Source organism: Hyperolius riggenbachi, chromosome 5 (genome assembly GCF_040937935.1).
Source record: "Hyperolius riggenbachi isolate aHypRig1 chromosome 5, aHypRig1.pri, whole genome shotgun sequence".
In the NCBI taxonomy this organism is placed as follows: Eukaryota; Metazoa; Chordata; class Amphibia; order Anura; family Hyperoliidae; genus Hyperolius; species Hyperolius riggenbachi.
This window is the reverse complement of record NC_090650.1, coordinates 447,012,940-447,157,118: the sequence shown is the minus strand read 5'-3', so window position 1 is coordinate 447,157,118 and position 144,179 is coordinate 447,012,940. Positions and strand designations below refer to the sequence as shown.

Here is a 144,179-nt window from a genome sequence, read left to right as displayed (position 1 = left end):
TATATGAGGGATGTCTATATGAGGGATGTCTATATGAGGGATGAGTATATGAGGGATGAGTATATGAGGGATGAGTATATGAGGGATGAGTATATGAGGGATGTCTATATGAGGGATGAGTATATGAGGGATGTGTATATGAGGGATGAGTATATGAGGGATGAGTATATGAGGGATGAGTATATGAGGGATGTCTATATGAGGGATGAGTATATGAGGGATGTCTATATGAGGGATGAGTATATGAGGGATGTCTATATGAGGGATGAGTATATGAGGGATGTCTATATGAGGGATGAGTATATGAGGGATGTCTATATGAGGGATGTGTATATGAGGGATGAGTATATGAGGGATGAGTATATGAGGGATGAGTATATGAGGGATGTGTATATGAGGGATGTGTATATGAGGGATGAGTATATGAGGGATGTGTATATGAGGGATGAGTATATGAGGGATGAGTATATGAGGGATGAGTATATGAGGGATGAGTATATGAGGGATGAGTATATGAGGGATGAGTATATGAGGGATGTCTATATGAGGGATGTGTATATGAGGGATGAGTATATGAGGGATGAGTATATGAGGGATGAGTATATGAGGGATGAGTATATGAGGGATGTCTATATGAGGGATGAGTATATGAGGGATGTCTATATGAGGGATGAGGATATGAGGGATGAGTATATGAGGGATGAGTATATGAGGGATGTGTATATGAGGGATGAGTATATGAGGGATGAGTATATGAGGGATGTCTATATGAGGGATGTCTATATGAGGGATGTGTATATGAGAGATGAGTATATGAGGGATGAGTATATGAGGGATGAGTATATGAGGGATGTCTATATGAGGGATGTCTATATGAGGGATGAGTATATGAGGGATGAGTATATGAGGGATGTGTATATGAGGGATGAGTATATGAGGGATGTCTATATGAGGGATGAGTACATGAAGGATGAGTATATGAGGGATGTCTATATGAGGGATGAGTATATGAGGGATGAGTATATGAGGGATGAGTATATGAGGGATGAGTATATGAGGGATGAGTATATGAGGGATGTGTATATGAGGGATGAGTATATGAGGGATGTCTATATGAGGGATGAGTATATGAGGGATGAGTATATGAGGGATGAGTATATGAGGGATGTCTATATGAGGAATGAGTAAGTGAGGGATATCTATATGAGGGATGAGTATATGAGGGATGAGTATATCAGGGATGAGTATATGAGGGATGTCTATATGAGGGATAAGTATATGAGGGATGAGTATATGAGGGATGAGTATATGAGGGATGTCTATATGAGGGATGTGTATATGAGGGATGAGTATATGAGGGATGAGTATATGAGGGATGTCTCTATGAGGGATGAGTATATGAGGGATGTCTCTATGAGGGATGAGTATATGAGGGATGAGTATATAAGAAATGAGTATATGAGGGATGAGTATATGAGGGATGTGTATATGAGGGATGTGTATATGAGGGATGAGTATATGAGGGATGAGTATATGAGGGATGAGTATATGAGGGATAAGTATATGAGGAATGAGTATATGAGGGATGAGTATATGAGGGATGTCTATATGAGTGATGAGTATATGAGGGATGTCTATATGAGGGATGAGTATATGAGGGATGAGTATATGAGGGATGAGTATATGAGGGATGAGTATATGAGGGATGTCTATATGAGGGATGTCTATATGAGGGATGAGTATATGAGGGGTGTCTATATGAGGGATGTGTATATGAGGGATGAGTATATGAGGGATGTCTATATGAGGAATGTGTATATGAGGGATGTCTATATGAGGGATGCCTATATGAGGGATGTGTATATGAGGGATGAGTATATGAGGGATGTGTATATGAGGGATGAGTATATGAGGGATGAGTATATGAGGGATGTCTATATGAGGAATGTGTATATGAGGGATGTCTATATGAGGGATGAGTATATGAGGGATGAGTATATGAGGGATGTGTATATGAGGGATGTGTATATGACGGATGAGTATATGAGGGATGTGTATATGAGGGATGAGTATATGAGGGATGAGTATATGAGGGATGAGTATATGAGGGATGCCTATATGAGGGATGAGTATATGAGGGATGTGTATATGAGGGATGTCTATATGAGGGATGAGTATATGAGAGATGAGTATATGAGAGATGAGTATATGAGAGATGTCTATATGAGGGATGAGTATATGAGGGATGAGTATATGAGGGATGAGTATATGAGGGATGAGTATATGAGGGATGTCTATATGAGGGATGAGTATATGAGGGATGTCTATATGAGGGATGTCTATATGAGGGATGAGTATATGAGGGATGAGTATATGAGGGATGAGTATATGAGGGATGAGTATATGAGGGATGTCTATATGAGGGATGAGTATATGAGGGATGTGTATATGAGGGATGAGTATATGAGGGATGAGTATATGAGGGATGAGTATATGAGGGATGTCTATATGAGGGATGAGTATATGAGGGATGTCTATATGAGGGATGAGTATATGAGGGATGTCTATATGAGGGATGAGTATATGAGGGATGTCTATATGAGGGATGAGTATATGAGGGATGTCTATATGAGGGATGTGTATATGAGGGATGAGTATATGAGGGATGAGTATATGAGGGATGAGTATATGAGGGATGTGTATATGAGGGATGTGTATATGAGGGATGAGTATATGAGGGATGTGTATATGAGGGATGAGTATATGAGGGATGAGTATATGAGGGATGAGTATATGAGGGATGAGTATATGAGGGATGAGTATATGAGGGATGAGTATATGAGGGATGTCTATATGAGGGATGTGTATATGAGGGATGAGTATATGAGGGATGAGTATATGAGGGATGAGTATATGAGGGATGAGTATATGAGGGATGTCTATATGAGGGATGAGTATATGAGGGATGTCTATATGAGGGATGAGGATATGAGGGATGAGTATATGAGGGATGAGTATATGAGGGATGTGTATATGAGGGATGAGTATATGAAGGATGAGTATATGAGGGATGAGCATATGAGGGATGTCTATATGAGGGATGTGTATATGAGGGATGAGTATATGAGGGATGAGTATATGAGGGATGTCTATATGAGGGATGTCTATATGAGGGATGAGTATATAAGGGATGAGTATATGAGGGATGAGTATATGAGGGATGTCTATATGAGGGATGTGTATATGAGGGATGAGTATATGAGGGATGAGTATATGAGGGATGAGTATATGAGGGATGTCTATATGAGGGATGAGTATATGAGGGATGAGTATATGAGGGATGAGTATATGAGGGATGAGTATATGAGGGATGAGTATATGAGGGATGTCTATATGAGGGATGAGTATATGAGGGATGTCTATATGAGGGATGAGTATATGAGGGATGTCTATATGAGGGATGAGTATATGAGGGATGTCTATATGAGGGATGAGTATATGAGGGATGTCTATATGAGGGATGAGTATATGAGGGATGAGTATATGAGGGATGAGTATATGAGGGATGTCTATATGAGGGATGAGTATATGAGGGATGTCTATATGAGGGATGTGTATATGAGGGATGAGTATATGAGGGATGAGTATATGAGGGATGAGTATATGAGGGATGAGTATATGAGGGACGAGTATATGAGGGATGTCTATATGAGGGATGTCTATATGAGGGATGTCTATATGAGGGATGTGTATATGAGGGATGTGTATATGAGGGATGAGTATATGAGGGATGAGTATATGAGGGATGAGTATATGAGGGATGTCTATATGAGGGATGAGTATATGAGGGATGTCTATATGAGGGATGAGGATATGAGGGATGAGTATATGAGGGATGAGTATATGAGGGATGTCTATATGAGGGATGTGTATATGAGGGATGAGTATATGAGGGATGAGTATATGAGGGATGAGTATATGAGGGATGTCTATATGAGGGATGTGTATATGAGGGATGAGTATATGAGGGATGAGTATATGAGGGATGAGTATATGAGGGATGTCTATATGAGGGATGTCTATATGAGGGATGAGTATATGAGGGATGAGTATATAAGGGATGAGTATATGAGGGATGAGTTTATGAGGGATGAGTATATGAGGGATGTCTATATGAGGGATGTGTATATGAGGGATGAGTATATGAGGGATGTGTATATGAGGGATGAGTATATGAGAGATGAGTATATGAGGGATGTCTATATGAGGGATGAGTATATGAGGGATGAGTATATGAGGGATGAGTATATGAGGGATGAGTATATGAGGGATGTCTATATGAGGGATGTCTATATGAGGGATGTGTATATGAGAGATGTCTATATGAGGGATGAGTATATGAGGGATGAGTATATGAGGGATGTCTATATGAGGGATGTCTATATGAGGGATGAGTATATGAGGGATGAGTATATGAGGGATGTGTATATGAGGGATGTCTATATGAGGGATGAGTATATGAGGGATGTCTATATGAGGGATGAGTATATGAGGGATGAGTATATGAGGGATGAGTATATGAGGGATGTGTATATGAGGGATGAGTATATGAGGGATGTCTATATGAGGGATGAGTATATGAGGGATGAGTATATGAGGGATGAGTATATGAGGGATGTCTATATGAGGGATGAGTAAGTGAGGGATGTCTATATGAGGGATGAGTATATGAGGGATGAGTATATGAGGGATGAGTATATCAGGGATGAGTATATGAGGGATGTCTATATGAGGGATAAGTATATGAGGGATGAGTATATGAGGGATGAGTATATGAGTGATGTCTATATGAGGGATGTGTATATGAGGGATGAGTATATGAGGGATGAGTATATGAGGGATGTCTATATGAGGGATGAGTATATGAGGGATGAGTATATAAGGGATGAGTATATGAGGGATGAGTATATGAGGGATGTGTATATGAGGGATGAGTATATGAGGGATGAGTATATGAGGGATAAGTATATGAGGAATGAGTATATGAGGGATGAGTATATGAGGGATGTCTATATGAGTGATGAGTATATGAGGGATGTCTATATGAGGGATGAGTATATGAGGGATGAGTATATGAGGGATGAGTATATGAGGGATGAGTATATGAGGGATGTCTATATGAGGGATGAGTATATGAGGGGTGTCTATATGAGGGATGTGTATATGAGAGATGAGTATATGAGGGATGAGTATATGAGGTATGTCTATATGAGGGATGTGTATATGAGGGATGTCTATATAAGGGATGAGTATATGAGGGATGAGTTAATGAGGGATGTGTATATGAGGGATGAGTATATGAGGGATGTCTATATGAGGGATGAGTATATGAGGGATGAGTATATGAGGGGTGTCTATATGAGGGATGTGTATATGAGAGATGAGTATATGAGGGATGAGTATATGAGGTATGTCTATATGAGGGATGAGTATATGAGGGATGAGTATATGAGGGATGAGTATATGAGGGATGTCTATATGAGGGATGTGTATATGAGGGATGAGTATATGAGGGATGTGTATATGAGGGATGAGTATATGAGAGATGAGTATATGAGGGATGTCTATATGAGGGATGAGTATATGAGGGATGAGTATATGAGGGATGAGTATATGAGGGATGAGTATATGAGGGATGTCTATATGAGGGATGTCTATATGAGGGATGTGTATATGAGAGATGAGTATATGAGGGATGAGTATATGAGGGATGAGTATATGAGGGATGTCTATATGAGGGATGTCTATATGAGGGATGAGTATATGAGGGATGAGTATATGAGGGATGTGTATATGAGGGATGAGTACATAAGGGATGAGTATATGAGGGATGTCTATATGAGGGATGAGTATATGAGGGATGAGTATATGAGGGATGAGTATATGAGGGATGTGTATATGAGGGATGAGTATATGAGGGATGTCTATATGAGGGATGAGTATATGAGGGATGAGTATATGAGGGATGAGTATATGAGGGATGTCTATATGAGGGATGAGTAAGTGAGGGATGTCTATATGAGGGATGAGTATATGAGGGATGAGTATATCAGGGATGAGTATATGAGGGATGTCTATATGAGGAATGTGTATATGAGGGATGTCTATATGAGGGATGAGTATATGAGGGATGCCTATATGAGGGATGTGTATATGAGGGATGAGTATATGAGGGATGTCTATATGAGGGATGAGTATATGAGGGATGTCTATATGAGGAATGTGTATATGAGGGATGTCTATATGAGGGATGAGTATATGAGGGATGAGTATATGAGGGATGTGTATATGAGGGATGTGTATATGACGGATGAGTATATGAGGGATGAGTATATGAGGGATGTGTATATGAGGGATGAGTATATGAGGGATGAGTATATGAGGGATGCCTATATGAGGGATGAGTATATGAGGGATGTGTATATGAGGGATGTGTATATGAGGGATGTCTATATGAGGGATGAGTATATGAGAGATGAGTATATGAGAGATGTCTATATGAGGGATGAGTATATGAGGGATGAGTATATGAGGGATGTCTATATGAGGGATGAGTATATGAGGGATGAGTATATGAGGGATGAGTATATGAGGGATGAGTATATGAGGGATGAGTATATGAGGGATGAGTATATGAGGGATGTCTATATGAGGGATGAGTATATGAGGGATGTCTATATGAGGGATGAGTATATGAGGGATGAGTATATGAGGGATGAGTATATGAGGGATGAGTATATGAGGGATGTCTATATGAGGGATGAGTATATGAGGGATGTCTATATGAGGGATGAGTATATGAGGGATGAGTATATGAGGGATGTGTATATGAGGGATGAGTATATGAGGGATGAGTATATGAGGGATGAGTATATGAGGGATGTCTATATGAGGGATGAGTATATGAGGGATGTCTATATGTGGGATGAGTATATGAGGGATGTCTATATGAGGGATGAGTATATGAGGGATGTCTATATGAGGGATGAGTATATGAGGGATGTCTATATGAGGGATGTGTATATGAGGGATGAGTATATGAGGGATGAGTATATGAGGGATGAGTATATGAGGGATGAGTATATGAGGGATGTGTATATGAGGGATGTGTATATGAGGGATGAGTATACGAGGGATGTCTATATGAGGGATGTGTATATGAGGGATGAGTATATGAGGGATGAGTATATGAGGGATGAGTATATGAGGGATGAGTATATGAGGGATGAGTATATGAGGGATGAGTATATGAGGGATGTCTATATGAGGGATGTGTATATGAGGGATGAGTATATGAGGGATAAGTATATGAGGGATGAGTATATGAGGGATGTCTATATGAGGGATGAGTATATGAGGGATGTCTATATGAGGGATGAGGATATGAGGGATGAGTATATGAGGGATGAGTATATGAGGGATGTCTATATGAGGGATGTGTATATGAGGGATGAGTATATGAGGGATGAGTATATGAGGGATGTCTATATGAGGGATGTCTATATGAGGGATGTGTATATGAGGGATGAGTATATGAGGGATGAGTATATGAGGGATGTCTATATGAGGGATGAGTATATGAGGGATGAGTATATAAGGGATGAGTATATGAGGGATGAGTATATGAGGGATGTCTATATGAGGGATGTGTATATGAGGGATGAGTATATGAGGGATGAGTATATGAGGGATGAGTATATGAGGGATGTCTATATGAGGGATGAGTATATGAGGGATGAGTATATGAGGGATGAGTATATGAGGGATGAGTATATGAGAGATGTCTATATGAGGGATGAGTATATGAGGGATGAGTATATGAGGGATGTCTATATGAGGGATGAGTATATGAGGGATGTCTATATGAGGGATGAGTATATGAGGGATGTCTATATGAGGGATGTGTATATGAGGGATGAGTATATGAGGGATGAGTATATGAGGGATGTCTATATGAGGGATGTGTATATGAGGGATGAGTATATGAGGGATGTCTATATGAGGGATGTCTATATGAGGGATGTGTATATGAGAGATGAGTATATGAGGGATGAGTATATGAGGGATGAGTATATGAGGGATGAGTATATGAGGGACGAGTATATGAGGGATGTCTATATGAGGGATGTGTATATGAGGGATGAGTATATGAGGGATGAGTATATGAGGGATGAGTATATGAGGGATGTCTATATGAGGGATGAGTATATGAGGGATGTCTATATGAGGGATGAGGATATGAGGGATGAGTATATGAGGGATGTCTATATGAGGGATGAGTATATGAGGGATGAGTATATGAGGGATGAGTATATGAGGGATGTCTATATGAGGGATGTGTATATGAGGGATGAGTATATGAGGGATGTGTATATGAGGGATGAGTATATGAGGGATGAGTATATGAGGGATGTCTATATGAGGGATGAGTATATGAGGGATGAGTATATGAGGGATGAGTATATGAGGGATGAGTATATGAGGGATGTCTATATGAGGGATGTCTATATGAGGGATGTGTATATGAGGGATGAGTATATGAGGGATGTGTATATGAGGGATGAGTATATGAGGGATGTCTATATGAGGGATGAGTACATGAGGGATGAGTATATGAGGGATGAGTATATGAGGGATGTCTATATGAGGGATGTATATATGAGGGATGAGTATATGAGGGATGAGTATATGAGGGATGTCTATATGAGGGATGTCTATATGAGGGATGTGTATATGAGGGATGAGTATATGAGGGATGAGTATATGAGGGATGAGTATATGAGGGATGAGTATATGAGGGATGTCTATATGAGGGATGTCTATATGAGGGATGAGTATATAAGGGATGAGTATATGAGGGATGAGTATATGAGGGATGTCTATATGAGGGATGTGTATATGAGGGATGAGTATATGAGGGATGAGTATATGAGGGATGTCTATATGAGGGATGAGTATATGAGGGATGAGTATATGAGGGATGAGTATATGAGGGATGAGTATATGAGGGATGTCTATATGAGGGATGAGTATATGAGGGATGTCTATATGAGGGATGAGTATATGAGGGATGTCTATATGAGGGATGAGTATATGAGGGATGTCTATATGAGGGATGAGTATATGAGGGATGTCTATATGAGGGATGTGTATATGAGGGATGAGTATATGAGGGATGAGTATATGAGGGATGAGTATATGAGGGATGTCTATATGAGGGATGTGTATATGAGGGATGAGTATATGAGGGATGTCTATATGAGGGATGTGTATATGAGAGATGAGTATATGAGGGATGAGTATATGAGGGATGAGTATATGAGGGATGAGTATATGAGGGATGAGTATATGAGGGACGAGTATATGAGGGATGTGTATATGAGGGATGAGTATATGAGGGATGAGTATATGAGGGATGTCTATATGAGGGATGAGGATATGAGGGATGAGTATATGAGGGATGTCTATATGAGGGATGTGTGAATGAGGGATGAGTATATGAGGGATGAGTATATGAGGGATGAGTATATGAGGGATGTGTATATGACGGATGTGTATATGAGGGATGAGTATATGAGGGATGTGTATATGAGGGATGAGTATATGAGGGATGAGTATATGAGGGATGTCTATATGAGGGATGAGTATATGAGGGATGAGTATATGAGGGATGAGTATATGAGGGATGAGTATATGAGGGATGTCTATATGAGGGATGTCTATATGAGGGATGTGTATATGAGAGATGAGTATATGAGGGATGAGTATATGAGGGATGAGTATATGAGGGATGTCTATATGAGGGATGTCTATATGAGGGATGAGTATATGAGGGATGAGTATATGAGGGATGTGTATATGAGGGATGAGTATATGAGGGATGTCTATATGAGGGATGAGTACATGAAGGATGAGTATATGAGGGATGTCTATATGAGGGATGAGTATATGAGGGATGAGTATATGAGGGATGAGTATATGAGGGATGAGTATATGAGGGATGAGTATATGAGGGATGTGTATATGAGGGATGAGTATATGAGGGATGTCTATATGAGGGATGAGTATATGAGGGATGAGTATATGAGGGATGAGTATATGAGGGATGTCTATATGAGGAATGAGTAAGTGAGGGATATCTATATGAGGGATGAGTATATGAGGGATGAGTATATCAGGGATGAGTATATGAGGGATGTCTATATGAGGGATAAGTATATGAGGGATGAGTATATGAGGGATGAGTATATGAGGGATGTCTATATGAGGGATGTGTATATGAGGGATGAGTATATGAGGGATGAGTATATGAGGGATGTCTCTATGAGGGATGAGTATATGAGGGATGTCTCTATGAGGGATGAGTATATGAGGGATGAGTATATAAGAAATGAGTATATGAGGGATGAGTATATGAGGGATGTGTATATGAGGGATGTGTATATGAGGGATGAGTATATGAGGGATGAGTATATGAGGGATGAGTATATGAGGGATAAGTATATGAGGAATGAGTATATGAGGGATGAGTATATGAGGGATGTCTATATGAGTGATGAGTATATGAGGGATGTCTATATGAGGGATGAGTATATGAGGGATGAGTATATGAGGGATGAGTATATGAGGGATGAGTATATGAGGGATGTCTATATGAGGGATGTCTATATGAGGGATGAGTATATGAGGGGTGTCTATATGAGGGATGTGTATATGAGGGATGAGTATATGAGGGATGTCTATATGAGGAATGTGTATATGAGGGATGTCTATATGAGGGATGCCTATATGAGGGATGTGTATATGAGGGATGAGTATATGAGGGATGTGTATATGAGGGATGAGTATATGAGGGATGAGTATATGAGGGATGTCTATATGAGGAATGTGTATATGAGGGATGTCTATATGAGGGATGAGTATATGAGGGATGAGTATATGAGGGATGTGTATATGAGGGATGTGTATATGACGGATGAGTATATGAGGGATGTGTATATGAGGGATGAGTATATGAGGGATGAGTATATGAGGGATGAGTATATGAGGGATGCCTATATGAGGGATGAGTATATGAGGGATGTGTATATGAGGGATGTCTATATGAGGGATGAGTATATGAGAGATGAGTATATGAGAGATGAGTATATGAGAGATGTCTATATGAGGGATGAGTATATGAGGGATGAGTATATGAGGGATGAGTATATGAGGGATGAGTATATGAGGGATGTCTATATGAGGGATGAGTATATGAGGGATGTCTATATGAGGGATGTCTATATGAGGGATGAGTATATGAGGGATGAGTATATGAGGGATGAGTATATGAGGGATGAGTATATGAGGGATGTCTATATGAGGGATGAGTATATGAGGGATGTGTATATGAGGGATGAGTATATGAGGGATGAGTATATGAGGGATGAGTATATGAGGGATGTCTATATGAGGGATGAGTATATGAGGGATGTCTATATGAGGGATGAGTATATGAGGGATGTCTATATGAGGGATGAGTATATGAGGGATGTCTATATGAGGGATGAGTATATGAGGGATGTCTATATGAGGGATGTGTATATGAGGGATGAGTATATGAGGGATGAGTATATGAGGGATGAGTATATGAGGGATGTGTATATGAGGGATGTGTATATGAGGGATGAGTATATGAGGGATGTGTATATGAGGGATGAGTATATGAGGGATGAGTATATGAGGGATGAGTATATGAGGGATGAGTATATGAGGGATGAGTATATGAGGGATGAGTATATGAGGGATGTCTATATGAGGGATGTGTATATGAGGGATGAGTATATGAGGGATGAGTATATGAGGGATGAGTATATGAGGGATGAGTATATGAGGGATGTCTATATGAGGGATGAGTATATGAGGGATGTCTATATGAGGGATGAGGATATGAGGGATGAGTATATGAGGGATGAGTATATGAGGGATGTGTATATGAGGGATGAGTATATGAGGGATGAGTATATGAGGGATGAGCATATGAGGGATGTCTATATGAGGGATGTGTATATGAGGGATGAGTATATGAGGGATGAGTATATGAGGGATGTCTATATGAGGGATGTCTATATGAGGGATGAGTATATAAGGGATGAGTATATGAGGGATGAGTATATGAGGGATGTCTATATGAGGGATGTGTATATGAGGGATGAGTATATGAGGGATGAGTATATGAGGGATGTCTATATGAGGGATGAGGATATGAGGGATGAGTATATGAGGGATGTCTATATGAGGGATGTGTGAATGAGGGATGAGTATATGAGGGATGAGTATATGAGGGATGAGTATATGAGGGATGTGTATATGACGGATGTGTATATGAGGGATGAGTATATGAGGGATGTGTATATGAGGGATGAGTATATGAGGGATGAGTATATGAGGGATGTCTATATGAGGGATGAGTATATGAGGGATGAGTATATGAGGGATGAGTATATGAGGGATGAGTATATGAGGGATGTCTATATGAGGGATGTCTATATGAGGGATGTGTATATGAGAGATGAGTATATGAGGGATGAGTATATGAGGGATGAGTATATGAGGGATGTCTATATGAGGGATGTCTATATGAGGGATGAGTATATGAGGGATGAGTATATGAGGGATGTGTATATGAGGGATGAGTATATGAGGGATGTCTATATGAGGGATGAGTACATGAAGGATGAGTATATGAGGGATGTCTATATGAGGGATGAGTATATGAGGGATGAGTATATGAGGGATGAGTATATGAGGGATGTCTATATGAGGGATGTGTATATGAGGGATGAGTATATGAGGGATAAGTATATGAGGGATGAGTATATGAGGGATGTCTATATGAGGGATGAGTATATGAGGGATGTCTATATGAGGGATGAGGATATGAGGGATGAGTATATGAGGGATGAGTATATGAGGGATGTCTATATGAGGGATGTGTATATGAGGGATGAGTATATGAGGGATGAGTATATGAGGGATGTCTATATGAGGGATGTCTATATGAGGGATGTGTATATGAGGGATGAGTATATGAGGGATGAGTATATGAGGGATGTCTATATGAGGGATGAGTATATGAGGGATGAGTATATAAGGGATGAGTATATGAGGGATGAGTATATGAGGGATGTCTATATGAGGGATGTGTATATGAGGGATGAGTATATGAGGGATGAGTATATGAGGGATGAGTATATGAGGGATGTCTATATGAGGGATGAGTATATGAGGGATGAGTATATGAGGGATGAGTATATGAGGGATGAGTATATGAGAGATGTCTATATGAGGGATGAGTATATGAGGGATGAGTATATGAGGGATGTCTATATGAGGGATGAGTATATGAGGGATGTCTATATGAGGGATGAGTATATGAGGGATGTCTATATGAGGGATGTGTATATGAGGGATGAGTATATGAGGGATGAGTATATGAGGGATGTCTATATGAGGGATGTGTATATGAGGGATGAGTATATGAGGGATGTCTATATGAGGGATGTCTATATGAGGGATGTGTATATGAGAGATGAGTATATGAGGGATGAGTATATGAGGGATGAGTATATGAGGGATGAGTATATGAGGGACGAGTATATGAGGGATGTCTATATGAGGGATGTGTATATGAGGGATGAGTATATGAGGGATGAGTATATGAGGGATGAGTATATGAGGGATGTCTATATGAGGGATGAGTATATGAGGGATGTCTATATGAGGGATGAGGATATGAGGGATGAGTATATGAGGGATGTCTATATGAGGGATGAGTATATGAGGGATGAGTATATGAGGGATGAGTATATGAGGGATGTCTATATGAGGGATGTGTATATGAGGGATGAGTATATGAGGGATGTGTATATGAGGGATGAGTATATGAGGGATGAGTATATGAGGGATGTCTATATGAGGGATGAGTATATGAGGGATGAGTATATGAGGGATGAGTATATGAGGGATGAGTATATGAGGGATGTCTATATGAGGGATGTCTATATGAGGGATGTGTATATGAGGGATGAGTATATGAGGGATGTGTATATGAGGGATGAGTATATGAGGGATGTCTATATGAGGGATGTGTATATGAGGGATGAGTATATGAGGGATAAGTATATGAGGGATGAGTATATGAGGGATGTCTATATGAGGGATGAGTATATGAGGGATGTCTATATGAGGGATGAGGATATGAGGGATGAGTATATGAGGGATGAGTATATGAGGGATGTCTATATGAGGGATGTGTATATGAGGGATGAGTATATGAGGGATGAGTATATGAGGGATGTCTATATGAGGGATGTCTATATGAGGGATGTGTATATGAGGGATGAGTATATGAGGGATGAGTATATGAGGGATGTCTATATGAGGGATGAGTATATGAGGGATGAGTATATAAGGGATGAGTATATGAGGGATGAGTATATGAGGGATGTCTATATGAGGGATGTGTATATGAGGGATGAGTATATGAGGGATGAGTATATGAGGGATGAGTATATGAGGGATGTCTATATGAGGGATGAGTATATGAGGGATGAGTATATGAGGGATGAGTATATGAGGGATGAGTATATGAGAGATGTCTATATGAGGGATGAGTATATGAGGGATGAGTATATGAGGGATGTCTATATGAGGGATGAGTATATGAGGGATGTCTATATGAGGGATGAGTATATGAGGGATGTCTATATGAGGGATGTGTATATGAGGGATGAGTATATGAGGGATGAGTATATGAGGGATGTCTATATGAGGGATGTGTATATGAGGGATGAGTATATGAGGGATGTCTATATGAGGGATGTCTATATGAGGGATGTGTATATGAGAGATGAGTATATGAGGGATGAGTATATGAGGGATGAGTATATGAGGGATGAGTATATGAGGGACGAGTATATGAGGGATGTCTATATGAGGGATGTGTATATGAGGGATGAGTATATGAGGGATGAGTATATGAGGGATGAGTATATGAGGGATGTCTATATGAGGGATGAGTATATGAGGGATGTCTATATGAGGGATGAGGATATGAGGGATGAGTATATGAGGGATGTCTATATGAGGGATGAGTATATGAGGGATGAGTATATGAGGGATGAGTATATGAGGGATGTCTATATGAGGGATGTGTATATGAGGGATGAGTATATGAGGGATGTGTATATGAGGGATGAGTATATGAGGGATGAGTATATGAGGGATGTCTATATGAGGGATGAGTATATGAGGGATGAGTATATGAGGGATGAGTATATGAGGGATGAGTATATGAGGGATGTCTATATGAGGGATGTCTATATGAGGGATGTGTATATGAGGGATGAGTATATGAGGGATGTGTATATGAGGGATGAGTATATGAGGGATGTCTATATGAGGGATGAGTACATGAGGGATGAGTATATGAGGGATGAGTATATGAGGGATGTCTATATGAGGGATGTATATATGAGGGATGAGTATATGAGGGATGAGTATATGAGGGATGTCTATATGAGGGATGTCTATATGAGGGATGTGTATATGAGGGATGAGTATATGAGGGATGAGTATATGAGGGATGAGTATATGAGGGATGAGTATATGAGGGATGTCTATATGAGGGATGTCTATATGAGGGATGAGTATATAAGGGATGAGTATATGAGGGATGAGTATATGAGGGATGTCTATATGAGGGATGTGTATATGAGGGATGAGTATATGAGGGATGAGTATATGAGGGATGTCTATATGAGGGATGAGTATATGAGGGATGAGTATATGAGGGATGAGTATATGAGGGATGAGTATATGAGGGATGTCTATATGAGGGATGAGTATATGAGGGATGTCTATATGAGGGATGAGTATATGAGGGATGTCTATATGAGGGATGAGTATATGAGGGATGTCTATATGAGGGATGAGTATATGAGGGATGTCTATATGAGGGATGTGTATATGAGGGATGAGTATATGAGGGATGAGTATATGAGGGATGAGTATATGAGGGATGTCTATATGAGGGATGTGTATATGAGGGATGAGTATATGAGGGATGTCTATATGAGGGATGTGTATATGAGAGATGAGTATATGAGGGATGAGTATATGAGGGATGAGTATATGAGGGATGAGTATATGAGGGATGAGTATATGAGGGACGAGTATATGAGGGATGTGTATATGAGGGATGAGTATATGAGGGATGAGTATATGAGGGATGTCTATATGAGGGATGAGGATATGAGGGATGAGTATATGAGGGATGTCTATATGAGGGATGTGTGAATGAGGGATGAGTATATGAGGGATGAGTATATGAGGGATGAGTATATGAGGGATGTGTATATGACGGATGTGTATATGAGGGATGAGTATATGAGGGATGTGTATATGAGGGATGAGTATATGAGGGATGAGTATATGAGGGATGTCTATATGAGGGATGAGTATATGAGGGATGAGTATATGAGGGATGAGTATATGAGGGATGAGTATATGAGGGATGTCTATATGAGGGATGTCTATATGAGGGATGTGTATATGAGAGATGAGTATATGAGGGATGAGTATATGAGGGATGAGTATATGAGGGATGTCTATATGAGGGATGTCTATATGAGGGATGAGTATATGAGGGATGAGTATATGAGGGATGTGTATATGAGGGATGAGTATATGAGGGATGTCTATATGAGGGATGAGTACATGAAGGATGAGTATATGAGGGATGTCTATATGAGGGATGAGTATATGAGGGATGAGTATATGAGGGATGAGTATATGAGGGATGAGTATATGAGGGATGAGTATATGAGGGATGTGTATATGAGGGATGAGTATATGAGGGATGTCTATATGAGGGATGAGTATATGAGGGATGAGTATATGAGGGATGAGTATATGAGGGATGTCTATATGAGGAATGAGTAAGTGAGGGATATCTATATGAGGGATGAGTATATGAGGGATGAGTATATCAGGGATGAGTATATGAGGGATGTCTATATGAGGGATAAGTATATGAGGGATGAGTATATGAGGGATGAGTATATGAGGGATGTCTATATGAGGGATGTGTATATGAGGGATGAGTATATGAGGGATGAGTATATGAGGGATGTCTCTATGAGGGATGAGTATATGAGGGATGTCTCTATGAGGGATGAGTATATGAGGGATGAGTATATAAGAAATGAGTATATGAGGGATGAGTATATGAGGGATGTGTATATGAGGGATGTGTATATGAGGGATGAGTATATGAGGGATGAGTATATGAGGGATGAGTATATGAGGGATAAGTATATGAGGAATGAGTATATGAGGGATGAGTATATGAGGGATGTCTATATGAGTGATGAGTATATGAGGGATGTCTATATGAGGGATGAGTATATGAGGGATGAGTATATGAGGGATGAGTATATGAGGGATGAGTATATGAGGGATGTCTATATGAGGGATGTCTATATGAGGGATGAGTATATGAGGGGTGTCTATATGAGGGATGTGTATATGAGGGATGAGTATATGAGGGATGTCTATATGAGGAATGTGTATATGAGGGATGTCTATATGAGGGATGCCTATATGAGGGATGTGTATATGAGGGATGAGTATATGAGGGATGTGTATATGAGGGATGAGTATATGAGGGATGAGTATATGAGGGATGTCTATATGAGGAATGTGTATATGAGGGATGTCTATATGAGGGATGAGTATATGAGGGATGAGTATATGAGGGATGTGTATATGAGGGATGTGTATATGACGGATGAGTATATGAGGGATGTGTATATGAGGGATGAGTATATGAGGGATGAGTATATGAGGGATGAGTATATGAGGGATGCCTATATGAGGGATGAGTATATGAGGGATGTGTATATGAGGGATGTCTATATGAGGGATGAGTATATGAGAGATGAGTATATGAGAGATGAGTATATGAGAGATGTCTATATGAGGGATGAGTATATGAGGGATGAGTATATGAGGGATGAGTATATGAGGGATGAGTATATGAGGGATGTCTATATGAGGGATGAGTATATGAGGGATGTCTATATGAGGGATGTCTATATGAGGGATGAGTATATGAGGGATGAGTATATGAGGGATGAGTATATGAGGGATGAGTATATGAGGGATGTCTATATGAGGGATGAGTATATGAGGGATGTGTATATGAGGGATGAGTATATGAGGGATGAGTATATGAGGGATGAGTATATGAGGGATGTCTATATGAGGGATGAGTATATGAGGGATGTCTATATGAGGGATGAGTATATGAGGGATGTCTATATGAGGGATGAGTATATGAGGGATGTCTATATGAGGGATGAGTATATGAGGGATGTCTATATGAGGGATGTGTATATGAGGGATGAGTATATGAGGGATGAGTATATGAGGGATGAGTATATGAGGGATGTGTATATGAGGGATGTGTATATGAGGGATGAGTATATGAGGGATGTGTATATGAGGGATGAGTATATGAGGGATGAGTATATGAGGGATGAGTATATGAGGGATGAGTATATGAGGGATGAGTATATGAGGGATGAGTATATGAGGGATGTCTATATGAGGGATGTGTATATGAGGGATGAGTATATGAGGGATGAGTATATGAGGGATGAGTATATGAGGGATGAGTATATGAGGGATGTCTATATGAGGGATGAGTATATGAGGGATGTCTATATGAGGGATGAGGATATGAGGGATGAGTATATGAGGGATGAGTATATGAGGGATGTGTATATGAGGGATGAGTATATGAGGGATGAGTATATGAGGGATGAGCATATGAGGGATGTCTATATGAGGGATGTGTATATGAGGGATGAGTATATGAGGGATGAGTATATGAGGGATGTCTATATGAGGGATGTCTATATGAGGGATGAGTATATAAGGGATGAGTATATGAGGGATGAGTATATGAGGGATGTCTATATGAGGGATGTGTATATGAGGGATGAGTATATGAGGGATGAGTATATGAGGGATGAGTATATGAGGGATGTCTATATGAGGGATGAGTATATGAGGGATGAGTATATGAGGGATGAGTATATGAGGGATGAGTATATGAGGGATGAGTATATGAGGGATGTCTATATGAGGGATGAGTATATGAGGGATGTCTATATGAGGGATGAGTATATGAGGGATGTCTATATGAGGGATGAGTATATGAGGGATGTCTATATGAGGGATGAGTATATGAGGGATGTCTATATGAGGGATGAGTATATGAGGGATGAGTATATGAGGGATGAGTATATGAGGGATGTCTATATGAGGGATGAGTATATGAGGGATGTCTATATGAGGGATGTGTATATGAGGGATGAGTATATGAGGGATGAGTATATGAGGGATGAGTATATGAGGGATGAGTATATGAGGGACGAGTATATGAGGGATGTCTATATGAGGGATGTCTATATGAGGGATGTCTATATGAGGGATGTGTATATGAGGGATGTGTATATGAGGGATGAGTATATGAGGGATGAGTATATGAGGGATGAGTATATGAGGGATGTCTATATGAGGGATGAGTATATGAGGGATGTCTATATGAGGGATGAGGATATGAGGGATGAGTATATGAGGGATGAGTATATGAGGGATGTCTATATGAGGGATGTGTATATGAGGGATGAGTATATGAGGGATGAGTATATGAGGGATGAGTATATGAGGGATGTCTATATGAGGGATGTGTATATGAGGGATGAGTATATGAGGGATGAGTATATGAGGGATGAGTATATGAGGGATGTCTATATGAGGGATGTCTATATGAGGGATGAGTATATGAGGGATGAGTATATAAGGGATGAGTATATGAGGGATGAGTTTATGAGGGATGAGTATATGAGGGATGTCTATATGAGGGATGTGTATATGAGGGATGAGTATATGAGGGATGTGTATATGAGGGATGAGTATATGAGAGATGAGTATATGAGGGATGTCTATATGAGGGATGAGTATATGAGGGATGAGTATATGAGGGATGAGTATATGAGGGATGAGTATATGAGGGATGTCTATATGAGGGATGTCTATATGAGGGATGTGTATATGAGAGATGTCTATATGAGGGATGAGTATATGAGGGATGAGTATATGAGGGATGTCTATATGAGGGATGTCTCTATGAGGGATGAGTATATGAGGGATGAGTATATGAGGGATGTGTATATGAGGGATGTCTATATGAGGGATGAGTATATGAGGGATGTCTATATGAGGGATGAGTATATGAGGGATGAGTATATGAGGGATGAGTATATGAGGGATGTGTATATGAGGGATGAGTATATGAGGGATGTCTATATGAGGGATGAGTATATGAGGGATGAGTATATGAGGGATGAGTATATGAGGGATGTCTATATGAGGGATGAGTAAGTGAGGGATGTCTATATGAGGGATGAGTATATGAGGGATGAGTATATGAGGGATGAGTATATCAGGGATGAGTATATGAGGGATGTCTATATGAGGGATAAGTATATGAGGGATGAGTATATGAGGGATGAGTATATGAGGGATGTCTATATGAGGGATGTGTATATGAGGGATGAGTATATGAGGGATGAGTATATGAGGGATGTCTATATGAGGGATGAGTATATGAGGGATGAGTATATAAGGGATGAGTATATGAGGGATGAGTATATGAGGGATGTGTATATGAGGGATGAGTATATGAGGGATGAGTATATGAGGGATAAGTATATGAGGAATGAGTATATGAGGGATGAGTATATGAGGGATGTCTATATGAGTGATGAGTATATGAGGGATGTCTATATGAGGGATGAGTATATGAGGGATGAGTATATGAGGGATGAGTATATGAGGGATGAGTATATGAGGGATGTCTATATGAGGGATGAGTATATGAGGGGTGTCTATATGAGGGATGTGTATATGAGAGATGAGTATATGAGGGATGAGTATATGAGGTATGTCTATATGAGGGATGTGTATATGAGGGATGTCTATATAAGGGATGAGTATATGAGGGATGAGTTAATGAGGGATGTGTATATGAGGGATGAGTATATGAGGGATGTCTATATGAGGGATGAGTATATGAGGGATGAGTATATGAGGGGTGTCTATATGAGGGATGTGTATATGAGAGATGAGTATATGAGGGATGAGTATATGAGGTATGTCTATATGAGGGATGAGTATATGAGGGATGAGTATATGAGGGATGAGTATATGAGGGATGAGTATATGAGGGATGTCTATATGAGGGATGAGTATATGAGGGATGAGTATATGAGGGATGTCTATATGAGGGATGAGTATATGAGGGATGAGTATATGAGGGATGAGTATATGAGGGATGAGTATATGAGGAATGTCTATATGAGGGATGAGTATATGAGTGATGATTATATGAGGGATGTCTATATGAGGGATGTGTATATGATGGATGAGTATATGAGGGATGTCTATATGAGGGATGAGTATATGAGGGATGTCTATATGAGGGATGAGTATATGAGGGATGAGTATATGAGGGATGAGTATATGAGGGATGAGTATATGAGGGATGAGTATATGAGGGATGTCTATATGAGGGATGTGTATATGAGGGATGAGTATATGAGGGATGAATATATGAGGGATGAGTATATGAGGGATGAGTATATGAGGGATGAGTATATGAGGGATGTGTATATGAGGGATGAGTATATGAGGGATGTCTATATGAGGGATGAGTATATGAGGGATGAGTATATGAGGGATGTGTATATGAGGGATGAGTATATGAGGGATGTCTATATGAGGGATGTCTATATGAGGGATGAGTATATGAGGGATGAGTATATGAGGGATGTCTATATGAGGGATGAGTATATGAGGGATGAGTATATGAGGGATGTCTATATGAGGGATGAGTATATGAGGGATGAGTATATGAGGGATGTCTATATGAGGGATGAGTATATGAGGGATGAGTATATGAGGGATGAGTATATGAGGGATGTGTATATGAGGGATGAGTATATGAGGGATGAGTATATGAGGGATGTCTATATGAGGGATGAGTATATGAGGGATGAGTATATGAGGGATGAGTATATGAGGGATGAGTATATGAGGGATGTCTATATGAGGGATGTCTATATGAGGGATGTGTATATGAGGGATGAGTATATGAGGGATGAGTATATGAGGGATGAGTATATGAGGGATGTCTATATGAGGGATGAGTATATGAGGGATGTCTATATGAGGGATGAGTATATGAGGGATGAGTATATGAGGGATGAGTATATGAGGGATGAGTATATGAGGGATGAGTATATGAGGGATGTGTATATGAGGGATGTGTATATGAGGGATAAGTATATGAGGGATGAGTATATGAGGGATGTCTATATGAGGGTTGAGAATATGAGGGATTTCTATATGAGGGATGTGTATATGAGGGATGTGTATATGAGGGATGTGTATATGAGGGATGAGTATATAAGGGATGAGTATATGAGGGATGTGTATATGAGGGATAAGTATATGAGGGATGAGTATATGAGGGATGAGTATATGAGGGATGTCTATATGAGGGATGAGTATATGAGGGATTTCTATATGAGGGATGTCTATATGAGGGATGAGCAGTGGTGCTCGGATACCCCTGTTTATAATTCGAGTTTGGTCGAATTCGAATAGTAAATTATTCACGTTCGGTCGAATATTCGAGTAGAATATTTTTTACTATTCGATTCGACCTCGGACTTCGAGCTCACTATTCGAGTCGGTATTCGAGCTCATTATTCAAGCTGACTATTCGAATTGGCCTTAAATAGCTTCCAACACTTGTTTTGAGGGTGAATGATGCAAGAAACATCTTTTTTTCCAAGTAACAACAGCAAGTGATTATGTGGGGATGTTCCTTTAAAAAAAAAAAGGTTGAAAGAGAAGTTGTGTCCAAAATTTTGTTCAGTACAGTGTATATACTTCTTCTTCTTCTTCTTTATCTTCTATATCTTCTTCTTCTTCTTCTTCTTCATCTTCTTCTTCATCTTCTTCTTCTATATCGTCTTCTTCTTCCTTCTTCTTCTTCTTCTTCATCTTCTTCATCTTCTTCTTCTTCATCTTCATCTTCTTCTTCTTCTTCATCTTCTTCTTCTTCATCTTCTTCATCTTCTTCTTCTTCATCTTCTTCTTCATCATCTTCTTCATCTTCTTCATCTTCTTCTTCATCTTCTTCTTCATCTTCTTCTTCTTCTTCATCTTCTTCTTCTTCATCTTCTTCTTCATCTTCTTCTTCTTCTTCTTCATCTTCTTCTTCTTCATCTCCTTCATCTTCTTCATCTTCTTCTTCATCTTCTTCATCTTCTTCTTCTTCATCTTCTTCTTCTTCATCTTCTTCTTCTTCATCTTCTTCTTCTATATCTTCTTTTTCTATATCTTCTTCTTATTATTATTTTTCTATTTCGTCTTCTTCTTTTTCTATATCTTCTTCTTCTTCTTCTTCTCCTTCTTTTTCTATATCTTCTTCTTCTTCTATAAGGTCTTTTTCTTCTTCACTTATTTCTCTTTTATATTTTTATTTTTTAAAGAAATGCAGCTATTTTTGAGCGTAATAAATAGCTGGTGGCGCACGCATGTTGGAAGCGCCATTGTATGTGCTCCCTGGCAGTGGAAACACACAGACAGCAGGAGGTAAGTTCAGCAGCAGCAGCAGCAGCAGCAGGAGGAGGAGGATGATTGTGTGGCAGCAGGCAGTCAATGAGGCAGGCAGCGAGACATAATAGGCTGTGTGGTACCTAGCGGTGGTACCAGGCCGTAAATACACAGCATGAGGTTCCATTCCAGACAGCGGACGTGAAGCCCACATCATGTCCAATACACAACTGGGACAACACAGTTTTCAACCCGGACACCTCTAAAAATAATATCACACAGTATTAATAAAAAGTATATATATTTTTTTTGTTTTTTTAAAGAAATGCAGCTATTTTTGAGCGTAACAAATAGCTGGTGGCGCACGCATGTTGGAAGCGCCATTGTATGTGCTCCCTGGCAGTGGAAACACACAGACAGCAGGAGGTAAATTCAGCAGCAGGAGGAGGAGGATGAGTGTGTGGCAGCAGGCAGTCAATGAGGCAGGCAGCGTGACATAATAGCCCTTGTACCTAGCGGTGATACCAGGGCGTAAATAAACACAACAGGAGGTCCCACACAGCGGTCGTGCAGCCCACATCGTGTCCAATACACAACTGGGACAACACAGTTTTCAACCCGGGCACCTCAGAAAAATTAAACCTTTTTTTTAATGTTTTTTTTGTTTTGTTTTTACAACAAATTACACAGATATAGCTATTGTTTGACGTAATAGCTGGTGGCAGAGTGGCAGCAGAAGGTAAATCTGTGTACCCTGGCAGTGGGAAACACAGACAGACAGCAGCAGCAGGAGGAATGGAGGAGTAATGTGAACAGCTATTGTTTGACGTAAAAGCTGGTGGCAGAGTGGCAGCAGAAGGTAATTCTGTGTACCCTGGCAGTGGGAAACACAGACAGACAGCAGCAGCAGCAGCAGGAGGAATGGAGGAGTAGTGTGAGTGTGGCAGCAGGCAGGCAGCGTGACATAATAGCCCTGGTACCTAGCGGTGATACCAGGGCGTAAATAAACACAACAGGAGGTCCCAGACAGCGGTCGTGCAGCCCACATTGTGTCCAATACACAACTGGGACAACACAGTTTTCAACCCGGGCACCTCAGAAAAATTAAACCTTTTTTTTTTTAATGTTTTTTTTGTTTTGTTTTTACAACAAATTACACAGATATAGCTATTGTTTGACGTAATAGCTGGTGGCAGAGTGGCAGCAGAAGGTAAATCTGTGTACCCTGGCAGTGGGAAACACAGACAGACAGCAGCAGCAGCAGGAGGAATGGAGGAGTAATGTGAACAGCTATTGTTTGACGTAATAGCTGGTGGCAGAGTGGCAGCAGAAGGTAATTCTGTGTACCCTGGCAGTGGGAAACACAGACAGACAGCAGCAGCAGCAGCAGGAATGGAGGAGTAGTGTGAGTGTGGCAGCAGGCAGGCAGCGTGACATAATAGCCCTGGTACCTAGCGGTGATACCAGGGCGTAAATAAACACAACAGGAGGTCCCAGACAGCGGTCGTGCAGCCCACATCGTGTCCAATACACAACTGGGACAACACAGTTTTCAACCCGGGATCCTCAGAAAAATTAAACCTTTTTTTTTTTAATGGTTTTTTTGTTTTGTTTTTACAACAAATTACACCGATATAGCTATTGTTTGACGTAATAGCTGGTGGCAGAGTGGCAGCAGAAGGTAAATCTGTGTACCCTGGCAGTGGGAAACACAGACAGACAGCAGCAGGAGGAATGGAGGAGTAATGTGAACAGCTATTGTTTGACGTAATAGCTGGTGGCAGAGTGGCAGCAGAAGGTAATTCTGTGTACCCTGGCAGTGGGAAACACAGACAGACAGCAGCAGCAGGAGGAATGGAGGAGTAGTGTGAGTGTGGCAGCAGGCAGGCAGCGTGACATAATAGCCCTGGTACCTAGCGGTGATACCAGGGCGTAAATAAACACAACAGGAGGTCCCAGACAGCGGTCGTGCAGCCCACATCGTGTCCAATACACAACTGGGACAACACAGTTTTCAACCCGGGCACCTCAGAAAAATTAAACCTTTTTTTTTTAATGGTTTATTTTTTATTTTTTTTTTACAGCAAATTACACAGACAGATATAGCTATTGTTTGACGTAATAGCTGGTGGCAGAGTGGCAGCAGAAGGTAAATCTGTGTACCCTGGCAGTGGGAAACACAGACAGACAGCAGCAGCAGCAGGAGGAATGGAGGAGTAATGTGAACAGCTATTGTTTGACGTAATAGCTGGTGGCAGAGTGGCAGCAGAAGGTAATTCTGTGTACCCTGGCAGTGGGAAACACAGACAGACAGCAGCAGCAGCAGCAGGAGGAATGGAGGAGTAGTGTGAGTGTGGCAGCAGGCAGGCAGCGTGACATAATAGCCCTGGTACCTAGCGGTGATACCAGGGCGTAAATAAACACAACAGGAGGTCCCAGACAGCGGTCGTGCAGCCCACATCATGTCCAATACACAACTGGGACAACACAGTTTTCAACCCGGGCACCTCAGAAAAATTAAACCTTTTTTTTTTATGGTTTTTTTTTTTTTTTTTTTTACAGCAAATTACACAGACAGATATAGCTATTGTTTGACGTAATAGCTGGTGGCAGAGTGGCAGCAGAAGGTAAAGCTGTGTACCCTGGCAGTGGGAAACACAGACAGACAGCAGAAGGGCAGTACACAGCAGCCCACTGTAGGTGTTAAATGTGTGGCTGCAGGCGACGTAATAGTCAAAGTGAACCAGGCTGGCTTAGTGAGCAGGAGCCAGGAGGTGGTAAAGGGTGGTAAGGCACATTAACGATGGTTCTTCCGGTAGCCAGTTCATGTCCCCCTCTCGCCGACAACAGGGGCCAGGAACTCGCCTTCCACCCACGCCTGGTTCATCTTGAGAAATGTCAGTCTGTCCACAGACTTGTGAGACAGACGTGAGCGTTTCTCGGTGACCACGCCACCAGCTACACTGAAGCAGCGCTCGGACAGCACGCTGGAAGGGGGACAGGACAGCACTTCCAGGGCGTACTGCACCAGCTCGCTCCAGATCTCCAGGCGCTTGACCCAATACTCCATGGGATCAACAGGGGCATTGCTGTCAAGCCCGCTGTAGGACCCCATGTAGTCAGCCACCATGCGGGTCAGGCGCTGGCTGTGACCGGAGGAGGATTCTGCTGCATGCACCTCCTCTCTAGTCACTGCTGCCGGAGCCTCTACAGTCCTGTAGAGCTCGTTGCTGAGAGACAGCAGGTCTGTGGGGCGCTTGCTGCTGGATGCAGGCACCTGCTGTTGCCTCTGTGCTGGCTGGACAGTGGGGGTGGAAGGCTGGGGGAGGCTTCCTCCAAGCGCTCAACAAGGGCCTGCTGCAAGCTCCTTATTTGTTGCGCTGGGTCTCCTCCTGCAGGCGGCAGGAACTGGCTCAACTTCCCCTTGAGGCGTGGGTCCAACATCATGCTGATCCAGATGTCCTCCCTCTGCTTCATCTGGATCACCCTGGGGTCCTTGCAAAGGCACGTCAGCATGTGCGCTGCCATTGGGAAGAGGCGGGCCACGTGTGCTGGCACATCGATGGCAGTGCTGTCCTCATCCTCCTCCTCTGCCTCCTCAGCCTCATCTTCTCTCCACCCCCGCACTAACTCAGCTGCGCTGTGCTGATCCCCCTCATCAGCAGCAAGGTCAGGGACCTCCACCAAGTCCTCCTCCTCCTCCCCCTCAGAGGTGGACTGTGCAGCTGCATGCCGCTCTTGCTGGTCCAAGGCTGCCGCTCCCTGTTCCAGCAAAGCATCGAGGGCCCTGTTCAGCAGACAAACCAGGGGCACCCACTCGCAGACCATAGCATGGTCCCTGCTCACCATGTTAGTGACCTGCAGAAAGGGAGCCAGCACTAAGCACACCTGCTGCATGTGCCTCCAGTCATCATCGGGGACGATGGACGGGATGTTGCTGGTCTTGTCCCTTCTCTGAGCTGCGGAAACAGTGGCCAGGGCAAGGTACTGGTTGACAGCGTGCTTCTGTTCAACCAGACGCTCCAACATCGCCAGGGTGGAGTTCCAGCGAGTTGGAACGTCAATGATCAGCCGATGGCGTGGCAGCTCCAGCTCCTTTTGCACGTCTTCCAGGCTCGCACAGGCTGCAGCCGAGCGCCGGAAGTGACGCACAACGTTCCTTGCCGTTTCCAGCAGTTCGCCCATCCCCTGGTAGGTGCGCAAGAACTTCTGCACCACCAGGTTCAGCACGTGGGCAAGACAGGGGATGTGGGTCAGGTTTCCCCTGTCAATTGCGGCAACCAGATTGGCCCCATTGTCGGCCACCACCTCTCCGACTCTGAGGCCTCTGGGGGTCAGCCAAATCCTCTCCTGCTCCTGGAGTTTGGCCAACACATGGGTTGCCGTCAGTTTGGTCTTCCCAAGGCTGACCAACTGCAGCAGCGCTTGGCAGTGGCGGGCCTTCACGCTGCTGCTGAGGCGGGGGGTTTGGCCAGGTGTGCCGGAGGATGGCAGAGGATCGGAGGAACCTGCTACAGTTCCACTGACCCTGCGGGGTGGCACCACCCACTGTGTTGCTGCTGCTGCTGCTGCTGTGCCCACTGCTGCTCTCCCATCCTCACCCCCTTCCACCAAGCTGACCCAGTGGACAGTGAAGGACAGGTAGCGGCCTGTCCCGAAGCGGCTGCTCCAGGAGTCCATGGTGACGTGGACCCTTTTACCAACCGCGTGCTCCAGCCCTCGCTCCACATTGGCCATCACAAAGCGGTGCAGTGCAGGAATGGCCTTGCAGGCGAAAAAGTGTCTGCTGGGGAGCTGCCAGTCTGGGGCTGCACAAGCAAGCAGCGCACGCATGTCGCTCCCCTCCTGCACGAGCGTGTATGGCAGGAGTTGGGAGCACATGGCCCGTGCCAGCAAGCCGTTCAGCTGCCGCACGCGACGGCTGCTGGGAGGCAGAGCCCTAACCACCCCCTGGAAGGACTCGCTCAAAAGGCTCTGGCGTGGCCTTTTGCTAGCACGGGAATCAGCAGACACAGCAGAGGAGGCCACTGAGGACTGGCTGCCAGAACAGGCCTCAGTGTCGGCGGCAGGAGTTGCAGAGGGGGGAGGAGCAGTGCGTTTCCGCACTCCTGCTGGTGCTGCTGGAGGAGCAGGAGGGCGGGTGGCTGCTGTTGCTGCTGCTGCTGCTGAAGGCTGTGCAGTGATGGGTGTGGTGCCACTGCCAGCACCAGATGCCTTCAGCCTCTGGAACTCCTCAAGCTGGTGGAAATGTTTAGCAGCAAGGTGGTTGATGAGCGAGCTGGTGCTGAACTTTAAGGGGTCTGCACCTCTGCTCAACTTCCGCTGACAGTGGTTGCAAGTGGCGTACTTGCTGTACACTGTGGGCATGGTGAAAAATCGCCAGATTGGTGACAAAAACAACCCCCTACGGCCTGGAGCCGCTGCTGCCTGTCTCCCTGTGGTGGTTGGGGGGGGGGGGGGGGGGCTTGGGTGCGGCTGGTGGTGGTACTGGCAGATGCTGCTGCTGCTGCTGCTGCTGAGCCTGAGACACCAGCAGGCTGTGGGACCTGCCTACTGCTGCCAATGCTTGCAATGATGCGCCTCCTTGCAAGGCCCACAAGCGCATCTTCCTCCTCCTCCTCAGAGCTGCTGATGACGACATCTCCTGGAGCTGGTGGCACCCAGTCTTTGTCTGTCACCGTGTCATCATCATCCTCCCCCTCCTGAAACATGTCCTGCTGGGATGATGACCCCCAAACTCCTCTCCTGATGCATGGATGGGCTGCTTGACTGTCGCCACAGTCTTGCTGTCCAATCCCTCCTCCCCCAAAGTGCCCATCAGCATCTCCTCCTCAAAATCGCCAACAACAGCAGACAATACCCTGATGGTGCCTGGGGTCAAAAGACTGCTGAGTGACAGGTCGGCGACTGACGGTGAACTGGCCTCCTCCCCAGGCCCTGCTGGGCGGCTGCTGCGAACAGGGGTGGTGGTGGTGGTGGACGGTGGTGAGGGTGGAGGCCTCGGATGCAGAGCTGATGGCGGGCTGCTCATCCTCCGTCATCAGTTGCACCACAGTGGCTGCATCCTTTTCCTCAATGGGACGTTTCCGACCCGGCTGGAGGAAAATAGGAGCAGGTGCTACACGCTGCTGCTGCTGTGTCTCTGCAGCGTGAGTTGCAGATGCTCCTGCTGGGCGGCGCCCAAGGCGTCCATGGCCAGTGGCTATAGGAGGAATGTTAGCCACTGACGCTGCTGCTGCGGAACTGTGCATGGTGGCGCGGCCGCGGCTTGCCACAATGCTGCTCCCTCTCCTCCTGATTCCCTTGCTGCCCTTCCCCTTGCCCAAACCGCGCTGGCTGCCACTTCCAGACATCTTAGATGTTTTGGGCGTAAACACAAAAGTTTTTTAAAAGGGCGGGTGAAAAAGTGGGGTACTTTAATGGAGTGGGTTGGTGGGTGAGGTGACACTAATCACTAAGTGATTAGATCGCTAAGTGATTAGTACAGTACAAATACAAAATACAATAATCGGTATTGGTAATCAGTAAGTGTGAACAGTGAACACAGTGAGTGTTTCCAATAGTACACTAACTAGAAAATACAATAATCAGTTGTAATCAGATTCAGTAGAAGGAAATAGAGTGTGTGTACACTACACTACAGACAGTGAGTGCACACACACACACACACACGCAGGAGCTAGCCTATGAACAGTGACTGGGTGTCCCTACTAGTACAGTAAGTAGTAACAGTCAGTAAGTACAACTAGAAATTACAATAATCAGTAGTAATCAGAAGGAAAAAGAGTGAGTGTACACTACAGACAGTGAGTGCACGCACACACACACGTAGGAGCTAGCCTATGAACAGTGACTGAGTGTCCCTAGTACAGTAAGTAGTAACAGTCAGTAAGTACAACTAGAAATTACAATAATCAGTAGTAATCAGAAGGAAATAGAGTGTGTGTACACTACAGACAGTGAGTGCATGCACACACACACGCAGGAGCTAGCCTATGAACAGTGACTGAGTGTCCCTACTAGTACAGTAAGTAGTAACAGTCAGTAAGTACAACTAGAAATTACAATAATCAGTAGTAATCAGAAGGAAATAGAGTGTGTGTACACTACAGACAGTGAGTGCACGCACACACACACGCAGGAGCTAGCCTATGAACAGTGACTGAGTGTCCCTAGTAGTAAGTAGTAACAGTAAATACAACTAGAAATGACCATAATCAGTAGTAATCAGACGGAAATAGAGTGTGTGTACACTACAGACAGTGCACGCACACACACACGCAGGAGCTAGCCTATGAACAGTGACTGAGTGTCCCTAGTAGTAAGTAGTAACAGTAAGTACAACTAGAAATTACAATAATCAGTAGTAATCAGAAGGAAATAGAGTGTGTGTACACTACAGACAGTGCACGCACACACACACACGCAGGAGCTAGCCTATGAACAGTGACTGAGTGTCCCTAGTAGTAAGTAGTAACAGTAAGTACTGTACAACTAGAAATTACAATAATCAGTAGTAATCAGAAGGAAATAGTGTGTACTGTGCACGCACACACACGCAGGAGCTATGAACAAACAGTGACAGTGAGTGTCCTAGTACAGTTACAGTATAATAACAACTACAAAATACAATCACTCAGTAGTAAAGGACAGCAGAAACACTGGTATAGATAAGATGAGAAATAAACTAACAGAGGACAGGAGGACAGCTGCCCACACAGGCAAGGCCCTGAGGCCTAAAGCTGTAAGCTTGCCTGCAGAAGCTGGCTGTCTCTAGTAACACACACGCTACTAACTAAAATACAATGTGTATCTAACTAACAACAATATAGGTGTATATAGGAGGTGTATGTGAGCAAAAACGCTAGGTGATTGACCACAATAAAGCTCTTGCTAAGCCAAAGCACAAAGGAGTAGATCTCTCTCTGTACAAAGTCAGGCAAGGACGGAAAAACGGAACATGGCGGCCGCTATTTATAGGGTAGGGGCTGGCCAGGGTCCCCCTCTGTGATTGGCTGCCGTCAGAGGGCCTGGGAGCCCTCTGATTGGCTCTAAGGACATCAATCTGAGCTATGACGCTATTCGAGCTCGGTATTCGAGCTCGAATAGCGCTGTTTGCTCGAATAGCGTGAATAGTGAATGGGCTATTCGAGTTTACTCGAATAGCCCATTCGAATAGCTGCAGCTATTCGGAGCTCGAATACCGAGCTCGAATAGCTGAAAAAGAGCTCGAATATTCGAGCTACTCGAATATTCGAGCTCTGTTGAGCACCACTGGGGATGAGTATATGAGGGATGAGTATACTGACATTGGACTGAAGCGACAATGATTGATTACCTTGACAGACAAAAATCAATCTACGTCACTTAAAGGGACCTTCAGTCATTTCTTTGGGTTGGTACGTCATTGTAGCTTGTCCAGTAACTCAGTTTACAGACTATAGTTTCTACAGCAACAAAGGGGGAGTCCTTATCTTCTGTCCAGAAGAACTACTGATAATTATACCTCAGGCATCTCACCAGGTCTCTTGAGTTTCACACAAAACTGGGGATGGGAAACTGGTTCTTCTGGAAAATGAGTGTCTGGCCTCCAGGAGGACATATATAAGTGGTCAGAAGTCTGGACACATCACACTGAGCTGAAGTCACCATGGCAAGTTACCTCAACCTCCTCGCCATCATTGCCCTGTGCATAGGAACAGGTATGTACAAAAAGTCTTGGTCATGGAGGTATCTTTCAGGCTTCTCCTATCCTCAACCTCATCTCACGCTGTCAGATCTACGGCAGTCCAGCAGATGATCGACCTACTGGAGTGTGGAGTGATGATTCATATATGACTTCACATTCTAGTCAGAGTTCCCCCACAAATCGAAATCAGAGATAACCGGAGCATGAAATTTGGGCACCGTCAGCTAATGGACGATTTGGTCACCCCATGGGCGCCAATGCTAATATCGGTTATAAGGTGCACAAGCAGAAAAATTGGGCGTGCAATAATTATCATTTTGAAAATCATGTTATTGTTTTTGAATGTTTTCTTTATTCTTTTAAAAATTAGAACATTATAGTTTTTGATATTTTTATTTATTTATTTTTTTATATATGTAAATTATTCATTTTTGAAATGTTTAGACTTCAACAAAGGGTGTTTTAGAGTTAGGAGTCAGGAAGTGGGGTTTTAGGTTTAGGTGTCAGGAAAGGGGGTATTAGGGTTAGGCGTCAGGAGGGGGGGTTTAGGGTTAGGAGTCAGGAAGGAGGAGGGGGGGGTTGGATTAGGCGTGGGGTGGGGGGTTTTAGGTTTAGGCATCAGAAAGGGGGGAAAAGTTAGAGTTAGGTATCGGGAAGGGGCTTTTAGGGTTAGGCGTCAGGAAGGGGGGGTTGGGTTAGGCATCAGTAAGGGGGGGGGTTGGGTTAGGCATCAGGTGGGGAGTTTTAGGTTTAGGCGTCAGGGAGGGGGGGAAGGTTAGGTTTAGGTATCAGGAAGGGGGGTTTTAGGGTTAGATGTCAGGTATGGGGAGTTTTAGGTTTAGGCGTCAGGGGGGGGGGGGAAGGTTAGGGTTAGGCGTCAGGTATGGGGGGTTTTAGGGTTAGGCGTCAAGTATGGGGGGTTTAGGTTTAGGCGTCAGGAAGGAAGGGAAGGTTATTTTTGGGTATCAGGAAGGGGGGTTTTAGGGTTAGGCGTCAGGTATGGGGGGGTTTAGGGTTAGGCGTCAGGGAGGGGGGGGGGAGTTAGGTTTAGGTATCAGGAAGGGGGTTTTAGGGTTAGGCATCAGGTAGGGGGGGTTTAGGGTTAGGCGTCAGGAAGGAAGGGAAGGTTAGGTTTAGGTATCAGGTAGGGGGGGTTTTAGTGTTAGGCATCATGTTTGGGGGGTTTAGGGTTAGGCGTCAGGTATGGGGGGTTTTAGGGTTAGACGTCAGGTATGGGGGGTTTTAGGGTTAGGCGTCAGGAAGGAAGGGAAGGTTAGGTTTAGGTATCAGGAAGGGGGGCTTTTAGGGTTAGGCATCAGGTAGGGGGGGTTTAGGGTTAGGTGTCAGGAAGGGGGGGTTTAGGGTTAGGCGTCAGGAAGGGGGGGTTTAGGGATAGGCGTCAGGAAGGGGGGGTTTAGGGATAGGCGTCAGGAAGGGGGTGTTTAGGGTTAGGTGTCAGGAAGGGGGGTTTAGGTATCAGGAAGGGGGGGTTTAGGGTTAGGCGTCAGATCGGGGGGTTAGGTTTAGGTATCAGAAAGGGGGGGTTTTAGGGATTTGGTGTCAGGCAGGGGGGGCTTAGGGTTAGGCGTCAGGTATGGGGGGTCTAGGGTTAGGCATCAGGAAGGAAGGGGAGGTTAGGTTTAGGTATCAGGTAGGGGGGGGTCTAGGGTTAGGCGTCAGGAATGGGGGGTTAGGTTTAGGTATCAGGAAGGGGGGTTTTAGGGTTAGGCGTTAGGCATCAGGAAGGCATCAGGTAGGGCAGTTAAGCTTAGGCATCAAGAAGGGGGGTTTTAGGTTTAGGTGCCAGGAAAATGGGGTTTTAGGGTTAGATATCAGGAAGGGGGAGGGGTTTAGTGTTAGGAAATAGGAAGGGAGGGATTTGTGTGAGGGTAGGGTTAGGTTAAGATGTAGTAATATATTAATATATATACCAATATTTTATTATGATAATTTACACTACACTCTAAAAACAAAAAAATTTGGTAGATATTAACTAGTGTTGGGCGAACAGTGTTCGCCACTGTTCGGGTTCTGCAGAACATCACCCTGTTCGGGTGATGTTCGAGTTCGGCCGAACACCTGACGGTGCTCGGCCAAACCGTTCGGCCATATGGCCGAACTAAGAGCGCATGGCCGAACGTTCCCCGAACGTTCGGCTAGCGCTGTGATTGGCCGAACGGGTCACGTGGTTCGGACCCGAACGCGCTCTGATTGGCCGAACGGTCACGTGGTTCGGGTAAATAAATACCCGAACCACGTCATATCTCCGCCATTTGTCTGTGGGTTTAGCTTTGGGTAGGCAGGCAGGGTAGTTCGCGCTCCAGCCACGCTAGCCAGGGTCCCCCCTGTCATTGTGTCACTGCTGGGAACAGTAGTACACCGCTTGCTCAGCCACACTATATAGCATTCTGTTTACTGCCACTCTGTGTACCTCGCTCAGCCACACTATATAGCATTCTGTTTACTGCCACTCTGTGTCTGCTGGGAATAGTAGTACACCGCTTGCTCAGCCACACTATATAGCATTCTGTTTACTGCCACTCTGTGTACCTCGCTCAGCCACACTATATAGCATTCTGTTTACTGCCACTCTGTGTCTGCTGGGAATAGTGGTACACCGCTCGCTCAGCCACACTATATAGCATTCTGTTCACTGTTCTGTGTCTGCTTGGAATAGTGGTACACCGCTCGCTCAGCCACACTATATAGCATTCTGTTTACTGTTCTGTGTCTGCTGGGAATAGTGGTACACCGCTCGCTCAGCCACACTATATAGCATTCTGTTTACTGTTCTGTGTCTGCTGGGAATAGTGGTACACCGCTCGCTCAGCCACACTATATAGCATTCTGTGCACTGTTCTGTGTCTGCTGGGAATAGTGGTACACCGCTCGCTCAGCCACACTATATAGCATTCTGTTCACTGTTCTGTGTCTGCTGGGAATAGTGGTACACCGCTCGCTCAGCCACACTATATAGCATTCTGTTTACTGTTCTGTGTCTGCTGGGAATAGTGGTACACCGCTCGCTCATCCACACTATATAGCATTCTGTTCACTGTTCTGTGTCTGCTGGGAATAGTGGTACACCGCCTGCTCAGCCACACTATATAGCATTCTGTTCACTGTTCTGTGTCTGCTGGGAATAGTGGTACACCGCTCGCTCAGCCACACTATATAGCATTCTGTTCACTGTTCTGTGTCTGCTGGGAACAGTAGTACACCACTCGCTCAGCCAGAGTATATAGCATTGTGTTTACTGCCACTCTGTGTACACCGCTCAGCCAGACTATATACCATTGTTTACTGACACTCTGTGTACACCGCTCAGCCAGACTATATACCATTGTTTACTGACACTCTGTGTACACCGCTCAGCCAGACTATATACCATTGTTTACTGCCACTCTGATTCTGCTGGGAACAGTAGTACACCGCTCGCTCAGCCAGACTATATAGCATTGTGTTTACTGCCACTCTGTGTACACCGCTCAGCCAGACTATATACCATTGTTTACTGACACTCTGTGTACACCGCTCAGCCAGACTATATACCATTGTTTACTGAAACTCTGTGTACACCGCTCAGCCAGACTATATACCATTGTTTACTGCCACTCTGATTCTGCTGGGAACAGTAGTACACCGCTCGCTCAGCCAGACTATATACCATTGTTTACTGACACTATATAGCAGACTATATAGCATTGTGTGTACACCGCTCAGCCAGACTATATACCATTGTTTACTGACACTCTGTGTACACCGCTCAGCCAGACTATATACCATTGTTTACTGCCACTCTGATTCTGCTGGGAACAGTAGTACACCGCTCGCTCAGCCAGACTATATAGCATTGTGTTTACTGCCACTCTGTGTACACCGCTCAGCCACACTATATAGCATTGCGTACTCTGCCAGTCAGTGTGTATATTGCTGGGATCAGTAATACTCCACTCACCGTCAACCACTATATGAGCTCAACATGAGTTCCCCAGAGACCTCCGCTGTGAGCAGCACTCCCAACAACAGCAACAGCCAACGCCCCACGCAAGCTATAACATCCACCCCAGCAGCCAGTGGTCAGCAGCAGCCCTCCCCGGAGGAGAACGTTGTGTCCATCAGTCCGTCGCCAGAGCGATTAATGAGGGCTGCCATTGAGGAGATGATGGGGCCTGATGTGGAGGAGGAGGTCTGGCTCAGGCCAGCATCCCAAGTTAATGTTGAGGACGATGAGGGGTCTGTGTCTGGGGATGTTGGGGTGGCAGAGGTGGTGGGTGGGTCAGACTCAGGAGAAGAGTTGTATGATGAGGATGATGATCGGGACCATCTGTATGTGCCTCAGAGTCCGACCCCGGAAAACATGTTGTATCGTGTGTTTAGGTACTAAAATCTGCGTTCCCTCCCAGTAGTGTTGGGCGAACAGTGTTTGCCACTGTTCGGGTTCTGCAGAACATCACCCTGTTCGGGGTGACTATATAGCAGACTATATAGCATTGTGTTTAATGCCACTCTGTGTACACGGCTCAGCCACACTATATAGCATTGTGTTTACTTCCACTCTGTGTCTGCTGGGAACAGTAGTACACCGCTCACCCGCCACTGTATAGCATTGTGCTCTGTGTCACTGCTGACAATAGTGGTACACCGCTCACCCACCACTGTATAGCATTTCTGTACTGCCACTGTACTGCTGCCAGTCAGCGTGTACTTTAAGGATAAGTGAAATGAGGAAGAAATCCGGTGAAAGAGGGAGGGGCAAGGGAAGAGGTGTTTCCCCTGACGGTTCACGTACAGGCCACAGGGGAGCACCCAAGAAAACCCACTCAATACTGCCCATGTTGTCCAGGACAACAACCCTCACAGATCCAAAAGAACAGGACCAGATAATTACTTGGATGACCTCTCAAGCGTCCAGCAGTGGGTTAAGCAGCACCAGCACATCACGCACGAGGTCCGAGTCCTCAGCCAGTTAAAGTCTGGGCTTTCTTTGAAGACTGCACTGAGGATGTTACCATGGCGATTTGCAAGGTGTGCAAGACCCGCCTGAGCAGGGGGAAAAGTATTAACAACCTCTCCACCACCAGCATGAGCCGCCACATTCTATCCAAACATCCCACTCTGTGGGCAAACGCGGCAGGACAGGGTACCACCAGCAACACTGCCTCCCTTGGGTTCACCAGACTCACCACCAGACCCGCCTCAGCAGCAGCAGTAGCCCAGCCATTGCGTGGTTCACAACATTCACAAACATCAGACGATGCTGACACTGTCACTTTCCGGACTAGTGCTCTTGAGGTCTCCCAGTGTTCATCAAACACAACAACCAACAGCCCTTCGGTGTGCAGCGCTACGGTTGAGTTGTCTGTCTCTGAGATGTTTGAGCACAAGAGGAAATTGCCAGCAAATGACCCCCGGGCCGTGGCAGTAACAGCCAGCCAGCATAGCCAAGCTTCTGGCCTGCGAAATGCTGCCATATCGAGTGGTGGAGACAAACAGCTTCAAGGGCATGATGTCAGTGGCCATCCCACGTTACGTTGTTCCCAGCCGCTACCACTTTGCGCGCTCTGCAGTGCCTGAGTTGCATGAGCACGTGGTCAGCTAAATAACCCGAAGCTTGAAGAATGCCGTTGCCTGCAAGGTTCACCTCACCACTGACACCTGGACGAGTGCGTTCGGCCAGGGTCGATACATCTCCCTTACCGCGCACTGGGTGAACCTTGTGGAGCCTGGCAGCGATTCCTCACCTGCTACGGCGCGGGTGTTGCCCACGCCGCAAACAGCTGGATAACAACAGCAGCACCTACCTCTCTGACTCCTTCTCCTCCAACGCATCTCAAAGCTGTACCTCATCCGGAAATGCTAACCCAGCACCAGCAGCAGTAGGATCGTGGAAGCAGTGCAGCACAGCTGTTGGCATGCGTCAGCAAGCGTTGCTGAAGCTGATCTGCCTTGGGGATAAGCAGCACACAGGGGAGGAAATTTGGAGGGGAATAAAGGAACAGACGGATTTGTGGCTGGCACCGCTGGACCTGAAACCGGGCATGAAGCTAGACACCTGGCACGAACTGGCAATGTACGCAATAGAGGTGCTGGCTTGCCCGGCAGCCAGCGTTATGTCGGAACGCTGTTTCAGTGCTGCCGGAGGCATCATCACAGATCGGCGTATCCGCCTCTCCACAGAAAATGCAGACCGTCTGACTCAAATTAAAATGAATCAATCCTGGATTGGAAACGACTACGCAACACTCCTGGACCCCAACCAAGTAACATGACCGATGAACATCTGGGATGGTTTAGCGTTTCCGGTCCCTGTTTATTGAACCTCTCATCTGTATTACATTTATGACTGCATGGCGGCAAAAAGCATTGCTGCTATATCCGCACGCTTTTTGTCCTCATGCAAGGCCTGGGTTGTTGTGTCTCACAAAGCGTGGCCTTCTCCTCCTGCGCCTCCTCCTGTTCCATCACGTGTGCTGCTGCTGCTGCTGCTGCTGCTGGGTTACCGTTGCCGCGTGGTCCCTGTTTATGGAACCTCTTATCTTTATTACATTTATGACTACATGGCGGTACAAAGCATGCTATCCGCACGCTTTTTGTCCTCATGCAAGGCCTGGGTTGTTGTGTCTCACAAAGCGTGGCCTTCTCCTCCTGCGCCTCCTCCTGTTCCATCACGTGTGCTGCTGCTGCTGCTGCTGCTGGGTTAGCGTTGCCGGTCCCTGTTTATGGAACCTCTTATCTTTATTACATTTATGACTACATGGCGGTACAAAGCATGCTATCCGCACGCTTTTTGTCCTCATGCAAGGCCTGGGTTGTTGTGTCTCACAAAGCGTGGCCTTCTCCTCCTGCGCCTCCTCCTGTTCCATCACGTGTGCTGCTGCTGCTGCTGCTGCTGGGTTAGCGTTGCCGCGTGGTCCCTGTTTATTGAACCTCTTATCTTTATTACATTTATGACTACATGGCGGTACAAAGCATGCTCTCCGCACGCTTTTTGTCCTCATGCAAGGCCTGGGTTGTTGTGTCTCACAAAGCGTGGCCTTCTCCTCCTGCGCCTCCTCCTGTTCCATCACGTGTGCTGCTGCTGGGTTAGCGTTGCCGCGTGGTCCCTGTTTATTGAACCACTTATCTTTATTACATTTATGACTGCATGGTGGTACAAAGCATGCTATCCGCACGCTTCTTGTCCTCATGCAAGGCCTGGGTTGTTGTGTCTCAAAGCGTGGCCTTCTCCTCCTGCGCCACCCTCCTCCTGTTCCATCACGTGTGCTGCTGCTGGGTTAGCATTACCGGTCCCTTTTCCTGGAACCTCTTATATGTATTACATTTATGACTGCATGCCGACAAAAAGCATGTTACCTGTGCAAAGAAAACAGACATTTCCCGCATTTAAAAGACAGTTTTCCCTTTGAAACTTTAAAATCGATTTTCTCAAAAACTATAAGCTCTTTTTGCTAAATTTTTTTTCCTCTTGTACCCACTCCCAAGGTGCACATACCCTGTAAATTTGGGGTATGTAGCATGTAAGGAGGCTTTACAAAGCACAAAAGTTCGGGTCCCCATTGACTTCCATTATGTTCGGAGTTCGGGTCGAACACCCGAACATCGCGGACATGTTCGGCCTGTTCGGCCCGAACCCGAACATCTAGATGTTCGCCCAACACTAATATTAACAATAATTTTATTAATGAAAATGGACACCCATTTTTCCATGTGCGCCTGTTTCATGCACGGGAGATAGTTGCTGTTGCGTTGGGTTTTGTATGGTTTCCAGTCTACAGACTTACATAGTTGATATTCCACCGTTTGTTTGAATCTCCTGGTGTGTTTAAAGTGTCCCGAGCCAAAGCTCAGGTACAGAATCACACTTAGATCAGTAGATCAGCGCCAAAAGTGTCCCAAAGCAGCCGACAACATGAACTGGTTCAGAGTTCCAATAACTGATATTGTCCCTCCCGCAACCTTCGCTCCTCCCAAGAAATTCTCCTGGCCTCTAAGCTGATCACCTCCTCTCATGCTCGCATCCAGGACTTTACACTAGCATCACCCCTTATCTGGAACTCTCTTCCATAGCCTGTACGTCATGCTCCAAACCTGGACATCTTCAAACGCACTCTTAAAACACACCTTTTCAGACAAGCTTATAACATTCTATAGCCCTTATTTACTTATTTGACACAATGTAATCAGAGGCAAAGAATCACTGCCTCATCCATCCTCCACCCCCTTACCTAGTGTGTCCCCCACTACCCATTAGATTGTAAGCTCGCAAGGGCAGGGTCATCCTCCTAATGTTTACTGTTCTTGTAACAATATTTGTGCTGCTTGGAACTCTGCTGTACATTTGTTAGTTGTATCTGTGTTCCCCTTGTCGTCTTATTGTGCTTTGTAAAGCGCTGCGGAATATGTTGGCGCTATATACATAAAAAATAATAATAATAATAATAACTACAATAAAACGTTAATTAATTGCTTAAAGGGAATCTGAAGTGAAACTAAACTTATGATGATTTGTATGTGTAGTACAGCTGAGAAATAGAACATTAGCAACATAGATATGAATCTCATATTGTTTCCAGTACAGGAAGACTTAAAGGATACCCGAACTGAAATGTGACATGATGAGATAGACATGTGTATGTACAGTGCCCAGCACACAAATAACTAGGCTGTGTTCCTTTTTTCTTTCTCTGTCTGAAAGAGTTAAATATCAGGTATGTAAGTGGCTGACTCATTCCTGACTCAGACAGGAAGTGACTACAGTGTGACCCTCACTGATAAGAAATTCCAACTATAAAACACTTTCCTAGCAGAAAATGGCTTCTGAGCTCAGGAAAGAGATAAAAGGGGATTTCTTATCAGTGAGGGTCACACTGTAGTCACTTCCTGTCTGAGTCAGGACTGAGTCATCCACTTACATACCTGATATTTAACTCTTTCAGGCAGAGAAAGAAAAAAAGGAACACAGCCTAGTTATTTGTGTGCTAGGCACTGTGTACATACACATGTCTATCTCATCATGTCACATGTCACCTCGGGTATCCTCTATTAAGAAACTTCACTTGTTATCTATGCAAAAGACCTTCTCTGAGCTCTCCTACCAAATTGGTTGCTGATTTCTGGAGCACTTATCTATCAAAGAAACAGTGACAGACAGCTCCAGATAAGATTCAGTGAGACGTTCAAAGGGTCATTAGCTCTGCAAACCACACTCTGTATTTAAACTATAAGACAGAGCAAACTGCAAATATGACAATATGATGCAATGCTATACAAAAGCTATATAACTGAAAATAAAGATATGAGACTCTTTTTTTTGCTCCTAATGTTCTATTCCTTATCTGTACTACACACAAACCTGACAAGGTTTGTGAGCTTTGTGGTCTTTGGCATCAATAATTTGCATTGAAATGAAAAAATCTGATTCACTGTTTGTGGCTCCACCCCTTTTCTGAATTTGATCTCCAGTGACCCAATGACCAACACCAGGTGGCTTGTGCCATTAACAGTGCAAGAATGGCAGCAATTACATATTCCCCTTGAAAAGCAATAGGTGATGTTTGATTCACTTTTGTAGGCTCCACCCACTTTTCTGAATATTAATCCCAGTCACTCAGTGACCAACTAAGCAACGTTTAAAAACCCTGCCATTGACAGACAGTGTAAGAATGGCTGCAATTGACATTTTCACAGTGAAATTTGTATTTGTCTCCACCCACTGATGACCCGGCGTTGCCCCGGTATGTGTTTGACTGGTGTTGGCTCCGCCCACTTTCTAATCCTAACGCACAAACACTCAATGACCAAGTTTGTGAGCTTTGGGGTCCTTGGCATCAATAATTTGTATACTCCCATAGAAATTAAACAAATCAGATAGGCTGTTTGTGGCTCCGCCCCTCTCCAGCAATTGAACCCCAGTCACCCAATGACCAACTGTAGCAGGTTTGAGGCATCTACTATTAACAGTGTAAAAATGGCAGCAATTTAAATATTCCACTTGAAAATCAACAGGTGAATTTTGATTGGCTATTATAGGCTCCACCCACTTCCCTGAATATTAATCTCAGTCACCCAGTGACCATCTGGGCAAAGTTTGGGAACCCTGAAATAAACAGTGTAAGAAGGGCTGCAGTTTACACTTTCCCAGTGAAATTTGGTTTTGGCTCCGCCCACTTTTTGTAACCTGGACACAAAGTCACTACTCAATGCCCAAGTTTGTGAGCTTTTGGGTTCCTTGGCATCAATAATTTGTATTTTCCCATGGAATGAAACAAATCTGATTCACTGTTTGTGGCTCTGTCCCCTTTTCTGAATTTTAACCCCAGGCACCCAATGACCGACTGTACCAGGTTTGAGGCTTGTGCCATTAACAGTGCAAGAATGGCAGCAATTTTAATATTCTCCTTGAAAAGTGACATGTGATTTTTGATTGACATTTTTAGGCTCCACCCACTTTTCTGAATATTAATCCCAGTCCCCCAGTAACCCGCTATGCTAAGTTTGAGAACCCTGCCATTAACAGTGAAGAAGGGCTGCAGTTTACAATTTCCCAGAAAAATCTGTTTTTGACTCCACCCACTTTTTGTAATCTGGACACACAGTCACTACTCAATGACCAAGTTTGTGAGCTTTTGGGTTCCTGGCATCTAGATTGTGCTAATGGAAGCAGTTTATCCAGCAAAGAAATCTGGCTGGTTTTGGCTCCGTCCCTTTACTGAATTTGAACCCCAGACACTTAACGACCGACTGTAGCAGGTTTGAGGCCTCTGCTATTAACAGTGTAAGAATGGCTGCAGTTTCAATATTCCCCTTGAAAATTAATAGGTGAATTTTGATCGGCTCTTGTAGGCTCCACCTACTTTTCCGAATATTAATCCTAGTCACCCAGTGACCAACTGTGTGAAATTTGAGAACCCTGCCATTAACAGTGTAAGAAAAGCTGCAGTTTACATTTTCCCATGTAAAAAGTTAGTTGTTTTTGGCTCCGCCCACTATTTCTAACCTTAACATACAGTCACTCAATGACCAAGTTTATGAGCTTTGGGGTCCTTGGCATCAATAAGTTGCATTTTACCATTGAAATTAAACAAATCTGATTGGCTGTTTTTGGCCCGCTCCCTTCCGAATTTAAACCCCAGTCTCCCAAGTGACTGACTATAGAAGATTTTAGGTCTCTGCCATTAAGAGTGTATGAATGGCAGCAATGTAAATATTCCCCTTGAAAATCAAAAGGTGAATTTTGATTAGCTGCTGTAGGCTCCACCCACTTTCCTGAATATTAGTCCCAGTCACCCAGTGGCCAACTGTGTCAAGTTTGAGAACCCTGCCAATAACAGAATGGCTGAAATCAATCTAACAAATCTGATTGGCTGTTTTTGGCTCCACCCCTTTAGTGAATTTGGATCCCAGTCACCCAATGACTGACTGTATCAGGTTTGAGGCCACTGCCACTAACAGTGTAAGAATGGTAGCAAGGTGAATATTCCCCTTTAAAATCAATCGGTACATTTTGATTGGCTGTTGTAGGCTCCACCCACATTTCTGAATATTCATCCCAGTCACCCAGTGGCCAATTGTGTTAAGTTTGGGAACCCTGCCATGTTAAAAATTTAGTTGTTGGCACCGTCCACTTTTTCTAACCTTGACATACAGTCACTCAATTATCAAGTTTATTAGCTTTGGGGTCCTTGGTATCAATACTTTGTATATTCCCATTGAAAAATAAACAAATCTGGCTGTTTGTGGCTCCGCCCCCTTTCTGAATGTGGACCCCAGTCACCCAGTGACCAACTGTACCAGGTTTGAGGCATCTGCTTTTACCAGTATAAGAGAATGGTAGCAGATGAAATATTCCCTTTGAAAATCAAAAGGTAAATTTTTATTGGCTGTGGTAGGCTCCACCCACCTTCCAAAATCTTAATCTCAATCACCCAATGACCAACTGTGCAGAGTTTGTGATCCCTACCATTAACGGTGTAAGAATGGCTGCAGTTTATATTTTCCCAGTAAAAGTTGTTTTGGCTCCGCCCACTTTTTGTAACCTTGACACACAGTCACTCAATGACCAAGTTTGTGAGCTTTCAGGTTCCTCGCATAAAAAATGTGTGAATGGAAACAGTTTATCCACCAAGGAAATTTGATTGGCTGTATGTGGCCCCGCCCCTTTAGTGAATTTGGACCCCAGTCACCCAATGACGGTAGCAAGTTTGAAGCCTCTGCCATTAAAAGTGTAAGAATAGCAGTTTAAATATTCCCCTTGAAAATCAATAGGTGAATTTTGATTGGCTGTTGTAGGCTCCACCCATTTTCTTGAATCTTAATCTCATTCACCCAGTGACCAAGTGTGGCAAGGTTGAGAACCCTGCGATTAACAGTCTAAGAATGGCTGCAGTTTACATTTTCCCATTTAAAATTAACGGCTGAAATTTGATTGGCTGTTTTATGCTCCGCCCACTTTTCCTGGATTTGTAACCTCGGTCACCAAGTGACCAACTGTGCCAAGTGTGGGGACTCTGGCTTGATTACTTTGAGAATGGCAGCCTTTTACATTTTTTCCATTGACTTGAATGGGTGAAATCTGATTCGCTGTTTGTAGCTCCGCCCACGTGTGCAGGGGGAACCTCAGACCCCCAGAACCTATCATCCCAGGTAGTAAGGGATCTGTATACCAAGTTTTGTTCAAATCGGTCAAGCCGGTTTCGCGTGATCGCGGCACATACATACATACATACACACACACATACATACATCCGATTTTATATATATAGATGAAACAAGCAATTTTAATGTAGACCGTTTAAAGAGGAACTGTCACGAAAATCTTAACATTTAAAACACATACAAATAAGAAGTTCTTTTCTTCCAGAGTAAAATGAGCCTTAAATTACTTCTCTCCTATGTTGCGGTCACTTACAGTAAGTAGTAGAAATCTGACATTACCAACAGGTTTTGGGTTAGTCCATCTATTCATGGAGGATTCTCATCATGGCCTTTATTTTTTATACAGACACTCCCTGAAAAAGATTTATACAAAGATGCTGGCCAGCCTCCCTGCTCTCCGTACACTTATTTGGCAGTTGGACGCAGCAACTGCCATTCACTAAGTGCATTTTGAAAATAAAGAAATCCCTTTGAACCCCGTATGAGGAGATGGGCTAGTCCAAAACCAGTTGGTAATGTCAGATTTCTACTACCTACTGTAAGGGACAGCAACATAGGAGAAAAGTAATTTATGACTCATTTTACTCTAGAAGAAACATACTTCTTAATTGTATATGTTTACATATATTTGAAATTTTAAGATTTTTGCGACAGCGGTCCTTTAACCATTTCAGCACCCGGGTATTTTTCACCAGAGCAATTTTCACCTCCCATTCATTCGCCAATAACTTTCCCACTAATTATCACAATGAATTGATCTTGATTTCCGCCACTAATTAGGCTTTCCTTGGGTGGTACATTTTGCTAAGGATTATTTTTTTCTAAATGCATTTTAATGGGAATATTAGGGAAAGAAAAATGGAACAAATTAATTATTTCTCAGTTTTCAGCCATAATAATTTTTTTTTTTTATGTTTCAGTAATTTTTATTGGTTTTAACATAGTACCAGAGTGACATTACAGTTACAGTAATGATCCATGAAGTACATTGCTGTTTACAACATCAGGTACTGTGAATACAGTGCAAATTAATAAAGTAATAACATAATAACATGACAACATGAGTCTTGAAACTGTGGTAGCCTGTGAGAAGTGTAGAACAAGGATCGGAGAATTGGAGTATAGAAAGCAACCCCTAACCGAATAAATCAGTCTTTGGAAAGGCTGAATGGTAGTATGTTTTTAACCACTTAATTAGGAAAGATGGCGACCGCCCATTCACAAACCAAAATGGCTGGGCAGGGCCACCTCCCAATAGTTTTAAAATAATACGTGCCTCCATAAATAATGCTTATGTATTTTATTTGCCCATTTGTCCCGGTTATTACACCATTTCAATTATGCCCCTATCACAATGTATGGCACCAATATTTTATTTGGAAAGAAAGGTGCATTTTTTCAGTTTTGCATCCATCACTATTTACAAGCTTATAACTTAAAAAATGTTCGTAATATACCCTCTTCACATGCATATTAAAAAAAGTGCAGACCCTTAGGTAACTATTTATGTTTTTTTTTTTTAACTGTAATTTATTTTTCATGAAAAGTTTTATTTGAGTAATTTTTGGTGTGGGAGGTAAACAGTTAATTTTAAATGTGATAATGTGAGTTTATTTCATTAAAAAAATTTATGTAGATGTAGTTTTACTATTTGGCCACAAGATGGCCACAGTCAATTTTTTTTTTTAGTCCTGGAAACGAGCGCTCTCGCTTCCAGGAAGCATAAGCAGAAACGGGAAACTTTTTTCCCTCAGAAAGACTGCGGCTTCTGATAAGAAGCCGTTGGTCTTTCTAGGGGGTACTTAGATCAATGAATGGGAACTATGATCCCATTCATTGATCTCTGGCCAACTGAGGGAGGGGGCAACACGTGAGCGCAACAGCAGCTGCCTGGATGTGACAATCACGCCCAGGCGGCTTAAATGGTTAATGACTAAAAGCATCCACTAATCATATAAAAAGATACAAATAACTCACATATGGGGCCCTACAAACATAGGGTACCACAGAAGCAGAAAGCGCTCGTAACATAACCCACTCAGATAAAAGGGGGAGGTGGTGCCACTTGTCTCCTTCCCATAAAATCATACTTACCTAGGAAGGAGGATGCCTCTCTCCGCATCGAAAATCCCGTTTTCGATTTTGGCAAATTTTCACGAAAATCTTCAGAAATATTTGCGTTTTCGACCAGCATCGAAAATCGCTGTATGCGTACGCTTATGCCCTTATGCGGAAAAATGTCCGCAATAATCCGCAAGAAACTTTGCTGTATGCGGACGCTTATGCCCTTATGCGGAAAAATGTCTGCAATAATTCGCAAGAAACTTCGCTGTATGCAGACGCTTATGCCCTTATGCGGAAAAATATCCACAATAATTCACTAATGCATGCGTGGCGAACCTTTGCATAGCGGAAATACGTACGCGACGAACTACGAATTTAATGCAAAAATAACGGGCATTATGCGAAAAGTAACGTGAAAATATTCGATCGAAAATTCGCCTGTCGAAACAAAATTAGGCGGAAATTCGGCAAAACGAATTTTTGCATTTTCGCTCATCACTGCCAAAGATAACCGACAAGGGCTTATAGGTATAACCATAAAAAGAGAAGGTAGTCCCTAGGTTGATCAATAAATACTAATTTCCAAGGAATGTGCAAAACATATATAATCTTTATTGGGACAAACAATATGGAAATTAAAACTTGATCAAAACAATAAAAATGACTCCTTAATGTGATCAGCCATCCCATTGTCTATTGTATAATAAATATTTATAATTTCTAACGCAATTGCGAACCTGGGGTAAGCCAAGGATAGATAAGTGATAAAAATCAATGCAGGTTAGAGGCAAAAAATCTGAATGTGAAAAAACTTTGTGTCACAAAAATTCTACAATAAATAAACATAGTGGTGAAAAAAATGCAAAACTGAGTAAAAAATGCTGTGGGCAAATGCTGTCCACTCCATAAGATTCGCACCGTCTAAAATTATCCTTTATTTAGGCTTCTTTAAAATATCATAACAGATTAAAAATCCATATGTGGGTCTGTGCTAGATGACGCACAGGCGTTTCGGGACATCATAGGCCCTTTCTCAAATCATGACCAGCCCACAATGTCCTTCCATTCTAAAACAACACTCATTTTTATAGCCCCATCAAGGACCACATAGGGAACTAGGTGATTAGCATATTTACATATTCATCAACTCCATCCCACCAATCAGGATGTCAGATTCAATATCCCATAAGTTCACACATATAAATTCAAAAAGAACCCACAATGGAGACAAGGCATACCATCATATCATAGAAGTACACATAGGACACTCACTAGAACTGTCTCCCGTGTCCCAAAACACGGGAAAACATTACAAGTTTAAGAAGATCATCCTGTCCAATCAGAATGACGCCTACAGCGTCCGTTCATAGACTTCCTCCAATCAAAAGGGAGAATTGTGGAATCCCCCGTCCACTACACCAATCTCGCGGGCTCCGACCAATCAGACTGTGGGCAAGTGAAACCGCCCATCTCACACCCCCACCAATCCAAATAACGCTGACAGCGTCCGCATGTAAACTTCTAGGGGACACGTGATCGGAAAACTCCGCATCACGTGTCTCCACTGGCCAATCCCTAGCTGGCCTCCAACGTTCGCTTCGGGGCATCCACGCTCCACCGCCGTCATTGTTTACACATACGCACGTGATCGGAACAGCCCGCATCACGTGCCCCAATGGAGACGCACATCACCCAATACACCAATCGGACGGAGGCATATGCAAATTAGCCATGTGGACGGAGGAATCATCCTCTCGTATAAACTGTATGCAATACACCAGTGTGTTAAAAACGAGGAATCGCAACACTCCAGGGATGTTGCGACCAAAGCGGGGCAGGCCAAAGGATATAGATCGGGGGGAAAAACATTATATCATTAAGACTATAATATGTGCTGACGTATCACGGCACATAACAATTCCACCACCAATCCTTGGGCCGTCCCCGCCACCGGTCACACACCTCCAGAGTATCGCTCCTCCTAGTGGAAACAAAAGGGAAAGATCAACATCCTAATCAAATTAACGTCACTAGATCATAGTCCTTATCAAGACCTTTGGGTTCAAGTGTATCAAGTTTATTGATCCAGTAATATTCCCTAATGCTGGGGATACACGGTACATTTCTGTACTGTGTATCGACCAGCTGATCCCGCCAGCTGATAATATTCAGCTGGCCCGATCAAGCCGCTCGACCCCCGCCCGCTCGATCCCCGAGCGGTAATCGATCCGCGGCGAGCGGGGACACGGTGGGGACGCGGCTGGGGTCGATCCAGTGGCTAATCGGCCGCCGGATCGACCCGTGTGGATAAGGTATTCCTTCTATCACCTGAACTCTTAATTGTGATAGGGAATGGTTTTGATTACAAAAGTGTTGAGAGACAGATAAGTCCATATTTCTGTTTCTGATGTTGGACTCTCACTATAGGATCTGCCACAATTCTCTCCAATCGTTTAAACTGACCCTTGGGTATATTGTATAAAACATGGGGAGGGTGGAAACTTTTAAAACTGGAGAATATGGATGGAGATATCGTCAAATCTCTGCTTTGATGATATCACTGGCCGAGATGATGGAGAAGGATGAGTTCTACAAATTTCGACAACAACTCACACTGACAGTGTAGGAATATGAGGTATCTTTGGAGAAGATAAAACGGGGAAAATTCCATAGAGATACACAGGACTATACAGTCGGATATGTCGGATACGAAGCCTCTGCCATTACACTGTTAATAGCAGAGCAGAGGCTTCAAACTTGCTACAGTCGGTCATTGGGTGACTGGGGTCCAAATTCACTAAAGGGGCGGGGCCACATACAGCCAATCAGATTTCCTTGGTGGATCACACATTTTTGATGCCAGGAACCTGAAAGCTCACAAACTTGGTAATTGAGTGACTGTGTGTCCAGGTTACACAAAGTGGGCGGAGCCAAAACACATTTCACTGGGAAAATATAAACTGCAGCCATTCTTACACTGTTAATAGCAGGGTTGGTCACTGGGTGACTGAGATTAATATTCAGGGTAGTGGGTGGAGCCTATAATAGCCAATCAAAATTCACCTGTTGATTTTCAAGGGGAATATTTAAAGTGCTGCTATTCTTACACTGTTTATAGCAGGTGCCTCAACCCTGGTACAGTTGGTCACTGGGAGACTGGGATTCAAATTCAGAAAGGGGCAGAGCCACAAACAGCCAATCAGATTTGTTTAATTGAAATGGGTATATACAAATTATTGATACCAAGGCCCCAAAGCTCATAAACTTGGTAATGGAGTGATTGCATGTCAAGTTTAGAAAAACTGGGCAGCACCAACAACTACATTTTTAACATGGGAAAATATAAACTGCAACCATTCTTACACTGTTAATAGCAGGGTTCTAAAACTTGGCACAGTTGGTCACTGGGTGACTGGGATTGATTGATTTTCAAGGGAAATATTTACATTGCTGCCATTCTTACACTCTTAATAGCAGAGGCCTCAAATCTGGTACAGTCAGTCACTGGGAGATTGGGGTTCAAATTCTGAAAAGGGGCGGGCCACAAACAGCCAATCAGATTTGTTTAATTTCAGTGGGAAATTGCAACTTATTGATGCCAAGGACCCCAAAGCTCATAAACTTGGTCTTTGAGGGACTGTATGTCAAGGTTAGAAATAGTGGGTGGAGCCAAAAACAACTAACTTTTTACATGGGAAAATATAAACTGCAGCCATTCTTACACTGTTAATGGCAGGGTTCTCAAACTTGACACAGTTGGCCACTGGGTGACTAGGATTGATATTCAGATATACAACAGCCAATAAAAATTAATCTATTGATTTTCAAGGAGAATATTCACATTGCTACCATTCTTACACTGTTAGTGGCAGAGGCCTCAAACCTGATACAGTCAGTCACTGGGTGACTGGGGTCCAAATTCACTAAAGGGTTGGAGCCATAAACAGCCAATCAGATTTGTTAGATTGATTTCGGCCATTCTGTTATTGGCAGGGTTCTCAAACTTGACACAGTAGGTCACGGGATGACTGGGATTATTATTCAGAAAAGTGGGTGGAGCCTACAACAGCCAATCAAAATTCACCTTTTGATTTTTAACCACCCTGGCGTTCTGATTAAATCGCCAGGGTGGCTGCGGGAGGGTTTTTTTTAAATAAAAAAAAAACTATTTCATGCAGCCAACTGAAAGTTGGCTGCATGAAAGCCCACTAGAGGGCGCTCCGGAGGCGATCTTCCGATCGCCTCCGGCGCCCAGAATAAACAAGGAAGGCCGCAATGAGCGGCCTTCCTTGTTTTGCTTATATCGTCGCCATAGCGACGAGCGGAGTGACGTCATCAACGTCAGCCGACGTCCTGACGTCAGCCGCCTCCGATCCAGCCCTTAGCACTGGCCGGAACTTTTTGTTCCGGCTACGCTGGGCTCAGGCGGCTGGGGGGACCCTCTTTCGCCGCTGCTCGCGGCGGATCGCCGCAGAGCGGCGGCGATCAGGCAGCACACGCGGCTGGCAAAGTGCCGGCTGCGTGTGCTGCTTTTTATTTGATGAAAATCGGCCCAGCAGGGCCTGAGCGGCGACCTCCGGCGGTGTTGGACGAGCTGAGCTCGTCCAGACCGCTCAGGTGGTTAAGGGGAATATTGAAACGGCTGCCATTCTTACACTGTTAATGGCAGAGGCCTCAAACCTGCTAGAGTCGGTCATTAAGTGACTGGGGTTCAAATTAATTAAAGGGGCGGAGCCACAAACAGGCATTTAGATTTCTTTGCTGGATAAAATGCTTCCATTCACACCATATTGATGTCAGGAAGCTAAAAGCTCAAAACTTGTTGATTGTGTGTCAAGATTACAAAAACTGGGTGGAGTAAAAACAGATTTCCAAGGGAAAATGTAAACAGCAGCCCTTCTTCACTGGTAATGGCAGGGTTCTCAAACTTTGCACAGTTGGTTACTGGATGACTGGGAATTATATTCAGAAAAGTGGGTAGAGCCTAAAAATTCCAATCAATATTCACCTGTTGTTTTTGAAGGGGAATATTGAAATTGCTGCCATGCTTGCCTTGTTAAAGGCACAAGCCTCAAAACTGGTATAGTCGGTCATCGTCTGGGGTTCAAAGTCATAAAAGGGGGTGGTGCCACAGCCAATCAGATTTGTTTCATTTCACTGGGAAAAGGAAAGGACCCCAAAGCTCACAAAATTGGTCATTGAGTGACTGTGTGTCCAGGTTACAAAAAAGTGGGCGGAGCCAAAAACACATTTTACTGGGAAATTATAAACTGCAGCCCTTCTTACACCGTTAATGGCGGGGTTATCAAACTTTGCCCAGATGATCACTGGGTGACTGATTAATATTCAGAGAAGTGGGTGGAGCCTATAATAGCCAATCAAAATTCATTTGTTGATTTTCAAGGCTAATATTTAAATTGCTGCCATTTTTACACTGTTAATAGCAGATGTCTCAAACCTGCTACAGTTGGTCATTGGATGAAATGCTGGAGAGGGGCGGAGCCACAAACAACCTATCTCATTTGTTTGATTTCTATGGGAATATACAAATTATTGATGCCAAGGACCCCAAAGTTTACAAACCTGGTCATTGAGTGTTTGTGTGTTGGTGTTAGGAAAAGTGGGTGGAGTCAACACCAGCTAAATACATACCCGCCGGGCAATGCCGGGTCATCAGCTAGTAAAGGATATTTTTAGACGGTGCGAATCTTATGGAGTGGTCTATATTGCACTTGTGACTCCATAGTTGGTTCCGGCACGTCTATCTAACCATCGGCAGTGGCAATCACACATTACAGTGGCCAAACGTTGTATCAGATAAAGTGCAATGCATGAAACACACTCACTGTTTCCTGAATAGGCAACCAATGAAACAAACTATAAAAAGTGCTGAGTGCTTCAGTAGAATTGTGCACATATGTTGGTGGTAAATGTGCTGTAGAGGCTTACTGGAGGTTTGCTGTAAACAGCGGGGAATGGAGAATCTCCCAAGTGGAGAATTGCCCATTCCCCGCTCCCTGCTGTTTACAGCAAACCTCCTGTTGTTGATTTTTTGTTACACATAGTTTTTTCACATTCACATTTTTGCATGTCCGATTGAGGATTCGACCAATTTAGGCAAAAATTGGTAAAAGCAACCTGTAAATTCCCAGGCCGATGTGGCTGATCGGGTGCACAGTGGTAATGGTGTGAGATATCTGGACGAGCAATAAACGGAAACCGCCCGCTGACCCCCCCCCCCCGCTATTGTGCTTCCTGTGCTGTAAAATCTTTCGCCTGTCCAGACGCCACGAGTCCAGCTGCTGCTCCTCCTCCCCACGTGGCTGCTGATATCATACAAGCCATGTGCTATGCGTGGCAGTCAGGTGGGACACGGATGCAGAAGAAGGAGCATCTGGACTCACTAAGGCCAGACAAGGGAGATATTTTAATGCACGGGCATTGGGGGGGGGGGCACATTAACATTTGGGGGGAGGTGGCGGATGTGGCATCATGAGGCAGCAGATCTCTTAGTCTGGGGCTTATCAACAGCCCATGCCCCTCCCCCCTGTGAAATGGCCATAGGGCCCCCTGGAATCCTGACTTCTCCCATTCCTGAACCCCGCCACTTTGCCCCAACATGCATGCAGGATAGCACAGGGACCGGAGTAACATTTACACGCTCCAGTGCTGCTGATCATGTGACTCGCATCGGTCATGTGATCAGGAGCCAGCGAATGGCAGCAGAAAGTGTGTGGCTGTGATACAAGGAGGAGGTAACCATTACTCCACTACCTGTGCTACTCTGCATGTGGGCGTGGATAGGGAGGAGGAGTGCCCCTCCCCCCTGCAGACCCTGTGCCCCCCAGCAGTTTGCAGGGCACACCCTGATCAATAAGATGGAAATAGCTGTGATTAGTGGGGAGAGCTCCTATGTCTTAAGGAACACAATTGTGTGCTAGTAGGAGGCTCATTGGACCCTTCTACCAGCAAACTAACTTTTTTTCCCATAAAACATGTACTTTTTTTTTCAAGTAAGGGCAACTTTTTTTACCTGCCCCTTGTTCAAAAGGGATCGACCACCATTCCATTCAGTTGAATGGAAATGTTTTTTTAAACGATGGTGACAGCACTTGCCGTCAATCCTGCAACCGCTGCAGTAGATCCCATCATTGCGTCTCGTCTTGGACGCAGCGTGCAGCATTAGGAAGTCGGTTGTTTTTGCTGGTGTTACGGTATAAAGCCAGAAAAAGCTGAAAAGTGGTGGCAAAATATTGCAAACGTTTTGGTCGATTGGGCGCACAGTGGCTGAGCAGGAAGAACTACAATGCTGTTCTGCAGGAAATGACACGAGAATGGCCTACAACAGCCTACAACAGCATACAACAGCCTACAACAGCCTACAACAGCCTACAACAGCCTACAACAGCCTACAACAGCATACAACAGCCTACAACAGCATACAACAGCCTACAACAGCCTACAACAGCCTACAACAGTATACAACAGCCTACAACAGCCTACAACAGCCTACAACAGCATACAACAGCATACAACAGCCTACAACAGCCTACAACAGCCTACAACAGTATACAACAGCCTACAACAGCATACAACAGCCTACAACAGCCTACAACAGCCTACAACAGCCTACAACAGCCTACAACAGGATACAACAGCCTACAACAGCATACAACAGCCTACAACAGCCTACAACAGCATACAACAGCCTACAACAGCATACAACAGCCTACAACAGGATACAACAGCCTACAACAGCCTACAACAGCCTACAACAGCCTACAACAGCATACAACAGCCTACAACAGCATACAACAGCCTACAACAGGATACAACAGCCTACAACAGCCTACAACAGCCTACAACAGCATACAACAGCCTACAACAGCCTACAACAGCCTACAACAGCCTACAACAACATACAACAGCCTACAACAGCCTACAACAGCATACAACAGCCTACAACAGTATACAACAGCCTACAACAGCATACAACAGCATACAACAGCCTACAACAGTATACAACAGCATACAACAGCCTACAACAGCCTACAACAGCATGCAACAGCCTACAACAGGATACAACAGCCTACAACAGCCTACAACAGCCTACAACAGCCTACAACAGCATACAACAGCCCACAACAGCCTACAACAGCCTACAACAGCCTACAACAGCCTACAGCAGCCTACAGCAGCCTATAACAGCATACAACAGCATACAACAGCCTACAACAGCCTACAACAGCCTACAACAGCCTACAACAGCCTACAACAGCATACAACAGCCTACAACAGCCTACAACAGCCTACAACAGCCTACAACAGCCTACAACAGCATACAACAGCCTACAACAGCCTACAACAGCATACAACAGGATACAACAGCCTACAACAGGATACAACAGCATACAACAGTATACAACAGCCTACAACAGCATACAACAGCCTACAACAGCCTACAACAGGATACAACAGCATACAACAGTATACAACAGCCTACAACAGCCTACAACAGCCTACAACAGCATACAACAGCCTACAACAGCCTACAACAGCCTACAACAGGATACAACAGCCTACAACAGCCTACAACAGCATACAACAGCCTACAACAGCCTACAACAGCATACAACAGGATACAACAGCCTACAACAGCATACAACAGCCTACAACAGCATACAACAGCCTACAACAGCCTACAACAGCCTACAACAGCCTACAACAGCCTACAACAGCCTACTACAGCCTACAACAGCCTACAACAGCCTACAACAGCCTACAACAGCCTACAACAGCCTACAAAAGCATACAACAGCCTACAACAGCATACAACAGCCTACAACAGCCTACAACAGCCTACAACAGCCTACAACAGCCTACAACAGCCTACAACAGCATACAACAGGATACAACAGCCTACAACAGGATACAACAGCCTACAACAGTATACAACAGCCTACAACAGCATACAACAGCCTACAACAGGATACAACAGCCTACAACAGTATACAACAGCCTACAACAGCATACAACAGCCAACAAACACTTTCAAATGAAACACCTTTGAACAACCTCTAAATGACATTAAACGTTTCACCAAAAATGATGCGCACTTGTGGTCGGCTTTCAGATGCCTGTAGGAACCAGACCTCACTGTGCTCAGTAGCTGTCTAGTTTTTCAGGTTATAGATGCTAATTACAGAGAAAAACTCACCTTCTGTGCAAATCGCCCCTACAAAGAATAAGAGTGTGTCAGTAGCCTGCAGGCTGTCTGTACAGCACTCCACCCCCAACTGTCGCCTGAGGGACCGTGTCCCAAGCTCTATGAGTAACAGTCCTCGTATGTGTGTATGACTCTGTACTAGCACACTCCTCCATTCCCTAAAGCAGAGGACCTACCCTACACCAAGCAAAGCTCTCATATCCAGTTCATTCCAGAATTCACCCCAACTGCAGCAGCACGGTAGCGTAGTGGTTAGCACTCTCACCTTGCAGTGCTGGGTCCTCGGGTTCGAATCCCAGCAAGGTCAACATCTGTATGTTCTCCCCATGTCTGAGTGGGTTTCCTCTGAGCACTCTGGTTTCCTCACACATCCCAAAAACATACAGATAAGTTAATTGGCTTCAGACTACGATACATACACTACACAATATATACATAGACATATGACTATGATAGGGAGTAAGGACTAGATCAGGTATGGGCAAACTTGGCTCTCCAGCTGTTAAGGAACTACAAGTCCCACGAAGCATTGCAGGAGTCTGACAGCCACAGTCATGACTCATAAAGGCAAATGCATTGTGGGACTTGTAGTTCCGTAACAGCTGGAGGGCCGAGTTTGCCCATGGCTGGTCTAGATTGTGAGCTCCTCTGAGGGACAGTAATGTGACAAGACAATACACTCTGTACAGCGCTGCAGAAGATGTTGATACTATATAAATACTAAATAATAATAATAATAACTGGCTAAAATTCATTGAGCCATTCTGAGTATCACTACTCTGCTCCATACAGTGCAGCCTTTCAATGGCTAATTGAGAACAATTCAATACAAATGGTATAACAGAGGCGTCACCAGGTATACGAGATATATAAAAAAGATTTAAAAAGAGGTAGTAGTAGGACGCAACACATTTTGCTGGATGCAGCCCCCTTCATCAGGAAAAAAGGGAAGCACTATTGGAAGTTGCTATCTTTCGGGGGCAATATTCCTCTTCTTCATGCATATTTTGTAACTTGAGGTTTATGTGACTCCACCTACCTTACTGTATGAGTGTGTAGCTGCATGGAGCAGGAGCCACTGTTGCACCTCCCACCTTGCTGTATGAGTGTGTAGCTGCACGGAGCAGGAGCCACTGTTGCACCTCCCACCTTGCTGTATGAGTGTGTAGCTGCACGGAGCAGGAGCCCCTGTTGCTCCTCCCACCATGCTGTATGAGTGTTTAGCTGCACAGAGCAGGAGCCCCTGTTGCTCCTCCCACCTTGCTGCATGAGTGTGTAGCTGCATGGAGCAGGAGCCGCTGTTGCTCCTCCCACCTTGCTGTATGAGTGTGTAGCTGCATGGAGAGGGAGCCACTATTACTCCTCCCACCTTGCTGTATGAGTGTGTAGCTGCATGGAGCCCCTGTTGCTCCTCCCACCTTGCTGTATGAGTGTGTAGCTGCATGGAGCCCCTGTTGCTCCTCTCACCTTACTGTATGAGTGTGTAGCTGCATGGAGCCCCTGTTGCTCCTCTCACCTTACTGTATGAGTGTGTAGCTGCATGGAGCAGGAGCCCCTGTTGCTCCTCCCACCTTGCTGTATGAGTGTGTAGCTGCATGGAGCAGGAGCCGCTGTTGCTCCTCTCACCTTACTGTATGGGTGTGTAGCTGCATGGAGCAGGAGCCGCTGTTGCTCCTCCCACCTTGCTGTATGAGTGTGTAGCTGCATGGAGCAGGAGCCGCTGTTGCTCCTCTCACCTTACTGTATGGGTGTGTAGCTGCACGGAGCAGGAGCCGCTGTTGCTCCTCTCACCTTGCTGTATGAGTGTGTAGATGCACGGAGCAGGAGTCGCTCTTGCTCCTCCCACCTTGCTGTATGGGTGTGTAGCTGCACGGAGCAGGAGCCGCTGTTGCTCCTCCCACCTTGCTGTGTGAGTGTGTAGCTGCATGGAGCAGGAGCCCCTGTTGCTCCTCCCACCTTGCTGTATGAGTGTGTAGCTGCACGAAGCAGGAGCCGTTGTTGCTCCTCCCACCTTGCTGTATGAGTGTGTAGCTGCACGGAGCAGGAGCTGCTGTTGCTCCTCCCACCTTGCTGTATGAGTGTGTAGCTGCATGGAGCAGGAGCTGCTGTTGCTCCTCCCACCTTGCTGTATGAGTGTGTAGCTGCATGGAGCAGGAGCTGCTGTTGCTCCTCCCACCTTGCTGTATGGGTGTGTAGCTGCACGAAGCAGGAGCCGTTGTTGCTCCTCCCACCTTGCTGTATGAGTGTGTAGCTGCATGGAGCAGGAGCCGCTGTTGCTCCTCCCACCTTGCTGTATGAGTGTGTAGCTGCACAGAGCAGGAGCCCCTGTTGCTCCTCCCACCTTGTTGTATGAGTGTGTAGCTGCACAGAGCAGGAGCCCCTGTTGCTCCTCCCACCTTGCTGTATGAGTGTGTAGCTGCACAGAGCAGGAGCCAGTGACAGTCACGTGTCCCGCCAACCATCATTGCCACTTGGTCCCTTTTAAACAGCCCAGAGGCTGGTACTAGTGTTGGTATCTCCATTGCTCTTCAAAGGACCAACAGGAAGCCTCAGCAACCAGCAGAATTCCCATTCATTTATGGTGGATCAATTAAAGTTCTCCCTGTTGCTAGGGAGAATTGGCCTGCAGCAGCCTATGGAGAGCCCTGTGCTTCTGCTGGCTGTTTGGAAGGGACTGAGCAGCAGGACAGGTGAGCGGCAGGACAGCTGAGCGGCAGGACAGGTGAGCAGCAGGACAGGTGAGCGGCAGGACAGGTGAGCGGCAGGACAGCTGAGCGGCAGGACAGCTGAGCGGCAGGACAGCTGAGCGGCAGGACAGCTGAGCGGCAGGACAGGTGAGCGGCAGGACAGGTGAGCGGCAGGACAGCTGAGCGGCAGGACAGGTGAGCGGCAGGACAGGTGAGCGGCAGGACAGGTGAGCGGCAGGACAGGTGAGCGGCTGGACAGGTGAGCGGCTGGACAGGTGAGCGGCAGGACAGGTGAGCGGCAGGACAGGTGAGCGGCGGTGCGGATGTGGAATGGATGGGGTGCATGCAGATGCAGAACAGATGGAATGCATCTACCTCATGTATATGCTTATCGTTTCCATTCTGCTTCCGCTCAAGTGTGAACCGGCCCTACCTGGCAGGAGACTTTGGGGTTGATTCACTAACATGCGATGCTACAGCAGTGCAGCTTAAGGACAACAGTGCTTGGTTATCTGTGAAGTGACTGGAAGCCTACTGGGCCAATCAGAGTGCAGGAATATCATTCTTCCTGGGGGTAGCGGTGTTTGCACGGTGGGATAGCGGTGTTTGCACGGTGGGGTAGCGGTGTTTGCACGGTGGGGTAATGGTGTTTGCACGGTGGGATAGCGGTGTTTGCACAGTGGGGTAGTGGTGTTTGCACGCTGGGGTAGCGGTGTTTGCACGGTGGGGTAGCCGTGTTTGCACGGTGGGGTAGCGGTGTTTGCACGGTGGGATAGCGGTGTTTGCATGGTGGGGTAGCGGTGAATGCATGGTGGGGTAATGGTGTGTTTGCACGGTGGGGTAGAGGTGTTTGCATGGTGGGGTAGAGGTGTTTGCATGGTGGGGTAGAGGTGTTTGCACAGTGGGATAGCGATGTTTGCTTGGTGGGGTAGTGGTGTTTGCACGGTGGGGTAGAGGTGTTTTCATGGTGGGGTAGCGGTGTTTTCACGGTGGGGTAGCAGTGTTTGCATGGTGGGGTAGCGGTGTTTGCACGGTGGGGTAGCAGTGTTTGCACAGTGGGGTAGTGCTGTTTCCACGGTGGGGTAGCGGTGTTTGCACGGTTGGGTAATGGTGTTTGCACTTTGAGGTAATGGTGTTTGCACGGTGGCGTAGTCGTGTTTGGGATAGCGGCGTTTGCACAGTGGGGTAGCGGTGTTTGCACGGTGGGGTAGCGGTGAATGCATGGTGGGGTAATGGTGTGTTTGCACGGTGGGGTAGAGGTGTTTGCATGGTGGGGTAGAGGTGTTTGCATGGTGGGGTAGAGGTGTTTGCACAGTGGGATAGCGATGTTTGCTTGGTGGGGTAGTGGTGTTTGCACGGTGGGGTAGAGGTGTTTTCATGGTGGGGTAGCGGTGTTTTCACGGTGGGGTAGCAGTGTTTGCATGGTGGGGTAGCGGTGTTTGCACGGTGGGGTAGCAGTGTTTGCACGGTTGGGTAGTGGTGTTTGCACTTTGAGGTAATGGTGTTTGCACGGTGGCGTAGTCGTGTTTGGGATAGCGGCGTTTGCACAGTGGGATAGCGGTGTTTGCACGTGGGTTAGTGGTCTTTGCACTTTGGGGTAATGGTGTTTGCACAGTGGCATAGTGGTGTTTGCATGGTGGGATAGCGGTGTTTGCATGGTGGGATAGCGGTGTTTGCATGGTGGGATAGCAGTGTTTGCACGGTGGGGTAGTGGTGTTTGCACGGCGTGATAGCAGTGTTTGCACGGTGGGGTAGTGGTGTTTGCACGGTGGGGTAGCGGTGTTTGCACGGTGGCGTAGTGGTGTTTGCATGTGGGATAGCGGTGTTTGCACGGTGGGGTAGCGGTGTTTGCACGGTGGGGTAGCGGTATTTGCACGATGGGGTAGTGGTGTTTGCACGATGGGGTAGTGGTGTTTGCACGGTGGAGTAGAGGTGTTTTCATAGTGGGATAGTGGTGTTTGCATGGTGGGGTAGTGGTGTTTGCACGGTGGGGTAGAGGTGTTTGCATGGTGGGATAGCGGTGTTTTTATGGTGGGGTAGTGGTGTTTTCACGGTGGCGTAGTGGTGTTTGCACGGTGGGGTAGTGGTGTTTGCACGGTGGAATCGCGGTGTTTGCATGGTGGGGTAGTGGTGTTTGCACGGTGGAATCGCGGTGTTTGCACGGTGGGGTAGTGGTGTTTGCATGGTGGGGTACTGGTGTTTCCATGGTGGGGTAGTGGTGTTTGCACGGTGGGGTAGTGGTGTTTGCATGGTGGGGTAGTGGTGTTTGCACGGTGGAATCGCGGTGTTTGCACGGTGGGGTGGTGGTGTTTGCACGGTGGAATCGCGGTGTTTGCACGGTGGGGTAGTGGTGTTTGCACGGTGGGGTAGTGGTGTTTGCATGATGAGGTAGCGGTGCTTGCACGATGGGGTAGCGGTGTTTGCATGGTGGGGTAGTGGTGTTTGCACGGTGGGATAGCGGTGTTTTTATGGTGGGGTAGTGGTGTTTTCACGGTGGCGTAGTGGTGTTTGCACGGTGGGGTAGTGGTGTTTGCACGGTGGAATCGCGGTGTTTGCATGGTGGGGTAGTGGTGTTTGCACGGTGGAATCGCGGTGTTTGCACGGTGGGGTAGTGGTGTTTGCATGGTGGGGTAGTGGTGTTTGCATGGTGGGGTAGAGGTGTTTGCATGGTGGGGTAGAGGTGTTTGCACAGTGGGATAGCGATGTTTGCTTGGTGGGGTAGTGGTGTTTGCACGGTGGGGTAGAGGTGTTTTCATGGTGGGGTAGCGGTGTTTTCACGGTGGGGTAGCAGTGTTTGCATGGTGGGGTAGCGGTGTTTGCACGGTGGGGTAGCAGTGTTTGCACGGTTGGGTAGTGGTGTTTGCACTTTGAGGTAATGGTGTTTGCACGGTGGCGTAGTCGTGTTTGGGATAGCGGCGTTTGCACAGTGGGATAGCGGTGTTTGCTTGGTGGGTTAGTGGTCTTTGCACTTTGGGGTAATGGTGTTTGCACAGTGGCATAGTGGTGTTTGCATGGTGGGATAGCGGTGTTTGCATGGTGGGATAGCGGTGTTTGCATGGTGGGATAGCAGTGTTTGCACGGTGGGGTAGTGGTGTTTGCACGGCGTGATAGCAGTGTTTGCACGGTGGGGTAGTGGTGTTTGCACGGTGGGGTAGCGGTGTTTGCACGGTGGCGTAGTGGTGTTTGCATGTGGGATAGCGGTGTTTGCACGGTGGGGTAGCGGTGTTTGCACGGTGGGGTAGCGGTATTTGCACGATGGGGTAGTGGTGTTTGCACGATGGGGTAGTGGTGTTTGCACGGTGGAGTAGAGGTGTTTTCATAGTGGGATAGTGGTGTTTGCATGGTGGGGTAGTGGTGTTTGCACGGTGGGGTAGAGGTGTTTGCATGGTGGGATAGCGGTGTTTTTATGGTGGGGTAGTGGTGTTTTCACGGTGGCGTAGTGGTGTTTGCACGGTGGGGTAGTGGTGTTTGCACGGTGGAATCGCGGTGTTTGCACGGTGGAATCGCGGTGTTTGCACGGTGGAATCGCGGTGTTTGCACGGTGGGGTAGTGGTGTTTGCACGGTGGGGTAGTGGTGTTTGCATGGTGGGGTAGTGGTGTTTGCACGGTGGAATCGCGGTGTTTGCACGGTGGGGTGGTGGTGTTTGCACGGTGGAATCGCGGTGTTTGCACGGTGGGGTAGTGGTGTTTGCACGGTGGGGTAGTGGTGTTTGCATGATGAGGTAGCGGTGTTTGCATGGTGGGGTAGTGGTGTTTGCATGGTGGGATAGCCGTGTTTGCATGGTGGGGTAGTGGTGATTGCACGGTGGGATAGCCGTGTTTGCATGGTGGGGTAGTGGTGTTTGCACTTCGGGGTAATGGTGTTTGCATGGTGGGGTAGCCGTGTTTGCATGGTGGGGTTGTGGTGTTTGCACGGTGGGGTAGTGGTGTTTGCACGGTGGGATAGCGGTGTGTGCACGCTGGGGAAGCGGTGTTTGCATGGTGGGGTAGCGGTGTTTGCACGGTGGAATCGCGGTGTTTGCACGGTGGGGTAGCAGTGTTTGCACGGTGGGATAGCGGTGTTTGCACGGTGGGGTAGTGGTGTTTGCATGGTGGGGTTGTGGTGTTTGCACGGTGGGGTAGTGGTGTTTGCATGGTGGGATAGCCGTGTTTGCATGGTGGGGTAGTGGTGTTTGCACGGTGGGATAGCAGTGTTTGCATGGTGGGGTTGTGGTGTTTGCACGGTGGGGTAGTGGTGTTTGCACGGTGGGATAGCGGTGTGTGCACGCTGGGGAAGCGGTGTTTGCATGGTGGGGTAGCGGTGTTTGCACGGTGGGATAGCGGTGTTTGCACGGTGGGATAGCGGTGTTTGCATGATGGGGAAGTGGTGATTGCACGGTGGGGTAGTGGTGTTTGCATGGTGGGGTAGCGGTGTTTGCACGGTGGGGTAATGGTGTTTGCACGGTGGGATAGCGGTGTTTGCACAGTGGGGTAGTGGTGTTTGCACGCTGGGGTAGCGGTGTTTGCACGGTGGGGTAGCGGTGTTTGCACGGTGGGATAGCGGTGTTTGCATGGTGGGGTAGCGGTGAATGCATGGTGGGGTAATGGTGTGTTTGCACGGTGGGGTAGAGGTGTTTGCATGGTGGGGTAGAGGTGTTTGCATGGTGGGGTAGAGGTGTTTGCATGGTGGGGTAGAGGTGTTTGCACAGTGGGATAGCGATGTTTGCTTGGTGGGGTAGTGGTGTTTGCACGGTGGGGTAGAGGTGTTTTCATGGTGGGGTAGCGGTGTTTTCACGGTGGGGTAGCAGTGTTTGCATGGTGGGGTAGCGGTGTTTGCACGGTGGGGTAGCAGTGTTTGCACAGTGGGGTAGTGCTGTTTCCACGGTGGGGTAGCGGTGTTTGCACGGTTGGGTAGTGGTGTTTGCACTTTGAGGTAATGGTGTTTGCACGGTGGCGTAGTCGTGTTTGGGATAGCGGCGTTTGCACAGTGGGATAGCGGTGTTTGCACGTGGGTTAGTGGTCTTTGCACTTTGGGGTAATGGTGTTTGCACAGTGGCATAGTGGTGTTTGCATGGTGGGATAGCGGTGTTTGCATGGTGGGATAGCAGTGTTTGCACGGTGGGGTAGTGGTGTTTGCACGGCGTGATAGCAGTGTTTGCACAGTGGGGTAGTGGTGTTTGCACGGTGGGGTAGCGGTGTTTGCACGGTGGCGTAGTGGTGTTTGCATGTGGGATAGCGGTGTTTGCACGGTGGGATAGCAGTGTTTGCACAGTGGGGTAGCGGTGTTTGCACGGTGGGGTAGCGGTGTTTGCACGGTGGGGTAGCGGTATTTGCACGATGGGGTAGTGGTGTTTGCACAATGGGGTAGTGGTGTTTGCACGGTGGAGTAGAGGTGTTTTCATAGTGGGATAGTGGTGTTTGCTTGGTGGGGTAGTGGTGTTTGCACGGTGGAGTAGAGGTGTTTTCATAGTGGGATAGTGGTGTTTTTATGGTGGGGTAGTGGTGTTTTCACGGTGGCGTAGTGGTGTTTGCACGGTGGGGTAGTGGTGTTTGCACGGTGGAATCACGGTGTTTGCATGGTGGGGTAGTGGTGTTTGCACGGTGGAATCGCGGTGTTTGCACGGTGGGGTAGTGGTGTTTGCATGGTGGGGTAGTGGTGTTTGCACGGTGGGGTAGTGGTGTTTGCACGGTGGAATCGCGGTGTTTGCACGGTGGGGTAGTGGTGTTTGCACGGTGGGGTAGAGGTGTTTGCATGGTGGGGTAGTGGTGTTTGCACGGTGGGGTAGTGGTGTTTGCATGATGAGGTAGCGGTGTTTGCATGGTGGGGTAGTGGTGTTTGCATGGTGGGATAGCCGTGTTTGCATGGTGGGGTAGTGGTGTTTGCACGGTGGGGTAGTGGTGTTTGCATGATGAGGTAGCGGTGTTTGCATGGTGGGGTAGTGGTGTTTGCATGGTGGGATAGCCGTGTTTGCACGGTGGGGTAGTGGTGTTTGCATGGTGGGGTAGTGGTGTTTGCACGGTGGGGTAGTGGTGTTTGCACGGTGGAATCGCGGTGTTTGCACGGTGTTGTAGTGGTGTTTGCACGGTGGGGTAGAGGTGTTTGCATGGTGGGGTAGTGGTGTTTGCACGGTGGGGTAGTGGTGTTTGCATGATGAGGTAGCGGTGTTTGCACGGTGGGGTAGTGGTGTTTGCATGGTGGGATAGCCGTGTTTGCATGGTGGGGTAGTGGTGTTTGCACGGTGGAATCGCGGTGTTTGCACGGTGGGATAGCAGTGTTTGCATGGTGGGGTAGCGGTGTTTGCATGGTGGGGTAGCGGTGTTTGCATGGTGGGGTAGCGGTGTTTGCACGGTGGGGTAGCGGTGTTTGCATGGTGGGGTAGCGGTGTTTGCATGGTGGGGTAGCAGTGTTTGCATGGTGGGGTAGTGGTGTTTGCATGGTGGGGTTGTGGTGTTTGCACGGTGGGATAGCGGTGTTTGCACGGTGGGGTAGTGGTGTTTGCACGGTGGGATAGCCGTGTTTGCATGGTGGGGTAGTGGTGATTGCACGGTGGGGTAGTGGTGTTTGCATGGTGGGATAGCCGTGTTTGCATGGTGGGGTAGTGGTGTTTGCATGGTGGGGTTGTGGTGTTTGCACGGTGGGATAGCGGTGTTTGCATGATGGGGAAGTGGTGATTGCACGGTGGGGTAGCGGTGTTTGCACGGTGGGGTTGTGGTGTTTGCACGGTGGGATAGCCGTGTTTGCATGGTGGGGTAGTGGTGTTTGCACGGTGGGGTAGCGGTGTTTGCACGGTGGGGTTGTGGTGTTTGCACGGTGGGATAGCCGTGTTTGCATGGTGGGGTAGTGGTGTTTGCACGGTGGGGTAGTGGTGTTTGCATGGTGGGGTTGTGGTGTTTGCACGGTGGGGTAGTGGTGTTTGCACGGTGGGATAGCGGTGTGTGCACGCTGGGGAAGCGGTGTTTGCATGGTGGGGTAGCGGTGTTTGCACGGTGGGATAGCGGTGTTTGCACGGTGGGGTAGCGGTGTTTGCACGGTGGGATAGCGGTGTTTGCACGGTGGGATAGCGGTGTTTGCACGGTGGGATAGCGGTGTTTGCATGGTGGGGTAGCGGTGTTTGCACGGTGGGGTAGTGGTGTTTGCACGGTGGGGTAATGGTGTTTGCACGGTGGGGTAGCGGTGTTTGCATGGTGGGGTAGCGGTGTTTGCACGGTGGGGTAGTGGTGTTTGCACGGTGGGGTAATGGTGTTTGCATGGTGGGGTAGTGGTGTTTGCACGGTGGGGTAGTGGTGTTTGCACGGTGGAATCGCGGTGTTTGCACGGTGGGATAGCAGTGTTTGCATGGTGGGGTAGCGGTGTTTGCACGGTGGGGTAGTGGTGTTTGCACGGTGGGGTAATGGTGTTTGCATGGTGGGGTAGCCGTGTTTGCATGGTGGGGTAGTGGTGTTTGCACGGTGGGATAGCAGTGTTTGCATGGTGGGGTTGTGGTGTTTGCACGGTGGGGTAGTGGTGTTTGCACGGTGGGATAGCGGTGTGTGCACGCTGGGGAAGCGGTGTTTGCATGGTGGGGTAGCGGTGTTTGCACGGTGGGATAGCGGTGTTTGCACGGTGGGGTAGTGGTGTTTGCATGGTGGGGTAGCCGTGTTTGCACGGTGGGGTAGCGGTGTTTGCACAGTGGGGTAGAAGTGTTTGCATGGTTGGGTAGCGGTGTTTGCACAGTGGGATAATGGTGTTTGCATGGTGAGATAGTGGTATTTGCACGGTGGGGTAGTGGTGTTTGCACGGTGGGGTAGTGGTGTTTGCATGATGAGGTAGCGGTGTTTGCATGGTGGGGTAGTGGTGTTTGCACGGTGGGATAGCAGTGTTTGCATGGTGGGGTAGTGGTGTTTGCACGGTGGGATAGCAGTGTTTGCATGGTGGGGTAGTGGTGTTTGCACGGTGGGGTTGTGGTGTTTGCACGGTGGGATAGCGGTGTTTGCACGGTGGGGTAGTGGTGTTTGCATGGTGGGGTTGTGGTGTTTGCACGGTGGGATAGCGGTGTTTGCACGGTGGGGTAGTGGTGTTTGCACGGTGGGATAGCCGTGTTTGCACGGTGGGGTAGTGGTGATTGCACGGTGGGGTAGTGGTGTTTGCATGGTGGGATAGCCGTGTTTGCATGGTGGGGTAGTGGTGTTTGCATGGTGGGGTAGTGGTGTTTGCACGGTGGGATAGCGGTGTTTGCATGATGGGGAAGTGGTGATTGCACGGTGGGGTTGTGGTGTTTGCACGGTGGGATAGCCGTGTTTGCACGGTGGGGTAGTGGTGTTTGCATGGTGGGGTTGTGGTGTTTGCACGGTGGGGTAGTGGTGTTTGCACGGTGGGATAGCGGTGTGTGCACGCTGGGGAAGCGGTGTTTGCATGGTGGGGTAGCGGTGTTTGCACGGTGGGATAGCGGTGTTTGCACGGTGGGGTAGCGGTGTTTGCACGGTGGGATAGCGGTGTTTGCACGGTGGGATAGCGGTGTTTGCACGGTGGGATAGCGGTGTTTGCATGGTGGGGTAGCGGTGTTTGCACGGTGGGGTAGTGGTGTTTGCACGGTGGGGTAGCGGTGTTTGCATGGTGGGGTAGCGGTGTTTGCACGGTGGGGTAGTGGTGTTTGCACGGTGGGGTAATGGTGTTTGCACGGTGGAATCGCGGTGTTTGCACGGTGGGATAGCAGTGTTTGCATGGTGGGGTTGTGGTGTTTGCACGGTGGGGTAGTGGTGTTTGCACGGTGGGGTAGCGGTGTTTGCATGGTGGGGTAGCGGTGTTTGCACGGTGGGGTAGTGGTGTTTTCACGGTGGGGTAATGGTGTTTGCATGGTGGGGTAGTGGTGTTTGCACGGTGGGGTAGTGGTGTTTGCACGGTGGAATCGCGGTGTTTGCACGGTGGGATAGCAGTGTTTGCATGGTGGGGTAGCGGTGTTTGCACGGTGGGGTAGTGGTGTTTGCACGGTGGGGTAATGGTGTTTGCATGGTGGGGTAGCCGTGTTTGCATGGTGGGGTAGTGGTGTTTGCACGGTGGGATAGCAGTGTTTGCATGGTGGGGTTGTGGTGTTTGCACGGTGGGGTAGTGGTGTTTGCACGGTGGGATGGCGGTGTGTGCACGGTGGGGTAGTGGTGTTTGCATGGTGGGGTTGTGGTGTTTGCACGGTGGGGTAGTGGTGTTTGCATGGTGGGATAGCCGTGTTTGCATGGTGGGGTAGTGGTGTTTGCACGGTGGGATAGCAGTGTTTGCATGGTGGGGTTGTGGTGTTTGCACGGTGGGGTAGTGGTGTTTGCACGGTGGGATAGCGGTGTGTGCACGCTGGGGAAGCGGTGTTTGCATGGTGGGGTAGCGGTGTTTGCACGGTGGGATAGCGGTGTTTGCACGGTGGGATAGCGGTGTTTGCATGATGGGGAAGTGGTGATTGCACGGTGGGGTAGTGGTGTTTGCATGGTGGGGTAGCGGTGTTTGCACGGTGGGGTAATGGTGTTTGCACGGTGGGATAGCGGTGTTTGCACAGTGGGGTAGTGGTGTTTGCACGCTGGGGTAGCGGTGTTTGCACGGTGGGGTAGCGGTGTTTGCACGGTGGGATAGCGGTGTTTGCATGGTGGGGTAGCGGTGAATGCATGGTGGGGTAATGGTGTGTTTGCACGGTGGGGTAGAGGTGTTTGCATGGTGGGGTAGAGGTGTTTGCATGGTGGGGTAGAGGTGTTTGCATGGTGGGGTAGAGGTGTTTGCACAGTGGGATAGCGATGTTTGCTTGGTGGGGTAGTGGTGTTTGCACGGTGGGGTAGAGGTGTTTTCATGGTGGGGTAGCGGTGTTTTCACGGTGGGGTAGCAGTGTTTGCATGGTGGGGTAGCGGTGTTTGCACGGTGGGGTAGCAGTGTTTGCACAGTGGGGTAGTGCTGTTTCCACGGTGGGGTAGCGGTGTTTGCACGGTTGGGTAGTGGTGTTTGCACTTTGAGGTAATGGTGTTTGCACGGTGGCGTAGTCGTGTTTGGGATAGCGGCGTTTGCACAGTGGGATAGCGGTGTTTGCACGTGGGTTAGTGGTCTTTGCACTTTGGGGTAATGGTGTTTGCACAGTGGCATAGTGGTGTTTGCATGGTGGGATAGCGGTGTTTGCATGGTGGGATAGCAGTGTTTGCACGGTGGGGTAGTGGTGTTTGCACGGCGTGATAGCAGTGTTTGCACGGTGGGGTAGTGGTGTTTGCACGGTGGGGTAGCGGTGTTTGCACGGTGGCGTAGTGGTGTTTGCATGTGGGATAGCGGTGTTTGCACGGTGGGATAGCAGTGTTTGCACAGTGGGGTAGCGGTGTTTGCACGGTGGGGTAGCGGTGTTTGCACGGTGGGGTAGCGGTATTTGCACGATGGGGTAGTGGTGTTTGCACGATGGGGTAGTGGTGTTTGCACGGTGGAGTAGAGGTGTTTTCATAGTGGGATAGTGGTGTTTGCTTGGTGGGGTAGTGGTGTTTGCACGGTGGAGTAGAGGTGTTTTCATAGTGGGATAGTGGTGTTTTTATGGTGGGGTAGTGGTGTTTTCACGGTGGCGTAGTGGTGTTTGCACGGTGGGGTAGTGGTGTTTGCACGGTGGAATCGCAGTGTTTGCATGGTGGGGTAGTGGTGTTTGCACGGTGGAATCGCGGTGTTTGCACGGTGGGGTAGTGGTGTTTGCATGGTGGGGTAGTGGTGTTTGCACGGTGGGGTAGTGGTGTTTGCACGGTGGAATCGCGGTGTTTGCACGGTGGGGTAGTGGTGTTTGCACGGTGGGGTAGAGGTGTTTGCATGGTGGGGTAGTGGTGTTTGCACGGTGGGGTAGTGGTGTTTGCATGATGAGGTAGCGGTGTTTGCATGGTGGGGTAGTGGTGTTTGCATGGTGGGATAGCCGTGTTTGCATGGTGGGGTAGTGGTGTTTGCACGGTGGGGTAGTGGTGTTTGCATGATGAGGTAGCGGTGTTTGCATGGTGGGGTAGTGGTGTTTGCATGGTGGGATAGCCGTGTTTGCACGGTGGGGTAGTGGTGTTTGCATGGTGGGGTAGTGGTGTTTGCACGGTGGGGTAGTGGTGTTTGCACGGTGGAATCGCGGTGTTTGCACGGTGGGGTAGTGGTGTTTGCACGGTGGGGTAGAGGTGTTTGCATGGTGGGGTAGTGGTGTTTGCACGGTGGGGTAGTGGTGTTTGCATGATGAGGTAGCGGTGTTTGCACGGTGGGGTAGTGGTGTTTGCATGGTGGGATAGCCGTGTTTGCATGGTGGGGTAGTGGTGTTTGCACGGTGGAATCGCGGTGTTTGCACGGTGGGATAGCAGTGTTTGCATGGTGGGGTAGCGGTGTTTGCATGGTGGGGTAGCGGTGTTTGCATGGTGGGGTAGCGGTGTTTGCACGGTGGGGTAGCGGTGTTTGCATGGTGGGGTAGCGGTGTTTGCATGGTGGGGTAGCAGTGTTTGCATGGTGGGGTAGTGGTGTTTGCACGGTGGGGTTGTGGTGTTTGCACGGTGGGATAGCGGTGTTTGCACGGTGGGGTAGTGGTGTTTGCACGGTGGGATAGCCGTGTTTGCATGGTGGGGTAGTGGTGATTGCACGGTGGGGTAGTGGTGTTTGCATGGTGGGATAGCCGTGTTTGCATGGTGGGGTAGTGGTGTTTGCATGGTGGGGTTGTGGTGTTTGCACGGTGGGATAGCGGTGTTTGCATGATGGGGAAGTGGTGATTGCACGGTGGGGTAGCGGTGTTTGCACGGTGGGGTTGTGGTGTTTGCACGGTGGGATAGCCGTGTTTGCATGGTGGGGTAGTGGTGTTTGCACGGTGGGGTAGCGGTGTTTGCACGGTGGGGTTGTGGTGTTTGCACGGTGGGATAGCCGTGTTTGCATGGTGGGGTAGTGGTGTTTGCACGGTGGGGTAGTGGTGTTTGCATGGTGGGGTTGTGGTGTTTGCACGGTGGGGTAGTGGTGTTTGCACGGTGGGATAGCGGTGTGTGCACGCTGGGGAAGCGGTGTTTGCATGGTGGGGTAGCGGTGTTTGCACGGTGGGATAGCGGTGTTTGCACGGTGGGGTAGCGGTGTTTGCACGGTGGGATAGCGGTGTTTGCACGGTGGGATAGCGGTGTTTGCACGGTGGGATAGCGGTGTTTGCATGGTGGGGTAGCGGTGTTTGCACGGTGGGGTAGTGGTGTTTGCACGGTGGGGTAATGGTGTTTGCACGGTGGGGTAGTGGTGTTTGCATGGTGGGGTAGCGGTGTTTGCACGGTGGGGTAGTGGTGTTTGCACGGTGGGGTAATGGTGTTTGCATGGTGGGGTAGTGGTGTTTGCACGGTGGGGTAGTGGTGTTTGCACGGTGGAATCGCGGTGTTTGCACGGTGGGATAGCAGTGTTTGCATGGTGGGGTAGCGGTGTTTGCACGGTGGGGTAGTGGTGTTTGCACGGTGGGGTAATGGTGTTTGCATGGTGGGGTAGCCGTGTTTGCATGGTGGGGTAGTGGTGTTTGCACGGTGGGATAGCAGTGTTTGCATGGTGGGGTTGTGGTGTTTGCACGGTGGGGTAGTGGTGTTTGCACGGTGGGATAGCGGTGTGTGCACGCTGGGGAAGCGGTGTTTGCATGGTGGGGTAGCGGTGTTTGCATGGTGGGGTAGCGGTGTTTGCACGGTGGGATAGCGGTGTTTGCACGGTGGGGTAGCGGTGTTTGCATGGTGGGGTAGCGGTGTTTGCACGGTGGGATAGCGGTGTTTGCACGGTGGGGTAATGGTGTTTGCACGGTGGAATCACGGTGTTTGCACGGTGGGGTAGTGGTGTTTGCATGGTGGGGTAGCGGTGTTTGCACGGTGGGGTAGCGGTGTTTGCATGGTGGGGTAGCGGTGTTTGCATGGTGGGGTAGCGGTGTTTGCACGGTGGGATAGCGGTGTTTGCACGGTGGGGTAGTGGTGTTTGCACGGTGGAATCACGGTGTTTGCACGGTGGGGTAGTGGTGTTTGCATGGTGGGGTAGCCGTGTTTGCACGGTGGGGTAGCGGTGTTTGCACAGTGGGGTAGAAGTGTTTGCATGGTTGGGTAGCGGTGTTTGCACAGTGGGATAATGGTGTTTGCATGGTGAGATAGTGGTATTTGCACGGTGGGGTAGCGGTGTTTGCACGGTGGGGTAGCGGTGTTTGCATGGTGGGGTAGCGGTGTTTGCACGGTGGGATAGCGGTGTTTGCACGGTGGGGTAATGGTGTTTGCACGGTGGAATCACGGTGTTTGCACGGTGGGGTAGTGGTGTTTGCATGGTGGGGTAGCGGTGTTTGCACGGTGGGGTAGCGGTGTTTGCATGGTGGGGTAGCGGTGTTTGCATGGTGGGGTAGCGGTGTTTGCACGGTGGGATAGCGGTGTTTGCACGGTGGGGTAGTGGTGTTTGCACGGTGGAATCACGGTGTTTGCACGGTGGGGTAGTGGTGTTTGCATGGTGGGGTAGCCGTGTTTGCACGGTGGGGTAGCGGTGTTTGCACAGTGGGGTAGAAGTGTTTGCATGGTTGGGTAGCGGTGTTTGCACAGTGGGATAATGGTGTTTGCATGGTGAGATAGTGGTATTTGCACGGTGGGGTAGTGGTGTTTGCACGGTGGGGTAGTGGTGTTTGCATGATGAGGTAGCGGTGTTTGCATGGTGGGGTAGTGGTGTTTGCACGGTGGGATAGCAGTGTTTGCATGGTGGGGTAGTGGTGTTTGCACGGTGGGATAGCAGTGTTTGCATGGTGGGGTAGTGGTGTTTGCACGGTGGGGTTGTGGTGTTTGCACGGTGGGATAGCGGTGTTTGCACGGTGGGGTAGTGGTGTTTGCATGGTGGGGTTGTGGTGTTTGCACGGTGGGATAGCGGTGTTTGCACGGTGGGGTAGTGGTGTTTGCACGGTGGGATAGCCGTGTTTGCACGGTGGGGTAGTGGTGATTGCACGGTGGGGTAGTGGTGTTTGCATGGTGGGATAGCCGTGTTTGCATGGTGGGGTAGTGGTGTTTGCATGGTGGGGTAGTGGTGTTTGCACGGTGGGATAGCGGTGTTTGCATGATGGGGAAGTGGTGATTGCACGGTGGGGTTGTGGTGTTTGCACGGTGGGATAGCCGTGTTTGCACGGTGGGGTAGTGGTGTTTGCATGGTGGGGTTGTGGTGTTTGCACGGTGGGGTAGTGGTGTTTGCACGGTGGGATAGCGGTGTGTGCACGCTGGGGAAGCGGTGTTTGCATGGTGGGGTAGCGGTGTTTGCACGGTGGGATAGCGGTGTTTGCACGGTGGGGTAGCGGTGTTTGCACGGTGGGATAGCGGTGTTTGCACGGTGGGATAGCGGTGTTTGCACGGTGGGATAGCGGTGTTTGCATGGTGGGGTAGCGGTGTTTGCACGGTGGGGTAGTGGTGTTTGCACGGTGGGGTAGCGGTGTTTGCATGGTGGGGTAGTGGTGTTTGCACGGTGGGGTAGTGGTGTTTGCATGGTGGGGTTGTGGTGTTTGCACGGTGGGGTAGTGGTGTTTGCACGGTGGGATAGCGGTGTGTGCACGCTGGGATAGCCGTGTTTGCATGGTGGGGTAGTGGTGTTTGCACGGTGGGGTAGTGGTGTTTGCATGGTGGGGTTGTGGTGTTTGCACGGTGGGGTAGTGGTGTTTGCACGGTGGGATAGCGGTGTGTGCACGCTGGGGAAGCGGTGTTTGCATGGTGGGGTAGCGGCGTTTGCACAGTGGGATAGCGGTGTTTGCACGTGGGTTAGTGGTCTTTGCACTTTGGGGTAATGGTGTTTGCACAGTGGCATAGTGGTGTTTGCATGGTGGGATAGCGGTGTTTGCATGGTGGGATAGCAGTGTTTGCACGGTGGGGTAGTGGTGTTTGCACGGCGTGATAGCAGTGTTTGCACGGTGGGGTAGTGGTGTTTGCACGGTGGGGTAGCGGTGTTTGCACGGTGGCGTAGTGGTGTTTGCATGTGGGATAGCGGTGTTTGCACGGTGGGATAGCAGTGTTTGCACAGTGGGGTAGCGGTGTTTGCACGGTGGGGTAGCGGTGTTTGCACGGTGGGGTAGCGGTATTTGCACGATGGGGTAGTGGTGTTTGCACGATGGGGTAGTGGTGTTTGCACGGTGGAGTAGAGGTGTTTTCATAGTGGGATAGTGGTGTTTGCTTGGTGGGGTAGTGGTGTTTGCACGGTGGAGTAGAGGTGTTTTCATAGTGGGATAGTGGTGTTTTTATGGTGGGGTAGTGGTGTTTTCACGGTGGCGTAGTGGTGTTTGCACGGTGGGGTAGTGGTGTTTGCACGGTGGAATCGCAGTGTTTGCATGGTGGGGTAGTGGTGTTTGCACGGTGGAATCGCGGTGTTTGCACGGTGGGGTAGTGGTGTTTGCATGGTGGGGTAGTGGTGTTTGCACGGTGGGGTAGTGGTGTTTGCACGGTGGAATCGCGGTGTTTGCACGGTGGGGTAGTGGTGTTTGCACGGTGGGGTAGAGGTGTTTGCATGGTGGGGTAGTGGTGTTTGCACGGTGGGGTAGTGGTGTTTGCATGATGAGGTAGCGGTGTTTGCATGGTGGGGTAGTGGTGTTTGCATGGTGGGATAGCCGTGTTTGCATGGTGGGGTAGTGGTGTTTGCACGGTGGGGTAGTGGTGTTTGCATGATGAGGTAGCGGTGTTTGCATGGTGGGGTAGTGGTGTTTGCATGGTGGGATAGCCGTGTTTGCACGGTGGGGTAGTGGTGTTTGCATGGTGGGGTAGTGGTGTTTGCACGGTGGGGTAGTGGTGTTTGCACGGTGGAATCGCGGTGTTTGCACGGTGGGGTAGTGGTGTTTGCACGGTGGGGTAGAGGTGTTTGCATGGTGGGGTAGTGGTGTTTGCACGGTGGGGTAGTGGTGTTTGCATGATGAGGTAGCGGTGTTTGCACGGTGGGGTAGTGGTGTTTGCATGGTGGGATAGCCGTGTTTGCATGGTGGGGTAGTGGTGTTTGCACGGTGGAATCGCGGTGTTTGCACGGTGGGATAGCAGTGTTTGCATGGTGGGGTAGCGGTGTTTGCATGGTGGGGTAGCGGTGTTTGCATGGTGGGGTAGCGGTGTTTGCACGGTGGGGTAGCGGTGTTTGCATGGTGGGGTAGCGGTGTTTGCATGGTGGGGTAGCAGTGTTTGCATGGTGGGGTAGTGGTGTTTGCACGGTGGGGTTGTGGTGTTTGCACGGTGGGATAGCGGTGTTTGCACGGTGGGGTAGTGGTGTTTGCACGGTGGGATAGCCGTGTTTGCATGGTGGGGTAGTGGTGATTGCACGGTGGGGTAGTGGTGTTTGCATGGTGGGATAGCCGTGTTTGCATGGTGGGGTAGTGGTGTTTGCATGGTGGGGTTGTGGTGTTTGCACGGTGGGATAGCGGTGTTTGCATGATGGGGAAGTGGTGATTGCACGGTGGGGTAGCGGTGTTTGCACGGTGGGGTTGTGGTGTTTGCACGGTGGGATAGCCGTGTTTGCATGGTGGGGTAGTGGTGTTTGCACGGTGGGGTAGCGGTGTTTGCACGGTGGGGTTGTGGTGTTTGCACGGTGGGATAGCCGTGTTTGCATGGTGGGGTAGTGGTGTTTGCACGGTGGGGTAGTGGTGTTTGCATGGTGGGGTTGTGGTGTTTGCACGGTGGGGTAGTGGTGTTTGCACGGTGGGATAGCGGTGTGTGCACGCTGGGGAAGCGGTGTTTGCATGGTGGGGTAGCGGTGTTTGCACGGTGGGATAGCGGTGTTTGCACGGTGGGGTAGCGGTGTTTGCACGGTGGGATAGCGGTGTTTGCACGGTGGGATAGCGGTGTTTGCACGGTGGGATAGCGGTGTTTGCATGGTGGGGTAGCGGTGTTTGCACGGTGGGGTAGTGGTGTTTGCACGGTGGGGTAATGGTGTTTGCACGGTGGGGTAGTGGTGTTTGCATGGTGGGGTAGCGGTGTTTGCACGGTGGGGTAGTGGTGTTTGCACGGTGGGGTAATGGTGTTTGCATGGTGGGGTAGTGGTGTTTGCACGGTGGGGTAGTGGTGTTTGCACGGTGGAATCGCGGTGTTTGCACGGTGGGATAGCAGTGTTTGCATGGTGGGGTAGCGGTGTTTGCACGGTGGGGTAGTGGTGTTTGCACGGTGGGGTAATGGTGTTTGCATGGTGGGGTAGCCGTGTTTGCATGGTGGGGTAGTGGTGTTTGCACGGTGGGATAGCAGTGTTTGCATGGTGGGGTTGTGGTGTTTGCACGGTGGGGTAGTGGTGTTTGCACGGTGGGATAGCGGTGTGTGCACGCTGGGGAAGCGGTGTTTGCATGGTGGGGTAGCGGTGTTTGCATGGTGGGGTAGCGGTGTTTGCACGGTGGGATAGCGGTGTTTGCACGGTGGGGTAGCGGTGTTTGCATGGTGGGGTAGCGGTGTTTGCACGGTGGGATAGCGGTGTTTGCACGGTGGGGTAATGGTGTTTGCACGGTGGAATCACGGTGTTTGCACGGTGGGGTAGTGGTGTTTGCATGGTGGGGTAGCGGTGTTTGCACGGTGGGGTAGCGGTGTTTGCATGGTGGGGTAGCGGTGTTTGCATGGTGGGGTAGCGGTGTTTGCACGGTGGGATAGCGGTGTTTGCACGGTGGGGTAGTGGTGTTTGCACGGTGGAATCACGGTGTTTGCACGGTGGGGTAGTGGTGTTTGCATGGTGGGGTAGCCGTGTTTGCACGGTGGGGTAGCGGTGTTTGCACAGTGGGGTAGAAGTGTTTGCATGGTTGGGTAGCGGTGTTTGCACAGTGGGATAATGGTGTTTGCATGGTGAGATAGTGGTATTTGCACGGTGGGGTAGTGGTGTTTGCACGGTGGGGTAGTGGTGTTTGCATGATGAGGTAGCGGTGTTTGCATGGTGGGGTAGTGGTGTTTGCACGGTGGGATAGCAGTGTTTGCATGGTGGGGTAGTGGTGTTTGCACGGTGGGATAGCAGTGTTTGCATGGTGGGGTAGTGGTGTTTGCACGGTGGGGTTGTGGTGTTTGCACGGTGGGATAGCGGTGTTTGCACGGTGGGGTAGTGGTGTTTGCATGGTGGGGTTGTGGTGTTTGCACGGTGGGATAGCGGTGTTTGCACGGTGGGGTAGTGGTGTTTGCACGGTGGGATAGCCGTGTTTGCACGGTGGGGTAGTGGTGATTGCACGGTGGGGTAGTGGTGTTTGCATGGTGGGATAGCCGTGTTTGCATGGTGGGGTAGTGGTGTTTGCATGGTGGGGTAGTGGTGTTTGCACGGTGGGATAGCGGTGTTTGCATGATGGGGAAGTGGTGATTGCACGGTGGGGTTGTGGTGTTTGCACGGTGGGATAGCCGTGTTTGCACGGTGGGGTAGTGGTGTTTGCATGGTGGGGTTGTGGTGTTTGCACGGTGGGGTAGTGGTGTTTGCACGGTGGGATAGCGGTGTGTGCACGCTGGGGAAGCGGTGTTTGCATGGTGGGGTAGCGGTGTTTGCACGGTGGGATAGCGGTGTTTGCACGGTGGGGTAGCGGTGTTTGCACGGTGGGATAGCGGTGTTTGCACGGTGGGATAGCGGTGTTTGCACGGTGGGATAGCGGTGTTTGCATGGTGGGGTAGCGGTGTTTGCACGGTGGGGTAGTGGTGTTTGCACGGTGGGGTAGCGGTGTTTGCATGGTGGGGTAGCGGTGTTTGCACGGTGGGGTAGTGGTGTTTGCACGGTGGGGTAATGGTGTTTGCACGGTGGAATCGCGGTGTTTGCACGGTGGGATAGCAGTGTTTGCATGGTGGGGTTGTGGTGTTTGCACGGTGGGGTAGTGGTGTTTGCACGGTGGGGTAGCGGTGTTTGCATGGTGGGGTAGCGGTGTTTGCACGGTGGGGTAGTGGTGTTTGCACGGTGGGGTAATGGTGTTTGCATGGTGGGGTAGTGGTGTTTGCACGGTGGGGTAGTGGTGTTTGCACGGTGGAATCGCGGTGTTTGCACGGTGGGATAGCAGTGTTTGCATGGTGGGGTAGCGGTGTTTGCACGGTGGGGTAGTGGTGTTTGCACGGTGGGGTAATGGTGTTTGCATGGTGGGGTAGCCGTGTTTGCATGGTGGGGTAGTGGTGTTTGCACGGTGGGATAGCAGTGTTTGCATGGTGGGGTTGTGGTGTTTGCACGGTGGGGTAGTGGTGTTTGCACGGTGGGATAGCGGTGTGTGCACGCTGGGGAAGCGGTGTTTGCATGGTGGGGTAGCGGTGTTTGCATGGTGGGGTAGCGGTGTTTGCACGGTGGGATAGCGGTGTTTGCACGGTGGGGTAGCGGTGTTTGCATGGTGGGGTAGCGGTGTTTGCACGGTGGGATAGCGGTGTTTGCACGGTGGGGTAATGGTGTTTGCACGGTGGAATCACGGTGTTTGCACGGTGGGGTAGTGGTGTTTGCATGGTGGGGTAGCGGTGTTTGCACGGTGGGGTAGCGGTGTTTGCATGGTGGGGTAGCGGTGTTTGCATGGTGGGGTAGCGGTGTTTGCACGGTGGGATAGCGGTGTTTGCACGGTGGGGTAGTGGTGTTTGCACGGTGGAATCACGGTGTTTGCACGGTGGGGTAGTGGTGTTTGCATGGTGGGGTAGCCGTGTTTGCACGGTGGGGTAGCGGTGTTTGCACAGTGGGGTAGAAGTGTTTGCATGGTTGGGTAGCGGTGTTTGCATGGTGAGATAGTGGTATTTGCACGGTGGGGTAGTGGTGTTTGCACGGTGGGGTAGCGGTGTTTGCATGGTGGGGTAGTGGTGTTTGCACGGTGGGGTAGCGGTGTTTGCACGGTGGGGTAGTGGTGTTTGCACGGTGAGATAGCGGTGTTTGCACGGTGGGATAGCCGTGTTTTGAATGCACACAGAAAGGAAGCGATGAAGCTGAAACAGGTTCTGTTCATCTTTTTGGTAAGTTAATGGATTGTGTTTTGTTCTCTTTGTCCCCAACAACAGTGGGAATTCCGAGTAACTAAGATAACCTCCTCCATGAAACTGTCAGACCAGCCGGGGACAGAGGCAGCCTGAGGAATGTTTTTATGCAGTGACAATGCACAGCCTATATCATGATTATTTTATATTATTTTCCAGCCAATCCTCTGCAATGTTACACCTGCACCTCCCAAAGCAGCAACACCAACTGCCTGACCCCCACCAACTGCTCGTCCACTGACACCACCTGCATGACGTCCGTGGTGGCCGGAGGCCTCGGTAAGTGGACACCAGAGATGACTAGCGATGGTTAATGAGATGCAAATAATTACCAGCTGATGCAAATGATGTACATCTTTCATGCAAACGTATGTGGCTGGAGAATGGACCCATCACATGAAGCCGTGGTGGGATTCAGCTGGTCCATTTACAAGCCGTGCATAATCCTGCCGGAGCTGGGAGATACTGTGCCTGTCCACAGGAAAGTCACACATGGGGGGATACTTTGTTGGGCTGCCTTTAGCTATGATTAGGGGCTGGCACATCAATTGACGAGCTTCTGCAATGTCACTACCGGGAGTGTGACAATACCGCTCCCCACACCCCTCGCCATCCAGGGGGGCTTCTGCAATGTCACTACCAGGAGCGTGACAGTAAGCCCCCTGCCAACCTTTGCCATTTAGGGGGGCCTGTCCTCTTCTCTTCCTCCCACATAAAGCTCAACCACAGGCACATATTATGCATTCATTTAGTTAAAGTGGATCCGAGATGAAAAACTAACTATATCAAGTAATTGGTCTATACATCTTATCTAAAGTTTAGATAGTTTACACAGCAAATCCAGCTGCAACAGTTTCATGATTATTTATTCCTGTGATACAATGACAGCAGCCATGTTCTGTTTGTTACATTACACACAGGCAAGCTGCTCTGCATCTCCAGCCCTCAGCCTGTGAAAACTTCACTCCCCTCTCCACCTCCCTCCTCCCCTCTCCTCTCTACATACACACTTGAGATAAAAGTCTTTGGAAAATGCAAGATCACAGACCAATTTTATCCCCTTCCATGTAGTATGAGAGCCATACCTACACAGTCTATTTTATGGAGCTGAACTCCCCATCAGACAGAAATCTTTGCAAGATGCTGCACACACAGATGCTGTACACATGCAACAGATCAGTATCTGCAAAAGATCAGTATCTGCAAAGGATCTGTTCCTGCAAAAGTTCTGTTCCTGCAAAATGCATTCATAGTCTATGAGATCTGCAGATCATCATACACACCTTGTTTAACAGACAATCATCTGCAGATCAGATCCACCAGGATGGATTTTCAGATCTGCAGATGATTGCCAGATATGCAGAGTCTGTTAAACAAGGTGTGTATGAGGATCTGCAGATCTCATAGACTATGAATGTAGAGTGACCATATTTTTGTGGGTCCAACCTGGGACGGGGGGGGGGGGGGGCTGGTGGCGCGCGCAGCGCGCCGCGGCGAAGAGTGGGAAGGAGTGAGGAGCACACAGCGGCGAAGACTGGGGGAGGGGGGCTGCGGCGCGCGCAGCGCGCCGCGCCGAGAAATGGGCGTGGCCATGACATTGTATGGGCGGAGCTAATGTAATGATGTAACAGCGAGGCATAAGAAAGCAGTGTTTACGCCATGATGTGGACAAACGAGACTTTGTATCATGGGTGTGCAGAAACTGTGTGATGCTAATAGTATACCGTAACCACAAAGCAGCAAACATAGCCATCTATGACCATTAAATAATAAATGCAGTAACAGTTACCCCGGACACCAGAAAATAAACGCAATAGGCAACATGTCAGTATAAAATAAATGCAATGCGGGCAAACATGTCAGTACAAAATAAACGCAATGCGGGCAACATGTCAGTACAAAATAAACGCACTGCGGGCAAACATTTCACCAGAAAAGAAACGCACTGCGGCCAAACATTTCACCAGAAAAGAAACGCACTGCGGCCAAACATTTCACCAGAAAAGAAACGCACTGCGGCCAAACATTTCACCAGAAAAGAAACGCACTGCGGCCAAACATTTCACCAGAAAAGAAACGCAATGCGGGCAAACATTTTGCCAGAAAAGAAACGCACTGCGGGCAAACATTTCGCCAGAAAAGAAACAATGCGGGCAAACATTTCACCTGGAAAAGAAACAATGCGGGCAAACATTTCACCTGGAAAAGAAACAATGCGGGCAAACATTTCACCAGAAAAGAAACAATGCGGGCAAACATTTCACCTGGAAAAGAAACAATGCGGGCAAACATTTCACCTGGAAAAGAAACAATGCGGGCAAACATTTCACCTGGAAAAGAAACAATGCGGGCAAACATTTCACCTGGAAAAGAAACAATGCGGGCAAACATTTCACCTGGAAAAGAAAGCATTTACTCACCTGGCAGAAGTGTCCGGCCTCTGGCGCGCTGCTCCGTCCCGGGACCGTCTTCCTCCTCCTGCTCTTCTCTCCCGCGCTGACAGGGCTACGGCAAGATGGCGCCCGAAGCCCTGTACTAGTGACACAAATAGGTCTCCAGTACAGGGCTTCGGCAGCCATCTTGCCGTAGCCCTGCTCGCCTGCCGGTGTCGGAAACAGACACCGGAAGACGAGGCTGGAGCGGGGCTGCGGGCAATGAACTGGCACGGCGTCTATAGACGCCGCTGCCAGTTCATTGAGGAGAGAGTGGCCAGAGTCCCGAGGCCGGGACGTCCCGCTGCTGAAAGCGGGACGTTTCCCGGGACCTCATTAAGCCTGGGACAGCGGACCCCGAATCCGGGACGTGTCCCGGGCAATCCGGGACGTCTGGTCACTCTAGCTCTGACTGAAGTCAGACTGGATTAGCTGCATGCTTGTTTCAGGTGTGTCATTCAGCCACTTCTGCAGCCATAGAGAGCAACAAGGCTGCCAGGCAACTGGTATTGTTTAAAAGAAAAATCCATACCCCTCTCAGTTTAGGTTCCCTTTAAACAGCGGGGGGCGGGGCAGACTGCGACAGGAATCCAGTTGTTAGCCAATTCAATGCAGGCAGAAGACAGGGAGGGAGGGGAGCAGTAGCAGCAGGGCAGAGCAGGGCGGCGGTGGGCCGAGGACGGAACACTGATGTCACATACTCCCGCAGCTGGGACGTCCTGCATCTAAAAGTGGGACTTTTCCTGGGACCCAAGCCAGCCTGGGACAGGGGACCCCGAATCTGGGACCCGTCCCAGGTAATCTGGGACGTATGGTCACTCTAATGAATGCATTTTGCAGGAACGGATCTTTGGCAGGAACAGATCTTTTGCAGATACTGATCTTTTGTGTCTGTACAGCATCTGTGTGTGCAGCATCTTGCAAAGCTTTCTGTCTGATGGGGAGTTCAGCTCCATAGAATAGACTGTGTAGGTATGGCTCTCATACTACATGGAAGGGGATAAAATTGGTCTGTGATCTTGCCTTTTCCAAAGACTTTTATCTCAAGTGTGTATGCAGCATAAGCAGGGCCGGTTTAAGCAACAATGGGGCCCCAGGGCAAAATAAACCTGGGGGGCCCCCCCAACATATACCCCGGAACAAAAATCGGCATTAGGGGACCTTTTTTGCAGCTGGTATAGTCAGGGTGTGAAGTCCCAATCGGTCAGAGCTCCACATTCTGGCTATCCCAGCCTGCATGGGGGACAAGGGGTTAAAAAGTTTCAGAAGGGGGGACCCTACATAATTTTTTTTTTTTAATTCCCACACTCTAAACATAAAAAAAAAATTGGGAAAATAGGAAAAAATGCCAGGGATCTTCATACATCCATATTGTGGCTGTATAGCGATCCCTGGCCAAAGCGCTGCGGCTGCGTATAGACCCCCTGGAAACCCCGTCAGGAAATGTATTGCTCTTTCTTTTGATACATGTAAAATTACACTACCGTTAGGTTTGCTACTAAAAGTAACATTTACCGCATTTAAAACTATACTTTTTTTCTTCTAAACTTTAAAATCGATTTTCTCAAAAACTATAAGGTCTTTTTGAAAAATTGTTTTTTCCTCTTTTTCCTAATGATCTCCTTAACATATCCTGCAAATTTAGGGTTTCTAGCATTTAAGGTGGATTTGCTATTAACCATTAAAGTCGGCAGGTTTTTAAATGTGTTTTTTTTTCCTTTGAAACTTTAAAATCGATTTTCTCAAAAACTATAAGGCCGATTTGAAATTTTTTTTCCTCTTGTAGCCACTGGGGGCCCCTACAAGCTCTGGGGCCCTGGGGCAGCTGCCTCCTTTGCCTTAATGGTAGCGCCGGCCCTGAGCATAAGGCTCAGAGTGCCAAAGCACAGAAGGAGCTGTGGGCGTGGCTTGTTTAGTTTATAGGGAATTAGAGTATTAAAACAACAACAAAAAAAGAAGTTTTTGGCTTGAGGAATGCCCTATAAACTATATGAAAGGAACACAATTATGCAATGTGTAAAAGTTAATCTCGGATCCACTTTAAACCACCAAGAAATGAGGACGCAGGGTAAAGCTGAAGAACGTCTCTCCCTGCTCTGGCAGTATTAATTACTAATTCCCCTCCAGGCCGGCGTGGGAATGACGTAATTCGGCTGCCCGCTATTGAGGCCAGGAAAATTATGCTGTTTTTATTGTAATTTGGGCTCCATCTTTTGACGCAAATCACTGTCTGAGTGCTCCTATAGCGACCGGTAAGCATGATGCGCCGAAATTTCCAGCACCCTTTTTACCTGTCTCGACAAATTATACCATATTATACCTTATTATTCCATATTATGCCGTATTGTACCATATTATATCATATTATACCGTATTATACCATATTATGCCATATTATATCATATACTAGCCGACCCGCGGCGTAGCATACGCCGCATAAGAGGGTAGAGGGCAGGAAGGGGGTATTGGGCACAGCGGCGGGGAGGGGGGTTGGACCCTCCTCAACTGGGTCCCCCATGTGTGCTCTACCTCAAGCTTAAGCTCAGCAGGACCCCCCCCCCCCCTCACCTTGGTCCCCCATGTTCACTCCCCCTCCTGCTTAAGCACAGCAGCAGCCGCCACTATTAGTAAGAGGCAGCGGGCGGGGATGACTCACCTCTTCTGTGTTCCATCGTGCGTTCCACTGTCGTCACTTCCTGCAATGCCGCACACTGTATTGGTGTAATTTGCCTTTTTAAAACAGAAGGAAATATGCAATAATTCAGCTATAAGTGAACATTTGTGGTTACTCACAATGCACTGCTACTAAATATGCAAATTGCCCCTTTTCCCCCTTGGTAAGCCAAGCAAGCATCCAGAGCCACTGGTGTATAGCAAGCATATAGCTTTAAATTTTACACAGCCATATCAAACCCACATGTGACAGCCTGTTTCAGACATTTGGTCCTCATCAGTACATGGCAGGGATTGATGTGGCTGTATGAAATAGGGCTTGGACCAGTACAACAGAGTAACCAAGCAGCTCAGGGTGACCCAAACTACTAAGAATGTATAGGGGGATAAAAGGGACCAAAAAGCCCTCCTACTAAAAAAAGCAAAGCTTGGTGTAATTTTCCTTCTTAAAACAGAAGCAAATCTGCAATAATTCAGCTATAAGTGAACATTTGTGGTTACCCACAATGCACTGCTACTGAATATGCAAATTATCCCTCTTTGCCCTTGGTTTGATATGACACTACTTCTTCTTCTTGCTTGGACCAGCCCCTTCTTCTTGCTTGGACCGGCCCTGGGGGCAGGGCGATACTTCTTCTTCTTGCTTGAAGGTTGAGGCACTTACTCTATTATATATATAGATTATACCGTATTATACCATATTATATCATATTATACCGTATTATACCATATTGTACCATATTATACCATATTATACCTTATTATACCATATTATACCTTATTATACCATATTATACCATATTATATTTTTTATACCATATTTTACCTTTGGGCGCAGGGTAAATCCCAAAAAATGCTTCACCCTGTCTCTGCAAAAGTCACGGTGATGTTATTACTATTCCCCCTCCAGGCCGCCGTGGACTCAGGGGAAAGATGTGATTCGGCTGCCAGATTTTGCTTCTCAATGGGGTTGAGGTCTGGACTCTGGTGGCCAATCCATGTGTGAGGATGAGGTCACATGCTCCTTAAATCTCTCTCACACCATTTAGTAAAAGTTTCCCAGTGCTCAGGCAAGTGATGTAGCACACGTTGTGGCAATAGCTCACCTCCAATCATACAGATCACATGTACATCGCTCCTGAACGCATACTCCATGAGTAGTGTAATGCGTGTTATGCTGCCAATGCCGCTCCTGACGCCTATAACATGCATTGTGCTATTTGTCCCATTTCGTTCCTCTGTGCTGAAACCTACAGTTGATTTTTTTCCCCCCTTTTAAGTCAATTGCTGAATTTTTTGCAATTTAAAGTGACATTACCCTATTAAAAACGTTGGAAAATGATGGCAGGTCACCCCTCTGTAACATGTTTAACCCCTTGTCCCCCAGGAAAACCAGAGATCACAAGGGTGGAGCTCCACCTCTGAGCAATACCAGCCCCCATGGTCCATACGTGGGTACATGGGTAAAATGGGTACATGTATTTAGGGTACATCAACCCCTCCTCCCCGTCGTCCCCATCCCACCCCCTGCCTGCCACACCCTAAGACTTTCCCACACCTGGCCACCTGTTCCATCTCAGCCTTGGTGTAATTTGGCATAGCGTCGGGAGACAGAGTGAGGACAGAGTTGGCAGTGGCGTAGCAATAGGGGTTGTAGAGGTAGCCACCGCATCAGGGCCCTTGGGCCAGAGGGGCCCCATGGGGCCCTTCTTAAACCACAGTATAAGCTGTTTATTGGCCCTGTGCTGGTAATAATCACGTCTATAGATACTTTGAACAGTGGTAATCATTAACAAACTGTTCCCCATTCCCATCTTGCACCTCTGACACTGGAGTTGCCATTGCATTTTGTTGCGCCGTATCAATTGTTATGTATAGAGTGCTTGGGGGGCCCCATGGAAAACTTGCACCGGGGCTCATAGCTCCACAGCTCCGCCACTGAGAGATGGGCTTGTAAGGGATGATCAGTATTCAGTGTTGTGGGAGTTGGACAGTGCACATATGTTGTGGGGGAAGGACAGGGCTCAGGTTGTGGGGGAGGGACAGCGCTCATATGACATTGCTTAGTCTCCTCTTTCTCTCCTTACAGGAAGCCTCAGTGGAGCCACCATCACCAAGTCTTGCACCAATGTCTGCGTGGCAACCGGCGTGAACCTGGTCATCTTCACTAGTGGCACGTACTGCTGTAACACCACTCTCTGCAATGTCAATGGGGCCTCCAGTGTGAAATCCACCTACACCATCCTGGCCGGGGCCCTGGGCCTGTTAGGGGTCCTCCTGAAACAGTCCCTGTAATGTTTGTGTGCAATATGTGTATTTTATGTTATATGTAATAAACACTTATGGTGAGTACCGTGGTAATAAGGCAATGCTGGAGTCTTTTTACAGTGTACATGAAGTTGAAAAAACAAAACAAAAACTAGACACCTCATTAGAAGGATAATCCTGTGGCCTCCCAAACCTCCTTACACCCCTCCTCTGCAGCACTGGCTCCCTCTAAAACATAGCCATCAAAATTGTCACATGATTTTGCTTGTGATCTGGGTTTTCGGTTCATCTCTGCATGGGAGGAGGATATGAGGAGATCTTTCAATGACTCACAATGGGTTAAAGCTATAACTTTTCCTCCATTCTAACAAAACGTGTAAATCACAGAGAACTCTACCAAAAACTGCTCATGAGATGGTATTATGCGCCCAAAAAATGAGCATTAATTTCAGGCTCTCATACTGAGAGATGCTGGAGAAACGGTTCGGGTACGGGCTCCATCCTACATATTTGGTGGTCATAGTATGAAAATATGGCATCCTTTCATTTTATTTCACACTCATCATATCATCATACCACCACTATCAACAAAGTTACCACCATCCGGAGAGATATCTCTCTCCTCCACTGCACCCCCATCACACTCCTGCCCCTTTCCCCCCTTACTTCCTTCACTCCCATCACCGTGGAGGAAGTCAACCAGCTGCTGGCATCAGGTTCACCTACCACTTCCTGCCCCCTAGATCCAGTCCCATCCGACTCCCTCCACCCACACTTTCCTGATCCGGCCCCTGTCCTCACCCACCTGTTCAGCCTCTCCTTCTCCACCGGCATCTTCCCCTCCATATTCAAACAGGCCACTGTGCTTCCCCTGCTGAAGAAACCTTCACACGACCTCACACTACCATCCAACTAACGCCCAATCTCCCTCCTACCTTTTGCCTCAAAAATCCTTAAAATGTCTGGCCCACCAACACTTGACCCGCTTCCTCAGTTCCAACTTTTTCCAGCTCCTGCAATCCGGATTTTGTCCAGCCCACTCTACAGAACCGACCCTCACCAAAGTGATGCCGAAGGTAAATACTCCATGCTGCTCCTCCTGGACCTCTCCTCGGCATTGGACACTGTCGACCACTCGATCCTCCTCCATTTCCTTCAGTCCACTGGCTATCCATGACCTAGCCTTAACCTGGATCTCCTCCTATGTCATCCTTTAACCGCTCCTTCTTCACTCCCACACCACCCTCAGTTGATTTTCCCCAAGGCTCCATCCTGGGACCCTTGCTGTCAGGGCCGGGCCGAGGCGTAGGCTGGAGAGGCTCCAGCCTCGGGGCGCAGTGTAGGAGGGGGTGCACAATTCATTCAGCTGTCATTCCTAATTGTGTATGAAGCAGAAAGAAATAAGAAAAGGGGATACATAGCAGTGACTGCAAGCCAGATAACTAGATATTAAGGTGTTGGGGAGGTTGTGGACCCTGTGGCCCTCTTAGTCTAATAGCAATCAGTGTGTGACAGCTGAGGTGGGAGGGATGGAGGGGCGCACTTTGGTGTCTCAGCCTTGGGTGCTGGAGGATCTTGTCCCTGCTCTGCTTGCTGTTCTCACACTACACCACCTTGACTGGTAAAATCATCTCCTCCATGGGATTCAACTTCCACCTGCATTCTGATGACACTCAGATATACCTCCAAACCCAGGATCTCTCCTCCTCTGCCCTGGACAAGGTCTCCACCTGCATAGCTCCCAACTGTCCCTCTTTCCATCCTTCTTCTTTATTTGTCCCTCTTTCAGGACTGATATACAGATCTGTGTAAATATATGTATTTTTCTACTGAAAAATGTGTTTAATTGACTCTAAACTTTATTCCCATCCTTTAAATTGATATATTACTAATTTAAAAAATGTTAATTTAAAGGAAAATGAACCAGGATAGAAAGGACCAGTGTGGTTTGAATTATAAAACAACATATTTTTCCTATGAAATGTTTATGGGATGCGTGTCTAGTGGTGTGACAGGGGTGTGATTAGGGGGTGTGGCAGAGGCGTGGCTTAAATGCCCCTCTTTCTGTTCTCAAAAAGTTGGGAGGTATGTGCACCTGCCTCACAACCATTTCCTCCTGAATAGCTGGCAGGTTCCTGAAGCTTAACCTAGACGAGACTGAGCTTCTGATATTTAATGTAAAGAGTGCTTTTACCACGTGGTTTATCCCACCTATCAATCAGTATAAAGAGTGCTGCTGCTACGTGGTCCAACCCCCACCAATCAGTGTAAATAGCGCTGCTGCTACGTGGTCCAACCCCCACCAATCAGTGTAAAGAGTGCTGCTGCCACGTGGTCCAACCCCCACCAATCAGTGTAAAGAGCGCTGCCGCCACGTCGTCCAACACCCACCAATCAGTGTAAAGAGTGCTGCTGCCACGTGGTCCAACCCTCACCAATCAGTGTAAAGAGCGCTGCCGCCACGTCGCGCAACACCCACCAATCAGTGTAAAGAGTGCTGCTGCCACGTCATCCAACACCCACCAATCAGTGTAAAGAGTGATGCTGCCACGTCGTCCATCCCCCATCAATCAGTGTAAAGAGTGCTTCTGCCACGTCGTCTAACCCCCACCAATCAGTGTTAAGAGTGCTGCTGCCACGTCGTCCATCCCCCACCAATTAGTGTAAAGAGTGCTGCTGCCACGTCGTCCAACCCCCACCAATCAGTGTAAAGAGTGCTGCTGCCACGTCGTCCATCCCCCATCAATCAGTGTTAAGAGTGCTGTTGCCACGTCGTCCATCCCCCACCAATCAGTGTAAAGAGTGCTGCTGCCACGTGGTCCAACCCCCACAAATCAGTGTTAAGAGTGCTGCTGCCACGTGGTCCAACCCCCACCAATCAGTGTAAAGAGTGCTGCTGCCACGTTATCCAACCCCCACCAATCAGTGTAAAGAGTGCTGCTGCCACGTGGTCCAACCTCCACCAATCAGTGTAAAGAGCGCTGCTGCCACGTCGTCCAACCCCCACCAATTCAGTGTAAAGAGTGCTGATGCCACGTCGTCCATCCCCCACCAATCAGTGTAAAGAGTGCTGCTGCCACGTCGTCCATCCCCCACCAATCAGTGTAAAGAGCGCTGCTGCCACGTCATCCAACCCCCACCAATCAGTGTAAAGAGTGCTGCTGCCACGTGGTCCAACCCCCACCAATCAGTGTAAAGAGCGCTGCCACCACGTCGTCCAACCCCCACCAATCAGTGTAAAGAGTGCTGCTGCCACGTCGTCCAACCCCCACCAATCAGTGTAAAGAGTTATGCTGCCACGTCGTCCATCCCCCACCAATCAGTGTAAAGAGTGCTGCTGCCACGTCGTCCAACCCCCACCAATCAGTGTTAAGAGTGCTGCTGCCACGTTGTCTAACCCCCACCAATCAGTGTAAAGAGTGCTGCTGCCACGTGGTCCAACCCCACCAATCAGTGTAAAGAGCGCTGCCGCCACGTCGTCCAACACCCACCAATAAGTGTAAAGAGTGCTGCTGCCACGTCGTCCATCCCCCATCAATCAGTGTAAAGAGTGCTTCTGCCACGTCGTCCAACCCCCACCAATCAGTGTTAAGAGTGCTGCTGCCACGTCGTCCATCCCCCACCAATCAGTGTAAATAGCGCTGCTGCCACGTCATCCAACCCCCACCAATCAGTGTAAAGAGTGCTGCTGCCACGTGGTCCAACCCCCACCAATCAGTGTAAAGAGCGCTGCTGCCACGTCGTCCAACCCCCACCAATCAGTGTAAAGAGCGCTGCTGCCACGTCATCCAACCCCCACCAATCAGTGTAAAGAGTGCTGCTGCCACGTGGTCCAACCCCCACCAATCAGTGTAAAGAGCGCTGCTGCCACGTCATCCAACCCCCACCAATTAGTGTAAAGAGTGCTGCTGCCACGTCGTCCAACCCCCACCAATCAGTGTAAAGAGTTATGCTGCCACGTCGTCCATCCCCCACCAATCAGTGTAAAGAGCGCTGCTGCCACGTCATCCAACCCCCACCAATCAGTGTAAAGAGTGCTGCTGCCACGTGGTCCAACCCCCACCAATCAGTGTAAAGAGCGCTGCTGCCACGTGGTCCAACCCCCACCAATCAGTGTAAAGAGTGCTGCTGCCACGTCGTCCATCCCCCACCAATTAGTGTAAAGAGTGCTGCTGCCACGTCGTACAACCCCCACCAATCAGTGTAAAGAGTGCTGCTGCCACGTCGTCCATCCCCCATCAATCAGTGTAAAGAGTGCTGTTGCCACGTCGTCCATCCCCCACCAATCAGTGTAAAGAGTGCTGCTGCCACGTGGTCCAACCCCCACAAATCAGTGTTAAGAGTGCTGCTGCCACGTGGTCCAACCCCCACCAATCAGTGTAAAGAGTGCTGCTGCCACGTCATCCAACCCCCACCAATCAGTGTAAAGAGTGCTGCTGCCACGTGGTCCAACCTCCACCAATCAGTGTAAAGAGCGCTGCTGCCACGTCGTCCAACCCCCACCAATTCAGTGTAAAGAGTGCTGATGCCACGTCGTCCATCCCCCACCAATCAGCGTAAAGAGTGCTGCTGCCACGTCGTCCATCCCCCACCAATCAGTGTAAAGAGCGCTGCTGCCACGTCATCCAACCCCCACCAATCAGTGTAAAGAGTGCTGCTGCCACGTGGTCCAACCCCCACCAATCAGTGTAAAGAGCGCTGCCACCACGTCGTCCAACCCCCACCAATCAGTGTAAAGAGTGCTGCTGCCACGTCGTCCAACCCCCACCAATCAGTGTAAAGAGTTATGCTGCCACGTCATCCATCCCCCACCAATCAGTGTAAAGAGTGCTGCTGCCACGTCGTCCAACCCCCACCAATCAGTGTTAAGAGTGCTGCTGCCACGTTGTCTAACCCCCACCAATCAGTGTAAAGAGTGCTGCTGCCACGTGGTCCAACCCCACCAATCAGTGTAAAGAGCGCTGCCGCCACGTCGTCCAACACCCACCAATAAGTGTAAAGAGTGCTGCTGCCACGTCGTCCATCCCCCATCAATCAGTGTAAAGAGTGCTTCTGCCACGTCGTCCAACCCCCACCAATCAGTGTTAAGAGTGCTGCTGCCACGTCGTCCATCCCCCACCAATCAGTGTAAAGAGCGCTGCTGCCACGTCATCCAACCCCCATCAATCAGTGTAAAGAGTGCTTCTGCCACGTCGTCCAACCCCCACCAATCAGTGTAAAGAGTTATGCTGCCACGTCGTCCATCCCCCACCAATCAGTGTAAAGAGCGCTGCTGCCACGTCATCCAACCCCCACCAATCAGTGTAAAGAGTGCTGCTGCCACGTGGTCCAACCCCCACCAATCAGTGTAAAGAGCGCTGCTGCCACGTGGTCCAACCCCCACCAATCAGTGTAAAGAGTGCTGCTGCCACGTCGTCCATCCCCCACCAATTAGTGTAAAGAGTGCTGCTGCCACGTCGTACAACCCCCACCAATCAGTGTAAAGAGTGCTGCTGCCACGTCGTCCATCCCCCATCAATCAGTGTAAAGAGTGCTGTTGCCACGTCGTCCATCCCCCACCAATCAGTGTAAAGAGTGCTGCTGCCACGTGGTCCAACCCCCACAAATCAGTGTTAAGAGTGCTGCTGCCACGTGGTCCAACCCCCACCAATCAGTGTAAAGAGTGCTGCTGCCACGTCATCCAACCCCCACCAATCAGTGTAAAGAGTGCTGCTGCCACGTGGTCCAACCTCCACCAATCAGTGTAAAGAGCGCTGCTGCCACGTCGTCCAACCCCCACCAATTCAGTGTAAAGAGTGCTGATGCCACGTCGTCCATCCCCCACCAATCAGCGTAAAGAGTGCTGCTGCCACGTCGTCCATCCCCCACCAATCAGTGTAAAGAGCGCTGCTGCCACGTCATCCAACCCCCACCAATCAGTGTAAAGAGTGCTGCTGCCACGTGGTCCAACCCCCACCAATCAGTGTAAAGAGCGCTGCCACCACGTCGTCCAACCCCCACCAATCAGTGTAAAGAGTGCTGCTGCCACGTCGTCCAACCCCCACCAATCAGTGTAAAGAGTTATGCTGCCACGTCATCCATCCCCCACCAATCAGTGTAAAGAGTGCTGCTGCCACGTCGTCCAACCCCCACCAATCAGTGTTAAGAGTGCTGCTGCCACGTTGTCTAACCCCCACCAATCAGTGTAAAGAGTGCTGCTGCCACGTGGTCCAACCCCACCAATCAGTGTAAAGAGCGCTGCCGCCACGTCGTCCAACACCCACCAATAAGTGTAAAGAGTGCTGCTGCCACGTCGTCCATCCCCCATCAATCAGTGTAAAGAGTGCTTCTGCCACGTCGTCCAACCCCCACCAATCAGTGTTAAGAGTGCTGCTGCCACGTCGTCCATCCCCCACCAATCAGTGTAAAGAGCGCTGCTGCCACGTCATCCAACCCCCACCAATCAGTGTAAAGAGTGCTGCTGCCACGTGGTCCAACCCCCACCAATCAGTGTAAAGAGCGCTGCTGCCACGTCGTCCAACCCCCACCAATCAGAGTAAAGAGCGCTGCTGCCACGTCATCCAACCCCCACCAATTAGTGTAAAGAGTGCTGCTGCCACGTCGTCCAACCCCCACCAATCAGTGTAAAGAGTTATGCTGCCACGTCGTCCATCCCCCACCAATCAGTGTAAAGAGTGCTGCTGCCACGTCGTCCAACCCCCACCAATCAGTGTAAAGAGTGCTGCTGCCACGTGGTCCAACCCCACCAATCAGAGTAAAGAGCGCTGCCGCCACGTCGTCCAACACCCACCAATCAGTGTAAAGAGCGCTGCTGCCACGTCGTCCATCCCCCATCAATCAGTGTAAAGAGTGCTTCTGCCACGTCGTCCAACCCCCACCAATCAGTGTTAAGAGTGCTGCTGCCACGTCGTCCATCCCCCACCAATCAGTGTAAAGAGCGCTGCTGCCACGTCATCCAACCCCCACCAATCAGTGTAAAGAGTGCTGCTGCCACGTGGTCCAACCCCCACCAATCAGTGTAAAGAGCGCTGCTGCCACGTGGTCCAACCCCCACCAATCAGTGTAAAGAGCGCTGCTGCCACGTCATCCAACCCCCACCAATCAGTGTAAAGAGTGCTGCTGCCACGTGGTCCAACCCCCACCAATCAGTGTAAAGAGCGCTGCCACCACGTCGTCCAACACCCACCAATCAGTGTAAAGAGTGCTGCTGCCACATGGTCCAACCCCCACCAATCAGTGTAAAGAGTGCTGCTGCCAAATGGTCCAACCCCCACCAATCAGTGTAAAGAGCGCTGCCACCACGTCGTCCAACCCCCACCAATCAGTGTAAAGAGTGCTGCTGCCACGTCGTCCAACCCCCACCAATCAGTGTAAAGAGTTATGCTGCCACGTCGTCCATCCCCCACCAATCAGTGTAAAGAGTGCTGCTGCCACGTCGTCCAACCCCCACCAATCAGTGTAAAGAGTGCTGCTGCCACGTGGTCCAACCCCCACCAATCAGTGTAAAGAGTGATGCTGCCACGTCATCCAGCCCCCACGAATCAGTGTAAAGAGTGCTGCTGCAACGTGGTCCAATCCTCATCAATTAGTGTAAAGAGCGCTGCTGCCACGTCATCCAACCCCCACCAATCAGTGTAAAGAGTGCTGCTGCCACGTGGTCCAACCCCCACCAATCAGTGTAAAGAGTGATGCTGCCACGTCATCCAGCCCCCACGAATCAGTGTAAAGAGTGCTGCTGCAACGTGGTCCAATCCTCATCAATTAGTGTAAAGAGCGCTGCTGCCACGTCATCCAACCCCCACCAATCAGTGTAAAGAGCGTTGCTGCCACGTCGTCCAACCCCCACCAATCAGTGTAAAGAGCGCTGCTGCCACGTTGTCCAACCCCCACCAATCAGTGTAAAGAGCGCTGCTGCCACGTCGTCCAACCCCCACCAATCAGTGTAAAGAGTGCTGCTGCCACGTCGTCCATCCCCCACCAATCAGTGTAAAGAGTGCTGCTGCCACGTCGTCCATCCCCCACCAATCAGTGTAAAGAGCGCTGCTGCCACGTTGTCCAACCCCCACCAATTCAGTGTAAAGAGTGCTGCTGCCACGTTGTCCAACCCCCACCAATCAGTGTAAAGAGCGCTGCTGCCACGTCGTCCAACCCCCACCAATCAGTGTAAAGAGTGCTGCTGCCACGTCGTCCAACCCCCACCAATCAGTGTGAAGAGTGCTGCTGCCACGTGGTTGAGCTGAAGAGTACTTTTGGCATGAGATTCAGCCCCCATCCATCCATCCATCTTAGCAGTGCTGTTGCCACGTGGTTTTACCTTAAGCCCTCAACCAGTGTAAAGAGTGATATTGCCACGTGATTCAGCCCCTGTCAATCAATAACTGCCCACAGGCTAGGTTGTTGTACACCTGCATCTGAACATGGTTTTTGCCAACTGTGGAAGGACAGTCCTGACCCACCACAACTCCCAAGCGGGAGATCAGCTGCTGCAGTGTAAGCTGCTTCACCAAAAAGCCGGCCCATCCTGCTGAACACACAGGAGCAGCTGTCTGGTTCTGAGCAGAGAATCTTCTGACTCCTCCTCCTGTGTGGTCTGCAGACTCCAGCAATACCTGCTGAACACACAGGAGCAGCTGTCAAGCACTGAGCAGAGAATCTTCTGACTCCTCCTCCTGTGTGGTCTGCAGACTCCAGCAATACCTGCTGAACACACAGGAGCAGCTGTCTAGCACTGAGCAGAGACTCTTCTGACTCCTCCTCCTCCTGTGTGGTCTGCAGACTCCAGCAATACCCGATGAACACACAGGAGCAGCTGTCTGGCACTGAGCAGAGAATCTTCTGACTCCTCCTCCTGTGTGGTCTGCAGACTCCAGCAATACCTGCTGAACACACAGGAGCAGCTGTCTGGCACTGAGCAGAGAATCCTTTGACTCCTCCTCCTCCTGTGTGGTCTGCAGACTCCAGCAATACCCGCTGAACACACAGGAGCAGCTGTCTGGCACTGAGCAGAGAATCTTCTGACTCCTCCTCCTGTGTGATCTGCAGACTCCAGCAATGCCTGCTGAACACACAGCAGCAGCTGTCTGGCACTGAGCAGAGAATCTTCTGACTCCTCCTCCTGTGTGGTCTGCAGACTCCAGCAATACCCGCTGAACACACAGGAGCAGCTGTCTGGCACTGAGCAGAGACTCATCTGACTCCTCCTCCTTCCATGTGGTCTGCAGACTCCAGCAATACCCGCTGAACACACAGGAGCAGCTGTCTGGCACTGAGCAGAGAATCTTCTGACTCCTCCTCCTCCTGTGTGGTCTGCAGACTCCAGCAATACCTGCTGAACACACAGGAGCAGCTGTCTGGCACTGAGCAGAGACTCTTCTGACTCCTCCTCCTCCTGTGTGGTCTGCAGACTCCAGCAATACCTGCTGAACACACAGGAGCAGCTGTCTGGCACGGAGCAGAGAATCTTCTGACTCCTTCTCCTCCTGTGTGGTCTGCAGACTCCAGCAATACCTGCTGAACACACAGGAGCAGCTGTCTGGCACTGAGCAGAGAATCTTCTGACTCCTCCTCCTGTGTGGTCTGCAGACTCCAGCAATACCCGCTGAACACACAGGAGCAGCTGTCTGGCACTGAGCAGAGACTCGTCTTCTGACTCCTCCTCCTCCTGTGTGGTCTGCAGACTCCAGCAATACCCGCTGAACACACAGGAGCAGCTATCTGGCACTGAGCAGAGAATCCTTTGACTCCTCCTCCTCCTGTGTGGTCTGCAGACTCCAGCAATACCCGCTGAACACACAGGAGCAGCTGTCTGGCACTGAGCAGAGAATCTTCTGACTCCTCCTCCTGTGTGGTCTGCAGACTCCAGCAATGCCTGCTGAACACACAGGAGCAGCTGTCTGGCACTGAGCAGAGAATCTTCTGACTCCTCCTCCTGTGTGGTCTGCAGACTCCAGCAATACCCGCTGAACACACAGGAGCAGCTGTCTGGCACTGAGCAGAGACTCATCTGACTCCTCCTCCTCCCGTGTGGTCTGCAGACTCCAGCAATACCCGCTGAACACACAGGAGCAGCTGTCTGGCACTGAGCAGAGAATCTTCTGACTCCTCCTCCTGTGTGGTCTGCAGACTCCAGAAATACCTGCTGAACACACAGGAGCAGCTGTCTGGCACTGAGTAGAGAATCTTCTGACTCCTCCTCCTCCTGTGTGGTCTGTAGACTCCAGCAATGCCTGCTGAACACACAGGAGCAGCTGTCTGGCACTGAGCAGAGAATCTTCGGACTCCTCCTCCTCCTGTGTAGTCTGCAGACTCCACCAATACTGAACTGAAATTATTGAAATTGCCCAGTATATGGTGGCAACATTGTGCAAAATGTACCTGGGTTATAGCAGATCACAGAGATGGAGCCTGGGTAAAAGACCAGTGAGAGAGCAGCTGTGCAGTTACAGTGGCCTGCAGTGAGTGAATATCCGCAGCTTACCCCCTATTTCTAAGCTTTATTAATTAAAGTATTCTTATTATTTAGTATTTATATAGTGCCGACATCTTCCGCTGCGCTGTACAGATATATATAGTCTTGTCACTAACTGTCCCTCAGAGGAGCTCACACTCTAATCCCTACCATAGTCCTATGTCTGTGTATGTATGGTGCAGTCGTGTATGTTATCATAGTCTAGGGCCAATTTAGGGGGAAGCCAATTAACTTATTTGTATGTTTTTGGGATGTGGGAGGAAACCAGAGTGCCCGGAGGAAACTCACACAGACATGGGGAGAACATACAAACTCTTTGTAGGTGTTGACCTGGCTGGGATTCGAAACGGTGACCCAGTGCTGCAAGGTGAGAGCGCTAACCACCACACCCCTCTGCTCTGATGTAACCCCCCTGAGTAGACCGCAGTTAATAGTCAAGGTTTCTTGTACACGTTCTCTTCTACAGATTTTTGGAGTCTTTCGCTCGGTACACACATGTGCTATTGACCGTTTCAGCCAGCGATTGATATGTGTATACAGTGGCAGACAATCGATATTGCTCGTGCATTGGGAGTCGTTTAGGATCTGTTCTGTTGGATCTTTAATGATTCCTGATGCCGAGCATTATCCATAAGGATGTTATCTCCACACCCACTGACCAGTTGAAGCCACTCGGTCATCTGCCAATCGTCCTCCCTCTCCCCAACCTCCATAGCAACAGATTGCTAGCCTCAAGGCTTGGGACATGTCTGTACAGCATTATTCCCTGACCTGTTGCTTAGAGACTCTTATGGTCAGAAAAGACATTCACAGCCTGGGGAGCTGAGTGTTTCCTCGGCAGAAGAGTGCGTGACAAGTGACACAGTGCGGTCATTATGCTCATTCTAAGGGTCCAAGCCTTGTGTAAACATTCTATAGTCGCTGGCTTTTCCCATATTTCACCTGCTACACAATATACACACGACTGTTTGTGTTAGGGAGGTACAGAGAGATGCACAATGTGGTTTTCATGGAGACACAATGCAGATAACACAGCAGGTGGGTATATATATATATAACAGGACAGGACTTGGGGTGTCAGAACTTTCCTACAGCTCACAATGGCAGCTTTCACAAGCATCCTGCTGGTGGCCGCTCTCTGTGTGGGGACAGGTAAGATAGTGCGGGGGTATTATTCCATAGGAGACCGCATCATCATCATCTGTTTCTGTCATCTGTGTGTGTGTGTGTGTGTGCGCGCATGTGTACGTGCATGCGTGTGTATGTATACAGTATGTACAGTGTGTACAGTGTGTGTGTATAAAGTGTGTGTACAGTGTGTGTGTGTGTGTCCAGTGTGTGTGTATACAGTGTGTGTGTGTGTGTGTGTACAGTGTATGTATACAGTGTGTGCATGTGTGTGTGTGTGTGTACAGTGTGTGTATGTATGTATGTATGTGTGTGTGTGTTTGTGTGTGCATGTGTGTGTGTGTGTACAGTGTGTGTGTATACAGTGTATGTGTGTACAGTGTGTGTATGTGTGTACAGTGTGTGTGTACAGTGTGTGTGTGCGTGCATGTGCGTGTGTGTGTGTGTGTATGTATGTATGCGTGTGTGTGTACAGTGTGTGTGTGTGTGCATGTGTGTGTGTGTGCGTACAGTGTGTGTATGTGTGTACAGTGTGTGTGTGTGTGTGTCTGTGTACAGTGTGTGTCTGTGTGTGTGTGTGTGTGCGTACAGTGTGTGTGTGTGTACAGTGTATGTATGTGCGTACAGTGTGTACAGTGTGTGTGTGTGTGTACAGTGTGTGTATGTGTGTACAGTGCGTACAGTGTGTGTGTGTGTGTACAGTGTATGTATGTGCGTACAGTGTGTACAGTGTGTGTGTGTGTGTGTACAGTGTGTGTATGTGTGTACAGTGCGTACAGTGTGTGTGTACAGTGTATACAGTGTGTGTGTGTGCGTGCGTGTGTATGTGTGTGTGCAGTGTGTGTACAGTGTGTGTGTGCATGCGTGTGTGTGTGTGTGTGTGTACAGTGTGTGTGTGTGTACAGTGTGTGTATGTGTGTACAGTGCGTACAGTGTGTGTGTACAGTGTATACAGTGTGTGTGTGCGTGCGTACAGTGTGTGTATGTGTGTGTGTGTACAGTGTGTGTGTGCATGCGTGTGTGTGTGTGTGTGTACAGTGTGTGTATGTGTGTACAGTGTGTGTGTGTGTGCGTGCATGTGCGTGTGTGTGTGTGTGTGTGTGTATGTATGCGTGTGTGTGTACAGTGTGTGTGTGTGTGCATGTGTGTGTGTGTGTATGCGTGTGTGCGTACAGTGTGTGTATGTGTGTACAGTGTGTGTGTGTGTGTGTCTGTGTACAGTGTGTGTCTGTGTGTGTGTGTGTGTGCGTACAGTGTGTGTGTGTGTACAGTGTATGTATGTGCGTACAGTGTGTACAGTGTGTGTGTGTGTGTGTACAGTGTGTGTATGTGTGTACAGTGCGTACAGTGTGTGTGTGTGTACAGTGTATGTATGTGCGTACAGTGTGTACAGTGTGTGTGTGTGTGTGTACAGTGTGTGTATGTGTGTACAGTGCGTACAGTGTGTGTGTACAGTGTATACAGTGTGTGTGTGTGCGTGCGTGTGTATGTGTGTGTGCAGTGTGTGTACAGTGTGTGTGTGCATGCGTGTGTGTGTGTGTGTGTGTGTACAGTGTGTGTGTGTGTGTACAGTGTGTGTATGTGTGTACAGTGCGTACAGTGTGTGTGTACAGTGTATACAGTGTGTGTGTGCGTGCGTACAGTGTGTGTATGTGTGTGTGTGTACAGTGTGTGTGTGTGTACAGTGTGTGTATGTGTGTACAGTGCGTACAGTGTGTGTGTACAGTGTATACAGTGTGTGTGTGCGTGCGTACAGTGTGTGTATGTGTGTGTGTGTACAGTGTGTGTGTGCATGCGTGTGTGTGTGTGTGTGTACAGTGTGTGTATGTGTGTACAGTGTGTGTGTGCATGCATGCGTGTGTGTGTGTGCAGTGTGTGTATGCGTCTGTGTGTACAGGGTGTGTATGTTGGAGTGGAGGGGTTAAACATACCTCTTTTTGAATCGATCTTATTAATCCGCTACACAAAGTGGTATTTAGAAAGAGAGATTCTAAATGATCCGCCGGTAGTTATCAGAGATCTAACGACTACTGATTTTTGACTCGTGGAAATAGACCTCTTGTGAATCTTGCTGTTCTTCTTTTTCTTGTGATTCCGCACAAGCTGTTTGAACGATGTCAATTGAATGATGATGTATTCTGCTGTAATAATGTCAATTGCTACTGGTGATTACAAAATTGATAATGTCTTAGCGAGCTCCACCCCTAATATATCTTACTCACAATACCGTGGGTATGCTGCAAATTCAAATGTCACACCAACATATAAAATTATAAAAACCAGAAATTTGCGCTGCCTCACAGTCCACTAATAACAAGGGATAACCCAGAGGAAAGTTCTTGGCCTCGTAGCCACCACCGGCGTAGCTGATCGTCTTCAGTCAACCTCAGACAGAAGAAAGACAAGAAAAAAAATTCATCGCATAGCCTATCAGTTCAAACTTGATCCTCCACCAGCTAGAGCCCGTGTGATATTTAGAGGGTAACACCTTCTTCCTGTGTTCCACCACCCGCAGGGATTGCCCTCACCTTTGGCTGTAGCTGCCCAGACCTCACAGACAGCAATCAGCACATATAGGTATCACCAAGTCCTGGCTTCTCCTCGTTTCAGACTAATAGGATTACTCCCGATTCCAGTTTTAAAACAATAAAAGACAAATCATTGCGTAGGCTGCTACTGCAATTCTTCAGACGGGATCAGACCCAATAGCCACTATGTCACCGTGCCTAGGGATCTATAGGGGCCACCTCTATAACACACAGGTGTGCTACCACCCAGTAGGACCGTGCTCACCTTTAATCTATGCTGCCCCAGTCATAGACAGCCACATAGTATTTTTTGGTAAGCGGTCCTCCACAGAAATGCTGGCTAGTATATGTTCCCTCCACGCTTGGATATACTGCAGCCCACTGTCTTTCTTCTGTCTGAGGTTGACTGAAGACGATCAGCTACGCCGGTGGTAGTGTTGGGCGAACAGTGTTCGCCACTGTTCGGGTTCTGCAGAACATCACCCTGTTCGGGTGATGTTCGAGTTCGGCCGAACACCTGACGGTGCTCGGCCAAACCGTTCGGCCATATGGCCGAACTAAGAGCGCATGGCCGAACGTTCCCCGAACGTTCGGCTAGCGCTGTGATTGGCCGAACGGGTCACGTGGTTCGGACCCGAACGCGCTCTGATTGGCCGAACTGTCACGTGGTTCGGGTAAATAAATACCCGAACCACGTCATATCTCCGCCATTTGTCTGTGGGTTTAGCTTTGGGTAGGCAGGCAGGGTAGTTCGCGCTCCAGCCACGCTAGCCAGGGTCCCCCCCAGTCATTGTGTGTCACTGCTGGGAACAGTAGTACACCGCTCGTTCAGCCACACTATATAGCATTCTGTGTACTGTTCTGTGTCTGCTGGGAACAGTGGTACACCGCTCGTTCAGCCACACTATATAGCATTCTGTGTACTGTTCTGTGTCTGCTGGGAACAGTGGTACACCGCTCGTTCAGCCACACTATATAGCATTCTGTGTACTGTTCTGTGTCTGCTGGGAACAGTAGTACACCGCTCGTTCAGCCACACTATATAGCATTCTGTGTACTGTTCTGTGTCTGCTGGGAACAGTAGTACACCGCTCGTTCAGCCACACTATATAGCATTCTGTGTACTGTTCTGTGTCTGCTGGGAACAGTAGTACACCGCTCGTTCAGCCACACTATATAGCATTCTGTGTACTGTTCTGTGTCTGCTGGGAATAGTGGTACACCGCTCGTTCAGCCACACTATATAGCATTCTGTGTACTGTTCTGTGTCTGCTGGGAACAGTAGTACACCGCTCGTTCAGCCACACTATATAGCATTCTGTGTACTGTTCTGTGTCTGCTGGGAACAGTAGTACACCGCTCGTTCAGCCACACTATATAGCATTCTGTGTACTGTTCTGTGTCTGCTGGGAACAGTAGTACACCGCTCGTTCAGCCACACTATATAGCATTCTGTGTACTGTTCTGTGTCTGCTGGGAACAGTAGTACACCGCTCGTTCAGCCACACTATATAGCATTCTGTGTACTGTTCTGTGTCTGCTGGGAATAGTGGTACACCGCTCGTTCAGCCACACTATATAGCATTCTGTGTACTGTTCTGTGTCTGCTGGGAACAGTAGTACACCGCTCGTTCAGCCACACTATATAGCATTCTGTGTACTGTTCTGTGTCTGCTGGGAACAGTAGTACACCGCTCGTTCAGCCACACTATATAGCATTCTGTGTACTGTTCTGTGTCTGCTGGGAACAGTAGTACACCGCTCGTTCAGCCACACTATATAGCATTCTGTGTACTGTTCTGTGTCTGCTGGGAACAGTAGTACACCGCTCGTTCAGCCACACTATATAGCATTCTGTGTACTGTTCTGTGTCTGCTGGGAACAGTAGTACACCGCTCGTTCAGCCACACTATATAGCATTCTGTGTACTGTTCTGTGTCTGCTGGGAATAGTGGTACACCGCTCGTTCAGCCACACTATATAGCATTCTGTGTACTGTTCTGTGTCTGCTGGGAACAGTAGTACACCGCTCGTTCAGCCACACTATATAGCATTCTGTGTACTGTTCTGTGTCTGCTGGGAACAGTAGTACACCGCTCGTTCAGCCACACTATATAGCATTCTGTGTACTGTTCTGTGTCTGCTGGGAACAGTAGTACACCGCTCGTTCAGCCACACTATATAGCATTCTGTGTACTGTTCTGTGTCTGCTGGGAACAGTAGTACACCGCTCGTTCAGCCACACTATATAGCATTCTGTGTACTGTTCTGTGTCTGCTGGGAATAGTGGTACACCGCTCGTTCAGCCACACTATATAGCATTCTGTGTACTGTTCTGTGTCTGCTGGGAATAGTGGTACACCGCTCGTTCGCCACTGTATAGCATTGTGCTCTGTGTCGCTGCTGGGAATAGTGGTACACCGCTCACCCGTCACTGTATAGCATTGTGCTCTGTGTCGCTGCTGGGAATAGTGGTACACCGCTCACCCGTCACTGTATAGCATTGTGCTCTGTGTCGCTGCTGGGAATAGTGGTACTGTATAGCATTTCTGTACTGCCACTGTACTGCTGCCAGTCAGCGTGTACTGTAAGGATAAGTGAAATGAGGAAGAAATCCGGTGAAAGAGGGAGGGGCAAGGGAAGAGGTGTTTCCCCTGACGGTTCACGTACAGGCCACAGGGGAGCACCCAAGAAAACCCACTCAATACCGCCCATGTTGTCCAGGACAACAACCCTCACAAATCCAAAAGAACAGGACCAGATAATTACTTGGATGACCTCTCAAGCGTCCAGCAGTGGGTTAAGCAGCACCAGCACATCACGCACGAGGTCCGAGTCCTCAGCCAGTTACAAGGAGCCAGTGGGCACAAAGCTGACACAACCGGCAGCGACACCACGCACACAACTGCCAGATAACCAGTCCGATGAATTACCTCAGGACACAATGGGGTATTCGCAGGAGCTATTCCCAGCCCAACAAACTTCCACCTTTCAAAGGTCAATGGAGGAACAGCCAGAAATGTTGTGCCTGGATTCACAACCGTTAACTGTGGGAAATGCACCGCGCACTGAAATACAAGGCGAGTCCGAAGAGGACTCGGAAACCCAAATCCCAGAGCAATTTGGGCAGGAGGGGTTGCAATTGCAGGAGGTCGGCCGACAAGATCTGGAAGACGACGTTGGAGTGTGCTGCGCAGAGGTTGTTGTGGGGAGCTCTACTCCACGGCGGTGGCCCACAATGACATATGACGAGTTTGAGGAGATGGAAGAGGAGGGTATGGACAATGTGGACAGAGACCCAGATTTTGTTTGTGAACGAGAACATCGCCGTCGTAGCAGCAGCACAGATGAGTCTGTTGAAGAACACACTGCTGCACGAGTTCGCCTTGTGCCACAAGGTAGGCGGCGCGCAATTTCAGGCACCACAAGCGTGGAAGTTCAAGTGAGAGGCAAAAGAGGAGCAAACAGAAATCGCCAGCAAGGAGGCAGGTGCTCCAAAGTCTGGGCTTTCTTTGAAGACTGCACTGAGGATGTTACCATGGCGATTTGCAAGGTGTGCAAGACCCGCCTGAGCAGGGGGAAAAATATTAACAACCTCTCCACCACCAGCATGAGCCGTCACATGCTATCCAAACATCCCACTCTTTGGGCAAACGCGTCAGGACAGGGTACCAGAAACAACACTGCCTCCCTTGGGTTCACCAGACTCACCACCAGACCCGCCTCAGCAGCAGCAGTAGCCCAGCCATTGCGTGGTTCACAACATTCACAAACATCAGACGACGCTGACACTGTCACTTTCCGGAGTAGTGCTCTTGAGGTCTCCCAGTGTTCATCAAACACAACAACCAACAGCCCTTCCGTGTGCAGCGCTACGGTTCAGTTGTCTGTGTCGGAGATGTTTGAGCGCAAGAGGAAATTGCCAGCAAATGACCCCCGGGCCGTGGCAGTAACAGCCAGCATAGCCAAGCTTCTGGCCTGCGAAATGCTGCCATATCGATTGGTGGAGACAAACAGCTTCAAGGGCATGATGTCAGTGGCCATCCCACGTTACGTGGTTCCCAGCCGCTACCACTTTGCACGCTCTGCAGTGCCTGAGTTGCATGAGCACGTGGTCAGCAAAATAACCCGAAGTTTGAAGAATGCCGTTGCCTGCAAGGTTCACCTCACCACTGACACCTGGACGAGTGCGTTCGGCCAGGGTCGATACATCTCCCTTACCGCGCACTGGGTGAACCTTGTGGAGCCTGGCAGCGATTCCTCACCTGCTACGGCACGGGTGTTGCCCACGCCACAAACAGCTGCACCGCCGTCCCTCCCACTGGATAACAGCAGCACCTACCTCTCTGACTCCTTCTCCTCCAACGCATCTCAAAGCTGTACCTCATCCGGAAACGCTAACCCAGCAGCAGTAGGATCGTGGAAGCAGTGCAGCACAGCTGTTGGCATGCGTCAGCAAGCGTTGCTGAAGCTAATCTGCCTTGGGGATAAGCAGCACACAGGGGAGGAAATTTGGAGGGGAATAAAGGAACAGACGGATTTGTGGCTGGCACCGCTGGACCTGAAACCGGGCATGGTTGTGTGTGATAATGGGAGTAATCTCATTCGCGCTTTAAGGTTGGCTAAGCTGACACACATCCCTTGCCTGGCGCACGTGATGAACCTAGTAGTTCAGCGGTTCCTGAGGACATACCCAGGCGTGCCCGATCTGCTGTTGAAGGTGCGTCGAGTGTCCAAACATTGTAGAAATTCCAGTACTGCTTCGGGGGCACTCGCCAAGATGCAGGAGCGCTTCAATCTCCCCCACCATCGCTTGCTGTGTGATGTCCCTACGCGCTGGAATTCTACGCTGCACATGCTAGCCCGCTTTTGCGAGCAGAAGAGTGCAGTGGTCCAGTACATGACGGCGCAGTACCGAGGCGCATCCGGCCAGCTGCCAAGCTTCTGTGGATCCGATTGGGCCAACATGTTGGACCTCTGCCAAGTCCTCCAAAATTTTGAGCAATCCACGTTGCTTGTGAGCAGTGACAACTCTTCAGTCAGCATTACCATACCACTGCTGTGTTTACTGAAGAGGTCGATGTTAAAAATCAAGGAAACAGCTGTCATGATGCAACTGGGGGAATCTGAAGGAGAAAACGATCAGCGTGATGGTACCAACATCAGGCCATCCGCCTCAGGGAACGCTGGCCCCAGCAGCTATGACGAAGAAGAGGAGGAGGAACAGCTGGAGTTGGAGCAGGAATTTCATGCCACCACTGACGAGGGCCAGAGCGGTGCACGTTGGACTTCCACAATTCAACGCGAATGGTCAGCAGAAGCAGACCAGGAGGAAGGTGACGACTATGATGCATCACAACAACTATCACAACGCTCACAAGAGGATGATGAGGATTCTGGTAGGACTCTGGCACACATGGCTCAATTCATGCTAGACTGCATTGAACGTGACCCACGCATTGTGCGCATTCTGGACAACACCAATTACTGGGTTTATACCCTTCTGGATCCACGGTACAAACACAATGTTCCAAAACTGCTTGAAGAAAGAGTCAGACAGGTCAAAATGGAAGAATACCAGCAGGCCCTTGTGGAGACTTTAGAGAGGAGATTGACATCCTCCCCCTCCTCTAGCCAGTTGTACGCAGACAGACTGACTTCCGCAAACCCAGGACGACCAGGAGGGCAGCAAACAACGCAAGCCGCAGCTAGTACCCAAAAGGGAATGGTATCGGCAGTGTCCTTGGAGTGGGAAAATTTTCTGACACCCATGCAGCCGCAGCCCACTGAACAGCAAGCGTGCAGATCCACCTCCAACACCGATCGCCTGGAGAAGATGGTCAAGGACTACATGTCAGATGGCGTAGCTGTGTCGAACCATCCATCTGCACCCTTCAACTATTGGGTATCGAAGCTAGACACCTGGCACGAACTGGCAATGTACGCAATAGAGGTGCTGGCTTGCCCGGCAGCCAGCGTTATGTCGGAACGCTGTTTCAGTGCTGCCGGAGGCATCGTCACAGATCGGCGTATCCGCCTCTCTACAGAAAATGCAGACCGTCTGACTCAAATTAAAATGAATCAATCCTGGATTGGAAATGACTACGCAACACTCCAGGACCCCAACCAAGTAACATGACCAATGAACATCTGGGATGGTGTTGCGTTTCCGGGCCCTGTTTATTGAACCTCTCATCTGTATTACATTTATGACTGCATGGCGGCAAAAAGCATTGCTGCTATATCCGCACGCTTTTTGTCCACATGCAAGGCCTGGGTTGTTGTGTCTCACAAAGCGTGGCCTTCTCCTCCTGCGCCTGCTCCTGTTCCATCACGTCTGCTGCTGCTGGGTTAGCGTTGCCGCGTGGTCCCTGTTTATTGAACCACTTATCTTTATTACATTTATGACTGCATGGCGGTACAAAGCATGCTATCCGCACGCTTCTTGCCCTCATGCAAGGCCTGGGTTGTTGTGTCTCACAAAGCGTGGCCTTCTCCTCCTGCGCCTGCTCCTGTTCCATCACGTCTGCTGCTGCTGGGTTAGCGTTGCCGCGTGGTCCCTGTTTATTGAACCACTTATCTTTATTACATTTATGACTGCATGGCGGTACAAAGCATGCTATCCGCACGCTTCTTGCCCTCATGCAAGGCCTGGGTTGTTGTGTCTCACAAAGCGTGGCCTTCTCCTCCTGCGCCTCCTCCTGTTCCATCACGTCTGCTGCTGCTGGGTTAGCGTTGCCGCGTGGTCCCTGTTTATTGAACCACTTATCTTTATTACATTTATGACTGCATGGCGGTACAAAGCATGCTATCCGCACGCTTCTTGCCCTCATGCAAGGCCTGGGTTGTTGTGTCTCACAAAGCGTGGCCTTCTCCTCCTGCGCCTGCTCCTGTTCCATCACGTCTGCTGCTGCTGGGTTAGCGTTGCCGCGTGGTCCCTGTTTATTGAACCACTTATCTTTATTACATTTATGACTGCATGGCGGTACAAAGCCTGCTATCCGCACGCTTCTTGCCCTCATGCAAGGCCGGGGTTGTTGTGTCTCACAAAGCGTGGCCTTCTTCTCCTCCTGCGCCACCCTCCTCCTGTTCCATCACGTGTGCTGCTGCTGGGTTAGCGTTACCGGTCTCTTTTCCTGGAACCTCTTATATGTATTACATTTATGACTGCATGCCGACAAAAAACATGTTACCTGTGCAAAGAAAACAGACATTTCCCGCATTTAAAAGACAGTTTTCCCTTTGAAACTTTAAAATCGATTTTCTCAAAAACTATAAGCTCTTTTTGCTAATTTTTTTTTCCTCTTGTACCCACTCCCAAGGTGCACATACCCTGTAAATTTGGGGTATGTAGCATGCAAGGAGGCTTTACAAACCACAAAAGTTCGGGTCCCCATTGACTTCCATTATGTTCGGAGTTCGGGTCGAACACCCGAACATCGCGGCCATGTTCGGCCTGTTCGGCCCGAACCCGAACATCTAGATGTTCGCCCAACACTAGCCGGTGGTGGCTACGAGGCCAAGCACTTTCCTTTGGGTTATCCCTTGTTATTAGTGGACTGTGAGGCAGCGCAAATTTCTGGTTTTTATGCTACTGGTGATTGCTTCCCTTTCTTTGTAAAAGCAAAAAAAAAAAAAAGAAATAGACTGCTGATACCTTTACCGAACAAAAAGGTAAAGCTACTTACACATTAAAAAAAAGCTAAGTCCCCAAGGCAACTATTTATGTATTTTTTTAATATGTATGTCATGAGAGGATATTACTGTTATTCTAACAAATAAGGGCTTGTATTTGTTGATGGGACACAAAAAAAACCCCAAAACAGAAAAAATACACTTTTATTTCCACATAATATATATTATTTTTTTTTGTAACAATTTTTATTTCGAAAAAGGATTAAGTACATACAAAAGTGCAAAAAGACGAACTTTGGTTCAATATCAGACCATTAGTAAGTATAAAAGGTACATCAAGATTGGCAACAACACACATGTAACACTGCGAGATTACAACATCCACATGGAAATACTAGTAACAGTGATTGGTCAACAAAGCTCCAGAACTATATATGCTTTTCGCTCACATTGTTATGTGAGTCAAAGATAGAAAAGAGGTTCATTAACGCATATTCAAAAATCAGAAACTCTGTCACTAAGACATGGTGTATTTCAGCTACATGTGGCGTTATCATATTGCTAACAGTAGGGGTGTGTGCCTTATCATATGATGGGTGTCAGTGAAACCCTATATAAAGGGTTCGGACTGAAGTAATTAGGTGTCTAGGGTGTCCTTATGTCTAAAGTATCCAGGGTGGCGACTACTAGAAAATTACGTGACCCTGAAAATGGTGCAACCAGGTCATGCTCATGTGCGTATATTTGCATATCCAAGGTTAAGAAAAATGACAGAGGTGCCCGTTCATGGGGCAAGGATGTAAACATCAGTGCATCAAAGACTTGTATTCACTGGAGTCCTTAAACTCAAACCACAAAGCCCAATTTACTACAAACTTGTGGGAAGCTTCAGCCTTGTTATGGATAAGGTCCTCAACCTCTGCAATAGCCTGTACACGATCTAGCCACATTTTGACTGTTGGAGAAGTCTGGGATCGCCATAGGACAGGAATACATGCCCTGGCCGCGTTCAGAAGATGGCAGGGGAGAGACTTCCCATATCTTTTGCCTGTATGTGCCATTCTATGGAGAAGGAAGGCTTCTGGTTCCCAAGAAACATCAAAATCTGCAATCTGTTTAATTAGGGTTTGTACTTTTTCCCAGAATTCTGTGAGGTTCGGGCACCTCCACCATATATGTATTAAGTCTCCAGGGCTTTCCCCACATCTCCAACATTCGTCAGGGACAGTGTCGTCAAATTTATGGGTAAGTGAAGGGGTTCTGTACCAGAATGAGAACACTTTATAGTTACATTCCTGGGTGGTGACATTCAGGGAACTTTTGTGAATTAATTCACATACTCTAGACCATTCTTGGGTGGAAAATTCCTTGCAGAGGGTTTGTTCCCACTGGGCCTTGAACAGAAATTGTGGGATGTGAGTGAGGGTTAATAGATTCTTGTAAAGGTGTGATAGGACATGTCTCTGAGGGACCTTTTGTAGGCATATTTGTTCCAATAAAGTAATTGGGCGTGATGAAAAGGAAAGGTCCTTTAAAGTCGAGATAAAACTTCTGATTTGGAAATAAGCCCAAAAAGGAATTGGTGAAACTGTCTCTGAGTTTAGATCCGACATAGGTTTCATAACCAGCGGATCGTTCTTAGTAATAAGATTCATCAGGAGTAAATCTGGGTATTTGGAGTAATTTTTGAGAAAGGAGGTATCTTCTCCCGGGGGAAAAGATTCGCATATTCTCAACGACGTTAAAGGACCAGGAACAGAGGAAATTTTGGTGTCAAGGCATAGTTGTTTAAAGCCCTTTACACAATGGCCAATTAGAGGGTGTCTATGTAGTTCACGGAGGCGTGTATTACCCCTTTTAGGTGTAAAAGACCAAGGGGACCACTTCAGGTATGGACCATACATTTCTTCCTCTAAAATGACCCAATCTTTATTATTCCTATTACAGTGCCAATCTATAATTCTCGATAAGCGAGCCGCTTGGTAGTATCTGAGTAAGTCTGGTAGGCCCAGACCACCTCTTTCCTTTGGGTACACAAGTTTTGAACTTCTTATTCTAGTGGGCTTATCTTTCCATATAAATTCTGTGAAGACTTTCTGAAGCTCATTGATCCAGGCCCTCTTAAGGAAGATGGGGACTGTTTGGAAAATATATAAGATCCGAGGGAGAACATTCATTTTTAAGCTAGCCACTCTGCCAAACCAGGAGAGTGTCCCCTCTCTCCACCGATCCACATCCCGTCTTATATTAGAGATAAAGGGTAGGAAATTATAATTGAAAAGGTTCTTTAAATTTCGGGGGACTTGTATGCCCAAATATGTAAATTTTTCATCAGCCCATTGAAAGGGAAAATTAGCCTTGCAGGTATTAATTACATTATCTGGAAGAGATATGGCCATGGCCGTGGATTTCCCATAGTTTATCTTGAGATTGGATAGTTCCCCAAAGATCTCAAAGGCCCTCAAAAGATTTGGAATGGAAATCAGGGGTTGAGTTAAATAAAAAATCAAATCATCTGCAAATGCAGCTACTTTACAATGTTTAGAACCAATGGTCACCCCCTGGATAGATTCCAATCTCCTAACAAAGTTAAGAAAGGGTTCAAGTGATAAGATAAAAATCAGTGGAGAGAGGGGGCACCCCTGTCTGGTGCCATTATGCAGAGGAAAGCTGTCAGAAAGGGTGCAGTTGACCTTAACACGGGCAGTTGGGTCACTGTATAGTAGGGAAATCCAATTCATCATGGCCTGGCCCAGGCCCATCCCCCTCAAGGTGGCATCAAGGTAGTCCCAAGCAACTCGATCAAAGGCCTTCTCGGCGTCGGTGGAGAGTAGGAACCCCTCCACCGACCGCCGGGTGAGCCAGTGTTGTATGTCCAGTGTTTTGATGGTGTTGTCCCGGGCTTCTCGGCCCGGGACAAACCCGACCTGATCAGTAGAGATGAGTTGTGGTATGAACTTAATCAGCCTGTTTGCGATAATTTTTGAAAATAATTTAAGGTCATTATTTAGTAGGGAGATGGGCCTGTATCCAGTACACGAACACCTATCTTTCCCCTCTTTGTACAGCACAGTAATATGTGCCTCCAGGAGTTCTTTGGAGTGCGCCTGGTCAAGAGTTACTGCGTTAAAGGCTTTCAGAAAATATGGTGATAAGGTAGATTGATACAATTTGTAGTAGTAGAGTATAAGGCCATCTGGGCCTGGACTCTTCCCGGGTTTTGATTGTTTCAAAGCTTCGGAGAGCTCGTTCGCTGTAATTTCTGACTCAAGTTCTAAGAGGTCAGTATCATTTAATCTAGAAAGACCATTCTCCTGCAAGAAGGCCTGGATCTTCTGAGCTCTAGCTGCAGTACCCCCCGAGGGTGTCAAATTATAAAGCTTTTGATAAAACATTTTAAATTGTTCAGCAATCTCTTTAGTTTTGTGTACCAATGTGTTATCACTTTTGCGGATTGCAGCTACCTGTAGTTCCATCTTTCTTTGCCTTAAGGCTTTAGCTAACATTCTTCCAGGTTTATTCCCCTCTTGGTAGAACAATTTTTTCCTGTAGAGGAAAGATCTTTGGGCTTTACGATTTAGTAATGCCAGTAATACTGTTCTGGCGTCTTTTAGTTTTTGAATATCAAAAAGGGAAGGAGAGCTCTTGTGTTCCATTTCCAGGGCTCTAATAATTTTGATTTGGTTGTCAATCAGGGTCTCACTCTCTCTCTTTGCCTGCGCTCCCATTCTAACGAATGTACCTCTAATATACGCCTTATGTGCTTCCCAAAGAAGCATGGGTTTTACTTCGTCTACATCATTTAGTCTAAAGTATTCAAGTAAGTCTTTTTTAACCTCATGGCATTTAGCCTCATCTGAGAGTAGAGAAGGGTTTAGTCTCCAAATCCATTGTTTATCCATTTTAGTGCCTGCCCGAAGAGAGGCGGAGACTGGCGCATGATCTGAGATTGAGCTGATACCTATATCAGTATTGGATAACCTGTGAAGATCTCGTTGCATAATAAAAATAAAATCTATTCTTGAGTATTTAGAGTGAAGGGGTGAATAAAATGAAAAGTCTTTACCAGAGGGGTTGAGCATTCGCCATGTATCTATCAATTGCATTGAGCCTAAGAGCTGCCTCATTTCTTTAAGAGTCTGGTATGGAAGGGAGGATTTGCCATCTGAAGTATCTAGGGATGGTTCTAGGGGTACATTTAAATCTCCACCTATTAGCAACAGGCCCTCGCAAAATCCTTTAAGTTTCCACAGAGCTTTCCGCAGAAACTTAAGTTGTTTGGTATTAGGGGCATACAGTGAGGCAATAGTAACCAGTTCACCTAAAATTTTCCCCTTAACAAAAATAAATCTTCCTTCACTGTCTTGTATCAAGTCTATCAGTTCAAACGCCAGTCTTTTGTGCATAATTATTGAGACTCCCTTTGATTTATTAATCTCAGATGTGGCATGATACATGTGAGAGTAATATTTGTTTTTCCAGGCGGGGATGGAGTCCCGTCTAAAATGGGATTCCTGAATTAAGCCGATATCTGAGCCCATCTTGTGCAATTCTCTGAGAATGGAGTGCCTTTTGTTAGGGTTATTCAGACCTTTAGCATTGTATGTGGTGATACGAAGCCAATCCATTCTCAAATCAATCAACCAAACTAAGCAAAGCAAGAGAGAGAGAGAGACCCTGCAACAGGGCATTATTATATTTAGCCCCAGTATATACACAGTCACCACCCTAGGACACCCCAAAATCTGTTAAAGACACCAAAAGATAGGTCTGTTTGGAGCAACTTAAGTAGAACCAGGCTCCGGCTGATAGCAACCTACTTCCTCCAGGGAGAGGCGGAAAACGGTCCTCTCTCCCCTAGGACAAGCAAGTGCCTCAGATTAATGAGCCGTTAAGTTTTAATACCCCTGGATATCCACTCAATACTAGTAGATACCCCGAAAATATGGGGTTGAGGTGGGGAAGGTGAGAAAGAGATAGGCAAATGCCTAAATAAACAAAATCACCTATGCCCCTGGTGGGGGAGTTGACTGACCAACAGACAAGAAAGAGCAAACAATTACCAGAGTTAACAATTGTAAGTTAGGAAAAGTAATAAAACCATAAAAAGCAGCCCGACTCCTCGGGTCCCAGAAAAGTAAAAAGGGGGAGAAATTAGGGAAAGCATAAGGGTAAGGAATGAGCATAGAAGATCATGGATCGGGGGACAGCAGATCCCAACCACACAGTTATTGCAAGTGTACGCATTAAACACATATCCTGTCAGTAATGAACTGTCATATTAAACAGTGGAAAAGGAGAAAATACTCAATTCAGCCAGAGCAGACATTATAGTCCCAGGTTTAAAAGGAGGCATCACCTAGTGGAAAATAAAAGCAGAGAGCACGAGCAGCACAAGGAGGGGAAGGAGAGGGAGAGGAAGACTCCTCAGGTGGGTATATGGGTCATTTAGTTATCCTGGTGTGTTCTCGGTTACGTCCAGAGGGTCTAGGGAATAGTTAATGTCTTCCCTACTAGATGATCTATCGCGATCGGATGGCAATCCTCTGTGGTCTATTCCACGTTTTCGAGTGGGGAAGCGTCTGCCTCTCTTTCTGGAGGTAGTAAGAGGAAACTGTTCTCCCACCGGGCAGATAGCGCCCTCAGAGTACATGTGTCCCATAATTTCTGGAAGGCGAAACTCACTGTACCACTCAGGTAGATCAACTAGGGGAATGAGCAAGGTGTCACAGAAACGATTCAGTTCATCCGGAACACGAAGGGTAGCTGATAATGATCCTTTTGTTGCAGTGATACCAAAGGGGAATTTCCATTTATAAGAGATATCGTGGTTTCTAAGTACTGTTAGAAGGGGCTTCAGGGTCCATCTATTTTTCAAAGTGATCACCGATAAATCCTGGAAGAGTTTAACCTCAAAGGTGTTGAAGTATATAGTGTCCTGTGATCTGGCTCTGGACATGATGTCCTCTTTAAGTGTAAAGTCCACTAAGCAGCATATAATATCACGGGGAGAATCTCCCTCCCTTCCCCTTGGTTTTAAAGCACGATGCGCTCGTTCAAACAAAATGGTGCTTTCTTTAGGCCTTTCCAAAAGGCCATTAAAGATGGCTGAGAGAGCAGATTGTATATCTTCACTAGACACCGATTCTGGGACTCCTTTGACTCGGATATTATGGCGTCTGCCTCTGTTATCCATGTCTTCTAGATGACGATTCATGTTTATAAGATGTATATTATGTGTCACCGCAGCCTGCTGGAGCTCTTCTATGGCGGCATCTCGTCTGTCCCCCGCCCTCTCAGCCTCCTCCACCCGATATTGCAATCCCTGTATGTCCTCTTTGAGGCCCTGCACAGCGCCCATAAGACTGTTCTTAATGTCTAATGCGAATGACTGCATATTTTCCATGGTAGGTAGTTGCTTCATGTAGTTAAACATATCAGAAGTGCTTACCGGAGGTTCAGCTTGTGTCGCATTTTGATCCGCCACCATGTTCTGGGAGGAAGCCAGCGCCATGTTGGTTTGTGCAGGGCCTGTCTTGTCGGCTGGTTTTGGGCGGAAAATCGCCGGGATATGCTTGTTTTGGAGGTTCCCACTGTCTCCTTGGGTTATCTGGGTGGAGTGCGTCTTGGAATTTTTCCCCGACATCGCGGAAGATAGCTGTATTCTGGGAGACACGAGGAGTCAGGAGCGGAGCTCTGTCTTTATGCGTCCATCTTGCTCGCCGGGTAACCACGCCCCCCCTCCACATAATATATTAACGCCATACATTGTACTAGGAACATCATGTAAATGTTGTGATAGCCGAGACTAATAGTGAGGAGCCAAAATGCAAATATTCTTTTCGACGAATTTTGCCCCAAAAAAAGCACTAATTTCTTTTCGACATGCGAATTTTCGATCGAATATTTTTGCGTTAATTTTCACCTAATGCCCGTTATTGTCGCGTTAAATACATAGTTTATCGCGTACGTATTTCTGCATAGCGTAGTACCGTTATGCGAAGCTTCGCCCGCTATGCATAGTTGACGTATGTATTGCGAAGTCAACTACGCGTGCGGTAACTGCGCCGATACGGATTATTGCGCATGCGCAGAAATATTATTGCCCTTCTATACGTATACAATTCCGCCTTGGAAGGTGAAATGTATGCATATATTAGTTTACCCATGCGCATGTTTAGCGGATTATTGCGGAAATGTTTCCGCATAAGGGCATAAGCGTTCGCATACAGCGAAGTTTCGAACACGCAAATATTTCCGAAGATTTTTGCGAAAATTCGCCAAATTCGAAAACGGGATTTTCGATGCGCAAATGATTTGGGCGAAAATTTGCAAGCAACACTGGAGACTAACAGGTGAATAAAATGGGTGGGTTTTATTTATAGAAGTATTGTTTATTTTAAAACTCTAGAGGATGGAAGTGAAGAAATTGCGTATTTTTTCTTTATTTTTTTTCCTTATTTCTCCCTATAAAATTCATATAAAATAAAGTAATTACTGAAACAAGTATTGCCCACAAAAAGCCTGATTTGTGGCAAAAAAAAATAAAAATCCAAGATGTAGCCTCACATTTCACTAAGCTCATCTCCTGTCTTTGATAATGATTTTGTGCTGTTTTTACTATTATCACCATGGTGATGAAGCAATTTACCTCAGGCAAACCTTAAAATAAGGATTCTGTCTTTAACCTCTTGAGGACTGCAGGGCTAAACCCCCCTAGTGACCAGGCATTTTTTAGCTAAAATGGCCACTGCAGCTTTAAGGCCAAGCTGCAGGGCCGCATAACTCAGCACACAAGTGATTCCCCCCCCCTTTTCTCCCCACCAACAGAGCTCTCTGTTGGTGGGGTCTGATCGCTCCCCCCATGTTTATTTTTTTTTTAATAAATATTATTGTTTGTTTTTTTTAAAAAAAAAACCCTGTTTCTTTAACTCCCTTCCCTCCCTCCCTCCCTCCCTCCCCACAGCCGGCCAAATATGGCGATCGGCTGTCATAGGCTTCTGCCTATGAGAGCCGATCGCTCTCTTGTCCCCCATGGGGACAGCCGTGTCACACGGCTGTCCCCAGTGCAGCGCTGCTGCTGATCGCAGTGCTGCACAAAGTAAATAGACGGCGATCACGCCGTCTACCGGTCTCCCGAGCGGCAATAGCCGCTCGGAGACTGAAGGCGGGGCGGAGCTCCGCCCCCCAAGCAGGAGATGCGCGCGCAGCCTGCGCGCGATCTCCTGCAAAACAGAGCCCCAGGACTTTACGCCAATTGGCGTTAGGCGGTCCTGGGGCTGCCGCCGCGGCCACGCCTACTGGCGTGACGCGGTCGGCAAGAAGTTAAAATGAACCTCAACCGAGTAAAAAACAAAACTCACTTTCACTTACCAGGGGCTTCCAGTAGTGTTGGGCGAACACCTGGATGTTCGGGTTCGGGAAAGTTCGGCGAACATGGCCGCAATGTTCGGCATGTTCGGGCCGAACCCCGAACTCCCCGAACATCCCGCTTTTGGGGGCCCTATGGGGTCGCAGGCATAAGGGGGAGCATGCCCCGATCGCGGGGGGGGGGGGGGTCGGAAATTCCCCCCACCCCCTCCGCTTGCGCTCCCCCCTCTGCCCGCTTCCCCATACAAAAGTTTCAGGAAGTACCGGTCCGGTGGTAGTGGGTGGCTGGCAGTGGGCGGCACTGTGAAGTGAGTGACTGAGGAGGAGGAGTCCGGAGAGTGACGCGTTGAGGGAGGCCGGGCAGCGGGCAGTTCAGCAGTAGTACGGTACTACTGCTGAACCGCCCGCTGCCCGGCCTCCCTCAACGCGTCACTCTCCGGACTCCTCCTCCTCAGTCACTTACTTCACAGTGCCGCCCACTGCCAGCCACCCACTACCACCGGACCGGTACTTCCTGAAACTTTTGTATGGGGAAGCGGGCAGAGGGGGGAGCGCAAGCGGAGGGGGTGGGGGGAATTTCCGACCCCCCCGCGATCGGGGCATGCTCCCCCCTTATGCCTGCGACCCCATAGGGGGGCAGTATTCGGCCGAACAGGGCGAACCCGAACTTAAAAGGCCGAACACCATCAGGTGTTCGGCCGAACTCGAACATCACCCGAACAGGGTGATGTTCTGCAGAACCCGAACAGTGGCGAACACTGTTCGCCCAACACTAGCTTCCAGCAGCCCCCTGCAGATGTCCTTTGCCCACACTGGGACTAACCGACCCTCCGGTCCCCCGCGGCCAGCAGGTTTAGTTTTCAGTGACTGCCCTGGCACGCAGGTCCCTCGATCGCACTACCGTCGCCATGGCCATCCTGCACATACAAAACTTGCTAGCTACGGTTACCGGAGCATTGATTTGTACCGGCACAGGATGTCTAACTTTCTTTTTTTTACTCATTTAAGGTTCACTTTAAGTTAAGTAGTGATTTTCTAAAGTTAAGGTTTCAATCCTTTAAATAACAACAGAATTCTAAAGTTAAAAGGAGGCTGTTAGCTCACAGAGAGGATGCAAGTGTAGCGTGTGTGAGGAGTTATCTCCTGGCCTGAGCTGTTGTTAAGTGGAGTGTTACTACAGACCGCAATGTAAAGTGAAGCATTCTGAGTTGTCTGCTTTATGTTTTTATTAGTTTATGAAGAAGGGAACTCTGTATAGCGAGAAATATACACAGCAGGCACATAGAGAGGGATGGAGACGCACGCACGCACGCACACACGCACGCACACACACACCCCCCCCCCCCCCCCCCCCCCCCCACACACACACACACACACACACACACACACGTACATACATATACATGCATGCGCGCGCACACACACACACACACACACACACACACACACACACACACACACACACACACACACACACACACGTACATACATATACATGCATGCGCGCACACACACACTCATGGATCCAGCCACATATACACAGCCACAGCCTCTCTCTCTCCTTCCCTTGCTGTCCTGCTACAAAGTATAGCTGTAATCGTCCTGGCAGTAGGAGGGGTGGAGCTACATTCTGCCTGCATTGCTCCTCCCCTCCCGATATATATATGTATGCGCTTTGAGTCCTATGGGAGGAAAGCGCTTTACAAATGTTTTTGTATTGTATTGTATACAGAGGCGGGACAAGGTCCTCCAGCACCCAAGGCTGAGACACCAAAGTGCGCCCCTCCATCCCTGCCACCCCAGCCATCACACACTGATTGCTATTAGACTAAGAGGTGCCACAGGGCCCACATCCTCCCCAACACCTTAATATCTAGTTATCTGGCTTGCAGTCACTGCTATGTATCCCCTTTTCTTATTTCTTTCTGCTTCAAACACAATTAGGAATGACAGCTGAATGAATTATGCGCCCCCTCCTACACTGCGCCCTGAGGCTGGAGCCTCTCCAGCCTATGCCTCGGCCCGGCCTTGATTGTATATACTGCACGTGAAAATAACTACAGAGATGATAAGACCGAAGTGATAAGACGACACTCTTATTGTGAAAGCTTACATGTTAATAAAGCAAGCTTCTTTAGTGAATTAACACTAAAAACACTGATCGACGTGTGTTGATAAGTTTTCACTTGCCTTATTATCCCCAGCATGATCTTAGTGAATTGTAAATAGATTATTCAGGTGTGAGAAACAGTGATAAAGTTATGGCCAAATGAATGGGAGGAGCGCTGAGAGGTTAAAGTGGATCCGAGACCAAGTAAGGATGTCCACATTTTTGTGCTGGTGGACATATTTTGGGGGCATTAAACCCTTTAAATAGCTTTTTTGGAATATATTTCACAATAAAAACCTTATAAAAATATTAAGCCATGCCCCCCAGCGCATCTAACGCCGCGGCGTTCAGTCCTGGGATGCAAAGGGTCATGGGATCTAATTATAGGCAGGGGGAGGCAGAGGCGGTGATTCAAGTCTGGAGCTGCTGAACTCTCGCGATACTAGCGTAAGCAGCACAGTCAGTGGTGATTCTAGGAGTGACACCCGGACACAGAGTGTAGTGAGGATGCAGGGAGGGGGGTCCGACCTCACTCCTCCATCACTCACCATGGACCCCCCTCGTGTCAGAGCGCAGCGTGTAGTCTCCATCAGCTTTGCTCCCATCCCTCCCTCACCATGGCCCCCCTCCTCTGCCTGTGTGTATCAGAGCGCAGCGTGTCTCTTACCAGCGCGCGTCTAGTGAAAAATGGCGCCGGCAAAAAAATGGCGCCCCCTTCTGCCCGATATATGTTTAAAACGATATTTATCGTTTTAAAGGTTAAAATAGTGCAGAACGAAATTTATCGTTTTAAAACTGTTGTTTTTTTTTTTTTGGTCCTGCCTGAACGATATTTATCGTTTTAACCCCTGCTTTGCTGCCGTTTTGAAAATATCTGCCCGCCGGCTTTAATGTTTAATAGCAAAGCCCCCTTAAAAGCTAAAAACACCAAATTTGCAGGGAACGTTAAGAAGAAAATTGTGAACAAGAGGAAAAAAAAATCTTTCAAAAAGACCTTATAGTTTTTGAGAAAATCGATTTTGAATATTCTTCTTCTGACCGTGGGAAAATTAAACGCCCGCCGACTTTAGCGGTTAATAGCAAAGCCCCTTTAAATGCCAGAAACACCAAAATGTGTAGGAAATGTTAAGAAAAATAGTGGGAACACGAAGAAAAAAAAATTGTTCAAAAAGACCTTATAGTTTTTGAGAAAATCGATTTTAAATCTTCAAAGGAAATGTAACTATTTAAATCGCGTACTGACATTCCCGTGGAAACTTTTTCCGCCGACTTTAGCAGTTAATAGCAAAGTCCCCTTAAATCCTAGCAACACCAAATTTGCAGGATATGTTAAAAAGATACTGGGAAACAATATTTAAAAAAAAAAAATGAAAAATTTTATTTATTTTTTTTTCTAAATAAAAATTTTTGGGTTATGTTCAGAGTGTGGGAAAAGTTTTGAAAAAAATGACGTGGGGTCCCCCCTCCCGAGCCTCTGTAACCCCTTGTCTCCCATGCAGGCTGGGATAGCCAGAATGCGGAGCCCCGGCCGACTGGGGCTTCGCACCCTGAGCTATACCAGCCCGCATGGTCCATGGTATGGGGGGGCTTCGGGGGGGAGGGGCGGCCAAGCCTTCCCCTCCCCCCCGGAGCCCTTGTCCAATCCATGGACAAGGGGCTCTTCCCCACCTCCGGTGCCCCAGGAGGAGGTGGGGGCGACGACTCCCTGGGGGGGGTTCATGGTGGCATCTGGGAGTCCCCTTTAAGAAGGGGAACCCAGATGCCTGCCCCCCTCCCAGGAGAAATGAGTATAGGGCTACTTTGTACCCCTTACCCATTTCCACAAAGGGTTAAATGAAATAAAAACACAACAACGAGAAAAGTCCTTTAATGTTCTAAATTAACCAGAAATACTTACCTGTACCTTTAAGAAAAAAATCCCACGTCAATTAGGTCCCACGACAGTATCCTCCATCTTGCGACCTTCAGTTACATGTTGATTGAAGATCTCCGCCGCCACACACGCCGCCTCCGCCGCACTCACTGCTCTTAGCTATACTTAGTATAGCTAAGAGCAAAAAGCATCTTTAAATTTTAGCTCCAATGGTCCCCATTGGTTCCTTAACAGACCAATGGGGATCAGGAGGATCAGGAGGATCCCCATTGGTCGATAAGGAACCAATGGGGAGCCTTGGAGCCAAAATTTAAAGATGCTTTTTGTTCTCAGCTATACTAAGTATAGCTGAGAGTTGCGTCTATGCGTCTATATAGACGCATTAGCGCTAGCTGCCGCTGCCCTCCCTGCCTCCCCCCACCTGTCACCCTCACCCATGCTGGCACCCATGGGTGCATTGGGTGCCAGCATGGGTGAGGGTGACAGGTGGGAGGAGGCAGGGAGGGCAGCGGCAGCTAGCGCTAATGCGTCTGTATAGACGCATAGACGCAACTCTCAGCTATACTTAGTATAGCTGAGAGCAGTGCGGCGGAGGCGGCGTGTGTGGCGTCGGGGCGGCGGAGATCTTCAATCAACATGTATCAGAAGATCGCAAGATAGAGGATACTGTCGTGGGACCTGATTGGCGTGGGATTTTTTTCTTAAAGGTACAGGTAAGTATTTCTGGTTAATTTAGAACATTAAAGGACTTTTCTCGTGGTTGTGTTTTTATTTCATTTAACCCTTTATGGAAATGGGTAAGGGGTACTCCTGCACCCCTATACTCATTTCTCCTGGAGGGGGGTGGGCATCTGGGGGTCCCCTTCTTAAAGGGGACTCCCAGATGCCACCATGAACCCCCCCCCCAGGGAGTCGTCGCCCCCGCCTCCACCTGGGGCAAGGGAGGCGGGGAAGAGCCCCTTGTCCATGGATTGGACAAGGGGCTCCGGGGGGGAGGGGGAGGCTTGGCCGCCCCTCCCCCCCGGAGCCCCCCATACCATGGACCATGCGGGCTGGTATAGCTCAGGGTGCGAAGCCCCAGTCGGCCGGGGCTCCGCATTCTGGCTATCCCAGCCTGCATCGGAGACAAGGGGTTACAGAGGCTCGGGAGGGGGGACCCCACGTCATTTTTTTCAAAACTTTTCCCACACTCTGAACATAACCCAAAAATTTTAATTTAAAAAAAAAAATAAATAAAATTTTTCAATTTTTTTTTAAAATATTGTTTCCCAGTATCTTTTTAACATATCCTGCAAATTTGGTGTTGCTAGGATTTAAGGGGACTTTGCTATTAACTGCTAAAGTCGGTGGAAAAAGTTTCCACGGGAATGTCAGTACGCGATTTAAATAGTTACATTTCCTTTGAAGATTTAAAATCGATTTTCTCAAAAACTATAAGGTCTTTTTGAACAATTTTTTTTCTTCGTGTTCCCACTATTTTTCTTAACATTCCCTACACATTTTGGTGTTTCTGGCATTTAAAGGGGCTTTCCTATTAACCGCTAAAGTCGGCGGGCGTTTAATTTTCCCACGGTCAGAAGAAGAATATTCAAAATCGATTTTCTCAAAAACTATAAGGTCTTTTTGAAAGATTTTTTTTTCCTCTTGTTCACAATTTTCTTCTCAACGTTCCCTGCAAATTTGGTGTTTTTAGCTTTTAAGGGGGCTTTGCTATTAAACATTAAAGCTGGCGGGCAGATATTTTCAAAACGGCAGCAAAGCAGGGGTTAAAACGATAAATATCGTTTGGGAGCAATACAAATATAAATATAAACGATAAATATCGTTTTTAAAGCCGGCGCCATTTTTTAGCTGTCAAAAACGAAAAATAACTAGTGATAATGGTTCTCTATGGGGCGCCGTTTTTTAACTACGATAACTGGCGCCATTTTTAACGGACCCCACCAGCGCTGCTCCTGGACGTGTTGAATCCGTGCAGGCAGAAATTATGGTACACCGTCCAGCCAGCAGCTCTCTGCATGTCTGTGTAAACGCGACATGCAGAGAATAGGAAGTGGTGAGAGCTGCTGGCTGGACGGTGTACCATAATTTTTTCTGCCTGCACGGCTTCAACACACGGAACGTCCAGGAGCAGTGCTGGTCAGAGACACGCTGCGCTCTGATACACACACAGGCAGAGGAGGGGGGGCCATGGTGAGGGAGGGATAGGGAAGAATTTGTATAGCAGCCGCACTGCCTGGAGCTGGAGGATTGGATGTCAGGTGGTACTTTAGCTGCAGCCCAACGACTATCCCTCCAGCTTTTATTGCTCCCCCATCCAGAATTCTCACAACCCCCTCTCCACCCTGAATGACCCTTTCCTCACCCTCACCATGAATTTCTCATCTACTCTCCCCTCCTCTACTACCACCTCACTCTGCCACCCTTTCCTTGCCTGCTGACCCCCTTTCTGCCACCTTCCCCCTCCTGTCACCCCTATACCCCCCCTCCCCTCCTGTCTCTTCTTTGCCATTCTCCCCAGCTCACACTGAGCATGCACGGGATTTCAGAGACAAGGGGAGGAGAGGGGCGTGGCGTTATCACAGGTTGAGGTGTGGAGATGCATAGCTAATTACCTGTGTAATGATTGCAAGCCTAACATGGCAGCTCTCATTGTGTCATAGGAAGAAATGTTCATATATTGTTTAAGCTGTATGCAGCTAGATTTACTGTGTAAACCATCTACATTTTAGATAAGATACAAAGACAAGTTACTTGTTATAGTTAGTTTTTCACCTCGGATCCGCTTTAAAATGGCTCTTGGCGGTAACGGTAAAATGGCAAACGCTGAAAAAATGCTAAACACACACGAAAAATGCAAAAACCGCCCATGGCAGAAAACTGATGGTTTCCTGCACAGACACAGAGGAGTTATTATATGCAAGTTGTCTATAAATATCATCCTGCACAACAAGTCTTTTCACTTGTTGCTCTTACTATATAGCAGTAGTGTAAACCGGACCTGCGGGGGGCCATGTATGTGAGTCAAGAGTAAACCCAGGTTCTGGAGACTCACATAAAGAGAGGGCTTAATCTGCACCAACCACACGATATATAGGCCTCGATTCATAAAGCATTCCCGCATTCGGAAATGCTGAAACGGCTCACTTTACTGACCACACAGCAAAATCTGTATTCATAAAGGCTTTTTCCGCATGAAAAGCCGACATTCACGAGCAGAGTGATCAATCACCGCCTTGCGCGGTGATTATCACAGCAAAAGTAACAAGTAGTCAATTCATAAAGATTAGAGGTAGTGGTATGCAGACGGGTATTACCGCTACCTCTGATGTGGCGAGAAGCGTGCGGAATACATTGCAGTGAATGGGACAGACCTCCCAAGCAGCTGCAGAGAGAACACCGCACAGAGGGACTCCGCCTGCTTCCCCTGTTTCCGCATGTCTCCCGACAGCCTAACGTCTGCCTACAGCGGAATATCTCCGCACGCCTGTCACAACTAGCAACATTTTTATGAATTACCACCCTGAAGGTGGAAATACCGACAGCGGTGTTTCCCCGCTCGAGTTTACCTTACCGACAGCACTTTTATGAATCGAGGCCATATAGTCTGCTGGGACCTGCTGGGAAAAAACTCACAAGAAAGGGAAAAATGGTCCAGCTGACATCACCACAATGTATATCAGCATTATTTTATACATTAATGCCATAAAAGTTTAATAACCATAAGCAATTGAAAAACTTAAAAATAAAGTATACAATCATGTGTTACATCAAAAGAATAATGATCATTGCGTTGCATTAAACACAGCGATCCTGATAAAAAGATATAAAAGGTATGATAAATATAGTCAGACAGTACCCAGTGGGAACCCGCCTAGCTAAGAAACTGCCTTAAAGAGACTCTGTAACAAAATTTTGAGCCTTATTTGTTCTATCCTATAAGTTCTTATACCTGTTCTAATGTGGTCTGTAATACTGCAGCCTTTCCTACTTGCACTGTCTCTGTAATAAATCTTATCTCCTTTCATCTGTCGGCTCTGTCGGGCTGAGGCTGGAATGTGTGGAATGTGCAGCACTGTTTGTCATTGGCAGAAGCTTTACACACCCCCTCGAAGCTCTGCGTGAGTCACACAGTGAGCTGTTCTCAGCCTATCATACTCTGGTTAGAAGCCATGTCATTTGTTTGTAAACACTGCCTAAAACTGTTAATTACAAGCCAGGATTGCAGCAGGGAGTGGCAGAAACAGCACAGAGGGGCACAGGAGAACATAATGAATAGAATGGTATGCTTTTTATTGTAAGAATTTTAGAGTACAGATTCTCTTTAAGTCTGTCACTTTCCAATAACTCAGAACTGGGATTCAGCATTCTAAGCAGACTGGAGACATCTAGTGGATGCATTTGTTATTACAGTACAATAAAACATCTATACCAGAGAGCAAGAAATTTCCATAGACACCTTTATTACATACTCATCAAACAGACACTGTAATGTGTGACTGTCCACAGTCTGGTGCCTGGTGGTACTTCTAGCATCTAGAGTCTAGACAATCAGAACTGGAATCTGTTTATCTGGGGGCACAGCCTTGCACCTTTCCTCATCTGTCACATCTAGTGCCAACCCCCCTTTCTTTAGATTCCGCAAGTAAAACATGTGGGTTTTATCTTCAGTAGCATTATTTATTTTAAAACTATAGTTGTTGAAGATGGAGAAATAGTGTAATTTTTTTTTCTTCATTTTTTCCTTTAAAGGGACACTTAAGTCAAACAAAAAAATGAGTTTTACTCACCTGGGGCTACCAATAGCCCCCTGCAGCTGTCCGGTGCCCTCGCCGTCTCCCTCCGATCCTCCTGGCCCTGCCGGCAGCCACTTCCTGTTTCGGTGACAGGAGCTGATAGGCTGGGGACGCGAGTGATTCTTCGCGTTCCCAGACACATTAGCACCCTCTATGCTGCTATATGGTATATGATTTATGCTATAGCAGCATAGATGGCGCTATTGTGGCCAGGAATGCGAAGAATCACTCACATCCCCAGCCTGTCAGCTCCTGTCACCGAAACAGGAAGTGGCTGCTGGTGGGGCCAGGAGGATCGGAGGGAGACGGCAAGGGCACTGGACAGCTGCAGGGGGCTATTGGAAGCCCTAGGTGAGTAAAACTCATTTTTTTTTGTTTGACTTAAGTGTCCCTTTAAAATTCATTTTCATTACTAAAAAAGATCACATACAGACAATTATCATCTACAAAAAGCATAATTTGTGGTCAAGAAACAATGTAAAGATCATTTAGGTGTCATAAGTAGTGCTAAAGTCATTAGCAAATGAAGCAGCGGTCAAGAGCTTCAAATTCCATTAAGTGATCAAAAAGCCAGATCTCATTTAGTGACTTTATTCCTGCTTTAATCCATGCTGTAAAATCCGTATTACGATTGACAGTGGTGACCTGAAGGTGCGTCAGAGAGAGTACCCCTCCCTGGATGTATAGTTTGTTTTCTGAAGTACTGCCATGCCTATCTACCTATGGCAAGGGGGACCCCACCCAAATACTTGTGAAGAAATCTGTCAGAGGAACTCCGCTCCAAGCTTCTTTGATTAGGATCCAAGACTTGCCTATGCTATTATCCCACCAATATGTAGATTGTTCTAGAACAGTGCGGTCCAACTTCGCGGGCATGGAGGGCCATTTTTTTTCCCGACCACATGGTGGAGGGCCGACCCCCCCAAAGAAAAAAAAAATCTAGCAGCAGTTTCCTCACAAAATGCAATCAGATTGGCAGCAGATTTCCCCACAAAATACAATCAGATTGGCAGCAGATTTCCCAACAAAATACAATCAGATTGGCAGCAGATTTCCCCACAAAATACAATCAGATTGGCAGCATTCCCCCCTCTCCCTCTGGGCTACCCCCACCCTCCAATATACATTTATGTGGCCAGGAACCTGTAAATATCAATATAATCAACTCCCCTGGCAGATGACTCCTCCAGCGCTGATCTCGTCACGTTTGCAGCAGCTCCGGCAGCTAAATCTCCCGCCTCACGCTGAGTCAGCCTGTAATGAGTTCCGGGTGATGCGGTTGGAGTGCATATCAATCCGCATCATCCCAGCATTACAGCCAGCGCCGCATGGGCTAAGATCGCTCCGCTCTGCCCTCTGGGACCTCAGAGAGAGCCAGCGGCTGGTGGGCCGCAGCAAGAGGCCGCCAGTTGGACATCGCTGTTCTAGAATTTATGTATAATCATATAACTCCATATCGGATTGGCCCACCCCCCATTTGTTTTTTGGGTATTGATAAAACCTCTATCTTAATACTGTTTTCAATTATCTGATTGGAAAAAGGATTAACTAAAAATTACACCATTAATGGACGCCTTAAGGATGTTTCAGACACCCCAGTTTAGAGTCCAACACTGTTATTATGCAACCCCAATTTATTCCAATGTAAAATCAACTTCTCAGGACAAAATAATTTATAGAACAGCAAATCTCACATGTATTAAAGGATTATCTAACCCAAACTCTGTGATTCAGTATTACTATAGTAGGATTAGATTGTGAGCTCTGAGGACAGTCAGTGACATGACTATGTACTCTGTATAGTGCTGCAGGAGATGTCAGTGCTATATAAATACATAATAATAATATGGTGGGACATTACACTATGACTATGGTAGGATTAGATTGTGAGCTCCTCTGAGGACAGTCAGTGACATGACTATGTACTCTGTAATGTGCTGCAGGAGATGTCAGTGCTATATAAATACATAATAATAATATGGTGGGACATTACACTATGACTATGGTAGGATTAGATTGTGAGCTCCTCTGAGGACAGTCAGTGACATGACTATGTACTCTGTAATGCGCTGCAGGAGATGTCAGTGCTATATAAATACATAATAATAATAATATGGTAGGACATTAGACTATGACTATGGTAGGATTAGAGTGTGAGCCCCTCTGAGGACAGTCAGTGACATGACTATGTACTCTGTAAAGTGCTGCAGGAGATGTCAGTGCTATATAAATACATAATAATATGGTAGGACATTACACTATGACTATGGTAGGATTAGATTGTGAGCTCCTCTGATGACAGTCAGTTGCATGACTATGTACTCTGTAATGTGCTGCAGAAGATGTCAGTGCTATATAAATACATAATAATAATATGGTAGGACATTAGTTTATGACATTGGTAGATATTAGATTGTGAGTTCCTCCTGGTTTCTTACTAATATTATAAATGAGAAAGTTCGGAAGTTTGGATGTTTGTTACTCGATCACGCAACAATAGCTGATCAGATTTGAATGAAATTTGGCGCACACATAGTACATTACCTGGAATAACATATAGGATATGTTTTATCCCCATAACCAAAAAGTGGGTGGAGACAAATACAAATTTCCCTGGGAAAATGTAAACTGCAGCCATTCTTACACTGTTAATGGTAGGGACCTCAAACTTTGCACAGTTGGTCACTGGGTGACTGGGATTAATATTCAGAAAAGTGGGTGGAGCCTACAAAAGCCAATCCAAATTCACCTATTGCTTTTCATGGGGAATATTTAATTGCTGCCATTCTTGCGCTGTTAATGGCACAAGCCACCTGGTACAGTTGGTAATTGGGTGACTGGGGTTCAAATTCAGAAAAGGGGGTGGAGTCAAAGCCAATTAGATTTGTTTCATTTCAATGCAAATTACTGATGCCAAAGACCGCAAAGCTCACAAACTAGGTCATTGAGTAATTGTGTGTTAGGGTTAGAAAAAAGTGGGTGGAGCCAACACCAGCCAAATACATACCCGGGCAACGCCGGGTCATCATCTACTATCTGAAAGAATGTTTCTTATTTGTTTTCTTATTTCTTTGGTCTTCACTCTTTATGTGTGTTTGTATAATATGCTTACATTTTATTCATTCATGAGAATGTCTTGAGAAGCTGACTCTATGCTTGTGTTTGTGTCACAGCGTATTCCCTGCAGTGCTATGTCTGCACCGGAACCTCCAACTGTAACACAGCGGCAAACTGCAGCAGCACCGATACCTACTGCCAGACCACCGTCGTATCTGCCGGAATCGGTAAGAGCTAAGTATGGATGAGCCATAAAAAAAAACAGATTTTCATGTTAGAAAACTAAAACAGTCACTTCAGACGTGGCCGATCCCCACGTGGCAGCTGATATATTGGGAGGAGATGAAACTTTCAAGATCGGTTTCATGACAAATCGGCTCCAATCTAGCTTAGCAAGATTCTCGCAAGATCGGTAGCCAATTGAAGTCACGCTAGTACAAGAAATCTTTGTGAAATATATTGTAAACCGAAATAAAACAATCATACATTGAAGAAAACTGTAAAAAAAAATAAAAAAATGAAAGTTAAAAAGTGCGATTTTTTGATTGACTTTAGCCCTTATAAGGTTTGCCAGCAGATTTAAAATGCGGTTAAAGGAAGTGTAACCTCTGTCATCTGTATTGCAGCCAGGAGCGTTTCCAGAAATCGTGGGGTCTCATAGCAATGTTTTGGTTGGGGACCCCCTAAAACTATAAAGGCACCTTTGTGCCCCCCCTCAAATAGGTATTCAGAGGTGCCCCCCTGGATCTGTTTTGTGCCATTATTACACGTGGTACAAAATGATCATCTCTAATCCTCCCCACATCTTATCTCAGATGATTCAGGGGCAGTAAAAGGAGGGGAGATTAGACCTGACCCCACTCGGGTTAATAAGCCGCTCTCCGTAGTAGCTTGAAATACGGGGTAACACCCCTCCAAGGGTGGGCAATAAACTATGCTGAAATTGGATAAACAGAGGCACCATAAAATACATTAAGAACAGCTTAAAAATGGGAGTAAATGGTAGACTTACCTCCCAACAGATGACACACACAATTGGTCTATTTTGACAAAAAAATACAAATGTTATTGGAGTGCATTCCACAAAGCATTTTGTAGGTCTAATCTACTTCCTCAGGCGATAAGGGAGTCAATGTAGACTAGTATCTCTGTGCAGGGTGCCTAATGCAGAGATGCTGACCTACAGAGTCTGAGCGGCAGTGTACTCCAATAAAGTTTGTATTTTTTTCTTGAAATAGACCAATCATGTCAACTGTTGGGAGGTAAGTTCACTACTACCTTCCATTTGTGACCTGTTTTTAATGCATTTTATTCTTTTAGGCGTCTCTGTTTATCCTATTTTGGCATACACCTCCTGTCATGCCTCTGCCACACCTCCAGTCACACCTTTGCCACACCTCCAGTCACGCCCCTGCCACACCTCCAGTCACACCCCTGCCGCACCTCCAGTCACACCTCTGCCACTCCTCCAGTCACACCTCTGCCACACCTCCAGTCACATCCTTGCCACACCTCCAGTCACACCCCTGCCACACCTCCAGTCACATCCTTGCCACACCTCCAGTCACACCTCTGCCACACCTCCTGTCACGCCCCTGCCACACCTCCAATTGCACTCCTGCCACACCTCCAGTCACACCTCTGCCACTCCCCCAGTCACACCTCTGCCACACCTCCTGTCACGCCTCTGCCACACCTCCTGTCACACCTCTGCCACACCTCCTGTCACACCTCTGCCACACCTCCAGTCACATCCTTGCCACACCTCCAGTCACGCCCCTGCCACACCTCCAGTCACACCTCTGCCACACCTCCTATCACGCCCCTGCCACACCTCCAGTCACACCCCTGCCGCACCTCCAGTCACACCTCTGCCACTCCTCCAGTCACACCTCTGCCACACCTCCTGTCACGCCTCTGCCACACCTCCAGTCACACCTCTGCCACACCTCCTGTCACACCTCTGCCACACCTCCAGTCACATCCTTGCCACACCTCCAGTCACGCCCCTGCCACACCTCCAGTCACACCTCTGCCACACCTGCAGTCACACCTCTGCCACACCTCCTGCCATGCCTCAGCCACACCTCTAGTCACACCTCTGCCACACCTCCAGTCACACCTCTGCCGCACCTCCAGTCACACCTCTTCCACACCTCCAGTCACATCCTTGCCACACCTCCTGTCACGCCCCTGCCTCACCTCCAGCCACACTCCTGCCGCACCTCCAGTCACACCTCTGCCACACCTCCTGTCACGCCTCTGCCACACCTCCAGTCACGCCCCTGCCACACCTCCAGTCACGCCCCTGCTACTCCTCCAGTCACACCCTTGCCACACCTCCAGTCACACCCCTGCCACACCTCCAGTCACACCCCTGCCACACCTCCAATCACACCCCTGCCACACCTCCAGTCACATCCTTGCCACTCCTCCAGTCACACCCCTGCCACGCCTCCAGTCACACCTCTGCCACACCTCCAATCACATCCTTGCCACACCTCTTGTCATGCCCCTGCCACACCTCCGGTCACAACCCTGCCACACCTCCAGTCACATCCTTGCCACTCCTCCAGTCACATCCTTGCCACACCTCCAATCACCCCTGAAGAAAAACAGAGATTTGATTGAGGTTTTCAGTTGTATTTTTTGCTGTCACAACAAGAAGCGAGTCAAGCTCTCCCAAAATGGAGACTGCAGATGGTGAAGAGCCTAATAATTCCAACACAAATTGAATGCAAATTGCATGCCATTTGGGCAAATCAGATGTTCTTCCTGCCGATTTTGATTGCCCCTATTCTATCTGCATATCATTTGCATTATAATTGCATGCAAGCTGAAATTATTTGCACCTCATACACCATCTCAGATAGAAAACAAAAATTAAGAAGACGTTTTTAGTCCTTTCCACTCTGTCCAGGAGTAACTTTGTAATTTCTTGCTGTATTTCTGTAGCCGGAGTTTCCTTGAGCAGCGTCACCAAGATCTGTACATCTGCCTGTACCGCGGTCAGTTCTTCGGCTGGTTTAGCCTCAGGCGCTGTGTACTGCTGCCAAACTGACCTATGCAACACCAGCGGGGCCGCCAGCATCAAGTCCAGCTCTGCTGTCATCTTCCTGGCTCTGGGGATCATTGTGACTGTCCTCAACAAATCACTACTCTGCTAAATGGTGGGAGAAACCACATCCTCTGATCTACCTCAATAAACGTGACCTAGAATGATGTGGTCCTCACGTGGCTGTGTTTTGTGGTTCTTTCAGTGTCTGTAGTAGTAATAAAGGGTAAATATCTTCCATAGTGGTGTTGGTGTAACATGAGATTCCTAGAGATCATTTAATTTGGTGACCAGACAGGACTCATAATTCAGCCCACTGAAATCATTCCCACCAATGAAAACCTACACATGGACCTTCTGACACTCTTGTCCACCAATAAACCAACTTACCTGGGAAAAGGAGTTTGTACTCGAGTGTCGGCAGACCCCCAAACAGAGGTGTAACTGGGGTTTTCAGCACCTGGGACCAAAGACCTGGGAAAAAATGGGCTTGGTCATATAAGAAAATGATGATATTGATAGTTCAGCATCTGAGCGTATCAGTGGATAAAGCACTGTTAATCAGTCCTGGATTGTTCCATCTGTGTATAAGCACTGACCAGGGATCAAATATGGATGCCGTTGAAGCTCCCCAGATGAGTCCTTGGCCAGATCGAAAAATAGTCACGGTCTATTTACACCAATAGGTAAATAACAAGCATTTGTTGGTCAAATTAAAAGAAAAAATGCATGCGGTGGCCTGATGCGTTTCCCAAGGATCCCCCTCGCTTCATCAGACACAGTTTGGCAATGATTGCAGAGCTCAGGAGGTCTCCAGTATAAGACTACTGCAGATTGATCAGTTAGGACCAACAAAGTGTGGACCATAATGTGCTAATTATCACGATCATAACTAAAAAAAAAAACATAATAGCAAAATGATCTGAAATTTTCCATAATTACACCTGTATAATAAATTTTCATCATTACAGTTATCTTCTAATTACCATTATTTTCCATAACAAATGTTCATGTAACATACATTTCCATGTAAAACACAAAAATTACAATTTCTTGTTACTCATAATTTCATCATTTCGTGTAATTTTTTTGTAATTAAAAATGAAACATGGAATTACAATTTAACATGAAATTATAGATTACATCAAAATTAATTACAAATTTCTTGAAAATTACAAATTTCAATTTTGTGACATAACTGCAAATTACGACACAAAATTACACAAATTCAAAATGTGCTCCTGCCCTCCCTGATCCAATGAACAAGCGACATGTGGACCAACAGAAACATTAAAGAGGACCTCCAGTCCAAACAACAAAAAAACAAATGTCAGCTCTGCTGCAATGAAAGGCTATATTTACCTCGGCAGTCTTGTCCCACGAAGCCGCCCTGAAGACCCCGCATCACTCCCCTTCTGCCGCTTGGCCACGCCTCCCCTCTCTCCTCCTTGGAAAAACGCCAAGCTATTTACTGAAAAACGACATCAGACATTTTTTTTTTTTTATGTGGAGGTCCTCTTTAACCACCTGAGGACCACAGTGGTAAACCCCCCTAAAGACCAGGCTATTATTTTCAAAATAGGCCACTGCAGCTTTAAGGCCAAGCTGCAGGGCCGTACAACACAGCACACTAGTGATTCCCCCCCCTTTCTCCCCACCAACAGAGCTCTCTGTTGGTGGGGTCTGATCGGATCGCTCCCCAATGTTTGTTTGTTTGTTTTTGTAAATATTTATTGAAATTATTTTTTAATAAATGTCCTTAATTTATTTTTTTTTAGTAAACCCTCCCTCCCTCTCACCGCCAGCCAATCCCTGTGATCAGCTGTCATAGGCTTCAACTTTCACCGCCGACACTCAGGAGGGGACAGCCATGTCACACAGATCGCAGCGCTGTACTTAGTAAAAAGAAAGCGGTTTCGCCGTCTAACAGTCTCCAGAGCGGGAATCGCTACCAACAGAGATGATTCTGCTCCGCCTACCAACAGGAGATGCGCATGCAGCCTGCGCGCAATCTCTTGCAGTAGCCAGCCCCAGGATGTGACACCAATTGGCGTTAGGTGGTCCTGGGGCTGCCGCCGCGGTTATGTTGCCGTGATACGGTCTTTAGGTAGTTAAAGAGGAACTGTCACGAAAATCTTACAATGTAAAACACATACAAATAAGAAGTACGTTTCTTCCAAAGTAAAATGAGGCATACATTTCTCCTATGTTGCTGTCACTTACAATAAGAAGTAGAAATTTGTCATTACCAACAAATTTTGGACTAGCCCATCTCCTCATAGGGGGTTCTCAGGTTTTTTTTTTTTTTTTTTAAAAACACTTAGTGAATGGTAGTTGCTCCGTCCAATTGCCAAAATAGTGTACAGCGGGCAGGGAGGCTGGCCAGCATCTTTGTATAAATCTTTTTCAGGGAATGTCTTTATAAAGAATAAAGGACATGTTATTATTAATATAGCGCTGACATACTACGCAGCGCTGTACAGTGTATATATATATATCTTGTCACTAACTGTCCCTCAAAGGAGCTCACAATCTAATCCCTACCATATGTCTATATTATGTAGTGTAATTACTGTAGTCTAGAGCCAAATTTAGGGGGAGCCAATTAACTTATCTGTATGTTTTTGGAATGTGGGAGGAAACCGGAGTGCCTGGACGAAACCCACGCAAACACGGAGAGAACATACAAACTCTTTGCAGATAGTGCCCTGGCTGGGATTCAAACCAGGGACCCAGCGCTGCAAGGCGAGAGAGCTAACCACTACGCCACCGTACTGCCCACATGTTGAGAGTCCCTTATGGAGAAATGGACTAGCCCAAAACCTGACGCTTCTGTCAGATTTCTACTCCCTACTGTATGTGACAGCAACATAGGAGAGAACTAATTTATGGCTCATTTTACTCTGGGAGAAATGTTCATCTTATTTGTATGTGTGCCAACTGAAAAGTTTTGGCATGCCACGGGATCTGCTGGTCAGCTTCTATACTGCCACCATAGAATCCATCCTCTGCTCATTGTCTGGTACGAGGGCGCAGTGGCCAGTGATAAACACAAACTGCAGAGAGAATCATCGAGTCTCCTCTTCCACCTCTTGATCTCCTCCACTCCACTAGGATGAGGAAGAGGGCCACTGGGATCTCCCGGGACCCCTCTCACCCTGGCAGCCACTACTTCAAGCTCCTCCCATTGGGCCGCCGATACAGGGCTATACCATCCAAAACCACCAGGCGGAAGAACACCTTCTTCCCCCAAGCTGTTCGGGCACTGAACTCTGACCTTCCCCGGTCCGGCCTGCAGTTCTAATTGCCAGGTCAGTCAGCTGGTCCCCGTCGCTGTCTGCCTTGGTTCCCATCCGGAAAGGGGGGACTCGGGGCCATTACCAGCATCTCTATCAGACTATCTGACTACTGTATTTCAACTGTATGTGTTGTATGTCTATACTCTGTCTATGCCATGTGTACCACAAACAATTCCGAGTATGGCTCTTGCCGTACTTGGTGAAATAAAACTGACTAGCCGTCCCGCGTCGTAGCATACGCCGCATCTTCTATCTATCTAATAGAGTACGTGCCTCAACCTTGAAGCAAGAAGAATAAAGGTGGGTACACACATCAGATAAAAGTCTTTGGAAAAATGAAAGATCACAGACCAATTTTACCCCCTTCCATGTAGTATGAGAGCCACACCTACACAGTCTATTCTATGGAGCTGCACTCCCCATCAGATAGAAATCTTACCCCCTTCCATGTAGTATGAGAGCCATACCTACACAGTCTATTCTATGGAGCTGCACTCCCCATCAGACAGAAATCTTACCCCCTTCCATGTAGTATGAGAGCCATACCTACACAGTCTATTCTATGGAGCTGCACTCCCCATCAGACAGGAATCTTACCCCCTTCCATGTAGTATGAGAGCCACACCTACACAGTCTATTCTATGGAGCTGCACTCCCTATCAGACAGAGATCTTACCCCCTTCCATGTAGTATGAGAGCCACACCTACACAGTCTATTCTATGGAGCTGCACTCTCCATCAGACAGAAATCTTACCCCCTTCCATGTAGTATGAGAGCCATACCTACACAGTCTATTCTATGGAGCTGCACTCCCCCTCAGATAGAAATCTTAACCCCTTCCATGTAGTATGAGAGCCATACTCTACACAGTCTATTCTATGGAGCTGCACTCCCATCAGACAGAAATCTTACCCCCTTCCATGTAGTATGAGAGCCATACTCTACACAGTCTATTCTATGGAGCTGCACTCCCCATCAGACAGAAATCTTACCCCCTTCCATGTAGTATGAGAGCCACACCTACACAGTCTATTCTATGGAGCTGCACTCCCCATCAGACAGAAATCTTACCCCCTTCCATGTAGTATGAGAGCCACACCTACCTACACAGTCTATTCTATGGAGCTGCACTCCCCATCAGACAGAAATCTTACCCCCTTCCATGTAGTATGAGAGCCACACCTACACAGTCTATTCTATGGAGCTGCACTCCCCATCAGACAGAAATCTTACCCCCTTCCATGTAGTATAAGAGCCACACCTACACAGTCTATTCTATGGAGCTGCACTCCCCATTAGATAGAAATCTTACCCCCTTCCATGTAGTATCAGAGCCACACCTACACAGTCTATTCTATGGAGCTGCACTCCCCATCAGACAGAAATCTTACCCCCTTCCATGTAGTATGAGAGCCACACCTACACAGTCTATTCTATGGAGCTGCACACCCCATCAGACAGAAATCTTACCCCCTTCCATGTAGTATAAGAGCCATACTCTACACAGTCTTTTCTATGGAGCTGAACTCCCCATCAGATAAAAATCTTACCCCCTTCCATGTAGTATCAGAGCCACACCTACACAGTCTATTCTATGGAGCTGAACTCCCCATCAGACAGAAATCTTACCCCCTTCCATGTAGTATGAGAGCCACACCTACACAGTCTATTCTATGGAGCTGCACTCCCCATTAGATAGAAATCTTACCCCCTTCCATGTAGTATCAGAGCCACACCTACACAGTCTATTCTATGGAGCTGCACTCCCCATCAGACAGAAATCTTACCCCCTTCCATGTAGTATCAGAGCCACACCTACACAGTCTATTCTATGGAGCTGCACTCCCCATCAGACGGAAATCTTACCCCCTTCCATGTAGTATGAGAGCCACACCTACACAGTCTATTCTATGGAGCTGAACTCCCCATCAGACAGAAATCTTACCCCCTTCCATGTAGTATGAGAGCCATACTCTACACAGTCTATTCTATGGAGCTGCACTCCCCATCAGACAGAAATCTTACCCCCTTCCATGTAGTATCAGAGCCACACCTACACAGTCTATTCTATGGAGCTGCACTCCCCATCAGACAGAAATCTTACCCCCTTCCATGTAGTATCAGAGCCACACCTACACAGTCTATTCTATGGAGCTGCACTCCCCATCAGACAGAAATCTAACCCCCTTCCATGTAGTATGAGAGCCATACCTACACAGTCTATTCTATGGAGCTGAACTCCCCATCAGACAGAAATCTTACCCCCTTCCATGTAGTATGAGAGCCATACCTACACAGTCTATTCTATGGAGCTGCACTCCCCATCAGACAGAAATCTTACCCCCTTCCATGTAGTATGAGAGCCACACCTACACAGTCTATTCTATGAAGCTGCACTCCCCATCAGACAGAAATCTTACCCCCTTCCATGTAGTATGAGAGCCATACCTACACAGTCTATTCTATGGAGCTGCACTCCCCATCAGACAGAAATCTTACCCCCTTCCATGTAGTATCAGAGCCACACCTACACAGTCTATTCTATGGAGCTGCACTCCCCATCAGACAGAAATCTTACCCCCTTCCATGTAGTATCAGAGCCATACCTACACAGTCTATTCTATTGAGCTGCACTCCCCATTAGATAGAAATATTTGCAAGATGCTGCACACAAAGTTGCTGTACACATTCAAAAGATCATTATCTGCAAAAGATCCGTTCCTGCAAAAGATCAGTACCTACAAAATACATTCATAGTCTATATTTCCATGCAGATTATTGTGGACATTTTTCCGCATAAGGGCATAAGCATCCGCATACAATGAATTTTCGATGCTGGTCGAAAACACAAATATTTCTGAAGATTTTCGTGAAAATTCGCCAAAAAACGAAAACAGGATTTTTGATGCGAAAATTACTTGCTACATGCTACATTAGCACTATCCAGGAGCGCCACAGGGAGGATTCCCAATGCCCCCTTTTTATACAACCGGAGGGACCGCGGGAACCACAGCGGCACCCCAAGCGTGGCCAGCGCCAGGGAGAGCCGTCTGCACCCACCACCCAATATTAAAAACACGCACTTACCTTAACGTCCATTGCATTCTGCTACATGCGCATTAATTTTCTCATAGAAAGCATTTTTTGCAGTTTGTATCCTTTGGAAGCAGGTGGTGGATGGCTTGCTCCGGTGGTGTGAGCCCTGGAGTGAGTTGTCTGCACCTGTCCCCCCCCTCTGGAGTGCTGTATGTGAGCCAGCCCTGAGCTCTAAAGCTCGGGGTGACCCATGCTTCACTCCTTTCTCATGTGGTGCCCCCAAGTTAATGCGCATGTAGCAGAACGCAATGGACGTTAAGGTAAGTGCCTGTTTTTAATATTGGGAGGTGGGGGTGGACGGCTCTCCCCGACGCTGGCCATGCTTGGGGGGGGGGTCGCCTGCGCCTCCCCCTCCGGGGTGTCGCTGTGGTTCCCAGGCAGTGAGAGAGCCTGGGACCCTGTGGTCCCCCCAGTTGTATAAAAGGGGGGCATTGGGAATCCTTCCCGTGGCGCTCCTGGATAGTGCTAATGTAGCATGTAGCAGTGTTGCTTGCGAATTTTCGCCTCGAAAATCCCGTTTTCGTTTTTTGGCGAATTTTCACGAAAATCTTCAGAAATATTTGCGTTTTCGACCAGCATCGAAAATTCATTGTATGCGGATGCTTATGCCCTTATGCGGAAAAATGTCCACAATAATCCGCATGGAAATTCAATCTATGCGGATGTTTATACGGAAAAATGCCCGCAATAATGCGCAAGAAACTTCTCTGAATGCGGGCGCTAATGCCCTTATGTGGAAAATGTCCGCAATCATACGCAAGTAATGCGAAAATGACTGGCCTTAGGCGAAAATTAACGTGAAAAAATTAGATGGAAAATTTGCGTGTCAAAACGAAATTAGGCGAAAATTCGGTAAAAATTTATCGAAACAAATTTTTGCATTTTCGCTCATCACTGGCATGTAGCAGGGCGACCGCTTTGCAGTATTGGTTTTTTGACCCTGCATAGTTTGGCATGCAAAAGCAAATGCATATTTGCATGAGCATTGCCTCATGAATAGCCAATTAGGCCAGATTTGCAAAGCCAGACTTGCTAGGGTAGGCCTCTTTTCCATGGACAGTTGATAGGCAGTAACATGCCTCTCAAACTCTTACAACTGCTCACTACTGCCTGGTAACATCTTGCTGCTGCCTGGAAACTGCTTGTTGCTGCCTGGTATCTGCTCACTGCTGCCTGGTAACTGCTTGCTGCTGCCTGGTAACTGCTTGCTGCTGCCTGGTAACTGCTTGCTGCTGCCTGGAAACTGCTTGTTGCTGCCTGGTATCTGCTCACTACTGCCTGGTAACAGCTTGCTGCTGCCTGGAAACTGCTTGTTGCTGCCTGGTATCTGCTCACTGCTGCCTGGTAACTGCTCGCTGCTGCCTGGTAACTGCTTGCTGCTGCCTGGTAACTGCTTGCTGCTGCCTGGTAACTGCTTGCTGAGCACACAGCTCAACAGTCCGTGGAAAAGAAGCCTAAAATTTGGTGATTGAGCACGCATACATTTTCTCATGCAAAGTACTTCTTCTTCTTGCTCGAAGGTTGAGGCACTTACTCTATTATATATATAGATTCTGATTCTTATATGTTTTAAATTTTAAGATTTTCACAACAGTTACTCTTTTAAAGAGAATCTGTATTGTTAAAATCGCACAAAAGTAAACATACCAGTGCGTTAGGGGACATCTCCTATTACCCTCTTACACAATTTAGCTGCTCCTCGCCGCATTAAAAGTGGTTAAAAACAGTTTTAAAAAGTTTGTTTATAAACAAACAAAATGGCCACCAAAACAGGAAGTAGGTTGATGTACAGTATGTCCACACATAGAAAATACATCCATACACAAGCAGGCTGTATACACCCTTCCTTTTGAATCTCAAGAGATCATTTGTGTGTTTCTTCCCCCCTGCAGTTCTCATGCACTGAAGTTTCAGGCTGCTCGTTTCTTCCTGCAAACAGCTTTGCCCTTGTCTGTAATTCTTCAGTATGTGAAAGCCCAGCCAGCTCAGAGGACGATTTATCCAGCTTGTAAAAGATAAGAGAGACGAGAGAAGCTGCTCTAATCCTAAATAATACACAGGCAGTGTGCATAGAGGGGCCTGGAAGGAGGAGTGCATTGCAGAACCACAACACTGAAGAACTTGGCAGCCTTCCAGACACAGGCTGACAAGTCTGACAGGGGAAAGATACATTGATTTATTACAGAGATGGTGATAGTAGAAAGTGCTGCAGTAAGCCAGAACACATTAGAATAGCTTTTGGAACTTGTAGGATGATAAAAAACAGGATGCAATTTTTGTTACGGAGTCTCTTTAAGGCAGAGAGGGGAGGATATACTGGAGGGATGGTTAGTATGGGGAAATGAGTAAAGTGGTAGTAGTGGCAGCGTATCTCAACCCACTGGAGCACCACCCAAACAGGGCTGCACCCAAGAGTCATGCCCGGTTCACATTAGCGTTAAACAGCGGAACAGAAGCGGAACGGATACTGTACGAATGGAACGGATGTGAACGGATACAATGTTAACCAATAGAACCTTTTACATCCGTCCGCTCAAAGAGATCCATTGAACGGAACACAACTTTGCTGTAGCACCAATTTTTCTGGACCACTGAGCCCAGCGGAACGTAAACGGAAGATGAAGCCCTGCATTGGGGGCAATGGGAGAACGAACATTTCTTCACACTGGTGAAGAAACAGACAGTTCTGAGGGCTAATCCATAATCCACTGGGGGTGGGGTCTGGGAGGGACGTGGGGATGCTCCATTGGGGGTGTTGGTCTGGGGGGGACACTCAGGGCCGATTCTAGAATTTTTGCTGCAGGAGGCAAGCTTGTGAGGATGCCCCCCCTCCTCCCGGTTTGGAATGATCGCACAGCAGCCGACAATTTACTCCACTTCATATAATGTTCTCACATGACATGCTGCAGCTGCACACAATAGCACACTGGCTGGCTACGAGTCTGTGACAAACATACTGCTCACCCTCAGCCACTCCATTCCTCCTCAGGAAGGTACACACAGTACAAACTTGCTGCCCCTGAAATTTCTGCGCCTGATGCATATGTTTCACCTTGCTTCATGAGAGAACCGGCCCTGGGGACACTCCACTGGGAATGAGGGTCTGGGGGTCTGTGGGGACGCAAGTGTGAGAGCGAGCGGGTGAGGGAGGGTTTCTTCCCCTTTTGTCCCACGCCGCATCATGTGACTACCACACTTCCTACTTCTGGGTTGACATGTGACACGACGTGAGACGCAAGGAGGAAGACAGAGGCCTGGTAAGTTAACCCTCCCTCACCTGCCCGCTCAGGTGCTCGGATCGGAGTGAAAACGGATCCGATTGACCAGTGATCAGATCCGTTTTCACAGATTGTTTAGCCAGTGTGGACAAAGCCTTAGGGATCCAGTGAAGCGGAAACCCGATCCACATTACCGGATCCGTTTGGTTTTAAAATCCAATGTGAACTGAGCCTCAGATTTTGAGTTTAAATCAGAGTTTAAATTAATTATTACAAAGTGCTGTAAATGACCAATAACAGAGAAGGAATTCCCAATAGTGCTTGCAGCAGGATAGACAACCAGCTGGAGTGCTCCTCCCACAAGGCCAGAGGCGGGGCGACAGAGGCGGGGCGACAGAGGCGGGGTGACAGAGGCGGGGCGACAGAGGCGGGGCGATAGCCAATTATCCAGTTCAAATTACAAGGCTACCAGCAATATAAAAATACAATAAATACATATAAATTGGTTCATGTTTTATCCAGAAATACATTGTAAGACTCCATGCAGACGCTCAATTAATATTGTCCAAAATAATCTCTTGTAAACTCTTCAGGTGACGGTTGAGGAATAATCGCTGTACAGACATGCTGATCGGCTACCTGCCGGGGATCCTGTTATGTGGAGAGGGAAGGGGAGGATGCCGCACTATAGGAATTACAATAGAAGAGAGTTCTGCCAAATCCCATCCGATGACGTTCATTATCTCAGGGGGTGAAAATCCAGCCTTCTTCTTCACATTACAGCTAAGGTGGTCCGTGCAGGTCTCAGGGGACATAACACAATAAGAATCTCCCCAACAGACGTGCTTGCCAATATTTGTCAGTCATTTTCGCATTGAAAATGCTATTTTTGATTTTAAAAATATATTTGCGAATATACATTGTTTTTCCACGATACGGGTGCTGAAAACAAACATAAGAAAGTAACAGGCATAACCAAAACTACCTTTCCACTATCTAAAACGCCCTTTGAAAATATCTGTGCGTCAGATCTAGAGATGTCGCGAACCTCCAATTTTCGGTTCGTGAACCTCCGCGAGGGATTCGGTTCGCGAAAAAGTTCGCGAACCGCAATAGACTTCAATGGTGAGGCGAACTTTAAAAAAATAGAAAAAGTTCTACCGGCTGGAAAAATCATAGAAAACATGTTTCAAGGGCTCTAATGCCTGGAGGCAGACATGATTTAGTGAAATACACATCAAAAGTCCCAGGCAAAAATCTAGATTTCACATAAACCCCTATTTTAAGGTCAATTTTAGGACGGCCTTTCTCCTTTCCTCCTCCCCTCCCTCCTTCCAGAGGGAGGAGGGTCTCATCTGCCAGGGAATTATACTATTTCAAAAGCCAGCTTACATACTGTGGCTGGGAATTGAACCCAGGTCTCACTGTGTGGTGGGCAAGTACCTTAACCGCTGTACCACAACACTACTAACTGAAGCTAGCCTAGCATTTACCATTTATGCTCAATCCAAGAGAAACATTAGACAAGACAAATAACATTTATATCACGCTTTTCTCCTGGCGGACTCAAAGCACCAGAGTTGCTGGCTAAAAGTCCTTAAGCAGTGCCTGGTTGGTGTAATGGTTAAGGGCTCTGCCTCTGACACAGGAGACCAGGGTTCGAATCTCAGCTCTGTCTGTTCAGTAAACCAGCACCTATTCAGTAGGAGAACTTAGGCAAGTCTTCCTAACACTGCTACTGCCTATAGAGCGTGCCCTAGTGGCTGCAGCTCTAGTGCTTTGAATCCGCCAAGAGAAAAGCGTGAAATAAATGTTATTTGTCTTGTCTAATGTTTCTCTTGGACTGAGCATAAATGGTAAATGCTAGGCTAGCTTCAGTTAGTAGTGTTGTGGTACAGTGGTTAAGGATATGGATTTTTCCTTTTAAAATAATACCAGTTGCCTGAATCACCTGCTGATCCTGTGTCTCTAATACTTTTAGCCACAGCCCCTGAACAAGCATGCAGATCAGGTGCTCTGAGTCTGACTGAAGTCAGACTGGATTAGCTGCATGCTTGTTTCAGGGTGTGAATTCAGCCACTATTGCAGTCACAGAGATCAGCTTTACTGCCAGGCAACTGGTATTGTTTAACAGGAAACATCCATATCACTCTCAGTTAAGGTTCCCTTTAAGCAACCTAATGTTTCTATTGGATTGAGCATAAATGGTAAATGCTAGGCTAGCTTCAGTTAGCACTGTTGTGGTACAGTGGTTAAGGTACTTGCCCACCACACAGTGAGACCTGGGTTCACTTCCCAGCCATGGTATGTAAACTGGCTTTTGAAATACTATAATTCTCTGGCAGATGAGACCCTCCTACCAGAGGAGGAGGGAATAGGTAGGAGGGTAGGAGTAGTGAGTAATATACAAGAGCCTAATTAAACTCTCCCTAGCAGAGTGTGTAGCAGCTGTCCCTTAACGAATTAGTGTAGGCAGGCGAGTGAGTAAAAAGGCTCAAGGACCTTGCCTTTTATAAGGGGGGGGGGGGGGGGCTCCAGGGGTGAGTGCAGTCTGATTGGCAATAATGTGCCTGCTGACTGTGATGTAGAGGGTCAAAGTTCTGCTCCATAGAGCATTATGGGGCAAATCGAACTTCCGAGAAAGTTCGCTTTGGCCACTGAAGTTCGCCAGGAACCGCTCGCCGGCGAACCGTTCGTGACATCTTGCTCCAGAAATAGTTTCTATGATGTATAAAGAGTTATCGCAAACAAATGCAGAACTTAAACCAGAATATATTAAAAGATAAGAGAAGGATTTAGGGTTGTCAACTGACACTGAAGACCTTTCGGATAATTCTGGAACAATATCCCTCACACCTCCGTCAATGCTGATCTCATAGAAGTAAACTATAAGTTATTATTTCGTTGGTACCTGGTCCCAGGGGCGTCTGAGTCACTAGGCAACTCTAAATTTTTGCCTATAGCGCCATGGGTGGAAGTGGGCGCCCTCCCGACAAGTCACCGCTCTGTTCGTGTTTATTTTATTTATTTTTTTCAGCCAGGTCGGCGCCGGCTGTGACAGGCAGCTCAGCCTGTGCCCGGCGCCGCCTACTGGTCCGCCCCCTTCCTCTCCTCTTTTCCGAGCGAGCAGCAGCAGCACGCACATTAGTTTATGTGGGAGTGCTGTGCCGCCGCCTACTGGTTCGCCCCCTCTCCCCGCCCCCTCTCTCCCTCTCTGTTT

At 47.6% G+C, this 144,179-nt stretch overlaps 2 protein-coding genes across 2 annotated transcripts; both read left to right on the top strand.

Moving 5' to 3' along the window:
• Window positions 1-48,937: 48,937 nt before the first annotated feature.
• LOC137519500 (lymphocyte antigen 6E-like) lies at window positions 48,938-86,367 on the top strand. The gene is made up of 3 exons (XM_068238455.1): window positions 48,938-48,971; window positions 79,112-79,231; window positions 86,147-86,367. The coding sequence occupies exons 1-3, from the start codon at window positions 48,938-48,940 to the stop codon at window positions 86,350-86,352; spliced, it is 360 nt and encodes a 119-aa protein (XP_068094556.1). The 3' UTR covers window positions 86,353-86,367.
• A 36,107-nt stretch (window positions 86,368-122,474) lies between these two features.
• On the top strand, window positions 122,475-131,457 carry LOC137519499 (lymphocyte antigen 6E-like). The gene is made up of 3 exons (XM_068238454.1): window positions 122,475-122,493; window positions 128,407-128,517; window positions 131,246-131,457. The coding sequence occupies exons 1-3, from the start codon at window positions 122,475-122,477 to the stop codon at window positions 131,455-131,457; spliced, it is 342 nt and encodes a 113-aa protein (XP_068094555.1).
• Window positions 131,458-144,179: the final 12,722 nt, after the last annotated feature.

Bases quoted from the DNA above. Each gene is read 5' to 3' on its own strand.
- LOC137519499 (XM_068238454.1), top strand. The intron at 128,518-131,245 runs GTAAGAGCTAAG...GTATTTCTGTAG, and splicing joins CGTCGTATCTGCCGGAATCG to CCGGAGTTTCCTTGAGCAGC.
- LOC137519500 (XM_068238455.1), top strand. From the start codon at position 48,938: ATGTGGACGGAGGAATCATCCTCTCGTATAAACT. The intron at 48,972-79,111 runs GTATGCAATACA...ATTATTTTCCAG, and splicing joins ATCATCCTCTCGTATAAACT to CCAATCCTCTGCAATGTTAC. The intron at 79,232-86,146 runs GTAAGTGGACAC...CTCTCCTTACAG, and splicing joins CGTGGTGGCCGGAGGCCTCG to GAAGCCTCAGTGGAGCCACC.